Below are 115,000 nucleotides of genomic sequence, written 5' to 3'. Positions count from 1 at the left end.
CAAAATGAGCAATGTCAGAGTCCGGAATATAAATATATGTATTTATGTACAAAACATTATGACCAAACAAATACATGCACACATTTACAAAAACATACAGGTGTTTTTTAAACAGAGACGCACAGACACACACAACCTTATAACACTGTAAGTCCAGTTTGTGGAGTCATACAGATGTAGGATCTTCATTTGATCACCCTGTTGCAGGATAATGCAGTGCAGGAAATGTAAAACTTGTAGTGTATTTGAGGTTTAAAAAGGCTTCTGAAGTCTGTAATTTCCACTTTGAAATGTCCAACTTGATTTGCCTATCTCTCTCTCTTTACAGTGTGTATGTGATGTGAGGGTCTATCTCTCTCTCTTTACAGTGTGTCTGTGATGTGAGGGTCTATCTCTCTCTCTTTACAGTGTGTATGTGATGTGAGGGTCTATCTCTCTCTCTTTACAGTGTGTCTGTGATGTGAGGGTCTATCTCTCTCTCTTTACAGTGTGTATGTGATGTGAGGGTCTATCTCTCTCTTTACAGTGTGTATGTGATGTGAGGGCCTATCTCTCTCTCTTTACAGTGTGTATGTGATGTGAGGGTATCTCTCTCTCTCTCTTTACAGTGTGTATGTGATGTGAGGGTCTATCTATCTCTCTCTTTACAGTGTGTATGTGATGTGAGGGTCTATCTCTCTCTCTTTACAGTGTGTATGATGTGAGGGTCTATCTCTCTCTCTTTACAGTGTGTATGTGATGTGAGGGTCTATCTCTCTCTCTTTACAGTGTGTATGATGTGAGGGTCTATCTCTCTCTCTTTACAGTGTGTATGATGTGAGGGTCTATCTCTCTCTCTTTACAGTGTGTCTGTGATGTGAGGGTCTATCTCTCTCTCTTTACAGTGTGTCTGTGATGTGAGGGTCTATCTCTCTCTTTACAGTGTGTATGTGATGTGAGAACCTATCTCTCTCTCTTTACAGTGTGTATGTGATGTGAAGACCTATCTCTCTCTCTTTACAGTGTGTATGTGATGTGAGGGTCTATCTCTCTCTCTCTTTACAGTGTGTATGTGATGTGAGGACCTCTCTCTCTCTCTTTACAGTGTGTATGTGATCTGAGGACCTCTCTCTCTTTACAGTGTGTTTGTGATGTGAGGACCTATCTCTCTCTTTACAGTGTGTATGTGATGTGAGGACCTCTCTCTCTCTTTACAGTGTGTATGATGTGAGGGTCTATCTCTCTCTCTTTACAGTGTGTTTGTGATGTGCGGGTCTATCTCTCTCGACCTACTTTCATCATACACTACATGACCAAAAGTATGTGGACACCTGCTCCTCAAACATCTCATTCCAAAATCATGGCCATTAATTTGGAGTTGGTCCCCCTTTGCTGCTATATCAGCCTCCACTCTTCTGGAAAGGCTTTCCACTAGATGTTGGAACATTGCTTTGGGGACTTGCTTCCATTCAGCCACAAGAGCTTTAGTGAGGTTGAGCACTGATGTTGGGCGATTAGGCCTGGCTCGCAGTCGGTGTTCCAATTCATCCCAAAGGTGTTCAATGGGGTTGAGGTCAGGGCTCTGTGCAGGCCAGTCAAGTTCCTCCACACCGATCTGGACAAAAAAACATTTCTGTATGGACCTCGCTTTGTGCATGGGGGCATTGTCATGCTGAACAGGAAAGGGCCTTCCCCAAACCGTTGCCAAAAAGTTGGGAGCACAGAATCGTCTAGAATGTCATTCCCTTCACTGGAACTAAGGGGCCTGTAGCCCGAACCATGAAAAACAGCCCCAGACCATTATTCCTCACCCACCAAACTTTTACACTGCTCCAGAGTTCAATGGACCAAGCTTTACACCACTGCAGCCAACGCTTGGCATTGCACATGGTGATCTTAGGCTTGTGTGCTGCTGCCGGGCCATGGAAACCCATTTCAGGAAGCTCCCGACGAAGGGTTCTTGTGTTGACGTTGCTTCCAGAGGCAGTTTGGAACTCGGTAGTGAGTGTTACAACTGAGGACAGACGATTTTTGGGGTTGGTGTGGGTGTTTTACGTTGAGCATAGCCTGTGAAACTAGTGAGTTTTTTTGGCATAGCAATCAAAAGGAAGGGTTAGGGCTTATTATTGATTCACAAAAATATGTATGATTTACCCTCCCCCGAACTCTTTTAAGAGGGACACGGGGCAGTTTACCTTTTCTGACCTTGTTGCAGTGTGTGTGTCCAATCGCATGTGTGTGTGTGTGTGTGTGTGTGTGTGTGTGTGTGTGTGTGTGTGTGTGTGTGTGTGTGTGTGTGTGTGTGTGTGTGTGTGTGTGTGTGTGTGTGTGTGTGTGTAGACATGCCTCCTGTGTGGGGTTATTATCTGGCTGAGTAAACACACAGGGCCCCTCCTCCTCCTCCTCCTCCTCCTCCTCCTCCTCCTCCTCCTCCTCCTCAGCTCTATCCCCCTCTAACTCTCGTTTTCTTTTCCCCCATGTACCTCCTTTTACGGCCCCAACAAGGCCCGTATTCAAACACCGACCTCTCTCTTCAAACTTCTTTTCTTCCCTCTCTTTTCTCCTCCCTCCTTTGAGGAGGAAGAGAGGGAGGGAGGGAGGGAGGGAGGGAGGGAGGGAGGGAGGGAGGCAGGAGTGTTTTTGTTTGTCTTTGAATTCGGCGATAGCCACGAAACTGGGTACAATCCCTTGATGTTGGTTGGGGTTAAAGGGGGAGAGAACAACATGCTCTCTGGTGGCAGACACACAGGCAGACACACACACACACACACACACACACACACACACACACACACACACACACACACACACACACACACACACACACACACACACACTGTCTCTCTCTCTCTTTCTTACCCAGACACACACACATACACACTCTCTCTCTCTTTCTTACACAGACACACACACACACACACTCTCTCTCTCTCTCTCTCTTACTCAGACACACACCCAATGACCAGTGTTCCCCCAGTGAAGGGGGTTAGTTAAGTGGGGTGAAGGCTCTGCAGAGTGTGAAATGTTGATACTGTGAGGAGACTGACAGAGACTGAGGTTCACATTACCACTGTGTTAGCTGTTAGTTACTTCAACATCTTCTAGAGGATCTATATCTATATCATCACTATGGCCTGGTGATACAACAGTCTAGAGCAGGGCTGTCTAACTCATTCCATGGAGAGCCTACTGTCTGCCGGTTTTAGTTTATTTCTTTCAATTAAGACCTAGACAACCAGGTGAGGGGAGTTCTTTAGTAATTAGTGAGCTTAACTCAACAATCAAGTACAAGGGAGGAGCGAAAACCTGCAGACTCTCGGTCCTCTGTGGAATGAGTTTGACATGTGGTCTAGAGAGAGAGAGACACATCTAGACAGCGTTGCTCTAGAGCACACCAAAAATGATACATACCTCTGCCTAAACATCAGCACCACATGTAACTTCCACAAAGCTGTGAACTATCTGAGAGACAAGGCAAGAAGGGCCTTCTATGCCATCAAAAGGAACATAAAATTTGACATACCAATTCGGGTCTGGCTAATAATACTTGAATCAGTTATAGAACCCATTGCCCTTCATGGTTGTGAGGTCTGGAGGTCTGATCACCAACCAAGAATTCACAAAATGGGACAAACACCAAATATCTTCCATGTACAACTTAAAACACCAAATAATGCATACAGAGCAGAATTAGACCAATACCCACTAATTATCAAAATCCAGAAAAGAGCGGTTAAATTCTACAACCACCTAAATGGAAGCGATTTCCAAACAAAGCCATCACCTAGAGAGAGATGAACCTGGAGAAGAGTCCCCTATGCAAGCTGGTTCTGGGGCTCTGTTCACAAACACAAACAGACCCCACAGAGCCTCAAGACAGCAACACAATTAGACCCAACCAAATCATGAGAAAACAAAAAGACTTGACACATTGGAAAGAATTAACAGAAAAACAGAGCAAACTAAAATGCTATTTGGCCCTAAACAGAGAGTACACAGTGGCAGAATACCTGACCACTGTGACTGACACAAACTTAAGGAAAGCTTTGACTATGTACAGACTCAGTGAGCATAGCCTTGCTATTGAGAAGGGCCTCAACCTGGCTCTCAAGAGAAACAGGCTATGTGCACACTGCCCACAAAATGAGGTGGAAACTGAGCTGCACAGATCCACAAGAATAGGTCAACAAGTGAAGAACAAACACTATTGTAAATACAACCCATATTTATGTTTATTTATTTTCCATTTTGTACTTTCACTATTTGCACATCGTTACAACACTGTATGTATATATACATAATATGACATTTGAAATGTCTTTATTCTTTTGGAACTTTTGTGAGTGTAATGTTTACTGTTCATTTTTATTATTTATTTCACTTCTGTTTATTATCTACTTCACTTGCTTTGGCAATGTTAACATGTGTTTGCCATGCCAATAACGCACACACACAACAAGCTCTCACAGGCCCACTGCAGCAGAATCAGACGCTTGTCTGTAACCGGCAAATTTCAAAGGTTAAGTTTTGGCATTCATTCGGAACGGTTAAGTTGAGGGTTAAGTTTTGGGATAGGGATGGAGCCGCAGCTCACCCACTCAACTCACATAACCCTTAACTTGAAACCTATGAATTGGATAATAATATTGGTGTTGGAGTTAAATGTAGTAAATGTGGTTGTCATTGATGGTTCACTATACTATATATGGCTGAATGTTGCGGTAATGTATTCAGCGCATTTCCAAGTATAAGACCTTTTTATAGCCAAGACCTGAAAATACCCTCACCTTCTAGAAATATCCACTCTGTTGAATCACTCCTTCAGAGCCCTGTGTAGCCTACTACTGAAATGCTACTGTACTGCTACACAGTATACAGACCCTGATGTGGTCATACAGTATGAATGGTAGCTGTTAGTCCTGTCTCTTTACTTGGAAAATGGGGGAGAGGAGGGAGGATGAGGGAGGGGGGAGAGGAGATGGAGAGGAGGGAGATGGGAGAGGGGGGAGAGGAGGAGGAACGGGAGGGAGAGGAGGAGGAAGAGGGGTGGGGGAGAGGAGGAGGAGATGGGAGGGAGGTAATGTCTCTTGCTGAGTGAGTGGATTAGTGTGAGGTAGGAAGGAGGGGAGCTGCCCCAATTACATATGAGTGTTTAAACAGGAGCCATTATCTACTGTGGCCAGTGCAGCGGGGGACGCTCACACACACACACACACACACACACACACACACACACACACACACACACACACACACACACACACACACACACACACACACTTATTCCCCAACACTGCTGCATAGGGACCAGTAGAAATCAGCACTGCCAGTGCCTTCCTATTTCCCCTCTGTCAATAAGCCAATTGGATATTTCCTATACTGAAGTGTAGTCACCTACATTCGAACACTCAGCACCAATCATACTGGACACACAGTCTCCTCCCACAAAGTGTATTAAAGAGGTCATCTAATAGTCAGATCTTTGTGTGATGAAACCTCAACCCATTGACTGACTACAGTACACACTAACTCAATTATACATTGAGGGCCTGTCTCTCAACATAGGAATGTGTGTGTGTGTGTGTGTGTGTGTGTGTGTGTGTGTGTGTGTGTGTGTGTGTGTGTGTGTGTGTGTGTGTGTGTGTGTCTGTGTGTCTGTGTGTCTGTGTGTGTGCGTGCGTGCGTGCGTGCGTGCGTGCGTGCGTGCGTGCGTGCGCGCGTGTATATGTTCGTATGGCCCAATATTAGTGTTTGTCTCTGTTGTTGACCCTCTTGTCCCCCTGCAGAGTCTCTGGACAAGTGGGAGCGTCTGACTGTAGCTGATTCTCTGGAGCCGGTCCAGTTTGAGGACGGGGAGAAGATCGTGGTACAGGGAGACCCTGGAGATGACTTCTTCATCATCACAGAGGTACAGGAGTGTGTGTGTTTGTGTGTACGCATGTCTTTTTCCGGTCGTCACTAGCTTCCACAGCCACAAAGTCATCAATATGGCTAAACCTCACCTATTTCTACAATGTATCTTCTTAAAATTAGATTTGAACCCTAACCTTAACCACACTGCTAACCTTATGCCTAACCTTCACATTAAAATAAAAATAAAAAGCAAATTTCTGTAGCCAATTTTGACTTTGTGGCTGTAGAATCTGACTTTGTGGCTGTAGAATCTGACTTTGTGGCTGTAGAATCTGACTTTGTGGCTGTAGAATCTGACTTTGTGGCTGTAGAATCTGACTTTGTGGCCGTAGAATCTGACTTTGTGGCTGTAGAATCTGACTTTGTGGCCGTAGAATCTGACTTTGTGGCTGTAGAATCTGACTTTGTGGCTGTAGAATCTGACTTTGTGGCTGTAGAATCTGACTTTGTGGCCGTAGAATCTGACTTTGTGGCTGTGGAATCTGACTTTGTGGCTGTGGAATCTGACTTTGTGGCTGTAGAATCTGACTTTGTGGCTGTGGAATCTGACTTTGTGGCTGTTGGATCTGACTTTGTGGCTGTGGAATCTGACTTTGTGGCTGTGTAATCTGACTTTGTGGCTGTAGAATCTGACTTTGTGGCTGTGGAATCTGACTTTGTGTCTGTAGAATCTGACTTTGTGGCTGTAGAATCTGACTTTGTGGCTGTAGAATCTGACTTTGTGGCTGTGGAATCTGACTTTGTGGCTGTGGAATCTGACTTTGTGTCTGTAGAATCTGATTTTGTGGCTGTAGAATCTGACTTTGTGGCTGTGGAATCTGACTTTGTGGCTGTGTCAGTGTTTATGATGTGTCAGCATGTGTGTGTGATGTGTCACTGTGTCAGTGTGTGTGATGTGTCACTGTGTCAGTGTGTGTGATGTGTCAGTGTGTGATATGTCACTGTGTCAGTGTGTGATGTGTCAGTGTGTGATGTGTCGGTGTGTGTGATGTGTCAGTGTGTGTGATGTGTCAGTGTGTGTGATGTGTCACTGTGTCAGTGTGTGTGATGTGTCACTGTGTCAGTGTGTCAGTGTGATGTGCTCTTTGTATATCTGTGGTTACGTGTGTATCAACGTCTATGATAGAAGTCCAGTGTCTTGTTGCTGTATATCAATACTTCCTCTTGCCTGAGGTCGATGACAACTGTGGGCCCAGGTCAAATACGTGTCATCACCTGGCAGGGCAATGTATGTGTCATTATCCCGAGACATAGACGGCGCTTAGTTTGAGATCAGAACTGATTACATCCTTATTGGCTCCAGGAGACAGACGACGTGGCGTTGTGAGGTGTGTGTGTTTGTGTGCGTGGTGCATGCGTGTGTTCTGAGGGAGAGTGAATGAGTGGGGGGTTTGGGAGAAGGGGGCTGGTCACACTGCTAGCTTTGTGGTTGTGTGGAGCAGGGCCCCTTAGAGCAGGCCCCCCCACCTGACAGCCAGTCAGTCAGCCTAACACACTTTTGATTAACTCCATTGTTTACAAGGGGTTCTACCAGGGTCAAGCCAAGAGGGCCAGTGTGTGTGAGGGGGGTCGTCTGTCGTTTTTTTGGTCTGTTGTTTTCACCTCCTGTTTCTCATCCTTTCACAACCCTCAGCTCCTGTTTAAACTTGGCTTGCTCTCATTCCTTTCCTCTCTCCCTCTCTCCTTCTCATCTCTCTTTCCCCCTCTCTCTCTCCCTCTCCTTCTCTCTCTACCTGTTAGTCTCTCTCTCTCTACCTCTCTCTTCCTTACGCTCTTTCTCTCTACCCCTCCAAACCTCTCTCGCCATCTCTACCCTTCTCACTCTACCTCCTCTCTCTCTCTTTTACCCCCTATTCCCCCTTCCCCTCTCTCTTTCTCTCTCAGTCCTAACAATAGCCCCAGTGATTGGTAGCTAGCTAGCATGGAGCTCTGTGAGCCAAGCCCCAGTAAGGCGCAGCTGAGACTGGAGGACTGGAGGGGTATTATCAGGCTGCTGAGTGAAGTATCCCTCCTTTTGGCTCTCTCTCCATCTCCACCTGCCCCAATGAGCCTGCAGCACTGGAGCCACAGCCCTCCCTCTCTACCTCCTTCCTTCCCTCACTTTCTACATTCCTCTCCCATCCTCTCTAGTCTGGAAAGCAACTGCATTGACTGTTCTGTCCTCTCCCTGTTTCTAGATCGACTGTGCTGTCCTCTCCTCGTTTCTAGATCAACTGTGCTGTCCTATCCTCGTTTCTAGATCGACTGTTCTGTCCTCTCCCTGTTTCTAGATCGACTGTGCTGTCCTCTCCTCGTTTCTAGATCAACTGTGCTGTCCTATCCTCGTTTCTAGATCGACTGTTCTGTCCTCTCCCTGTTTCTAGATCGACTGTGCTGTCCTCTCCTCGTTTCTAGATCAACTGTGCTGTCCTCTCCTCGTTTCTAGATCGACTGTTCTGTCCTCTCCTCGTTTCTAGATCAACTGTGCTGTCCTCTCCTCGTTTCTAGATTGACTGTTCTGTCCTCTCCCTGTTTCTAGATCAACTGTGCTGTCCTATCCTCGTTTCTAGATCGACTGTGCTGTCCTATCCTCGTTTCTAGATCGACTGTGCTGTCCTCTCCTCGTTTCTAGATCAACTGTGCTGTCCTATCCTCGTTTCTAGATCGACTGTGCTGTCCTATCCTCGTTTCTAGATCGACTGTGCTGTCCTCTCCTCGTTTCTAGATCAACTGTGCTGTCCTATCCTCGTTTCTAGATCAACTGTGCTGTCCTATCCTCGTTTCTAGATCGACTGTTCTGTCCTCTCCTCGTTTCTAGATCAACTGTGCTGACCTCTCCTCGTTTCTAGATTGACTGTTCTGTCCTCTCCCTGTTTCTAGATTGCCTGTTCCATCCCCCTCATAGTTTCTAGATTCCATTACAGGTCAGGTGATGTGAGAGAGAGAAGAGAGACAGGTCACATACTACAGAGTCCAGACTTCCAGTTGTAGGCCCTGACCATAGGCATAGTAGAGACAGGCTGGAGAGGAGATACATACATACAGAGCAGAAAGCACAGAGAGAGATGAACCAAAAAGGAAAGAGACTGTTTTTGCAGAGAGAGAGAGAGAGAGAGAGAGAGAGAGAGAGAGAGAGCGAGCTTGTCTGACTCTGGACTTCCCCTCCAGCGGGCCCTCAGCCCAGTCAGTCCATTCCTCTGTCCCCCTGGGTATTCTCTGGTCCCTGTGTGTCTCTGACAGATCAGGACCCCACTGAGAACATGGCCCTTTTTAAACGGGAACAGGCATCTGGTGTCATTTCTAAAGCCCCAGGAAAAGAATAGAGGAAATTTCCCATTGAAAGCCGAAAACCCCTGTATTTCTCACTGGTTTAATTTCAGAGGGACATCCAGGCCTCCTGTCTTTTATATCATCTGTCTGAGTCACTCTTTCATTCCTTTCTCATGGGTGACAGCATGGGTATCCCATGTCAGGGTGTCCGCGGGTCCTTAAAGAGTCTTAAAAAGTATTCAATTCATTTATCTGATTTAAAGGCCTTAATAAGTCTTAAAATGTCTTAAATTAAGTTTGAAAAGGTTTCAGTTAGATTATAAAAAAATTATGAATATTTCAATATTCAATATTTATTTATTTACTTTAAATGCGTTATGCACTATGTGGGTTGTAATGCTGTAACAACACAGAATAAAACAATGAATAGAAGTCCAATGAAGGTACTGACTGCCCATTACTGCTTATCACTTATTAACCACCATTTATTCACATTACTTTAAAATATTGCAGTTGTGTATATTACATTTGTTTATTTGATGACTTTATTATTTCAACTGTGACCTGGCCAAGATAAAGCATAGCAATTCGACACATACAACAACACAGAGTTACACATGGAATAAACAAACATACAGTCAATAATACAGTAGAAAAATCTATATACAGCATGTACAAATGAGGTAGGATAAGAGAGGTAAGGCAATAAATAGGCCATGGTGGCAAAGTAATTACAATATAGCAATTAAACACTGGTATGGTAGGATGTGCAGAAGATGAATCTGCAAGTCGAGATACTCGGGTGCAAAGGAGCAAGATAACTAAATAAATACAGTATGGGGATGAGGTAGATTGGAAGGGCTATTTACAGATGAGCAGGTGCAGTTCATATGGGAATCCCATGCTTCAGCCATCAATAGCCTAGCCACTATGCTACTACAACGGTAAGGCTATAGGATTATACTTATTGATAAAATAGCACACCTGCCTAATATGAGCTAGGCTATAGCCTTTGGTGAAAGAGCCAACCCTAAAAATACTACTTTTTACCAACATGGGCTCATTTCTGGAGAAGAATATTGGCAGGTGTGTGGTGCTCGCAGACCTCAAAATTGGTATTAAATTGAATTCCAATTGGCATTAAAAAGTCTTAAATACCTGATACCTGCATGTTTTACAATCAATATCTTTCTGTATTACAGTACTGTTCTGTATATTTATCCCGACCTCCTTTTTTGATCTCTCTCTCTCTCTCTCTCTCTCTCTCTCTGGAGTCGTCAGTATCTCTATATATTTTATATTTATCCATCAATATCTTCTTCTTCTCTCTCTCTCTCTCTCTCTCTCTCTCTCTCTCTCTCTCTCCCTCTCCCTCTCTTGCTCCCTCCCTGGAGGCTGGCTCTCCTGACCCTGTGTGAAACTCAGCAGAGCCACATTCCACCAGACAACCGCCCTGCTCTGGGAAAGTCAGACCCAGCCACAGAGAGAGAGAGAGAGAGAGAGAGAGAGGGGGAGAGAGGGAGAGGAAAGGAAAGGAGGGATGAGCTAAGGAGCAAGAGGGAGAGATGGAAGGCAGAGGAGAGGCTGAGGGGTTGGGGGGTATACCACATCATATCTTGACATTGTTGTTGCAACCTATCATGTGTCATACTTTCATCTCATCCCTTAGTTTTTTCTCACCGATGCTTAGGTAAGCCCTGACAACTATCCCTTCTTCATTTGAAAAAGTCCTCTCATCCTTCTCTCTCTCTCTGTAACGATCGTCGTCATATTCCTCCTCCTCGGATGAGGAGGAGCATGGATCAGACCAACACGCAGCGAGGTATGTGGACATAATGATTTATTAGACAAACGACGAAACACGAAATAACACTTTAGAAAACAAAATAACAAAACGAACTAAACAGACCTAAACTTACGAACTTACATGAAACGAAGAACACACGAACAGGAACAGACAAACCGAAACAGTCCCGTGTGGTAACATGTACTGACACGGAAGACAACCACCCACAACAAACAATGTGAAACAACCTACCTTAATATGACTCTCAATCAGAGGAAACGCCAAACACCTGCCTCTAATTGAGAGCCATACCAGGCAACCCATTAACCCAACATAGAAAACACATAACATAGACTACCCACCCAAACTCACGCCCTGACCAATTAAACACATACCAAACAGAAAACAGGTCAGGAACGTGACAGAACCCCCCCCTCAAGGTGCGAACTCCGGGCGCACCCCTACAACTCAAGGGGAGGGTCTGGGTGGGCATCTGTCCGCGGTGGCGGCTCCGGCGGTGGACGAGGACACCACTCCACCACTGTCTTTGTCCCTCTCCTTCGCGTCCTTTGAGTGGCGACCCTCGCCCCCGACCATGGTCCAGGAACCTTCACTAAGGCCCCTCCTACATAGAGGAGACAGCTCAGGACAGAGAGGTAGCTCAGGACAGAGAGGTAGCTCAGGACAGAGAGGTAGCTCAGGACAGAGAGGTAGCTCAGGACAGAGAGGTAGCTCCGGACAGAGAGGTAGCTCCGGACAGAGAGGTAGCTTAGGACAGAGGGACAACTCTGTACTAATGGCAGCTCCGGACTGAGTGGCAGCTCCGGACTGAGTGGCAGCTCCGGACTGAGTGGCAGCTCCGGACTGGGTGGCAGCTCCGGACTGGGTGGCAGCTCCGGACTGGGTGGCAGCTCCGGACTGGGTGGCAGCTCCGGACTGGGTGGCAGCTCATGACTGGAGGGCAGCTCATGACTGGAGGGCAGCTCATGACTGGAGGGCAGCTCATGACTGGAGGGCAGCTCATGACTGGAGGGCAGCTCATGACTGGAGGACAGCTCATGACTGTAGGGCAGCTCATGACTGTAGGGCAGCTCATGACTGTCTGGCGGTTCTGGCAGCTCCTGACTGGCTGGCGGCTCTGGCAGCTCCTGACTGGCTGGCGGCTCTGGCAGCTCCTGACTGGCTGGCGGCTCTGGCAGCTCCTGACTGGCTGGCGGCTCTGGCAGCTCCTGACTGACGGACGGCTCTAGCGGCTCCTGACTGACGGACGGCTCTAATGGCTCGGGACAGACGGGCGGCTCTAATGGCTCGTGGCAGACGGATGGCTCAGAAGGCGCTGGGCAGACGGATGGCTCAGACGGCGTTGGGCAGACGGATGGCTCAGACGGCGTTGGGCAGACGGATGGCTCAGACGGCGCTGGGCAGACGGATGGCTCAGACGGCGCTGGACAGACGGATGGCTCAGACGGCGCTGGGCAGACAGATGGCTCAGACGGTGCTGGGCAGACAGATGGCTCAGACGGTGCTGGGCAGACAGATGGCTCAGACGGTGCTGGGCAGACGAGCAGTGCAGGCGGCGTTGGGCAGACAGCCGACTCTGACCTGCTGAGGCGCACAGTAGGCCTGGTGCGTGGTGCCGGAACTGGTGGTACCGGACTGGAGACACGCACCTCAAGGCTAGTGCGGGGAGCAGGAACAGGGCACACTGGACTCTCGATGCGCACTATAGGCCTGGTGCGTGGTACCGGAACTGGAGGTACCGGGCTGACGGCACGCACCTCAGGGCGAGTGCGGGGAGAAGGAACAGTGCGTACAGGGCTCTGGAGACGCACAGGAGGCTTGATGCGTGGTGCCGAAACTGGAGGCACTGAGCTTGAGACACGCACCACAGGGAGAGTGCGTGGAGGAGGAACAGGGCTCTGGAGACGCACTGGAAGCCTGGTACGTGGTGTAGGCACTGGTGGTACTGAGCTGGGGCGGGAAGGTGGCGCCGGATATACCGGACCGTGCAGGCGTACTGGCTCCTTTGAGCACTGAGCCTGCCCAACCTTACCTGGTTGCATGCTCCCCGTAGCCCGTCCAGTGCGGGGAGGTGGAATAACCCGCACTGGGCTGTGTTGGCGAACCGGGGACACCATGCGTAAGGCTGGTGCCATGTACACCGGCCCGAGGAGACGTACTGGAGGCCAGATATGTTGAGCCGGCTTCATGGCACTTGGCTCAATGCTCACTCTAGCCCGGCTAGTGCGGGGAGGTGGAATAACCCGCACCGGGCTATGAACACGTACAGGAGACACCATGCGCTCTACTGCGTAACACGGTGTCTGCCCGTACTCTCGCTCTCCACGGTAAGCCCGGGAAGTTGGCGCAGGTCTCCTACCTGACTTCGCCACACTACCCTTTAGCCCCCCCCCCCCCCCCAAGAAATTTTTGGGTTGTACTTGCGGGCTTCCAGCCTTGCTTCCGTGCTGCCTCCTCATATCGTCGCCTCTCCGCTTTAGATGCCTATTAGACAAACGACGAAACACGAAATAACACTTTAGAAAACAAAATAACAAAACGAACTAAACAGACCTAAACTTACGAACTTACATGAAACGAAGAACACACGAACAGGAACAGACAAACCGAAACAGTCCCGTGTGGTAACATGTACTGACACGGAAGACAACCACCCACAACAAACAATGTGAAACAACCTACCTTAATATGACTCTCAATCAGAGGAAACGCCAAACACCTGCCTCTAATTGAGAGCCATACCAGGCAACCCATTAACCCAACATAGAAAACACATAACATAGACTACCCACCCAAACTCACGCCCTGACCAATTAAACACATACCAAACAACAGAAAACAGGTCAGGAACGTGACACTCTCCCCCTCTTTCTCTACCTCCTTTCCTCTCTTTCTCTCTCTCTCTCTCGCTCTTCCTCCCTTTCCCTTCTTCTCTTTCTCTCTCTTTCTGTGGTCTCTCTCTCTGCCAAAAGACAAACCCATAATCACTAATTATATGGTGCGTATGAGGGATTAAAAAAACATGTGGAATAAAGACATCACTTTCTTTTCCCGTACCCCAGATGAGAGGAGAGAGGGAATAGGGCGTTAATGAAAAGTGGCGTGTTTACATTTCTTCTCACACTGTAAATACACAGACTGTCAGGCGGTTGCCGTGAAGAAGACTACGCCTCACAAAAGGATAGGAGGGGTGTAGACGCCTCTCACTGTTCAGGGGTGTATCCTCATATCCTATTAGCTATAAAATTAGCCGCTACACATTAACAAAAAATATATAATTTAATACGGGATCTGTCAGCAGAATTAATTTTTTATTAAATGGATACTTCAGGATTTTGGCTATGAAACCCTTTATCTACTTCTCCAGAGTCAGATGAACTTATATAATGTTTATGTTTCCGCGTGCAGTATGAAGGAAGTTGCTAACTAGCGTAAGCGCAATGATTGGAAGTCTATGGTAACTGCTAGCATGCTAGTAGATACCATAGACTTCCAGTCATTGCACTAATGCTTGTTAGCATAGTGTACCACAGTATGAGTCATAATACCCATAAAACCTAGCGGTCAAACAGGGAAATGGTTCCAATCGTTTTTTCCACCATTCCCATAGGGGTTTTTAGAGACACTTAAAATAAGGTCTGTTTCATGTAGGCTTACCCTGGCGTGACATTTTGATTACCTTGTAAATCTTTCCCAGACAAGGTGACTTATCAATATATTCGCCTTTATAAACTCCTAATAAATGAAATGCTAATTAGCTGCTAATGTGGCTATCATAAAGAACTACAAATGCCATGATGATCTGGACGAGACTGCCAAATCGAGGCAAAGGTAAAAATCTCTTGATTAACTATCTAATGTTAGCTAATAATAGTAATAAATAAGCCTACACGAAACACAGCCCTTATTTTAAGTGTTTCTAAAATCCCCTATGAATAGAAAAATGATTGGAACCATTTCCCTGTTTGACCGCTAGGTTTTATGGGTATTATGACACCTCCACTGTGGGCTGGCAAACTACCTCTAACTTCCTTCATACTGGATTCAGAGGCGTAAACTGGTATCCATGAGTTCATCTGACTCTGGGGAAGTAGATAAAGCACCTCATTGCCAAAATCACGAAGTAACCCTTTAACAAAAATTAAACAAATAAGTTTGCTTTACAGAACCTTTTTTTGTTGCAGTTTTACAGCAAATTTCCTGCAATTTGACACAGTTTGCCATTATGTCATGTTAATATGATATCTGAATGAGTGACTAACAAAATCAATGTTGCCCCCCTGGAGGTCAGTACCCCTGGGCACGTGCCCGGTCGGTAATTCGGCCATGATTACTACAAGTTTAGATAGCTGACTAGACTAACTAGACTCATTTACCAATCTAATAAAGGTAGACTCAGAGAAATGACATTGCCACGAGCAGCACTGCAGATATTGAGATGAGCGAGATGCAAGACACACACAGTATCTTCACATTTGCACTGATTCGCTTCACACTGTTCACAGTCTTCCTTTGTCTTCCTTCCTCATAGCAGCAGCAGCAGCTACCATCATATCATATGGTTATTTGTCTTCCTTCCTCATAGCAGCAGCAGCAGCTACCATCATGTCATATGGTTATTTGTCTTCCTTCCTCATAGCAGCAGCAGCAGCTACCATCATGTCATATGGTTATTTGTCTTCCTTCCTCATAGCAGCAGCAGCAGCTACCATCATATCATATGGTTATTTGTCTTCCTTCCTCATAGCAGCAGCAGCAGCTACCATCATATCATATGGTTATTTGTCTTCCTTCCTCATAGCAGCAGCAGCAGCTACCATCATATCATATGGTTATTTGTCTTCCTTCCTCATAGCAGCAGCAGCAGCAGCTACCATCATATCATATGGTTATTTGTCTTCCTTCCTCATAGCAGCAGCAGCAGCTACCATCATATCATATGGTTATTTGTCTTCCTTCCTCATAGCAGCAGCAGCAGCTACCATCATGTCATATGGTTATTTGTCTTCCTTCCTCATAGCAGCAGCTACCATCATATCATATGGTTATTTGTCTTCCTTCCTCATAGCAGCAGCAGCAGCTACCATCATGTCATATGGTTATTTGTCTTCCTTCCTCATAGCAGCAGCAGCAGCTACCATCATGTCATATGGTTATTTGTCTTCCTTCCTCATAGCAGCAGCAGCAGCTACCATCATATCATATGGTTATTTGTCTTCCTTCCTCATAGCAGCAGCAGCAGCAGCTACCATCATATCATATGGTTATTTGTCTTCCTTCCTCATAGCAGCAGCTACCATCATATCATATGGTTATTTGTCTTCCTTCCTCATAGCAGCAGCAGCAGCTACCATCATATCATATGGTTATTTGTCTTCCTTCCTCATAGCAGCAGCAGCAGCTACCATCATGTCATATGGTTATTTGTCTTCCTTCCTCATAGCAGCAGCAGCAGCTACCATCATATCATATGGTTATTTGTCTTCCTTCCTCATAGCAGCAGCATCAGCTACCATCATGTCATATGGTTATTTGTCTTCCTTCCTCATAGCAGCAGCAGCAGCAGCTACCATCATATCATATGGTTATTTGTCTTCCTTCCTCATAGCAGCAGCAGCAGCAGCTACCATCATATCATATGGTTATTTGTCTTCCTTCCTCATAGCAGCAGCAGCAGCTACCATCATATCATATGGTTATTTGTCTTCCTTCCTCATAGCAGCAGCAGCAGCTACCATCATATCATATGGTTATTTGTCTTCCTTCCTCATAGCAGCAGCAGCAGCAGCTACCATCATATCATATGGTTATTTGTCTTCCTTCCTCATAGCAGCAGCAGCAGCAGCTACCATCATATCATATGGTTATTTGTCTTCCTTCCTCATAGCAGCAGCAGCAGCTACCATCATATCATATGGTTATTTGTCTTCCTTCCTCATAGCAGCAGCAGCAGCAGCTACCATCATGTCATATGGTTATTTGTCTTCCTTCCTCATAGCAGCAGCAGCTACCATCATATCATATGGTTATTTGTCTTCCTTCCTCATAGCAGCAGCAGCAGCAGCTACCATCATATCATATGGTTATTTGTCTTCCTTCCTCATAGCAGCAGCAGCAGCTACCATCATATCATATGGTTATTTGTTTTCCTTCCTCATAGCAGCAGCAGCAGCTACCATCATATCATATGGTTATTTGTCTTCCTTCCTCATAGCAGCAGCAGCAGCTACCATCATGTCATATGGTTATTTGTCTTCCTTCCTCATAGCAGCAGCAGCAGCAGCTACCATCATGTCATATGGTTATTTGTCTTCCTTCCTCATAGCAGCAGCAGCAGCTACCATCATGTCATATGGTTATTTGTCTTCCTTCCTCATAGCAGCAGCAGCAGCTACCATCATATCATATGGTTATTTGTCTTCCTTCCTCATAGCAGCAGCAGCAGCTACCATCATGTCATATGGTTATTTGTCTTCCTTCCTCATAGCAGCAGCAGCAGCAGCTACCATCATATCATATGGTTATTTGTCTTCCTTCCTCATAGCAGCAGCAGCTACCATCATATCATATGGTTATTTGTCTTCCTTCCTCATAGCAGCAGCAGCAGCTACCATCATGTCATATGGTTATTTGTCTTCCTTCCTCATAGCAGCAGCAGCAGCAGCTACCATCATGTCATATGGTTATTTGTCTTCCTTCCTCATAGCAGCAGCAGCAGCAGCTACCATCATATCATATGGTTATTTGTCTTCCTTCCTCATAGCAGCAGCAGCTACCATCATGTCATATGGTTATTTGTCTTCCTTCCTCATAGCAGCAGCAGCAGCAGCTACCATCATATCATATGGTTATTTGTCTTCCTTCCTCATAGCAGCAGCAGCAGCTACCATCGTGTGTGTGTGTGTGTGTGTGTGTGTGTGTGTGTGTGTGTGTGTGTGTGTGTGTGTGTGTGTGTGTGTGTGTGTGTGTGTGTGTGTGTGTGGGTACAGGCTAAAAAGGTGAGACAGTGCAGACATTGAGTGCGGGGTGGCCTCGTGTGAACAAGCTACTCAAAGTATCTCCTTTCTCTCCTCCTCTCCTTCCTCCATCCCTCTCTCTCTGTCTCTTTCTTTGTCTATCCCCTGTGTTTGTTCAGCAGTCATTACTTCCTGCTTCTGAGCCACTAAATTTTGACATGACAAAATGACCCCTTGCATTCTGCAATACTGTGTGTGTGCTTGTGTGTGTGTGCACGTTGCGTGTGTTTGCATGCATACATGAGTGTGTGTGTGCTTGTTTGTGTGCGCTTTGCATGTGTGTGTGTGTGTGTGTGTGTGTGTGTGTGTGTGTGTGTGTGTGTGTGTGTGTGTGTGTGTGTGTGTGTGTGTGTGTGTGTGTGTGTGTGTGTGTGTGTGTGTGAGAGATTTTCTGTGTGGGGTTTGTTTCTTTGGTCACAGACTGACAAGTGATCTCTCCTGGAGGTTTAGTATTTAGCAGAGTGATGGATGTTGTCTGCCTGTCATTAGGTGGGCCTGCTCTATCTCTCTCTCTCTCTCTGTCTCTGTCTCTGTCTCTCTCTCTCTCTCTCTCTCTCTCTCTCTCTCTCTCTCTCTCTCTCTCTCTTTTTGTCTCTCGCTCTCTCTCCTCTCTCTCCCCTCTGTCTCTCTCTCTCCCTCTATTGCTACCCTCCCCTTCCCTCCCAACTCTCCCTCCCCTCCCTCCCTCTACTCATCCTCTCCTCTTCCTGTTGGCCAGGGGTACAGTAAATGAGGACATCCCCGTGTTTATTGAAGACATACTTCAAAGGGTACGGTATCTAGAGAGCTCAGCTCATGGTTAATACTGTACTGTATCTAGGGAACTCAGCTCATGGTTATTACTGTACTGTATCTAGGGAGCTCAGCTCATGGTTAATACTGTACTGTATCTAGGGAACTCAGCTCATGGTTAATACTGTACTGTATCTAGGGAACTCAGCTCATGGTTAATACTGTACTGTATCTAGGGAACTCAGCTCATGGTTAATACTGTACTGTATCTAGGGACCTCAGCTCATGGTTAATACTGTACTGTATCTAGGGAGCTCAGCTCATGGTTAATACTATACTGTATCTAGAGAGCTCAGCTCATGGTTAATACTGTACTGTATCTAGAGAGCTCAGCTCATGGTTAATACTGTACTGTATCTAGAGAGCTCAGCTCATGGTTAATACTGTACTGTATCTAGAGAGCTCAGCTCATGGTTAATACTGTACTGTATCTAGGGAACTCAGCTCATGGTTAATACTGTACTGTATCTAGAGAGCTCAGCTCATGGTTAATACTGTACTGTATCTAGGATGCTCAGCTCATGGTTAATACTGTACTGTATCTAGGATGCTCAGCTCATGGTTAATACTGTACTGTATCTAGGGAGCTCAGCTCATGGTTAATACTGTACTGTATCTAGGGAGCTCAGCTCATGGTTAATACTATACTGTATCTAGGATGCTCAGCTCATGGTTAATACTGTACTGTATCTAGAGAGCTCAGCTCATGGTTAATACTGTACTGTATCTAGGGAACTCAGCTCATGGTTAATACTGTACTGTATCTAGAGAGCCCAGCTCATGGTTAATACTGTACTGTATCTAGGATGCTCAGCTCATGGTTAATACTGTACTGTATCTAGAGGGCTCAGCTCATGGTTAATACTGTACTGTATCTAGAGAGCTCAGCTCATGGTTAATACTGTACTGTATCTAGGGAGCTCAGCTCATGGTTAATACTGTACTGTATCTAGGGAACTCAGCTCATGGTTATTACTGTACTGTATCTAGGGAGCTCAGCTCATGGTTAATACTGTACTGTATCTAGGGAACTCAGCTCATGGTTAATACTGTACTGTATCTAGGGAACTCAGCTCATGGTTAATACTGTACTGTATCTAGGGACCTCAGCTCATGGTTAATACTGTACTGTATCTAGAGAGCTCAGCTCATGGTTAATACTGTACTGTATCTAGGGAGCTCAGTTCATGGTTAATACTGTACTGTATCTAGGGAACTCAGCTCATGGTTAATACTGTACTGTATCTAGGGACCTCAGCTCATGGTTAATACTGTACTGTATCTAGAGAGCTCAGCTCATGGTTAATACTGTACTGTATCTAGAGAGCTCAGCTCATGGTTAATACTGTACTGTATCTACTGTACTGTATCTAGGAGCTCAGCCATGGTTAATACTGTACTGTATCTAGGATGCTCAGCTCATGGTTAATACTGTACTGTATCTAGGATGCTCAGCTCATGGTTAATACTGTACAGTATCTAGGATGCTCAGCTCATGGTTAATACTATACTGTATCTAGGGAGCTCAGCTCATGGTTAATACTGTACTGTATCTAGGGAACTCAGCTCATGGTTAATACTGTACTGTATCTAGAGAGCTCAGCTCATGGTTAATACTGTACTGTATCTAGGATGCTCAGCTCATGGTTAATACTGTACTGTATCTAGGATGCTCAGCTCATGGTTAATACTGTACTGTATCTAGGATGCTCAGCTCATGGTTAATACTGTACTGTATCTAGGGAGCTCAGCTCATGGTTAATACTATACTGTATCTAGGATGCTCAGCTCATGGTTAATACTGTACTGTATCTAGAGAGCTCAGCTCATGGTTAATACTGTACTGTATCTAGGGAACTCAGCTCATGGTTAATACTGTACTGTATCTAGGATGCTCAGCTCATGGTTAATACTGTACTGTATCTAGAGAGCTCAGCTCATGGTTAATACTGTACTGTATCTAGAGAGCTCAGCTCATGGTTAATACAATACTGTATCTAGGGAGCTCAGCTCATGGTTAATACTGTACTGTATCTAGGGAACTCAGCTCATGGTTATTACTGTACTGTATCTAGGGAGCTCAGCTCATGGTTAATACTGTACTGTATCTAGGGAACTCAGCTCATGGTTAATACTGTACTGTATCTAGGGAACTCAGCTCATGGTTAATACTGTACTGTATCTAGGGACCTCAGCTCATGGTTAATACTGTACTGTATCTAGAGAGCTCAGCTCATGGTTAATACTGTACTGTATCTAGGGAGCTCAGTTCATGGTTAATACTGTACTGTATCTAGGGAACTCAGCTCATGGTTAATACTGTACTGTATCTAGGATGCTCAGCTCATGGTTAATACTGTACGGTATCTAGGGAGCTCAGCTCATGGTTAATACTGTACGGTATCTAGGGAGCTCAGCTCATGGTTAATACTGTACTGTATCTAGAGAGCTCAGCTCATGGTTAATACTGTACTGTATCTAGGGAGCTCAGCTCATGGTTAATACTGTACTGTATCTAGGGAGCTCAGCTCATGGTTAATACTGTACTGTATCTAGGGAGCTCAGCTCATGGTTAATACTGTACTGTATCTAGGGAGCTCAGCTCATGGTTAATACTGTACTGTATCTAGGGAGCTCAGCTCATGGTTAATACTGTACTGTATCTAGAGAGCTCAGCTCATGGTTAATACTGTACAGTATCTAGAGAGCTCAGCTCATGGTTAATACTGTACAGTATCTAGAGAGCTCAGCTCATGGTTAATACTGTACAATATCTAGAGAGCTCAGTTCATGGTTAATACTGTACAGTATCTAGAGAGCTCAGCTCATGGTTAATACTGTACTGTATCTAGAGAGCTCAACTCATGGTTAATACTGTACTGTATCTAGAGAGCTCAGCTCATGGTTAATACTGTACTGTATCTAGAGAACTCAGCTCATGGTTAATACTGTACAGTATCTAGAGAGCTCAGCTCATGGTTAATACTGTACTGTATCTAGAGAGCTCAACTCATGGTTAATACTGTACTGTATCTAGAGAGCTCAGCTCATGGTTAATACTGTACTGTATCTAGAGAGCTCAGCTCATGGTTAATACTGTACAGTATCTAGAGAGCTCAGCTCATGGTTAATACTGTACTGTATCTAGAGAGCTCAGCTCATGGTTAATACTGTACTGTATCTAGGGAGCTCAGCTCATGGTTAATACTGTACTGTATCTAGGGAGCTCAGCTCATGGTCAATACTGTACGGTATCTAGAGAGCTCAGCTCATGGTTAATACAGTACTGTATCTAGGATGCTCAGCTCATGGTTAATACTGTACTGTATCTAGGGAACTCAGCTCATGGTTAATACTGTACTGTATCTAGGGAGCTCAGCTCATGGTTAATAATGTACTGTATCAAGGGAGCTCAGCCCATGGTTAATACTGTACTGTATCTAGGATGCTCAGCTCATGGTTAATACTGTACTGTATCTAGGGAGCTCAGTTCATGGTTAATACTGTACTGTATCTAGGGAGCTCAGCTCATGGTTAATACTGTACTGTATCTAGAGAGCTCAGCTCATGGTTAATACTGTACTGTATCTAGGATGCTCAGCTCATGGTTAATACTGTACTGTATCTAGGGAACTCAGCTCATGGTTAATACTGTACTGTATCTAGGGAGCTCAGCTCATGGTTAATACTGTACTGTATCTAGGGAGCTCAGCTCATGGTTAATACTGTACTGTATCTAGGGAGCTCAGCTCATGGTTAATACTGTACTGTATCTAGGATGCTCAGCTCATGGTTAATACTGTACTGTATCTAGGATGTTCAGCTCATGGTTAATACTGTACTGTTTCTAGGATGTTCAGCTCATGGTTAATACTGTACTGTATCTAGGGAACTCAGCTCATGGTTAATACTGTACTGTATCTAGGGAGCTCAGCTCATGGTTAATACTGTACTGTATCAAGGGAGCTCAGCTCATGGTTAATACTGTACTGTATCTAGGATGCTCAGCTCATGGTTAATACTGTACTGTATCTAGGGAGCTCAGCTCATGGTTAATACTGTACTGTATCTAGGGAGCTCAGCTCATGGTTAATACTGTACTGTATCTAGAGAGCTCAGCTCATGGTTAATACTGTACTGTATCTAGGATGCTCAGCTCATGGTTAATACTGTACTGTATCTAGGGAGCTCAGCTCATGGTTAATACTGTACTGTATCTAGGGAGCTCAGCTCATGGTTAATACTGTACTGTATCTAGGGAGCTCAGCTCATGGTTAATACTGTACTGTATCTAGGGAGCTCAGCTCATGGTTAATACTGTACTGTATCTAGGGAGCTCAGCTCATGGTTAATACTGTACTGTATCTAGGATGCTCAGCTCATGGTTAATACTGTACTGTATCTAGGATGTTCAGCTCATGGTTAATACTGTACTGTTTCTAGGATGTTCAGCTCATGGTTAATACTGTACTGTATCTAGGGAACTCAGCTCATGGTTAATACTGTACTGTATCTAGGGAGCTCAGCTCATGGTTAATACTGTACTGTATCTAGGGAGCTCAGCTCATGGTTAATACTGTACGGTATCTAGGATGCTCAGCTCATGGTTAATACTGTACTCTATCTAGGGAACTCAGCTCATGGTTAATACTGTACTGTATCTAGGGAGCTCAGCTCATGGTTAATACTGTACTGTATCTAGGGAGCTCAGCTCATGGTTAATACTGTACTGTATCTAGAGAGCTCAGCTCATGGTTAATACTGTACTGTATCTAGGGAGCTCAGCTCATGGTTAATACTGTACTGTATCTATGGAGCTCAGCTCATGGTTAATACTGTACTGTATCTAGAGAGCTCAGCTCATGGTTAATACTGTACTGTATCTAGGGAGCTCAGCTCATGGTTAATACTGTACTGTATCTAGGATGCTCAGCTCATGGTTAATACTGTACTGTATCTAGGGAGCTCAGCTCATGGTTAATACTGTACTGTTTCTAGAGAGCTCATCTCATGGTTAATACTGTACTGTATCTAGAGAGCTCAGCTCATGGTTAATACTGTACTGTATCTAGGGAGCTCAGCTCATGGTTAATACTGTACTGTATCTAGGGAGCTCAGCTCATGGTTAATACTGTACTGTATCTAGGGAGCTCAGCTCATGGGGTGCTATATATGAGATAGTGATCTCTGGGACACCCTGGATGGGCCTGTTCAGCAGTGTGTAAAAACTTTCCTTGTTCTTTTCAGTTTGTCTCTGTGTACAGACTCTCTCTCATAGAACCCTCTTACAGTTTGTCTCTGTGTACAGACTCTCTCTCATAGAACTCTCTTACAGTTTGTCTCTGTGTACAGACTCTCTCTCACTCTCTCTAACTCTCTTACAGTTTGTCTCTGTGTACAGACTCTCTCTCACTCTCTCTCACTCTCTTACAGTTTGTCTCTGTGTACAGACTCTCTCTCACTCTCTCTCACTCTCTTACAGTTTGATCTCCTTTAGCATTTGGGATCTTAATCCTCTACTGCCCCCCTCTCTTCTCTTCCTCCTCTCTCTTCTTCTCATCCTTATCCTCTCAACTTATCCTCCTCTTCCACTCCTCTCCTCCTCTTGGCTCCGTCAGGCTGGCACCCCATGTGTCTGAGACGGCAGGAGGGAAGAGGAGGGGGAAGAGGAGGGGAAAGAAGGGTGGGAATAGAGGGGTCCTTCTGGCCTTGGGCCCATCGCTGTTGGCATCCACTTAATTTGGATAGTAAAACAAGGAAAATTCTGCCAAGTTTGGACATTTTGCCGGTCCCCACAAGGAAAAATGCTATTTTAGGGTTAGGGTTAGAATTAAATCAAATCAAATGTATTTATATAGTCCTTCTTACATCAGCTGATATCTCAAAGTGCTTTACAGAAACCCAGCCTAAAACCCCAAACAGCAAGCAATGCAGGTGTAGAAGCACGGTGGCAAGGAAAAACTCCCTAGAAAGGCCAAAACCTAGAGAGGAACCAGGCTATGAGGGGTGGCCAGTCCTCTTCTGGCTGTGCCGGGTGGAGATTATAACAGAACATGGCCAAGATGTTCAAATGTTCATAAATGACCAGCATGGTCAAATAATAATAATCACAGTAGTTGTCGAGGGTGCAACAAGTCAGACCCTCCAACTAACCTCCAATTAAGGATAGGGTTAGGGGTTATATTTAGGTTAAGGGTTAAGTTTAGGGTTAGGGTTAGATTTAAGGATAGGGTTAGGGGTTATGGTTTAGGTTAAGGGTTAAGTTTAGGGTTAGGGTTAGATTTAAGGATAGGGTTAGGGGTTATGGTTAGTTTAAGTTTAGGGTTAGGGAAAATAGGATTTGGGATGGGAATCAATGACTAGGTCCCTACGAGGATAGGAGAACATAACATGTGTTGGTGAATGAGAGTCAGTGTGTGAATGCGTGTGTTGGTGTCCGCCACTACTCTCCTATGCTCTTAGGCTCAGGCCGCTGCCTTTTCCACAAAACATGTAGGTCTGTCTGTCTGTCTGTCTGTCTGTCTGTCTGTCTGTCTGTCTGTCTGTCTGTCTGTCTGTCTGTCTGTCTGTCTGTCTGTCTGTCTGTCTGTCTGTCTGTCTGTCTGTCTCTCTCTCTCTCTCTCTCTCTCTCTCTCTCTCTGTCTCTGTCTCTCTGTCTCTCTCTCTGTCTCTCTCTCTGTCTCTCTCTCTGTCTCTCACACTATCAGGCTACCACACTATCAGGCTACCAGACTGCCACTCTACCACTCTACCGCGCTACCACGCTACCACGCTACCAGACTACCAGGCTGCCGCGCTGCCACACTACCGCGCTACCACGCTACCAGACTACCAGGCTGCCACACTACCGCGCTGCCACGCTACCACGCTACCAGATTACCAGGCTGCCACACTACCGCGCTGCCACGCTACCACGCTACCACGCTACCACGCTGCCACGCTACCACGCTGCCACGCTACCACACTACCAGGCTGCCGCGCTGCCACACTACCGAGCTGCCGCGCTACCGCGCTGCCACGCTACCACGCTGCCACGCTGCCACGCTGCCACGCTACCACGCTGCCACGCTGCCACGCTACCACACTACCACACTACCAGGCTACCACGCTACCAGACTACCAGGCTGCCACGCTACCACACTACCAGACTACCACGCTACCAGACTACCAGACTACCAGGCTGCCATGCTACCACGCTACCACACTACCACTCTACCACACTGCCACACTGCCACACTACCACACTGCCACACTGCCACACTACCAGACTACCACGCTACCACGCTGCCACGCTACCAGACTACCACGCTACCACGCTACCACGCTACCAGACTACCACACTACCACACTACCACACTACCAGACTACCAGACTACCAGACTACCAGACTACCACCAACAACATGGTACGTGTGTTTTTGTTGGTTCAGTTGTGATCCCAGTGTAGGTCGACCACAGCTCAGAAGTCCATTGGACTCTATACACATTTTTCTTTGTTAATCACACACACAGACACAAACATTCAGGCAAGCAGGCACACGTGCATACACACACCCTCATATACACACACACACACACACACACACACACACACACACACACACACAATACACACATGCATACACACACACACTCATACACACACACACATGCATACACACACACTCATATACCATATTCTCCATATTCTCACAAGCACACCTTTGTATTAGTGCTAAATGGTTTGGTCTGATGGGATCTCTCATTGAGACTCATTATATTCCTATGGGGTATTATTAGTTCTTATTAGAAGTGTGAGCCAAGGAAAAGTTGAGCAGAGCAGAGAGCTAAGGATTAGACTTAGAGAGAGGTTCTGGCACTATCAGGTCCGTTTAATCTTAAACATGGCTGAAGACATGGGCTGTGTCCCAAAGTGCACCCCATTCTCTTCATACAGCACCACTTTTCAACTCATGGGCCCTGATCAAAAGGAGTGCACTATAAAGGGAACTGGGTGCCATTTGGGATGAAGCCATGCAGTGCCTACAGTCACTTACTGCTAGCTGGTAAATCCCTTCAGGGTGCACGGACTACCCAGAACTACCCTGGAAATCATTCAACAACAAACATGAAACGGAGTGTGATGCAGTCTGACTAACTCAGGCTAATTCAGCCCTAGCCTGGTTCCCAGATATGTGTGTGCTTTTAGTCAACGACTAAATCAACTATCGTTGCTATTCCATACATGTATTTACTGTTGCTCAGTTTATTTTCTTCCCTTATGGAAATGTGTCTGGCATCAAACAAGCATTACATGCCTCTCCAGTGGCAGTGAACCCATTGAAATTAGGCGATCTCGGTGGAGAAATATTGTCAAGAAAAAGAAAAAAAAAGGAAGAAGGAACGTAACACGGTGTGTACATTATTACAAATGAGTGCAGTGAATGAAGTAATTGCAGAAACTTCTGAAGTGAAGAATTAGATGAAAATTAAGAAATACAAGGAATAAGGAAACTGGAATAAGTGTGGCTCAGTTGGTAGAGCATGGCGCTTGCAATGCCAGGGTTGTGGGTTCATTCCCCACGGGGGGACCAGGATGAATATGTATGAACTTTCCAATTTGTAAGTCGCTCTGGATAAGAGCGTCTGCTAAATGACTTAAATGTAAATGTAATGTAAATGAATAAGGAAAATGGCAACCATTGGTCGAGTACCAGAGTTTGAGGCTACAAAAGAGGATTTTGATTCCTATTTGGAGCGTTTTGAGCGTTGCCTGGCTGCAAATGAAATCAAAGATGAAAAGAAAGCAGACGTATTTCTCAGTGTTTTGGGTCCAACTGAGTATGGATTGCTGAAAGGTCTCATTGAACCAATAAAAGCAGTGGAGTTGAACTATGCAGAACTGACTGAAACTCTTTCAAGGCATTTCAAGCCTAAGCCAATTCTCATTGCAGAACGTTTCAGATTTTACCAACGTCACCAGAGTCAAGGGGAAACCGTGGCTGACTACATCCTTGCTTTGAAAAGGCTGGCAAGTACATGTGAGTTTGCACAATTTCTTGATGATGCTCTTCGAGACAAGTTTGTATGTGGTCTCACAGGTGAAGCATATCACAGAAGGCTTCTGTCAGAGAAGGACCTGACCTTTCGGAAAGCCTGTGATATCACACTTGGACTCGAGCTTGCCCACAGGGATACTATTGAGCTATCGGGATATGCAGAACGTCAGAAAGGTGTTCACAAGGTCAGTGATGCACGTGGTGAAAAAGGCTCACAAAAGTCACACTTTTCTCAGTCCCGTCCTCAAGGTTACACAAGAACAAAGCAGCCCACATCTCAAAGGTCTAAGCCAAGTTGCTACAGATGTGGGGGAGTTAATCATCAGCACAGTGAATGTCGATTCCAAAATGTAAAGTGCCACAATTGTGGAAAGGTTGGACATTTACAGAAGGTGTGTAAAGCCTCAAAACGCACAGCAAGAGCGCACAAAGTGTCAGACGCAGCACAAGAAGAGGAAGGTACAACTGAAACAGTATTGGAACTGTTCACAGTGTACACAGCTCAACAACAAAAAGATGGAATCTATCTCAACATGGAGTTAGCGGGAAAACCAGTAAAAATGCAGCTGGATACCGGAGCGTCTGTATCTCTGGTTCCAGAGAGACTCTACAAAGAAAAACTGAAAGAGTGCCCTCTTCAGCCAGCGTCCATCCGCCTTTCTTCATACACTGGTGACACTATTCCTGTGTTAGGGCAGATCCAGGTACCAGTCCGGTATGAGGGGAAGGAGTGGACGCTACCGCTTGTCATTGTTAAAGGAGAAAAATCAGCCTTGCTAGGCAGAAATTGGCTACAAAAGATCAAGTTGAACTGGGGAGAAATCTTCAGTCTGAGAAATGACAAACCAGTGAGTCAGGCTACACTCACTAACATGCTGGAGAAGCACAAAGAACTTTTCAAAGATGGCTACGGCGAAATACAAGACTTCACAGCAAAAGTCAGAGTGCAAGAAGGAACCAAGCCTATCTTTCACAAACCACGTCCAGTTCCCTATGCTCTTAAGGAAGCAGTAGAGAAGGAACTGGACCGCCTACAGAAGAATAACATAATCACGAAAGTAGCGAGGAACGACTGGGCCGCTCCGATTGTTGTAGTCCCAAAGAAAGACAAGACCGTCAGAATGTGCGGTGACTACAAGGTCACAGTAAATCGCTGCATACTACCAGAGGAATATCCACTACCAAACGCTGAAGATCTGTTTGCCACTCTAGCTGGTGGGAAGGTTTTCAGTAAGCTGGACCTGGCATTCACTTATCAGCAACTGAAGCTGGATCCGGAGTCAGAACAGTATCTGACCATCAATACACACAAGGGGCTATTCAGATTCAATCGCTTGGCCTATGGAATCTCGACAGCTCCAGCGATATTCCAACACACAATGGATCAGATCTTGGACGGTATAGACAACGTTGTGTGCTTCATGGACGACATCCTCGTGTCAGCACCAACCATTGGAGAGCACCTTGCTCCTGAACTATTACGGAAAGTTTGTGGCAAACTTGTCCACATTGTTGCATCCGCTTCACCAACTGCTGCAGCCCGATACAAAGTGGAATTGGTCCCCACAATGCGAAGAAGCATTCAAGACTTGCAAACAGCGTCTGCTAAAGAGCCCACTACAACACAGAGATGAAGCTGAGACTCGCGTGTGATGCGTCTCCATACAGAGTAGGAGCCGTCATCTCACATGTTCTATCGTCAGGTGAAGAACACCCTATTGCATTTGCATCACGGACTCTGTCACCAAGTGAGAAAAATTATGCTCAAATTGAGAAGGAAGCCCTGAGCATAATATTCGGAGTGAAGAAGTTTCACAAATACCTGTACGGAAGGAAGTTCCAACTGCTGACAGATCACAAGCCTCTGTTGGCCATCCTTGGACAAAAATCAGCTATACCAACCCTTGCTGCACTTCGAATGCAACGTTGGGCTCTGATATTGTTAGCCTACGACTACGAGATTGAGTACAGACGATCCAGTGATCACGCAAATGCAGATGCACTTTCAAGACTACCATGCAATAGTGACTCCGACAGTGAAGATGATAGAGCAGTCTTCCAGATCTCTCTCATTGACGAACTGCCCATATCTGCTTCAGACATAGCAGAGGAAACAAGGAAAGATCCAGTGCTTTCCAAAGTCTTGGACTTAACATTAGGAGGTTGGCCAACCTTCGTTGGCCAAACTACATCACCTCACACTACAGCCCACAAAGATGCCGCTGAAAACATACACCGGTGAGTTTGTTCCAGTGAGAGGAAGTGTGATTGTTACGGTGGAGCTCAACAAACAGAAGGTAAAGCTACCACTCTACATTGTGAAAGGTAACCATCCAGCATTGCTAGGACGCACATGGCTGGAAAATATCAAACTAAACTGGCAGGAAATTCACATGGTTGCAAAAGAGGACACAAACCTACAAGGGATATTGAGGAAACACGCGGATGTGTTCAAAGGAGAACTTGGCAGTATGAAGGACATTAAACTGTTAAACTGACCGTGAAACCAGACAGCAAGCCAAAATACTTCAAAGCTAGACCTGTCCCATACGCCATAAAACCAAAAGTTGGAATTGAGCTAAACAGACTAGTCGAGAGTGGAGTATTGGATCCAGTGAATGTTAGTGAATGGGCTACACCCATTGTTCCAGTCATAAAAAAAGATGGATCACTCAGACTCTGTGGTGATTTCAAAGTCACCATTAACCCAGTCTTGACTGCTGAAAAATATCCACTACCCCTCATTGACGACCTCTTTTCTGGTTTAGCTGGAGGACAAAAATTCAGTAAGATAGACTTATGTCAGGCCTATCTGCATGTGGACCAAGAGTCACAAGAACTGTTGACCATAGTGACTCACAAAGGACTGTACAGGTACCGGAGGCTTCCTTTTGGAATCACCTCAGTTCCGGCCTTGTTTCAGAGAGCTATGGACCAGATACTGAGCGGGCTCACTGGGGTCCAATGTTACCTCGATGATCTACTCATCACCGGCAAAGACGAGCAGGAGCACCTGAGAAACCTGAACGCTACACTACACAGTTCACACACCGGAAAACATAATCTGGAGGAGACACGTGGATCAACTGTTGCCAGGAACCAACCTCAGAGATGACTCATGTCAAGTGGCAAACCAAGATCAGCTACTGGAGACCTACCATGACTACGAGCCATCACCTGAACATCCACTGCAGCAACCTACAAATGTGGAAAGTGCTCCAGACTCACCTGAACCAGCCAGAGTGCCTACGCAGGGTACTGTTGCACCCCAGTCTGGGCATACACCATCACCGCTCAGACTCAGAGATAATGTGACTAGACTCACCTGTACGTCATCATTACCCTGCAAGAGAAAGACGACCCCCTGACAGGTTGACTATTTAGTTCAGACTAACCTCTGACATTGGGGCAGAATACACCCCAGGGTTAAGTCTGGGAACTGAGGCAGTCTACCCTCTTTCCCTTATTTAAAAAAGGTTATTCTGAAAAGTTAATTTATTTACATTAAGATAACTTATGTTAAAAAGAAAACAGTGAATATTTACTTTTTCCTTATGAGTCATCAAAGGTAAAGGGGGAGGAATATGTTGTGTATTGATATTCTAGTTTTGTCCCTTTAGGGCACCTGTAACCCCCCCCCCCCCCCCCCCCCCTTGCTTACCTATATTGAAATGCTTGGAAAGTCTTCCTGTGAAACGCATTAAACAATGCCCACGTTAATTTCTACTCCCGTCTCATGTCCTGTCCTTATATTAGTTGTATAAGTAATACAGTGTGCTATATAACAAAAAAAGACTAGAGGTCTTCTCAGGTATTCAGGTTGGGGTGGACCAGTCAAGACCTCTACAGTGGACTAGAGGTCTTCTGAGGTCTCAGGTATTCAGGTTGGGGTGGACCAGTCAAGACCTCTACAGTGGACTAGAGGTCTGCTCGGGTCTCAGGTATTCAGGTTGGGGTGGACCAGTCAAGACCTCTACAGTGGACTAGAGGTCTTCTGAGGTCTCAGGTATTCAGGTTGGGGTGGACCAGTCAAGACCTCTACAGTGGACTAGAGGTCTGCTCGGGTCTCAGGTATTCAGGTTGGGGTGGACCAGTCAAGACCTCTACAATGGACTAGAGGTCTTCTCGGGTCTCAGGTATTCAGGTTGGGGTGGACCAGTCAAGACCTCTACAGTGGACTAGAGGTCTGCTCGGGTCTCAGGTATTCAGGTTGGGGTGGACCAGTCAAGACCTCTACAGTGGACTAGAGGTCTTCTCGGGTCTCAGGTATTCAGGTTGGGGTGGACCAGTCAAGACCTCTACAGTGGACTAGAGGTCTTCTCAGGTCTCAGGTATTCAGGTTGGGGTGGACCAGTCAAGACCTCTAAGGTGGACTAGAGGTCTTCTCAGGTCTCAGGTATTCAGGTTGGGGTGGACCAGTCAAGACCTCTACAGTAGACTAGAGGTCTGCTCGGGTCTCAGGTATTCAGGTTGGGGTGGACCAGTCAAGACCTCTACAGTGGACTAGAGGTCTTCTGAGGTCTCAGGTATTCAGGTTGGGGTGGACCAGTCAAGACCGCTAAGGTGGACTAGAGGTCTTCTGAGGTCTCAGGTATTCAGGTTGGGGTGGACCAGTCAAGACCTCTAAGGTGGACTAGAGGTCTTCTCAGGTCTCAGGTATTCAGGTTGGGGTGGACCAGTCAAGACCTCTACAGTGGACTAGAGGTCTTCTCGGGTCTCGGGTATTCAGGTTGGGGTGGACCAGTCAAGACCTCTACAGTGGACTAGAGGTCTGCTCGGGTCTCAGGTATTCAGGTTGGGGTGGACCAGTCAAGACCTCTACAGTGGACTAGAGGTCTTCTCGGGTCTCAAGTATTCAGGTTGGGGTGGACCAGTCAAGACCTCTACAGTGGACTAGAGGTCTTTTCGGGTCTCAGGTATTCAGGTTGGGGTGGACCCGTGAAGACCTCTACAGTGGACTATGACGATAGTATAAAAGGACTAAAGTATCGAGCTGCTATTCTCAGCTAGCTAGCAGTTAGGCCCCACAATGTAAATGTTAATTCAGGACATTAAACACACAGACACCTACTGTAATATTCATGCCCTTATAGGAACTTGAACTTGAGGAGGAAGTACAGACTAATGCCCTGTCACACACAGAATGCAGTTGTGAAGCCACACATACAGTACATTCCCTCTTATCAACATGTACAGTTGAAGTCGGAAGTTTACATACACTTAGGTTGGAGTCATTAAAACTTTGTGAATAGGGAATTTTTACAAGGATTAAATGTCAGGTGTATGTAAACTTCCGACTTCAACTGTATGTGCATGCTAATATAGCTATAGGTGAAGTCAGAAGTTTACATACACCTTAGCCAAATACATTTAAACTCACTTTTTCACAATTCCTGACATTTAATCCTAGTAAAAATTCCCTGTCTTAGGTCAATTAGGATTACCACTTTATTTTAAGAATGTGAAATGTCAGAATAATAGTACAGATAATGATTTATTTCAGCTTTTATTTATTTCATCACATTCCCAGTGGGTCAGAAGTTTACATACACTCAATTAGTATTTGGTAACATTGCCTTTAAATTGTTTAACTTGGGTCAAATGTTTCGGGTAGCATTCCACAAGCTTCCCACAATAAGTTGGGTGAATTTTGGCCCATTCCTCCTGACAGAGCTGGTGTAACTGAGTCAGGTTTGTAGGCCTCCTTGCTCGCACACACTTTTTCAGTTCTGGGCACACATTTTCTATAGGATTGAGGTCAGGGCTTTGTGATGGCCACTCCAACACCTTGACTTTGTTGTCCTTAAGCCATTTTGCCACAACTTTGGAAGTATGCTTGGGGTCATTGTCCATTTGGAAGACCCATTTGCGACCAAGCTTTAACTTCCTGACTGATGTCTTGAGATGTTGCTTCAATATATCCACATAATTTTCCTCCTTCATGATGCCATCTATTTTGTGAAGTGCACCAGTCACTCCTGCAGCAAAGCACCCCCACAACATGATGCTGCCACCCCTGTGCTTCACAGTCGGGATGGTGTTCTTCGGTTTGCAAGCCTCCCCCTTTTTCCTCCAAACATAACGATGGTCATTATGGGAAAACAGTTCTATTTTTGTTTCATCAGACCAGAGGACATTTCTCCAAAAAGTACGATCTTTGTCCCCATGTGCAGTTGCAAACCGTAGTCTGGCTTTTTTATGGCGGTTTTAGAGCAGTGGCTTCTTCCTTGCTAAGCAGCCTTTCAGGTTATGTCGATATAGGACTTGTTTTACTGTGGATATAGATACTTTTGTACCTGTTTCCTCCAGCATCTTCACAAGGTCCTTTGCTGTTGTTCTGGGATTGATTTGCACTTTTCGCACTGAAGTACATTCATCTCTAGGAGACAGAATGCGTCTCCTTCCTGAGCGGTATGACGGCTACGTGGTCCCATGGTGTTTATACTTGCGTACTATTGTTTGTACAGATGAAAGTGGTACCTTCAGGTGTTTGGAAATTGCTCCCAAGGATGAACCAGACTTGTGGATGTCTACAATTTGTTTTCTGAGGTCTTGGCTGATTTCTTTTGATTTTCCCATGATGTCAAGCAAAGAGGCACTGAGTCTGAAGGTAGGCCTTGAAATACATCCACAGGTACACCTCCAATTGACTCAAATGATGTCAATTAGCCTATCAGAAGCTTCTAAAGCCATGACATCATTTTCTGGAATTTTCCAAGCTGTTTAAAGGCACAGTCAATTTAGTGTATGTAAACTTCTGACCCACTGGAATTGTGATACACTGAATTATAAGTGAAATAATCTGTCTGTAAACAATTGTTGGAAAAATCACTTGTGTCATGCACAAAGTAGATGACCTAACCGACTTGCCAAAACTATAGTCTGTTAACAAGTCATTTGTGGAGTGGTTGAAAAACGAGTTTTAATGACTCCAACCTAAGTGTATGTAAACTTCCGACTTCAACTGTACATACACATGTACACACATGGCAATATGCATACTCAGTGTATATTCAGTAGGCCTCTTCTTATATATGACCTTAGCAAGCACGCACTCGCTCATACACAGTTGCACATACACACACACACACACACACACACACACACACACACACACACACACACACACACACACACACACACACACACACACACACACACACACACTCAAACCGTTTGTCAACAGCTGCGAGAGTTGACGTTAACCTTTCTTTGGGCTGCTGTACGGATTGCTTGATAAATCATTCAACTATTTTTTCTCTATTGTGCTATTTGGGAGTGACGCCCGACACACACACACACACACACACTTGCCTCTGGTCGGTCACAGAGTTCAGTCAGGCTGTCCAGCAGACATCAGCTGTTTGTGGAGGACTCCTCGCCTTGTTTTCCTGGGAATGTGTCTGTCTGTCTGTCTGTCTGTCTGTCTGTCTGTCTGTCTGTCTGTCTGTCTGTCTGTCTGTCTGTCTGTCTGTCTCTGTCTGTCTGTCTGTCTGTCTGTCTGTATCTGTGTTTACTGTGTGTGTGTGTATGTGTCTATGTGTCTATGTGTGTGTGTGTGTGTGTGTGTGTGTGTGTGTGTGTGTGTGTGTGTGTGTGTGTGTGTGTGTGTGTGTGTGTGTGTGTGTGTGTGTGTGTGTGTGTGTGTGTGTGTGATTGCGTGCGTGCGTGCGACCTGCGTCTTTGTGTGCATGTAATTGCTCTCTCTTGGGTTGTGTGCCAGCAGCTTGGGACTGCAGTGATGGAAAGCTCTTGGATAGTGTGTGTTTGCTTGCCTGTGTGTGTGTGCTTCGGTGCGTGCATTCAATTGTGTGGTGTTCACACGTTTCCATGCTCTCAGTAATGACTGTGAGAGTAAATGAATGGTGATGTAAAGGGGATTGTAGACTCAGACCAGTGGAATCAGCAACAACAGCACCACTGGTTTAGTTTAGGAACACTTCTCTCTCCAGGAGTCAGGGAAATGAACATCAACCAAGTCTCAGTATGTTTCTCTGTCTGACTTTGTGTGTGTCTGTCTGTCTGTACAATCTATCTTCTGTCTCTCTTTCTGTCTGTCTGTACAATCTATCTTCTGTCTCTCTTTCTGTCTGTCTGTACAATCTATCTTCTGTCTCTCTTTCTGTCTGTCTGTACAATCTATCTTCTGTCTCTCTTTCTGTCTGTCTGTACAATCTATCTTCTGTCTCTCTTTCTGTCTGTCTGTCTGTCTATCTTTATTTTTCTTTCTAATGCTTTGTTCAGTTGTCAGTTGGTCTGTCTCTCTGGCCAGTTGTCAGTTGGTCCGTCTCTCTGGTCAGTTGTCAGTTGGTCTGTCTCTCTGGCCAGTTGTCAGTTGGTCCGTCTCTCTGGTCAGTTGTCAGTTGGTCTGTCTCTCTGGCCAGTTGTCAGTTGGTCCGTCTCTCTGACCAGTTGTCAGTTGGTCTGTCTCTCTGGCCAGTTGTCAGTTGGTCTGTCTCTGGTCACTTGTCACTTGGTCTGTCACTCTGGTCAGTTGTCAGTTGGTCTTTCTCTCTGGTCAGTTGGTATGTCTCTCTGGTCAGTTGTCAGTTGGGGTGTCTCTGGCCAGTTGTCAGTTGGTCTGTCTCTCTGGCCAGTTGTCAGTTGGTCTGTCACTCTGGTCAATTGTCAGTTGGTATGTCTCTCTGGTCAGTTGTCAGTTGGTCTGTCTCTCTGGTCAGTTGGTATGTCTCTCTGGCCAGTTGTCAGTTGGTCTGTCTCTCTGGTCAGTTGGTCTGTCTCTCTGGTCAGTTGGCCTGTCTCTCTGGTCAGTTGTCAGTTGGTCTGTCTCTCTGGTCAGTTGTCAGTTGGTCTGTCTCTCTGGTCAGTTGTCAGTTGGTCCGTCACTCTGGTCAATTGTCAGTTGGTCTGTCTCTTTGGTCAGTTGTCAGTTGGTCTGTCTTTCTGGTCAGTTGGTCCGTCTCTCTGGTCAGTTGTCAGTTGGTATGTCTCTCTGGTCAGTTGGTCTGTCTCTCTGGTCAGTTGTCAGTTGGTCTGTCTCTCTGGTCAGTTGGTCTTTCTCTCTGGGCAGTTGTCAGTTGGTCTTTCTCTCTGGTCAGTTGTCAGTTGGTCTGTCTCTGGTCAGTTGTCACTTTGTCTTTCTCTCTGGTCAGTTGTCAGTTGGTCTGTCTCTCTGGTCAGTTGTCAGTTGGTCTGTCACTCTGGTCAGTTGTCAGATGGTCTGTCTCTCTGGTCAGTTGTCAGTTGGTCTGTCTCTGGTCAGTTGTCACTTTGTCTGTCTCTCTGGTCAGTTGTCACTTTGTCTTTCTCTCTGGTCAGTTGTCAGTTGGTCTGTCTCTCTGGTCAGTTGTCAGTTGGTCTGTCACTCTGGTCAATTGTCAGATGGTCTCTCTCTCTGGTCAGTTGTCAGTTGGTCTGTCTCTCTGGTCAGTTGGTCCGTCTCTCTGGTCAGTTGTCAGTTGGTATGTCTCTCTGGTCAGTTGGTCTGTCTCTCTGGTCAGTTGGTCGGTCTCTCTGGTCAGTTGTCAGTTGGTCTGTCTCTCTGGTCAGTTGGTCTTTCTCTCTGGGCAGTTGTCAGTTGGTCTTACTCTCTGGTCAGTTGTCAGTTGGTCTGTCTCTGGTCACTTGTCACTTGGTCTGTCACTCTGGTCAGTTGTCAGTTGGTCTGTCTCTGGTCACTTGTCAGTTGGTCTGTCTCTCTGGGCTGTTGTCAGTTGGTCTTTCTCTCTGGTCAGTTGTCAGTTGGTCTGTCACTCTGGTCAGTTGTCAGTTGGTCTGTCACGCTGGTCAGTTGTCATTTGGTCTTACTCACTGGTCAGTTGTCAGTTGGTCTGTCTCTGGTCACTTGTCACTTGGTCTGTCACTCTGGTCAGTTGTCAGTTGGTCTGTCTCTGGTCACTTGTCAGTTGGTCTGTCTCTCTGGGCTGTTGTCAGTTGGTCTTTCTCTCTGGTCAGTTGTCAGTTGGTCTGTCACTCTGGTCAGTTGTCAGTTGGTCTGTCACGCTGGTCAGTTGTCATTTGGTTTGTCTTTGGTCAGTTATCAGTTGGTCTGTCTCTGGTCAGTTATCAGTTGGTCTGTCTCTGGTCAGTTGGTATGTCTGTTGGTGTATCTGTGCCTGTGTGTCCATGTGTCTGTCTGTCTGTCAGCATTTGTCCCACATCAGAGTGGTCTAAATCCTGTACACCTGCAGGGTTGTAAAGGAAAGAATGTCTCTCTCTCTCAGGCTAATCCCACTGATGATTTTCAGCCAAACCGAAATAACGCCTCTTTTCTCTTTTCCTCATCCCTCCTCTCTCCCTTCCCCTTTGCATCCTTCTGCTGTCTGTTCCCCTTTTCATCCTTCTGCTGTCTGTTTCTCTCTTTATTCCCCTCTCTATGTTTCTTTCCCTCCCTCTTCTCTCTTTCATGAGGTCCGTACATGGGATCTGCAGAATGCTTTATGTGCATAAATTAGATTTTAAATGATCTCACTTTCTCTCTCTCTCTCTCTCTCTCTCTCTCTCTCTCTCTCTCTCTCTCTCTCTCTCTCTCTCTCTCTCTCTCTCTCTCTCTCTCTCTCTCTCTCTCTCTCTCTCTCTCTCTCTCTCTCTCTCTCTCTCTCTCTCTCTCTCTCTCTCTCTCTCTCTCTCTCTCTCTCTCTCTCTCTCTCTCTCTCTCTAGGGTACAGCCTCTGTTCTCCAGCGTAGGTCTGACAATGAGGAGTATGTCGAGGTTGGTCGTCTGGGGCCCTCAGACTACTTTGGTGAGTGGATAACGTTACACACACACACACACACACACACATTCTTAGGCTAATGCTACATTACGGACCCTTCTCTCTCTTTACGGACCTGTTCAACACACACCAGGAACTGTTAGGAACCTGTTCAACACACCAGGAACTGTTAGAAACCTGTTCAACACACACCAGGAACTGTTAGGAACCTGTTCAACACACACCAGGATCTGTTAGGAACCTGTTCAACACACCAGGAACTGTTAGAAACCTGTTCAACACACACCAGGAACTGTTAGGAACCTGTTCAACACACACCAGGAACTGTTAGGAACCTGTTCAACACACACCAGGATCTGAATAAAACACAAGGACCTGAAAGGACACAACCTTATAGGGACCCCAACATTATATGTCATCATCATCATAAGTAATGACCCTCATGAAAGTCAACAAAATGACCCCTGACCTCTGACCCCACCTTGTCCTCCAGGTGAGATCGCCCTGCTGCTGAACAGGCCGCGGGCGGCCACAGTGGTGGCCCGGGGACCCCTGAAGTGTGTGAAGCTGGACCGGCCCCGCTTCGAACGGGTCCTGGGGCCCTGCTCGGAGATCCTAAAGAGGAACATCCAGAGATACAACAGCTTCATCTCTCTCACCGTGTGAGGGGCCACCAGGGTCCTCATGGGGGCCAAATGGGGAGGGAAAGGTGCGGATGGGTGGGGCAGGGGGATTCCGATGACTGGACGCTTGCTTCGTCCTGCCTTTTTTTCATTTGGCTCTGTTCTTCTAATTCTGATCTTCTTCTTCTTGTTCACTTTGACTTGACCTGTACTGTCTCTGTAGCTTTATTTAAATGAACAATGAAACATGTGGGATGAATGGGGCGAGGACGACAGATAGTGTGGATGTACTTTAAATGGGTCATATGTTACAGGAGTCATTTATGTTTACTGAATATGATACATGCTTGGAGAATGCAATGATTGGAGGTAGATTGCACTTGTATGTATTTTATGAGGTAAACTATAACAGGGGAGGGGTGGGGTAATTCAGGAAGGGAAGTCATGAATTCAGGAAGTGAGGTCATGTTTACGTACAGCGAAGGAGGAAGTTGGGTGTCTGTGCGCTGGTTGTAGTTTTTTGCCTTTTCGCTTTAGGGTCCTGGTCGTTGGTCCGTGGTTGCCATTTCTACGTCAAATCAACCCACTACCCGATGACACAGGCCTTTGTTACCTAAAAACTAGAGGTAGACGTAAAACAACTTTTATTCTTGTCTGTTTCATTGATCTCAATGCTTTTTAACTGTGCTTGTGTTGCTGGTACGAATGACGATGGGGTGTTTGTTAGAAGTTACATTTTGAATAGGGGTTTTATTGATGGATGCTGCAGATGTGCCATGTGAAGGAGTGTGGCTTTTATTTTGAAATTGGGGCTTTTATTTTGTAAAGATACCTCCATTCTGATGTTTTATCTGAATCTGAATCTGTAAATTGTTCCAAAGGCGCAATAGTGTTTGTTAGATTAACACACACACACACACTCTCTCAAACACATAACACACACACACAGACACGGTCACACACTAACAGACACACACAAACACAAACACACACATTCTGACATACACTCATACAGGTGGATATACACACACACATACACACACACACGAACACACTCACACACACACACACACACACACACACACACACACACACACACACTCACACACACACATACACACACACACTCACACACACACACTCTCTCAGGACTATAAATTCATAATACAATGTCTTACACTGGATGTCTTACACTTACTTTTTCAGCTGATTTTGGTCTGTGTTAAATTGATTGGTGAGATAATTTTCCATCACTTTACAGTTCTTGGCTTTTGGTGAATACAGCAGTTTGTTTAAATTGTTTTGATGATGTTGATTTAAATGTTATTCTAAATGTTTTAACCAGAGAAATAGACACAGTTATGTTACTCTCTTTCTAAGTCATTGGAGATTGTGATCTCTATCTCGATTCAAAGTTGCACAATAATTGACCAATGGCAGATGATGTCCAATGGAGCTGACCTATAGAACAGCATCTTTCTGTATTCCACACTCTCATTGGTTCTCATCATATCATTCCATCCTTTTCAGCAAATAAATACAAGCTTCTGAACTCCACTGGTTTCTTTCTTTGTATTTGCCATATATTTTATCTGTGCTGTTTCACTAAAGTTCTGAACCTAGAAACATTTTACAGACTGTATATTTTACATGAGTTATCTTGTTGTTTTTACTCCCACTGTGTTTCACTGGTCTTGGTTTCACTGGTTCTTGGTTTCACTGGTTCTTGATTTCACTGGTTCTTGGTTTCACTGGTTCTTGGTTTCACCGGTTCTTGGTTTCACTGGAAATAGTTTTTCTGTCGCTCTTCCATTAATTTGTTTGTTCTCTACTGGTGTTTTAATGAAATATAGATCCCATTCGGTCTCACGTTCCTTCCCATCTCTCACCCTGTCGGCATGTCCTGCATCCTCTTATTTCTTGATTAGGTCTTGTTCTCTTTTGCTTTTTATAGCTCTCACTCCGCTCTCTCCATCCCTCTTTTTCTTTCTTTCTCCCTCCCTCACCCCCTCCCACTCCTCGACCTCTTTCCCTCATTCTCCTACCCGCCTACCCCTTCTCTCCCATCCGACCTCTTTCCACCCGCCTACCCTTCCTCTCTCTCCTCGACCTCTTTCCCTCATTCTCCTACCCGCCTACCCTTCCTCTCTCTCCTCGACCTCTTTCCCTCATTCTCCTACCCGCCTACCCTTCCTCTCTCTCCTCGACCTCTTTCCCTCATTCTCCTACCCGCCTACCCTTCCTCTCTCTCCTCGACCTCTTTCCCTCATTCTCCTACCCGCCTACCCTTCCTCTCTCTCCTCGACCTCTTTCCCTCATCCTCCTACCCGCCTACCCTTCCTCTCTCTCCTCGACCTCTTTCCCTCCTCTCTCTCCTCGACCTCTTTCCCTCATTCTCCTACCCGCCTACCCTTCCTCTCTCTCCTCGACCTCTTTCCCTCATTCTCCTACCCGCCTACCCTTCCTCTCTCTCCTCGACCTCTTTCCCTCATTCTCCTACCCGCCTACCCTTCCTCTCTCTCCTCGACCTCTTTCCCTCATTGTCCTACCCGCCTACCCTTCCTCTCTCTCCTCGACCTCTTTCCCTCATTCTCCTACCCGCCTACCCTTCCTCTCTCTCCTCGACCTCTTTCCCTCATTCTCCTACCCGCCTACCCTTCCTCTCTCTCCTCGACCTCTTTCCCTCATTCTCCTACCCGTCTACCCTTCCTCTCTCTCCTCGACCTCTTTCCCTCATTCTCCTACCCGCCTACCCTTCCTCTCTCTCCTCGACCTCTTTCCCTCATTTTCCTACCCGCCTACCCTTCCTCTCTCTCCTCGACCTCTTTCCCTCATTCTCCTACCCGCCTACCCTTCCTCTCTCTCCTCGACCTCTTTCCCTCATTCTCCTACCCGTCTACCCTTCCTCTCTCTCCTCGACCTCTTTCCCTCATTCTCCTACCCGTCTACCCTTCCTCTCTCTCCTCGACCTCTTTCCCTCATCCTCCTACCCGCCTACCCTTCCTCTCTCTCCTCGACCTCTTTCCCTCATTCTCCTACCCGTCTACCCTTCCTCTCTCTCCTCGACCTCTTTCCCTCATTCTCCTACCCGCCTACCCTTCCTCTCTCTCCTCGACCTCTTTCCCTCATTCTCCTACCCGTCTACCCTTCCTCTCTCTCCTCGACCTCTTTCCCTCATTCTCCTACCCGCCTACCCTTCCTCTCTCTCCTCGACCTCTTTCCCTCATTCTCCTACCCGTCTACCCTTCCTCTCTCTCCTCGACCTCTTTCCCTCATTCTCCTACCCGCCTACCCTTCCTCTCTCTCCTCGACCTCTTTCCCTCATTCTCCTACCCGCCTACCCTTCCTCTCTCTCCTCGACCTCTTTCCCTCATTCTCCTACCCGCCTACCCTTCCTCTCTCTCCTCGACCTCTTTCCCTCATTCTCCTACCCGTCTACCCTTCCTCTCTCTCCTCGACCTCTTTCCCTCATTCTCCTACCCGTCTACCCTTCCTCTCTCTCCTCGACCTCTTTCCCTCATCCTCCTACCCGCCTACCCTTCCTCTCTCTCCTCGACCTCTTTCCCTCATTCTCCTACCCGTCTACCCTTCCTCTCTCTCCTCGACCTCTTTCCCTCATTCTCCTACCCGCCTACCCTTCCTCTCTCTCCTCGACCTCTTTCCCTCATTCTCCTACCCGTCTACCCTTCCTCTCTCTCCTCGACCTCTTTCCCTCATTCTCCTACCCGCCTACCCTTTCTCTCTCTCCTCGACCTCTTTCCCTCATTCTCCTACCCGCCTACCCTTCCTCTCTCTCCTCGACCTCTTTCCCTCATTCTCCTACCCGTCTACCCTTCCTCTCTCTCCTCGACCTCTTTCCCTCATCCTCCTACCCGCCTACCCTTCCTCTCTCTCCTCGACCTCTTTCCCTCATCCTCCTACCCGCCTACCCTTCCTCTCTCTCCTCGACCTCTTTCCCTCATCCTCCTACCCGCCTACCCTTCCTCTCTCTCCTCGACCTCTTTCCCTCATTCTCCTACCCGTCTACCCTTCCTCTCTCTCCTCGACCTCTTTCCCTCATTCTCCTACCCGCCTACCCTTCCTCTCCTCGACCTCTTTCCCTCATTCTCCTACCCGCCTACCCTTCCTCTCTCTCCTCGACCTCTTTCCCTCATTCTCCTACCCGCCTACCCTTCCTCTCTCTCCTCGACCTCTTTCCCTCATCCTCCTACCCGCCTACCCTTCCTCTCTCTCTTCAACCTCTTTCCCTCATTCTCCTACCCGCCTACCCTTCCTCTCTCTCCTCGACCTCTTTCCTTCATTCTCCTACCCGCCTACCCTTCCTCTCTCTCCTCGACCTCTTTCCCTCATTCTCCTACCCGCCTACCCTTCCTCTCTCTCCTCGACCTCTTTCCCTCATTCTCCTACCCGCCTACCCTTCCTCTCTCTCCTCGACCTCTTTCCCTCATTCTCCTACCCTTCCTCTCTCTCCTCCTCTCTCTAAGCTAGGTGTCGGTCATCCGTCAGTGTATAGCGGGACCTCAGAATTCCCCACAGCTAGTTTCCACTCTGCTGTGTGGAGTAAAGCTGAAGCCTTGACACATTCCTCCCCATCTTAAAGCTAAATCAACTGAGGAATGTGTCCTGAACCAACACCGCCCCCCTCGCACACAACCACCTGCATGTATGTGAGTGTGCACACAGACACGTTGATAGACACACACATTCATACACACAACCACCTGCATGTATGTGAGTGTGCACACAGACACGTTGATAGACACACACATTCATACACACGAACGCATGCTTGCAGACACACACATTCACACCATAAACACACCCACATTCATTTAAATACACACTCACTCATTCACTCACTCACTCACTCACTCACTCACTCACTCACTCACTCACTCACTCACTCACTCACTCACTCACTCACTCACACACACACACACACGCCCTGTCTTAGCTGCATACAAAGACACAGAAACACACACACACACTGTCCTGCATAAACACACACACAGCACAGCAATCCCAGTGATTATCTGAGGCTCCTGTCAGGACAGCTAGGTTGTGTTTATGTCCCAACATCACCACACTCTCCTCCAGGCCCCAGAGCAACACACAGTACATCTCTACAGTTCACCTTACTTACCCTCTCCTTTCTCCTCCTCCTCCCTTTCTGGGTCCAGTTTTCTGATTCACACTTTATTTCTAGTCGTCCGAGTAATTCTTTCTCCCTCGTTCCCTTGCCTCGTCACCTCTCACAGTAGCAGAGAAGAATGACTAGGTGAGTAGAGGGTCAGGTAATACTCTAGGGTTTTCCATTTTTTTTATAGAGACACAACTCACAAACACAAATCAAGCAAATAATAGTGTTTCAATGCATGTACTGTATGTATGGTGTTAAAGCACAGAATCATTCAGGCTCTGATGAATTCCTCATTATATACGTTCTTCCTTCTAACAGGTAGTCTAACGTTTCAACATCTCTTCAAACAGGTAGTCTAACGTTTCAACGTCACCTTCGACATCTCTTCAAACAGGTAGTCTAACGTTTCAACATCTCTTCAAACAGGTAGTCTAACGTTTCAACATCTCTTCAAACAGGTAGTCTAACGTTTCAACGTCACCTTCAACATCTCTTCAAACAGGTAGTCTAACGTTTCAACGTCACCTTCGACATCTCTTCAAACAGGTAGTCTAACGTTTCAACATCTCTTCAAACAGGTAGTCTAACGTTTCAACGTCTCTTCAAACAGGTTGTCTAACGTTTCAACATCTCTTCAAACAGGTTGTCTAACGTTTCAACGTCACCTTCGACATCTCTTCTAACAGGTAGTCTAACGTTTCAACATCTCTTCAAACAGGTAGTCTAACGTTTCAACATCTCTTCAAACAGGTAGTCTAACGTTTCAACATCTCTTCAAACAGGTAGTCTAACGTTTCAACGTCACCTTCGACATCTCTTCAAACAGGTAGTCTAACGTTTCAACATCTCTTCAAACAGGTAGTCTAACGTTTCAACATCTCTTCAAACAGGTAGTCTAACGTTTCAACGTCACCTTCAACATCTCTTCAAACAGGTAGTCTAACGTTTCAACATCTCTTCAAACAGGTAGTCTAACGTTTCAACATCTCTTCAAACAGGTAGTCTAACGTTTCAACGTCACCTTCAACATCTCTTCAAACAGGTAGTCTAACGTTTCAACGTCACCTTCGACATCTCTTCAAACAGGTAGTCTAACGTTTCAACATCTCTTCAAACAGGTAGTCTAACGTTTCAACGTCTCTTCAAACAGGTAGTCTAACGTTTCAACGTCACCTTCAACATCTCTTCAAACAGGTAGTCTAACGTTTCAACGTCACCTTCGACATCTCTTCTAACAGGTAGTCTAACGTTTCAACATCTCTTCAAACAGGTAGTCTAACGTTTCAACATCTCTTCAAACAGGTAGTCTAACGTTTCAACATCTCTTCAAACAGGTAGTCTAACGTTTCAACATCTCTTCAAACAGGTTGTCTAACGTTTCAACGTCACCTTCAACATCTCTTCAAACAGGTAGTCTAACGTTTCAACATCTCTTCAAACAGGTAGTCTAACGTTTCAACATCTCTTCAAACAGGTAGTCTAACGTTTCAACGTCACCTTCAACATCTCTTCAAACAGGTAGTCTAACGTTTCAACGTCACCTTCAACATCTCTTCAAACAGGTAGTCTAACGTTTCAACATCTCTTCAAACAGGAAGTCTAACGTTTCAACGTCACCTTCAACATCTCTTCAAACAGGTAGTCTTACGTTTCAACGTCACCTTCGACATCTCTTCAAACAGGTAGTCTAACGTTTCAACATCTCTTCAAACAGGAAGTCTAACGTTTCAACGTCACCTTCAACATCTCTTCAAACAGGAAGTCTAACGTTTCAACGTCACCTTCAACATCTCTTCAAACAGGTAGTCTAACGTTTCAACATCTCTTCAAACAGGTAGTCTAACGTTTCAACGTCACCTTCAACATCTCTTCAAACAGGTAGTCTAACGTTTCAACATCTCTTCAAACAGGTAGTCTAACGTTTCAACATCTCTTCAAACAGGTAGTCTAACGTTTCAACGTCACCTTCAAACAGGTAGTCTAACGTTTCAACATCTCTTCAAACAGGTAGTCTAACGTTTCAACGTCACCTTCAACATCTCTTCAAACAGGTAGTCTAACGTTTCAACATCTCTTCAAACAGGTAGTCTAACGTTTCAACATCTCTTCAAACAGGTTGTCTAACGTTTCAACATCTCTTCAAACAGGTAGTCTAACGTTTCAACGTCACCTTCAACATCTCTTCAAACAGGTAGTCTAACGTTTCAACATCACCTTCAACATCTCTTCAAACAGGTAGTCTAACGTTTCAACGTCACCTTCGACATCTCTTCAAACAGGTAGTCTAACGTTTCAACATCTCTTCAAACAGGTATTCTAACGTTTCAACGTCACCTTCAACATCTCTTCAAACAGGTAGTCTAACGTTTCAACGTCACCTTCGACATCTCTTCAAACAGGTAGTCTAACGTTTCAACATCTCTTCAAACAGGTAGTCTAACGTTTCAACATCTCTTCAAACAGGTAGTCTAACGTTTCAACATCTCTTCAAACAGGTAGTCTAACGTTTCAACATCACCTTCAACATCTCTTCAAACAGGTAGTCTAACGTTTCAACGTCACCTTCGACATCTCTTCTAACAGGTAGTCTAACGTTTCAACATCTCTTCAAACAGGTAGTCTAACGTTTCAACATCTCTTCAAACAGGTAGTCTAACGTTTCAACATCTCTTCAAACAGGTAGTCTAACGTTTCAACGTCACCTTCAACATCTCTTCAAACAGGTAGTCTTACATTTCAACATCACCTTCAACATCTTCCACAGACCGGTGGACACAGCTCAACACTCCAACCCAGAGTGGTTATCTAACCAGAGGTGATGAGCTGTGTCTGACCTGTGTCTTGGTCTATGTAGAGTCCACAGCACCTGATCTGGCTTCCACCCTGGAACTCTGTGAGTGGGCCTGACCTTCATAAAGGCTGAAGTTGGCACTGCTATCAGGGTGCTATGACGAAGCATAACCTGCTTGGACCCCTCTGGCTGTGGGCCAGGGTGTAATCAGAACTCTATTCATAAAGCGTCTCAAGGGTAGGAGTGCTGATCTGGTATCAGGTCCCCCCTGCCCATATAATCGTATCATTATATTATCTAAACTGTAAAACTAAATCTAATCCTAGATCATATTCTGAGACTTGTGTGAATACGGACCCAGGACACATGCATGCACACACACACACGAACACACACACCCTATACATACTCACACACTCTCTCTCTCTCTCTTTCTCTCTCTCTCTCTCTCTCTCTCTCTCTCACTCTCACTCTCACTCTCACTCCCACTCTCTCTCAGTATCACACACACCACCTGGATATACTGTACAGGGTGACCAAGTTCATTGCCTGAGACATATAGTGCATTCCTCCATATAGCAGTCATCCATCTACACATACCCAGGCCAGGACAGCAGCTGTTCATGCCCAGCCAAAGCTCCCCATCCCTGGGATGATGAGAACCACAGCCCCCTACAACACATCCATCCAGGACAATTGTCTCATTGAATGAATGGTAAGTGCATTGTGTACAGGAAATGGATTATGGCTTTGATTATATAGACATACATATAGCTTTAACACAGGTATCATTAGACAGTTCTGGGAACGTTACATTTGACATGGAAGAATGAGTGAAAGACATTAACCAGTTTCCCCTGATTCTTGTGGGAATGAGAGCGTTGTATGGAGAACCCAGGCCCTCTTGTGAAAGTGTGTGTTTTGTTTTCCATGTTGTTTTACAGCCAAGGCAAGTGTGTGCTATGTTGTACATGTAGGGAACACGGCCGGAGCCCGTTGAGGGGGGCTGTGCTGACTTTGAGCTGTCCCTGCTCCTCCCCTCCTCAATCGCTCCCATTTAGCATGAGAAAGAACTCTCCCGGGACGAGGGAAGGGAGAAATGGGGATTTGAATCATTAAACATTCCTGCCAGATTGCCACCCCCAACCGATGGCCACCCTCCCTCTCTGGCAGAACAACTCTCTCTGTCTCTGTCTCTCTCACCCACTTTCACTCGATCTCTCTCTCACTTTTCTCTGTCCCTACTACCCTGTTCTTCCCTCCTCATCTCTCTCCCTTTTCCCCTCCCAATCTCTTCTCTATCACCCCCCTTTCTCGCTCTCTCTCTCCCCCCTCTCCCTCTCCCCCCTCTCTTTCTCTCCCCCCCCCCCACCCTCTTTCTCTTCCTCCTCCTTCCTTCCTTCCATCTCTCTCCCTGTTCCCCTCCCATGGACCACTATGGACCCAGAGCTCATTGTGGCATTCCCACACTGGGGCATCTTTGTGCCTGTGTATGTGGAGGGACACGACTCCAATGGCACTTGTCGGTCACATAAACAAGTGGGCTGAAGGAGGAGAGAGTATAAGGAGAGGAGGACAATATGAATGGAAATATCAAACTATTGTTCTTGGCCCGTATTCATAGAGCACCTCAGAGTAGGAGAGCTGATCTAGGACCAGGTCCTCCCTGTCCATGTACTCTTATTCATGATGATTTAAATACATCTCAGAGTAGGAGTGCTGATCTAGGACCAGGTCCTCCCTGTCCATGTACTCTTATTCATGATGATTTAAATACATCTAAGAGTAGGAGTGCTGATCTAGGACCAGGTCCTCCCTGTCCATGTACTCTTATTCATGATGATTTAAATACATCTCAGAGTAGGAGTGCTGATCTAGGACAAGGTCCTCCCTGTCCATGTACTCTTATTCATGAGGATCTAAATACATCTCAGAGTAGGAGAGCTGATCTAGGACCAGGTCCTCCCTGTCCATGTACCCTTATTCATGAGGATCTAAATGGTGAAACTGTTCCTACAGTACAGTATATCAGTACATAGGGTCAAGACTTTGTGTCAGGTTCTGTCTGAGCATTTTCTCTGGGAGAACCTCCAACAGCTCCAACGTTATGTAAGGCTGGTATTGGTGCAGCATTACTTGGTTCTGAAGAGGGTGAGACTAAAGCAGCGCCTCGATCAGATCTGACACGATTACAGTTGTTTGCGATTGCTTACACACTTGTTGCAGAATTTGTCTCAGTGTCATAACTCTACACACCAGCCAAATAACACAACACTTAGAGATAAACATGTCACTTCTATGTCAGAATGAAACTCTGAATCAAAACCTAACAATCCTTTTACAAAATGGCATTTTTGCAACAAAAATGATACACACATGCACCATTTGAATTACTCGTTCAAAGCAGCAACACACTGATGTACTTTATACAAAACACTGCTGTCTGTCGTACTTTGTAAACCTTTTTAATTTTCTCATACAGGCTTCTGTGAAAGATTGTTCCAGTACAGTACATCTACTCACATTTCAATGAACACAAGAATAGAAAGGCTTCAGAATAAAATATATACAGCTTATTTTTTTGCCATTGCAGGTTTTTACAACAACAAAACACAAAGAAAAGTAGAATTACAGTACAGTAATCAATACAAAATGTTACTGTAAACTCACAGAAACAAAAATTATTACAGTAAAATTACAGTGTAATGGTAAACGAAAAATTGTATTGTAAGGGATGGGGTGGATGGTTTATGGATCCTGCCTTCTGTTAGGGTCTGGCCACATCACCTCATCCACATCACAAGCAATGTCATCCCTGGCTAGGCAACAGGGAAAATATCGCCTTGTGTGCCGTATCCAACCCTGGACTGACCCCACCTCAGTGTCTCTGCATGCCTCTCCCATTGCTTGTGAAAGAGGCAGGCGGGCATGTGGTTGGCCAAGCCGAAAATAATTCCTCAATCGGTTTGAGAATTGGGAGGTAAGGGGGCAAGTATAAAACTGTGAAGTTGTGGTTGGTGAACCAGTCCCTGACCAGAGCAGCCCGGTGGAAACTAACATTATCCCAGATGACAACAAACCTGGGCTGCTCTGGTCCGTCCTGTACAACTGTATTATGTAGTGCATGCAGAAATATGATTATGTGTTGCAGTATTGTAGGGACCCAGGGTGGCGTGGTGATGCAGAACTCCTTGCAGACTAATGGCGGCACACAAGGGGATATTTCCCCCGCGCTGCCCAGGGACATTCACAACGGCTCTTTAACATTTCGGCCCTGACGCCTAGTTTTAACTAGATTGAATCCAGCTTCATCAATGAAAATGAACTCATGAGGCTGTGCAGCTGCATCAAAGTCCAGGACTCTCTCTGTAACAGAACATGCAAACTCAAAACACAGGACAACAATGTCTACATTTTCACACAAGGATGGGGGTGGGGGTTTGGGGTGGGTTGGGTCAGACACATTCAGTCAAAACTACAAGCTACAGGCAAGGGGCACAGACAACCCCCCCACCCCACCCCACCCCCAGAATGGTGGCACCTGCCTAGGTCACATGCTGCTTGTCTGAATGTATCTATGCAGTGCCAATAGGACACAATCTACTGCCATTACTGTATTACAGTATCGTACAGTAACACTTATTAACACATAGTCACAGCGAAGGTCTTTGACTAACGCTGTTCCTCTCAAATGGAGCCCTGGACAGCTGCTCCATCGTGAGTTGGTGTTGATGCAAGATGTGGCAGAGTGTCGACGTACTGACACGGTTGATATTATGGAATGTTGTGTGATCTGCGAGGATTTGCTCTCGTAGTTGATTTAGGCGGATGGTGTTGTTTGCCAACACTAGATTGACAATGGCTAGTTCCTGTTCATGGTGAACAGACGTTGCCTTCCACACTCAGGAGGTCGTCTGGCAGCTCTGTAGAAAATGCAAGAATATGATGTCATTGGTTAGGTTCTTCTTTACATCCTGTACTGTCATAATGTACACAGTAACATCAACTGTATTACATGTACTTCACAGCACTCTACCTGTTTGTTTTCTTCACTGAGGAGCGTAGACCTAATATTGTAGGACTACATTGTATTGTACTGAGATGCAGAATGATGTGCAACAGTTACATAGGTACAGTCTAGTGTATAAGTTGAAGACATACCTGTTCTCCAGTTTAAATGTCTGTATTATGGATGCTACCGTGTAGCGAGTCAGGTTGGACTGGACTCAGGTTGGGCTGGACTCAGGTTGGGCTGGACTCAGGTTGGGCTGGACTCTCTGCACAGCCTCCTTCATCGTCAGCCCATGATTTATGACATGGTCCACCAAAGTGGCCCTAATGTCGTTGGAAATATGTCTCTGTCTATTGCCTGGTCCCCTTCTTTGTCCTCGTCCTCCTCCACCGCTCTCACTCTCACTCACTCACACTCCTACTCTCACTCACTCCCACTTCCACTCTCACTCACTCTCACTCCTACTCTCACTCCCTCTCTCAAACCCACTCACTCTCACTCTCTCACTCTCTCACACACTCTCACTCACTCCCACTCTCTCTCACTCTCACTCTCTCTCACTCTCTCACTCTCACTCTTACTCTCTCTCTCACACACTCTCACTCTCACTCCCACACTCTCACTCACTCACACTCTCTCTCACTCACACACCCTCACTTGCCATCACTCACACTCACTCTCACTCACTCACTCACACTCACACGCTCACTCTTACTCTCTCTCACACACCCTCACTTGCCCTCACTCACACTCACTCTCACTCACTCACTCACACTCACACGCTCACTCTTATTCTCTCTCACACACTCCCACTCTCACTCCCACACTCTCTCTCTCTCTCTCTCACTCACTCACTCACTCACTCACTCACTCACTCACTCACTCACTCACTCACTCACTCACTCACTCACACTCTCTCTCACTCACACACTCTCACACACTCACACTCACTCACACTCTCACTCTCTCTCACTCTCACTCATCCACTCACACGCTCACTCTTACTCTCACTCTTACTCTTACTCTCACTCTTACTCTCACTGCCTCCATATTTGCAGAGTTCTCACAAAAGAGGTGATCTTACCTGAGGTCTGTATGTAGTGCTGAGGCTCAGATTAATTGGTGTTATATGACTGTAGAACTGTTTTCATGTGTATGTGGGTGTTGCCAATTTCAGGTATGTTTTGCATTTTGAATAGAAGTGTTTTCCCAATGATTGCAAGAGATTTCATTCTTGAACAAAGTGTCTAATGTAAGAAACAGTGTAGTGTTTTGTAAGTGTGTTGCAGAATTGCAAACAAAGTGCAAAGCAGAAAATGTGTTAGTACTTTTGGTGCCTTTGTTTAACTTCTTCTGGCTGCAGGGGGAGTATTGAGTAGCCAGATAAAAGGTGCCCATTTCAAACGGCCTCGTACTCAATTCTTGCTCGTACAATATGCATATTATTATTACTATTGGATTGAAAACACTCTCTAGTTTCTAAAACCGTTTGAATTATATCTGTGAGTCAAACAGAACTCATTTGGCACAAACTTCCTGACCAGGAAGTGGAAAGTCTGAAATCGAGGCTCTGTTCTTCTTCCTGCCTATAAATGGGCATGATACGTAAGAGTATACGTGCACTTCATAGACCTTCCCCTGGATGTCAAGAGGCTGTGAGAGAAGAAATTTAGTGTTTATCTTGGTCTGAAGTGGAATACAAGCTCTTTGTATGACGTGTCCCTCATTTCCGGTACTCTGGGGAGCGCGAGGTGGACAGTGGGATTGCCTTCTGTTTAGCTGCCGTTATAGGCGACTACTATCTCCGGCTTTGATTTTATTTGATACATGTGACCATATCATCGTAAAGTATGTTTTTTCAATATAGTTTAATCAGATTATTGAAATTTTTTCGGGAGTTTTGCCGTGTTCCGTTCTCTGACTTTGTTGACGATGGAGAGATCCGTGCCACTTGGCTAGTGCGCATGCTAAATCAAGAGGGAAAGTTGCCGTTCTAAATCCAAACAACGATTGTTCTGGACAAAGGACACCTTGTCCAACATTCTGATGGAAGATCAGCAAAAGTAAGAAACATTTTATGATGCTATTTCATATATCTGTCGTAGATGTGAACTAGTCGTCGGCGCCCAAGTGTTTCTGGCTATTGTGGTAAGCTAATATAACGCTATATTCTGTTTTCGCTGTAAAACACTTAATAAATCGGAAATATTGGCTGGAATCACAAGATGCCTGTCTTTCATTTGCTGTACACTATGTATTTTTCAGAAATGTTTTATGATGAGTAATTAGGTATTTGACGTTGGTGTCTGTAATTATTATGGCTGCTTTCGGTGCAATTTCTGATTGTAGCTGCAATGTAAACTATGATTTATACCTGAAATATGCACATTTTTCGAACAAAACATAGATTTATTGAATAACATGTTATAAGACTGTCATCTGATGAAGTTGTTTGTTGGTTAGTTTGGTTGGTTCTTGGTTAGTTAGGTTGGCTTTGTGCATGCCTACCTGTGCTGTGAAAAATGTCTGTCCTTTTTTGTATTTGGTGGTGAGCTAACATAAATATACGTGCTGTTTTCGCTGTAAAACATTTTAAAAATCGGACATGTTGGCTGGATTCACAAGATGTGTACCTTTCATATGCTGTATTGGACTTGTTAATGTGTGAAAGTTAAATATTTTAAAAATATATATTTTGAATTTCGCGCCCTGCACTTGAGCTGGCTGTTGTCATAAATGTACCGACGTCGGGCTTGCAGCCAGAAGAAGTTTTAAGGCATGGTTACAAAAGTGAAGGCTTTGATGCTTTTGTCTGAGCATTCACTTTCAGTGTGGAAGCAATCTGCAAAAACTGTAATGGTTTGACTGTAGGGTGGAAATCAAATCAAATCAAGCTTTATTTATACTGCACATTTCAGACAACGCAATGTCCTTCACAGGAAAAAACGAATAAAAAACAATTAAAGCTGAAATATTTACTACACTACAAACATACGATAAAAAACAAGAAAAATTACTTTATATAACCAAGAAACGAGACTGGATGTGTGTGTGTGTGTGTGTGTGTGTGTGTGTGTGTGTGTGTGTGTGTGTGTGTGTGTGTGTGTGTGTGTGTGTGTGTGTGTGTGTGTTTGTGCGCGCTCGCGCGTATGTGTGTGTGTGTGTGTGCAGATGTCTAGATGTTGCATCTCTTAAACCAGACACAGCATCCTCGGTCTCGTGAGAAGATGTTTTATTTGGTTGCTCAGTTTTAGCTCTGGCACAGACTAGTGAACACAGCCCCCGGGCCTGCGATCCAAGCCCCCTCTCTCTTTCTCTCTCACTATCTTTTGTTTCTAGCCCTCCTCTCCTGTACTTTTTTCCCATAGCAGTCATCCTCTGCTCCCCTCTGCCCCTTGTCTGGAAGACCCAGGCTAATTAAAATGCCTGCCAGCAGATTCACCGCCACGACCCAGAGAAGGGAGGGGGGCCTGGGGCTATAGACCACAGAGGAGGAAGTGGGACATGGGGCTAAAGAGACCAGAAAAGGGAGGGGAACCAGGGGCTAGAGAGACCCAAAACCCCCTGTAAGAAATGAACCCCCAACCGTCTCTGCTAATGACCAGTCCTTTGATACGGTCATCCAGCTGGTCTGGCTCTAAAGGATGAGGTAGGTTACCATGTTAGTGACCCGCCAGGCCAATCCCACACTCAGGCCAGATGAGCTTAGCCTGGCTGGACCTCGGACGTCTCCGCCTGGTTCCCATACTCCTATTCATTTAAAAAATCCTGACCTGACGGGGTCAGAGTTCAACACCCAAGCAGGGGTCACAGGTGATTGAGCATTGGATTGGCTGATGGTATTGGGAGGAGTTTAGGGATGGGGGGGTCTAGATGGGGCGGTCTGTGGGGATGGAAAACCAAAGACCAGACCAGGTCAGGAGACCAGGTCAGGAGATCAACCACAAGTTTCAGTTCAGCGGTCCACCCACAGCTCAGCGGTTGGTTTGAGATGACAGTCGGTCCCAGAGTGAATGTGGGATTGAGTTGGTAGTTCTAATGCATGTTTAAAAGAGTGATGGATGACACTATGATGCAAATGGACTCATGACCCGGTCTGAGATCAGACTGTAGTATCTGTAGAGATGGACTTTGTACAGCTGAGGACTTCATGACCTGGTCTGAGATCAGACTATAGTGTCTGTAGAGATGGACTCTGTACAGCTGAGGACTTCATGACCTGGTCTGAGATCAGACTGTAGTGTCTGTAGAGATGGACTCTGTACAGCTGAGGACTTCATGACCTGGTCTGAGATCAGACTATAGTGTCTGTAGAGATGGACTCTGTACAGCTGAGGACTTCATGACCTGGTCTGAGATCAGACTGTAGTGTCTGTAGAGATGGACTCTGTACAGCTGAGGACTTCATGACCCGGTCTGAGATCAGATTGTAGTGTCTGTAGAGATGGACTCTGTACAGCTGAGGACTTCATGACCTGGTCTGAGATCAGACTGTAGTGTCTGTAGAGATGGACTCTGTACAGCTGAGGACTTCATGACCTGGTCTGAGATCAGACTGTAGTGTCTGTAGAGATGAGAGACAGTAGAGAGGCTATCATGTTGAACGTTTTTTGAACATGGTCCTGGAAACTTCACTTGAAGACTTGAGTCCCCTGACGATGACTAACGTCTGAAACATGGGAATGAGTGAGATGAAAAAGAAGAGGAAGAAAGGAGGAAGATAGCATCTGTTTGTTTTTCTCTCTTTCTTTCCCAAGCTTGTTATCGTTCCTCATTTCCTGCTGGACGACAAGTAAATAATTCACATGTTCTGCATGTTCAACACTGGGATGTGTGTGTTAGTGTGTGTGTCTGTGTGTGTGTGGGTGCGTCTGTGTGTGTCTGTGTGTGTGTGTGTGTGTGTGTGGGTGCACGCAGAACCAAATTGAACCCAAACCACCCTCCTCTGTGTGTGTGTGGGTGCGTGCGTGCGCGGGTGCAAGTTTTGTGCATGCATGCAGAACCAAATTGAACCCAACCACCCCCCTCTGTGCCTTGGTTGACTTCTGTCAGAGAAATGTCTTCATAAACTGTCCCACAAGTCATCTAGAAACCATGGAGGGAGAGAGAGTGAGAGAGAGGGGGAGAGACAAGGCCTCTTCTTTGAGGCAGGAAAATGAGGTCATCATTCTGAATTGTGAGATGTTCCCAATGCACCATGCTGGATTCACATGACTCTGCACATTCCTGCCCACATACAGTGCAATGTGCATGTACGCAGGGACACACACATACACCCCAACATCCAGTCTGCCTCCAGTCCCCGGGGGAGACAGCCAAGGGATTGTCTCAGTCAGTCTTTCATTGTGACCCTGGAGCTCCTACTCTCTCAGGGACAGAGAGGAGGATTAACAGTTTAACCATAGATCATAACAGTGACCGTGGTCAAAAATCACCTCTTTAGGAGATGGCAGAGAAATCAAGCAGACCTGGGTTCAAATACTATTTGAAGTCATTTAAAATACTATATATGTGCTTGATAGCCTGTGACAACAAAGCCAATAGAAAAGTCCTGAAAGTGTAAACCCCCCCACCTGACATTCCAGGCAGGCTAAAGCAAACGCTCAAAGTTTTTCAAAGGTCTGAGATGGAGGGACTGTGAGTCCCTGTTGGACTGTAGTTGTCACGTCTACTCCTGCTCCTCCCCTCCGGCGTGCGACGTCGCTGGAATACCAACCACCAGTTCTGGCACTCATCATTACTCACACCTGGACCTCATTACCTCTCCTTTATAGTGTCCATTCCCTTTGTTTATTCCTCAGTTGGTATTGATCCTGTGTTCATGCTATCATGCTTCTGTTATGCTGACTTGGTTTATGTTTGTTGTTTCATTAAATGTTTCACCTGCATCTCGACTCACAGCGTCATCGTTACAGAATACCAACTCCAACAATGGAAGCAGCAGGAAAATCAGATATCTCTCAGATGGTCGACGAACAGGGTTACCTTCTGCGTCAGCACCATGACCAGCTGGCACAACTGGGGACGACCATGGAAGAGGTTCTTTGCCGTTTGCAGCATCTCAAACATCCCCGGGAGGCGCTGCATCCTACTAGCGGAGGATACTCTAGAACCAGCCTTCCCAGTGAGCCAGCCCAACAGACCATTCAGCAACCCGCTCAGGTCAGCGATGCCCGGTTATCCCTCCCAGAGAAATATGACGGTACCCCATCCAAATGCCGTGGCTTCCTTCTTCGGTGCTCCCTTTATTTTACACACCAGATGGGAGCCCCCACCACCGAGAGGTCTAAGGTTGCCACGGTTTTTTCTCTGCTGACAGGGCGGGCATTGGAATGGGCTACGGCCGTCTGGGAGAGAGGAGAGGAGGAGCTAAATTCCTATGAGGGGTTCATGACTCTGTTTAAATGTATTTTCGATCAGTCCAATCATCAGGAGAATATCCCCTTCATCAACAGTGCACCAGTTCACAAGAACATCCTCGGCCTCCCTTGGCTTCAACGCCATAAACCCACCATTTATTTCATGGTCGAGGATGAGAATCACAGACTGGTCACCTTAATTCCGGAGGACCTGCTTCCATGTTCCATGTCGGTTGAGAGTCCTTTGTTTGCCCTTCAGCCCAACATCCCGTAGGTATAACAGGATCTGAGGGAGGTATTCTCCAAGACCCAGCCACCTGTCTCCCTCCTCATCACCCCTGGGACTGTGGCATCGACCTGCTTGCTGATGCAACACCTCCACGCAGATGCATCTACCCTCTGTCTGTGGCTGCTGGTTTCATCGCTGGTTTCATCGCTCAAAGAACACAAAGGCCGATGCCTTGTCCCGCAGCTACGATTCGGGAGAGGGCCCTGTCAAGAGGGAGCCTATAATCTCATCCTCCCGAGTCGTAGCTCCTGTGGTCTGGGACGGAGATGTGGAGATCCGCCAGGCTCTGGAGAGGGAGCCTGCACCCCTGAACTGTCCTCCCGTGCGCATCTCCGTTCCCACAGGGATAAGGGATCGGCTGCTGACCTGGGCACACACAGCTGTCTCGGTACATCCAGGTATTTCTCACTCCATCGCTGAGAAGTACTGGTGGCCCACCTTGGCGCAGGATGTCAGTCGATATGTCAACTCCTGTTCCGTATGTGCCTAAACAAAGTCTCCCCGGAATGCTCCAGCAGGGAAGCTCCTACCATTTCCCATGCCTCAGCGACCCTGGTCTCATCTATCCATTGACTTTGTAACCGATCTCCCCTCCTTTGACGGGTTTCACCACCATTCTGGTGGTTTATTCTGAGTCATGTCATTTAGTTCCTCTTCCTGGTCTCCCCACTGCTCTCCAGGTCACTGAGGCACTCGTCCAGCATTATGGCCTTCCGGAGGACATCGTCTCCGACCGTGGCCACCAATTCAAATCAGTTTGAGGGCCTTCATGGAGAAGCTCGGGGTCACGGTCAGCCTCCCTTCTGGGTACCGGCTTCAGTCCAATGGGCAGGTGGAGAGGATGAACCAGGAGGTTCCTGAGGAGTCACTGTCTGGACCGGCAGGGTGAGTGGGCACGATTCCTTCCATGGGCAGAGTACGCCTAGAATTCTCTGCATCACTCCACTTGGTTGACTCCCAGTGTGTTCTGTGTTTTCAGATGGCCCTGGCTCTGTGGACTCCGGGCCAGACCGAGGCTCCTGCGGTTGAGTGGTTCCGGCGCGCAGAACAAGTGTGGAGCAACGCTCACGTGAGACTCCATCGTCAAAAAGAACAGGCAGACCGCCATCGCAGTGAGACCCCTGTGTTCTACCCTGGGGATCGCGTCTGGCTCTCTACCAGGAACCTCCCACTCTGCCTGCCCTGCAAGAAACTGAGCCCCCGATTTGTGGGTCCGTTCAAGGTTCTCTGGAGGGTCAACGAGGTGATGTATAGGTTACAACTGCCCATACACTACCATATCTCACTCTCGTTTTCATGTCTCCCTTCTCAGGCCGGTGGTTCCTGGTCCCCTAGCTGATGCTGTCCTCCACGACCCCCCACCAACCCCCCTGGACATCAAGGGCGGTCCGGCGTATGCTGTCAGATCTCTGCTGGACACCCGGCCTCGTGGGGGGTCGGCTCCAGTATCTGGTGGACTGGAAGGGGTATGGCCCTGAGGAGCGGTGTTGGGACATTCTGGATCCCAACATCATCCGTGATTTCCCAGGTTCCGCGCGTCAGAGGGGGGGTTACTGTCACATCTGCTCCTCCCCTTTGGCGTGCGACGTTGCCGGAATACTAACCACTGGTCCTGGGACTCATCATTATGCACACCTGGCACTCATCATTATGATTCACACCTGGACCTCATTACTTCCCCTTATAGGTCCCTTCCTTTTGTTCATTCCTCAGTTGGTATTGATCCTGTGTTCATGCGATCTCGCTTCTGTTACACTGTCTTGTTTCATGTTTTTAATTTCATTAAACGTTTCACCTGCACTTCCTTCTCGACTCACAGCGTCATTGTTACAGTAGTGGACACAAAGGTCTGAGATGGTGTGACTATAGTGGACAGTCTCTCGGGTGTAGTGAGCTACCGATCCATAGAGAGTATTTAGAGATGGCGTCAACAACATTCTTTCAGTGCAGCTCTCTAAATCGGCTTTCAAATTAGTTTTTTTTTAGAACTGACAGCCCTACTTATTCATGGATTTATTTTCAGATATCCGGGTCATGATCCAAACCAGTCTGTCTAGCCATGTTTAAGCAGTCCTGAAAAGCCATCTGGTCAGGAACACTTTAGTGGATATAGTCCCTAGATGTTCTACTAGCTCTAGGCTATACTATACCAACTAGGCTATACGTATCTCAGTTGGTTGGGCATGGAGCTTACAGCGGCAGGATAGTGGGTTCGATTCCCAGAACCACCCGTACGCAAAAATGTATGCACGCATAAGTCGCTTTGGTTAAAAGTGTTGGCTAAATGGCACATACTATATCTACATGGTCACTCATAGGGTCTAGAAATCCCTTGCCTATTGAACTGACAGCCATGAACTCTCTATGGGATAGTCCTAGCTAAGTGCAGGTGTCCTACGTCACATGACAGTGGACTGTCAGTTGGTTATCTGATTGTCAGCCCACCCCAGACATCCCCCTACCCCCTTCTTTCCCCCCTGGGAGCCCCAGGATCCCACCTGATATCCTGATCAATGCCCCTTCGGCAGCTAGTCCCGGCTCCCCCCTTTAAACCCTGGTGGAATGTGTGGATTTGAGTGAGAGCTGTAACCAGAGCAGCATTCTTCTTTCTAAGCCCATAATGGAGCAACTCTCTTCACTTCCTGTTGTTAATCAGTTTGTTTTGATTTCTTGAGGTTTTGACACTTTGAGATCTGTGGGAGAGAGGAAGAGAGAGGAAGAACGAGGGAGAGGAGAGAAGGCGAGATGAGAGGAGGGGAGATTTGGGAGAAGGGAAGGAGAGAGGAGAAGAGATAAGAACCAGGACATTATTCCTACTGGTGTGTTTGTGTGTGGGGGATAGGTGGTGTTTACCATATAACATAGCACACACACACACACACACACACACACACACACACACACTGGGGGAAGAGTCCACTCTTCCCCCAGTCCCCCTACCTCATCATTACCTATATGGGACTCCCACCTCCTGCCAGCACCATTTGCACTAAATTCCAGATGAGAAGCTTGCCAGTGGAGGGGCACATAAAAAGGTAGAGGGGGTCTACCTCACCTCTCTCAGGCACGCATACCCCCATCCCAACTAACTTCCCCGTTCCCCACCACTTTACGGCTCCAATAATAAACAACAATAAAAGAATCCAAAGCTAGTCTAATTATTTTTTTAAAGGCAGCCGTAGCCTTACAGCTTCCAGAGCAGCGAAGGCTAATGGCCGCAGGGGGGAATCACATTAAACACAGTTAATCGCTACCACAATGTGTGCGAAAACACACCGTCACGTTATGGCCCGTAAACTGTGTAGGGTGGTTCTCACTCGGGGGTAAAGTGCTTCCATGGTTTCGTCAGGTGTGGTATAGCCAGGGTTGGGGAGTAACTGATTACATACAGTTTTATAACCCATCCTCTCTTCCTCTTCTCCTCCTCTACACCTCCTGCACCATTCTCTCCTCCTCTTCTCCTCCCCTCCTCCTCCTCACCATCCTCTCCTCCCCTCCTCCTCCTCACATCCTCTCCTCCTCTACACCTCCTCCTCCTCACCATCCTCTCCTCCTCCTCTACTCCTCCTAATCTCCTATGCTCCTCCTCCTCACCATCCTCTCCTCCTCCTCTACTCCTCCTACTCTCCTCCGCTCCACCTCCTCACCATCATCTCCTCCTCCTCCTCACCATCCTCTCCTCCTCCTCCTCACCATCCTCTCCTCCTCATCCTCACCATCCTCTCCTCCTCCCCTCCTCCTCCTCACCATCCTCTCCTTCTCCCCTCCTCATCCTCCTCCTCCTCCTTTCCTCTCCTCCAGCAGCACAATATGTATAGTAGAGAAAGAATCTCTTCTACTTCAGGAAACAATATGGCTATGTACCACTGTGGATCAACTAGTATAGGTCACCTTTAAATCCTATAAGGAATCAGTCCACTGAGCTCCCCCTCATCCACTCCTCCCCCTCCTCTCCTCCCCCCTCTTCGTCCTTTCCTCCCCCCTCCTCTCCTCTCTCCCCCCACCTCTCCTTCCCTTCTTTTCCTCTAATCCCCCTCTTCTCCTCTCCTCCCATCTCCTGTTCTCCACTCTCTGTGGTGCAGTCCTGTCAGTCCCTGCCTGCCTAGCAGATCTCCAGTGAGGCATGGGGAAATCCTGCCTTAATCCTCCCCAGCACACCAACACCATTAGGACTGTAGCCTGGAACTAGGGACCAGAAGGATTGGAAGGAGGAGAACAAGAAGAGAATGAAGTGAAAGCCCCACCTGGCATGCCAATTGGAGGAGTCATTATAGGCTTATAGGGACCTAATACATTTCTGAGGACAGCTGTGCCCCTCCTGTAGAGGTATCCAGGAATTATTAGCTGGGTCCCTCTCACCCTCAACCCCGAAATCTGCCACTGATTAACCCCAGTCCACAACATTGTTGCCTCCCACCCTCCTCCCTAACCACATACCTCCACATCTCATTCCAAACAGTTTGTTACAAATGGATCTTAAGTTGGGTTGGATCCTCTGGGACCAGCAACACAGAACGCTCAAGAATCATTGGGCTCCCGAGTAGAGCAGCGGTCTAAGGCACTGCACCTCAGTGCTTGAGGCGTCACTACAGACACCCTGGTTTGATTCCAGGCTGTATCACAACCGGCCGTGATTGGGAGTCCCATAGGGCGGTGCACAATTGGCCCAACGTTGTCCGGGTTTGGCCGGTGTAGGCCGTCATTGTAATTAAGATTTTGTTCATAACTGACTTGCCTAGTTAAATAAAGGTTCCATTTTTCAATAAAAAAATCCAGTCTCGTCCTGTTCATAAGGGCACAACGTTTTGCAACGGTCAATGAAAACTAAAGTTTCTCTCCAACCTGCTCCCTCCCTAATCCCTCCTTGCTGCGCATAACCAACAACCATAGTGTGATTCCAGTGGTGGCAGGTGGTACTTTAAATGGGGAGGACGGGTTCATAGTAATGGCTGGAACGTAATGAATGGAATGGTCTCAAACACATTAACATCTGGTTTCCATGTGTTTGATACCATTCCATTCACTCTGTTCCATTCATTATTATGAGCTCCCCTCACCAGCCTCCTATGTGTGATTTGTGGGTTTGCAGACATCTCCATGTTCCCCCAATCCCCACACCCCCGCCACTCAGCATGTGGACTCTCCCAGTGGGGGAGTTCCCATGGTTAGGGGGGTCAGACCACCACGGTGTAGAGGGGAGACCCGAGACCCCTGTCTTCCTCTGATCCGGTTCCCAGCAGTCTCTACACAGCCACACACATGTTGAAAAGGTCAGGGCTTGATAGACAACAGAGCACCAGCCATTACACTGCTATGTCTCAAGCCCCTCTGTTTCTCTCTTGCTTCTATGCTGGAAGTCCCCCTGTTTCGTGTGACTGTGTGTTTTTTTAGCCAGCCAGTGAATAAAGAGGTAGTGTTTTAGGGTGTGAGACCCACCAAGGGGGGAACGGGGGGAACTGGGCCTTCACTTAACTGCATGTTAAGGCTTGTCCTAGGCTGAATGGCTGCATGTCTGTCTGTGAGTGTGTGTGTGTGTGTGTGTGTGTGTGTGTGTGTGTGTGTGTGTGTGTGTGTGTGTGTGTGTGTGTGTGTGTGTGTGTGTGTGTGTGTGTGTGTGTGTGTGTGTGTGTGTCTGTGTCTCTGTGTCTGTGTCTGCGTGTTGGGTTGCGCATGCCTGCGGGTGCACATGTGTGTGTGTGTGTGTGTGTGTGTGTGTGTGTGTGTGTGTGTGTGTGTGTGTGTGTGTGTGTGTGTGTGTGTGTCTGTGTCTGTGTCTGTGTCTGCGTGTTGGGTTGCGCATGCCTGCGGGTGCACGTGTGTGTGTGTGTGTGAATCCCACTGCTCAGCTCTGGTCAGCTGAGGTTGGTGTCTGCTGCTTCCCAGTTCCCACCCAGTGTTGTGGTCAGCCACTGTGGTCAGCACTCGCTCCTCTGCTCCAGCAGCAGGGGTCAACCAAGAGCACTGGAACACATGACTGAAACCCACACTGGAACTGGACACACCGGACTGAGGCCAAGCGCGCACACACACACACACACACACACACACACACACACACACACACACACACACACACACACACACACACACACACACTGGAACCGGACACAAAGGACAAAGGCCAAGCATACACACATTCCTTCCACATTTCTCTCCATTCTTTCACTGTTATTTCATTTTGTACACACAGACGTCCTTATTTCTAGCCCTTGCCGATCTCTTGCATCAGAGGGCAGTCTGTGGAAAAGTTGTGGGAGATGTATGACAAGAGATGACAGGCTGACAGGGCTGGAGCTTTACACATCCAAGACACCATCATCACTTAGCTGGACTTAATAATGAAAGTACATGTGAAATATTTAGCAGCTGTAGAAAGGCAGCAGTGTGGCATATCGGTGAACCTGTACCTTGACCACAAACCACCAACCTCACCCTCACCCTGGCAAGGGGACTGGGGGTTCTGCTCAACAAAATAACAGGTGTTTGTGGGGAGAGGATGTGTTCTGGTGTTGTGTGTGTGTGTGTGTGTGTGTGTGTGTGTGTGTGTGTGTGTGTGTGTGTGTGTGTGTGTGTGTGTGTGTGTGTGTGTGTGTGTGTGTGTGTGTGTGTGTGTGTGTGTGTGTGTGTGTGTGTGTGTGTGTGTGTGTGTGTGTGTTGGGCTAAGTGGTCTGGGCATCCCAGAGGTGTAACTCAGGGCACCTTGCCTGTAACATACCCCCTCACCTGGTGTCCCTGGGGGGCTATATGGGAACAGAGGAGCCCGTAAGAGCACCCCACTCAGATTATTATAAAACTAGGAGAGAATGGGAGACCAGTTACCCATAAATATCCTACTAAATGGCCAGCTGCATGTGTGCGGCTTTGTGTGTGTGGGTGTGTGTGTGTGTGTGTGTGTGTGTGTGTGTGTGTGTGTGTGTGTGTGTGTGTGTGTGTGTGTGTGTGTGTGTGTGTGTGGCACAGTAAACCACTCCAACCTCCTGTCCCTCTCTAATGTTCCATCGCTCCTATTCAGTACAGACCAGACAGGTGAGTGAACTAATTAATGCAAGAAGAGTGATTGAGGGAGGGATGGAGGGACAAAGTGAGGAAGGGAGAGAGGGGGATGGTGTGTGTGTGTGTGCTGAGAGGTTAAGAAGTGCTAAGTGCATAATGATAATAAGCCAGGTACACATAGTTTCTAAGTCCATTCCTTATACAGTATAACACCTCTGTCTGGAATGTGCCTTTGCTCAGGGAAACTCTGCTGAATCATCTCCTTAGCAGTGAGTAATCCCAAAGGTGTGGTCCTATGGTGTCCAATAGGACTATAGCATTATACAGTAGTGTGTTTAACAGTAAATGATACACAAAGCCGTCTTCATATGTCAAAACAATAACCACTAACGGTATCTGCTTTATCATCATAGACACAGACTGATGTGGTGGTTGGAGCTTTGGTTCAGGGTGGTTTAGCCCAGAGAGATGGAAGGAGGAGATAGAGTACTGTATATCCCACCACTCTGATCCTCTGCTCATGACTAACACAGTGAGATAATGGTAGGCAGGGAGACACCAACATTTTACAATGGAAAACAAAACAAACATTTCTTATTGGGACAACTCGAGGTTGTCCCTATACCTGTTTCAGCACTTTTGTTCCGTTTGGTGCCTAATGAACATGCCCCAGCTCCGTATGATGCTACCTCTGGTAAGATGAGGGGTGGGGGTGTGTGTCTATTTGTCAATAACAGCTGGTGCGCAATGTCTAATATTAAAGAAGTCTCGAGGTATTGCTCGCCTGAGGTAGAGTACCTTATGATAAGCTGTAGACCACACTATCTACCAAGAGAGTTCTCATCTATATTATTCGTAGCCGTCTATTTACCACCACAGAGCGAAGCTGGCACTAAGACTGCTCTCAACCAACTCTAAGGCCATAAGCAAAGAAGAAAATACTCTCCCAGAAGCGGCACTCCTAGTGGCCAGGGACTTTAATGCAGGCAAACTTAAATCAGTTTTACCAAATTTTTACCAGCATGTCACATGTGCAACCAGAGAAAAAAATATCCCAGACCACCTTTACTCCACACACAGAGATGCATACAAAGCTCTCCCCCGCCCTCCATTTGGCAAATCTGACCATAATCCTACACCATCATTAAGTTTGCTGATGACACAACAATGGTAGGCCTGACCACTGACAACGATGAGACAACCTATAGGGAGGAGGTCAGAGAACTGGCAGTGTGGTGCCAGGACAACAACCTCTCCCTCAATGTGAGCAAGACAAAGGAGCTGATCGTGGACTACAGGAAAAGGTGGGCCGAACAGGCCCCCATTAACATCGATGGGGCTGTAGTGGAGCGGGTCCAGAGTTTCAAATTCAATTGTAGTCCACATCACCAACAAACTATCATGGTCCAAACATACCAAGACAGTCGTAAAGAGGGCACGAAAAAACCTTTTCCCCCTCAGGAGACTGAACAGATTTAGCATGGGTTCCCAGATCCTCAAAAGGTTCTACAGCTGCACCATTGAGAGCATCCTGACCGGTTGCGTCACCGCCTGGTATGGCAACAGCTCGGCATCTGACTGTAAGGCGCTACAGAGGGTAGTGCGAACGGCCCAGTACATCACTGGGGCTAAGCTTCCTGCCATCCAGGACCTATATAATAGGCGGTGTCAGAGGAAAGCCCATAAAATTGTCAGAGACTCCAGTCACCCAAGTTATAGACTGTTTTCTCTGCTACCGCACGGCAAGCGGTACCGGAGCGCCAAGTCTAGGAACAAATGGCTCCTCAACAGCTTCTACCCCAAAGCCATAAGACTGCTGAACAATTAATAAAATCACCACCGAACAATTTACATTGACCCCCCTCCCTTTTGTACACTTCTGCTACTCTCTGTTTATTATCTGTGCATAGTCACTTCACCCCCACCTACATGTACATATTACCTCAACTATCCTGTACCCTGCACACTGACTCGGGTACCGGTGCCCCCTGTATGTAGCCTCGTTATTGTTATTCTTATTGTGTTACTTTTTATTATTACTATTTATTTTAGTCTACTTGGTAAATGTTTTCTTAACTCTTCTTGAGCTCCACTGTTGGTTAAGGGCTTGTAAGTAAGAATTTCACGGTAAGGTCTACACCTGTTGTATTCGGCGCATGTGACAAATAAAGTTTGATTTGATATGGAATGTTTGCTCTTCTGCCTGCATTCTTCTTTGTTTAATCAGCACAATGTCTGTGTTGCTACACTGTAAAATGCCTGACATTTCTACAGAAAAGCACTGCGGATAACAGAGAATGATCTACTACATAGACCTGGATGGTTGAACTTAGTGGTATTTATACAACTGGTGTGTGGTGATGACTGTGGGGATTACGCTGGGTGTGTACATATATACATTCCTGTCCTCTACCGGTTGTGTCTTCTCTGACACGTCTATAGTGTGAGGATCTTGGGTTCACTTCCAGGTGGTTGAGAGTATTAGATGAACTGAGCTGAGAGGAAGATAGTCTTCTGGTCAAGATAGTGTGTTTGTTACAACGCCTACTGTTAAATAGACCACGGCCAAGAGGTCCATCCATCACTGACTCAGCAACACTGACTTGTCATTCTATTTGTCTGCTCTCCTCCACAGCCACAGGTCGGACGGACAGAACGGACATTCCCATTCAAGTCAAGTGGTGGATGTTGTATAGTATTTATAATGCTCTTCTCCACACTCCCAGGTCAGACTCTTATCCACCACATCCACTACTTTCCGGAGCAGGAGTTCTTTCCTCCTCCCTCCTACCAGGTGGGAGCTGTGCTATGTGTGGCCCGGGGAGAAACAGGAGTCATCTCCTTACTCAGAGAACATGTCTTCTCCTCCGCCACGTCTTTATGGCCACAGCTTTACTGTGCAGCCAGCTTCCATAAAACTATTTATTGGGGTTGATGTTGTTAGGTACACAGACCTCAGTTGCCAGTAAACATGTTGTTTAATAGCCTGTGGAGGGGGAGACTGAAGGAGAGAGAGAGAGAGAGAGAGAGAGAGAGAGAGAGAGAGAGAGAGAGAGAGAGAGAGAGAGAGAGGGGGCTAGATGGAGAGAACTGCCAGCTGCCCCCCCCCCCCGACTTCTTTCTACTCCCCTCGTCTCCTTTCCGTTCCTATCCTCATCTCACCATTCCACCTTATTATTGTTCTACTCCCCTCGTCTCCTTTCCGTTCCTATCCTCATCTCACCATTCCACCTTATTATTGTTCTACTCCCCTCGTCTCCTTTCCGTTCCTATCCTCATCTCACCATTCCACCTTATTATTGTTCTACTCCCCTCGTCTCCTTTCCGTTCCTATCCTCATCTCACCATTCCACCTTATTATTGTTCTACTCCCCTCGTCTCCTTTCCGTTCCTATCCTCATCTCACCATTCCACCTTATTATTGTTCTACTCCCCTCGTCTCCTTTCCGTTCCTATCCTCATCTCACCATTCCACCTTATTATTGTTCTACTCCCCTCGTCTCCTTTCCGTTCCTATCCTCATCTCACCATTCCACCTTATTATTGTTCTACTCCCCTCGTCTCCTTTCCGTTCCTATCCTCATCTCACCATTCCACCTTATTATTGTTCTACTCCCCTCGTCTCCTTTCCGTTCCTATCCTCATCTCACCATTCCACCTTATTATTGTTCTACTCCCCTCGTCTCCTTTCCGTTCCTATCCTCATCTCACCATTCCACCTTATTATTGTTCTACTCCCCTCGTCTCCTTTCCGTTCCTATCCTCATCTCACCATTCCACCTTATTATTGTTCTACTCCCCTAATCTGTTCTGTGATGATCCCCCTCTCCTCCTCCTCTATCTGCTCTTATAACCTCTCAGTTTCCCTCCAATCTCCACCTCCACTCCCCACCTCTACTCCCCACCTCTGACCTGTGATGTAATAGAGATGACCGTGTATGACGTTGGCGACCACATGGGGGCTATATAAGGAACCTGCTCATCAGTCATTAGTCATATACCAGGACCCATCATCTCTCATCTCTCTGGGCCTGACTTATGCAATAGAAAGCTATGGGGGCATGAGCAACCACTGCCATGACAAATATTATGGGGGAAAGTGCTGCACACGGCAGAGAAATAACTATGTTACTGTAGTAACCTAGAGTTTAATGACTACAGGTCAAATAGTATGTATGCAGGAAGGTTGTACTCTGGAATCCAAACTGAATATTGCCCCTTTTTCTCAATTTCAATTTTTTTTCCTCTGTTTAACTTTTTCTCCATATCTCTCTGTTTTCCCTTCACTTATTCAGGTGAAATATTAGGTTGAAATATTAGGTTTATATTCCAGGCTCGGAAAGTTGCTCTGATATCAAAAGCCTTTTGCTGCGATGCAATCTATAGTGAAATTGGGGGCCACTATTTCACTTGAGTCAGTGATGTGAAACAAGAGAGATATTTAGTTTGGATTTCAGGCTGGGAAGAAGTTGTGATTGTAAGGGCCACCCTGTTTATTTAACTTGTGAAGTGAAACCATAGGGAAACTGAGTGATATTCACGTTGTATTTCAGGCTATAGGGAAGTTGTTCTCTGAAATAAGCATTGAGGCCGAGGCCACACCTGTGGCCAGTGGTGGTGTGTCCAGTCCTGTACGTCCTGGACTTTAACCTGCCCCCAAGGGCTTTTCCAACCAGGACCTCCCAAATAAACCCCTCTACTCTAGAGTTGAATGGTGACTTCCTCTGAGCACGTTTAGACCAGTCAGTCTCTTGTTAACCTGACAGTGGGTTGTGGGTTCCTCATCTTGTTTAAAAGTCCAATGCAGCCATTGTGATCCAATGCAGCCATTTTAATGAAGTACCTTATTGTGATTGTTTTCAATTAAAATGCACCCCCCCCCCCCCAAAAAAAAAATCACTTCTTAGCAAAGAACATTTTCTCAAGCAAGAATTTAGCTAGGACTGTCTGGGAGTGGTCTGAGTGGGGAGGGGAAAACTGAAAATGACCTGTTATTGGCAAAAAGGTTTGGAACTCTCTTATTGGTCTAATAACTCATTTATCACCTGGTGATGTCACAAGGCAGGCCAAAACTCCATCCCACCAATACGGTGAAATTTCATATAGCTCTTACACTAAAAGTGCATTATCATCATTTTCACAAATTCACAGTATTATTCCAACCTCATAGTGTGGAAATATATATAAAATACAGGAAATTATGTTTGTGACTGCACTGGGCCTTTACACTGATGGTCTTACTCTCAATAATGGACATTATTATTTTAATTTTATATTTCACCTTTATTTAACCAGGTAGGCTAGTTGAGAACAAGTTCTCATTTACAACTGCGACCTGGCCAAGATAAAGCAAAGCAGTGCGACACAAACAACAACACAGAGTTACACATCGAATAAACAAACACACAGTCAATAACACAATAGAAAAGTCTATATACAGTGTGTGCAAATGAGGTACGATAAGGGAGGTAAGGCAATAAATAGGCCATAGTGGCAAAATAATTACAATTTAACAATTACACACTGGAGTGATAGATGTGCAGAAGATGAATGTGCAAGTAGAGATACTGGGGTGCAAAGGAGCCCAAAAAAATAACAGGATGGGGATGAGGTAGTTGGATGGGCTATTTACAGATGCACTATGTACAGGTGCAATGATCTGTGAGCTGCTCTGACAGCTGGTGCTTAAAGTTAGAGAGGGAGATATGAGTCTCCAGCTTCAGTGATTTTTGCAGTTCTTATTAAGCCCACACCTGTTGTTTACTAAGCATGCGAAATAACATTTGATTTGATGATTTGAGTGACACAGGCTGGATAAAAGTTAAATGGATCACTCATGCATGATACTGTTAAGAGGTGTTGTAACAGTTGGTTACTCTCTGTGTATCATAAGGAAGATTAGTGATGGTCAAAGGCATGGGCTTTATCATCTTCATCATCATTAAATATATATCTTGTTATTATGTTCAATTCTTTATTTCAGATGTAGTTTCTTAATATGTAGCTAAATCAATAGCCTATGCGTGTGTTTTTTTGTAGGTGACGTCATGGATGGGGGTTGGAGGTAGAGGAGGATATATTCTTAAATCATCCGCCAACCAACCAGCTCCCTGGCCTGGTGAATTGATGGGAGAGCACCACCGGAGCGCGAGGGGTGGCGCATCGGGCACTCGGCTCACCCAACTCCCACAGCTCGAGCTCACTATATTCAGCGGCTCCGGTGCGCTCGAGACTTTATTCACTCCAGAGTCCAACACAGAGACGGACCTGTCGAGCTCTCTATTCCCCACTGCAAGCTAAGCACTTACTGGATAGAACACACGGACAACTTTTTACACAGCTATTTCCGCCTCTCTATTTTTGGTTTTCATTACAGGACTTAAACCTGGGATTGTACCATTTAAAAAAGACGCAATTTTTGTTGTTGAAATATTTAAATGTCATGGTTTTTCATGTTCATCGTATAAATAATAATTTCTGGGTATAGAAATATTTGAGAACAAGGGAAACTGTTACACGTGTTTTCCAACCTCCGACGAAGACTGAACAAGTTATTCGTTCTTGGGGGGTCGATAACAAGTGCAATGATTGTCAAGGTCTTCTGTTGGGATTGCCTTACTGCTCAACTGGTCTAAGGAGCCAGCCATGTCCTTTTGTCTGCTCTACTTCTGTCACGGAGAGAGGGCTCGGAGTGGCGGACGCGCACGAATGTGAATTACATTGCAGTCAACTACTCTACTTCAAAGCACTTCAGATATCCGCAGAGTTTCCCAAACAAGTGTTTAGGAGTTGTACCGCGGGCGACTGAACGGGACTACTCACATGTTCCTCTCCCCAAGGGATGGTTCTTGATCATCTGCGGGCAGGAGCAACTTTGCGGCTCCTACAGCAGGAGACGTTTTCTTGTTTTGGGGGAAATCGGAATTAAAGGGAGATGAGACCCGTACTTTGCTACTTCCTGCTCTGTACATCGTACCTGCTGAATGCTGTTGCTGAGGTATGATAGACATAAGGGCTTTTCGCAACCACTTTCTACGGCTTTGAATAAGACTAGCCATGGTGGCAGGCTACAGTCAGGCACAGTGCATGCCTCTCTCTCTCGCTGTCACACTCTTGCTGGCGCCGGGGGTCGTTTTTCGGGGTTGAGGGGGTTGAGTGTGGGGGCGAATGGGTAGAGGGTAGTCTAGGGACTTCGGGGTCCCGGTGCTGTCCTTAGCGCGCATTTGTTCTGGAGAAGGGGCTTTGCTTGCCAGCAGTCGACATTGTTGCATGTTGTTTTACAAGTTGTGGGACACAACTATTTATAGATTTAACAATTGAGTAATAAGGTACTTGTTACAAAGTGCATAGGCCTAGGCTATTTTGGATACACGTTATTTTGATTTTTGCAAACATATTAGGTCTACTTTTATTTATATTTAAAATGTTGTTTCTCAATCATTTTGTGCTGACTTTGTGCATATTAAGTCATAAAAGCCTATTGGATTTGTTTGTTGTTGCTATTTAATCTGCTAAAAAACGAACAAACAAGAAGCAAACTTGTAGCCCTAAGGCGACACAAATGTTTTGCAATATCAGCACCACCCCACTTGCCATATGAATGCATTGCGTAGAACGCGTTTAGAAACAAGCATTGTAACTGCAGCAAGAAACATAGTTGACTTCTTTTTGCCGGTCGTTCCAAATCTGTTTATGCGTGAGCCAACTGTGACAACGTTATGGTTGAGCCAGCCAAACGCTTTCATGGGAACCGCACTTGGGATATATAAATAGCCTAGGCTCTGTCGCTGTGAGGCCGAACACTCCTTCCAGCTTGAGAGAGAAACCTAGTATCCGCAACAAGTCACAAGTGCAAGTGTAGCGGACGGCCTGTGAACAAGACTCTAGAGAGCCGAACATGCATGCTGTAATGGGCACACCGTTGCGTCATTTTTCCTCTCCATTAACCTGAATTAACAAGACAATAATAGATAATGACGCAATGTATGCGTTCTTTTACAGTCCATGTGTGTCTTTAATCTTCATTGTAATCGTTTCGTCTTGATTTTGTGTGTGTGTAGGAAGTCCCGCAGGAGTTGATAGAGAGACTGTCCCACAGCGAAATCCACAGCATCAGCGACCTCCAGCGGCTATTGGACTCCGAGATAGACGCCCCCGTAGGTAAATTCTGTCTCTTGATACTTTCACGCACACGAACTGTGATTCCATTCCACTGAACTTTGCTCGAACCCCAATCTGTCGCACTGGGCGATACCAGAAAGGTGTTTACTTGTATTTATAAGTCACTTAGAACGGTGTCATAAAATTGACTAGGGGAAAGAACGATGATACCGAATCTATGAAGGTCGCACAAACGCAGCAGACATTATTTGGGCATACCCGATTGGATAGTGTTACTGATTCAGCACCAGCAAATGCATGTTTGAGTTATTCTCTTGTTTCACTGAGTGGGAGTTGCTGTAGCCTGTGGTGTTCTCCGTATCAATCTTACCTTGGGATCTCAGCAGCCAGTCAGCATGCTTCTCCAACAACTGTTGCTATGAAATGAATGGACTGGTCAAGCTGCTCTCGGCGCCGAGCGCGTAAAAGGCTATGTATGTGCCCCGCTGCCCGGCCCGGAGACATTTGGCGGGGATTATATGTAGTAATTTGGGTCTTTTTAATTAGCTAATTGAAAACAGACAAACAAACAAACAAACAACAACGACACGGGAGCGTGTTTAGGCAGGGTCTCGTGGACGAAATGTTCCTGGATTTGTAGTCGAGGCCAGGGAGAAGGGAGGGAAGGCCAGGTTTTCTGGAACAGAAAGTGGTGCATCCTACTTGGGAACTGATAACGAAAACACCAGCGCGTTTTCGAGAGATAAGACACGTCCGACTCTGTAGTGTACACATGTGACATAGAAGGTGGACTTTCACCGCGGTATTTATTTTCCCGGATTCTATTTAGCAGTTGTCACCCGCAATATGCTGGCTTTATACAGCTGTGGCTGTAAACGGATGGGGACATGCGGCGCGTTGGACGGTGGCTGTAAACGGATAGGCGCATGCGGCGCACAGGGTGCAGTGAGCACAGCTTTTCTGCCGCAGTCATGTTCCTTGGAGGTGGTTGTCTCTTGTCGAGAGCAATCTAGCTGTCTGTCTCTGGCTCTTTTTGAAGGGAAGATTCGGTTACAAGGGTGCGCTGGCACAAGCTGTTTGGGTTCACATGAGCCTCTATTTACACAGGCCACCCGCCATATATCAAATCTGGGCTTTCCCCAAGTCTGTCTTGTGGATGGAAATGGATAATTATATAATTGGCTTTAAACACCTGTGTTGGTAATGGAAGGTCTACCTCAAATGCCAACTATGATTACTATTAGCCATATGATTTATGTTGGTGATTACTATTAGCCATATGATTCATGTTGGTGATTACTATTAGCCATATGATTCATGTTGGTGATTACTATTAGCCATATGATTCATGTTGGTGATTACTATTAGCCATATGATTCATGTTGGTGATTACTATTAGCCATATGATTCATGTTGGTGATTACTATTAGCCATATGATTCATGTTGGTGATTACTATTAGCCATATGATTCATGTTGGTGATTACTATTAGCCATATGATTCATGTTGGTGATTACTATTAGCCATATGATTCATGTTGGTGATTACTATTAGCCATATGATTCATGTTGGTGATTACTATTAGCCATATGATTCATGTTGGTGATTACTATTAGCCATATGATTCATGTTGGTGCTATTGCTCCAAGAAACAGTTGCTCATATTCACTAATTAAATAGCCAATGGGCTTTTCTTTGGTTTGACTTATATACAGGGTTCATTACATCTCTCACACCTATGTTGGGGTACAGATATAGGCCTATGTCATTGGTCATTTTATCATTAGACATAGTTGCATGTATGTTATTACTGATGTTGTCTGTTTGTTTTATCCACATTTCCAATTGGCAAATTTAGTTAACTTTATTGAATCACCAATGGTTAAACATGTCTTGTGTCTCCTATCAGATCAACATAGCAATAACATTTCATTAGATTATCACACCACACAAACACAGCACATGTGGAATATAGCAGGCATACATTATGAAAGGACTTTTCCTCCACAATTCAGCTCGTCATCATATCGGTTGGACTGAGTGGAGTCTGAAATAGGTCTCAGGAGGGCTGGTTCTAGCAGCTAGCCTTAGCATGAGAAAATGTGTTTATAATTGAATTGAAATGCCTCCCTTCAAACAGTGGAATGTGTTCTGTTACCTGCCTGATTATTATTACCAGTACATACATCTACCTGGAGGCCAACAGACTGCCTGATTATTATTACCAGTACATACATCTGCCTGGAGGCCAACAGACTGCCTGATTATTACTACCAGTACATACATCTGCCTGGAGGCCAACAGACTGCCTGATTATTATTACCAGTACATACATCTGCCTGGAGGCCAACAGACTGCCTGATTATTACTACCAGTACATACATCTGCCTGGAGGACAACAGACTGCCTGATTATTACTACCAGTACATACATCTGCCTGAAGACCAACAGACTGCCTGATTATTATTACCAGTACATACATCTGCCTGGAGGACAACAGACTGCCTGATTATTATTACCAGTACATACATCTGCCTGGAGGACAACAGACTGCCTGATTATTACTACCAGTACATACATCTGCCTGGAGGCCAACAGACTGCCTGATTATTATTACCAGTACATACATCTGCCTGGAGGCCAACAGACTGCCTGATTATTACTACCAGTACATACATCTGCCTGGAGGCCAACAGACTGCCTGATTATTATTACCAGTACATACATCTGCCTGGAGGCCAACAGACTGCCTGATTATTATTACCAGTACATACATCTGCCTGGAGGCCAACAGACTGCCTGATTATTACTACCAGTACATACATCTGCCTGGAGGACAACAGACTGCCTGATTATTACTACCAGTACATACATCTGCCTGAAGACCAACAGACTGCCTGATTATTATTACCAGTACATACATCTGCCTGGAGGACAACAGACTGCCTGATTATTATTACCAGTACATACATCTGCCTGGAGGACAACAGACTGCCTGATTATTACTACCAGTACATACATCTGCCTGGAGGCCAACAGACTGCGTGATTATTATTACCAGTACATACATCTGCCTGGAGGCCAACAGACTGCCTGATTATTACTACCAGTACATACATCTGCCTGGAGGCCAACAGACTGCCTGATTATTATTACCAGTACATACATCTGCCTGGAGGCCAACAGACTGCCTGATTATTACTACCAGTACATACATCTGCCTGGAGGCCAACAGACTGCCTGATTATTACTACCAGTACATACATCTGCCTGGAGGCCAACTGACTGCCTGAGTATTACTACCAGTACATACATCTGCCTGGAGGCCAACAGACTGCCTGATTATTACTACCAGTACATACATCTGCCTGGAGGCCAACAGACTGCCTGATTATTATTACCAGTACATACATCTGCCTGGAGGCCAACAGACTGCCTGATTATTACTACCAGTACATACATCTGCCTGGAGGCCAACAGACTGCCTGATGGGCCAACAGGCTGCCAGGCAGGCCATTGAAAGACCTTAGACGCCAGCCAGCGGTGTATTTTCAGAGCTTTTGTTGTGAACGGCAGGACAGTAAAGCTAGTTACAGGGGAGAGGGACTGTACAAGGGACTGGGTCCTGCCTGTCAGAAAGTAGAGGGGGGGTGAGAGAGAGATGGAGAGAGATGGTGAGAGAGAGAGAGAGAGAGCGAGAGCTAGAGGGAGAGGGAGAGGGAGAGGGAGAGGGAGAACTGTCAGTTATCTGTGTCTGTTTGTCCCATGGCATATTTTGGCAGATGTTAAGGGTTTAGGGATCCTAAACCCTTAACCCCTAGCCACTTGTTCAACTCTTATACCTTGTAGACAGATAGGAGTTGTCACCCTCTTCAGCTGTGTTGAGCCCTGGGAAGAAGGCAGGGATGTGTCAGTGTCATTTAGAAGGAGACCTTCAGGGCTTATCTGGTCTTGGCGTGTGTTTTATATGGGTCTGTGCAGTGATGAGAGTCTGCAGTGATGAGAGTCTGCAGTGATGAGAGACTGCAGTGATGAGAGTCTGCAGTGTTGAGAGTCTGCAGTGATTAGAGTCTACAGTGTTGAGAGTCTGCAGTGTTGAAAGTCTGCAGTGTCGAAAGTCTGCAGTGATTAGAGTCTACAGTGTCGAGAGTCTGCAGTGTCGAGAGTTTGCAGTGTTGAGAGTCTGCAGTGTCGAAAGTCTGCAGTGATTAGAGTCTACAGTGTCGAGAGTCTGCAGTGTTGAGAGTCTGCAGTGTCGAAAGTCTGCAGTGATTAGAGTCTACAGTGTCGAGAGACTGCAGTGTTGAGAGTCTGCAGTGTCGAAAGTCTGCAGTGATTAGAGTCTACAGTGTCGAGAGTCTGCAGTGTCGAGAGTTTGCAGTGTCGAAAGTCTGCAGTGTCGAGAGTCTGCAGTGTTGAGAGCAGCCTCAGGGGCATGTAGGAGGTCCATGGTGGATGGGAGGGTGATTGTGTGTGTGAACATGCACGTGTATGTGTTTTGGCGTGTATGTGCTTGTGTGTGTATGTCAGGGAGTCAGTGAAGAGCAGTCAGCAAGGCGATGGTCTCTTCAGACAGGGTGACAGCTTAGATGACCTGTCCCCCCTGGAGCCAGTCTCCTCTCCCCCTCCCCTCTCATCTTCCCCAGCCTCTTGGTCTGTTCTTATCTGTCTATACTGAAGGAGTGACAGGAAGGGGAACCTGACTCTTGACATGAGGCCTGAGGTGGAGAGGTGGAGCCTGTATTCCTGGCTGCACTTCACTCTACAGGGAAAGGCTGTGCAGCAACAACCTGACCCTACAGCTCTGCTCTGCCTGTTCACCTACAGTTGGCAACAGTTCAGGGCCTGTATTCTCTAAGCTTCTCAGAGTTCTGATCTAGGATCAGTCTTTGCCTTTTAATAAGATTATATGGACATGGGGGACCTGATTCTAGATCAGCATTCCTACTCTGATGCCCCAGATTCACCCACAGCCACATGCCCGTTGAGACAAAATACTCCCACTGGGGGAAACTGATTGAATCAACATTGTTTCCACTTCATTTCAAACAAAAAATGTAATGATGTTGAATCAACATGGAAATCTGGTTGGATTTCAAAAAAGACAACTCAACCCAATGTAAATTAAAACTAGACATTGAACTGACGTCTGTGCTCAGTGGGCTGATACACTCTCTCACAGGAAGAACCATTTCCATTTCTCCATGACCAGGGCCTGTATTCATAAGATGTCTCAGAGTAGGAAAGGCAACACTGATCCTAGATCAGCACTCCTGAGATACTTTATGAAAACGGGTCCAGAAGTGTTGTGTCAGCAGGTAGCATGCTGACAGTGAACGGGGGAGTCAAACATAGAATGAGGGAAGGAAGGAGAGGGAGAGAGAGAGAGAGAGAGAGAGAGAGAGAGAGAGAGAGAGAGAGAGAGAGAGAGAGAGAGAGAGTCTCCTAGCTAATAGAGGGAGTAATTTAGGAGTCATCAGAGGCAGTGTGATTCATGGCTGGAGACTGAGGAGGCTGCTGCAGGCAGCAGGCGTGTCATTACCTACAAGCCTTTACCTCTACCTTACCTGGAGTAGACAGGGGAGAGGAGGAGGGGGGCTACCTACAGAGGTAGCATTATATCTTTCTCTGTCTTCTTTACTGTCTTTCTCTTCCTCTCACTCTCCTTTCTTTTTTCTTTCTCTCTCTTGCTCATTCAGTCTGCTTCTGTGTCTTCATGCTTGTCTCTCTCTCTGTCTATCCATATCTCTTTCTCTCTTCTCCCCGTCTCTGTCTCCATATCTCTTTCTCTCTTCTCCCCCGTCTCTGTCTCCATATCTCTTTCTCTCTTCTCCCCCGTCTCTGTCTCCATATCTCTTTCTCTCTTCTCCTCCTCTCTGTCTCCATATCTCTTTCTCTCTTCTCCCCGTCTCTGTCTATCCATATCTCTTTCTCTCTTCTCCCCGTCTCTGTCTCCATATCTCTTTCTCTCTTCTCCCCGTCTGTCTATCCATATCTCTTTCTCTCTTCTCCCTGTCTGTCTCCATATCTCTTTCTCTCTTCTCCCCCATCTCTGTCTCCATATCTCTTTCTCTCTTCTCCCCATCTCTGTCTCCATATCTCTTTCTCTCTTCTCCTCCTCTCTGTCTCCATATCTCTTTCTCTCTTCTCCCCCGTCTCTGTCTATCCTTCTCTCTCGCTCTAATCACTATGTCTATCCATCTCCCTCCCTTCCCCCTCCCTCTCTCTTTCTCTCCCAGCCTGCTTTCTTCATGTAGAAAGGAAAACAACAGAAAGGTCTTTTGTGATGCTGAAAAAGCAGTAGTCAGTCCATAAAGGACTCCTTTATATGGCGTCTCCTTTTCTCTCTCCAGCCGCTCTGACATGGCCTGTCTCCTCCCGGTGTCCATTGCCGTGACGCCCTCCCTCCCTCCCTCCCTCCCTCCCTCCCTCCCTCCCTCCCTCCCTCCCTCCCTCCCTCCCTCCCTCCCTCCCTCCCTCCCTCCCTCCCTCCCTTCCTCCCTCCCTCCCTCCCTCCCTCCCTCCCTCCCTCCCTCCCTCCCTTCCTGCCTGCCTGCCTCCCCCTCTCCTTCCCTCCTTCCTTTCCTCCCTCCCAACCTGCCTGCCTCCCCCTCTCCTTCACTCCCTACCTCCCTGCCTGCCTCCCCCTCTCCTTCACTCCCTTCCCACCTAGAGAGAGAAAGGGGAAGAATAGATAGAGAGAAATTAAGGGGGGGTTGAGAGGTAGATAGGTAGGGGGTAGAGAGATAAAAAGGAAGAGAGAGAGGGATTGAGAGAGACGGGGAAAGGTAGAGAGCGATAAAGAGAGGGAGAGCAAGAGAAAGAGGGATGGAGGAAGAGAGAAGGGTAAACGGAGAAAGGTTAAGGGGCGAGTGAGAGAGAGACAGAAAGAGAGACAGGCTGGGAGTTCTGTCAGTGACCCAAAGCATTAAAAGGTTGTTAGGTGGAGACATCAGGCAGCTGTCACAACCTGTTTCACTGACAGGAGGGCAGACAGGACAGAGTGTGTGTGTGTTAGTGTGCATGTCTGAATGCGTGCTTGCACGTCCTGCGTGTCCATGCGTGCATGTTTGTGTGTCTGACTGAGTGCATATGTGTGTGTGTGTGCATGTGTGCGTGCATGTGTGTGTGTGCGTGCATGTGTGTTTTAGCGTGCATGTTTGTGTGTCTGACTGAGTGCATATGTGTGTGTGTGTGTGTGTGCGTGCATGTGTGTTTTAGCGTGTGTGTTTGAGTGCCTTAGTGTACATGAGCCTACTTGACACAGTGATACCTATAGGTTTTGTGTTGGGCTAAACGGCAGGGAGACAGGGCTCCCAAGCAGAGCAGGTAAACACTAATCACTTCCTCTAGGGAGGGAAATCTTTTCTGGGTCCTAGCTGTCTGACTGGGACGGTAGGTACCTAGCTGTTATAAGCAAAATATAGCTGGTTCAAATCCCAGAGCCGACTAGGTGAAACAAATCTGTCGATGTCCTCTTGAGCAAGACATTTAACCCTAATTGCTCCTGTGGTTGCTCTGGATAAGAGTGTCTGCTAAATGACTGACTAGCTGACAGGGAGACGCTATGGCCTCCTCTCTCTTCCCACTGCCTGGGCAATGTTTAGGCTCGACAAGGCCTCTCTCTCTCTTCCCACTGCCTGGGCAATGTTTAGGCTCGACAAGGCCTTGAAATGCAGCATACAGAGGTAAATAAATACGCAAACAGAGGTTTATATAGACCTTGTAGAGGAGAAGAAAAGCCTTTCAGATGTCTCGTCTACAGCACAAAGGAGCTGGATAAGTGAAGTCCTTGTGTTTACCTGAAGGCTTTGTCTAATGGTTGACTCTGGGCTTTACGTTGTTATGAGCATAGTGAGTTGAGTTCTGATGTGTGTGTTTAGGTTTCCGTTGTGTGTGTGTGTTTGGGTGTGTGATGTGTGTGTGTGTTCAGTATATGTGAACAGGTATGGGGTTGTGTCCCTTGAACAGGTGGGCTACCAAAGAGAGGACCCACCTGATCTGTAAACAGTGTCTCAGAAAGTTTCTGTACAGTCCAGCCTCTGTTCCCTGGGAAAAGGCTGCATCCCTTTATCGTTTTACTGCTGTGTGTGTGTGTGTGTGTGTGTGTGTGTGTGTGTGTGTGTGTGTGTGTGTGTGTGTGTGTGTGTGTGTGTGTGTGTGTGTGTGTGTGTGTGTGCGTGCACGCCAACCATGAGTGTGTGTGTGTTTGCGTTCTGTACCATGAGTGTATGTTACTTTGGCACCAGATCCTGTAATAAAGTGCATACTCTGGGTGGGGACCAAAACAAGCTGGGATTATCAGATGACCATGACTGTAATAAGGTGAGCTAGCTACAGTAAACTGTTAGCATTCAGTTAGCTAACAGCCCTGCACTGTACTGTGGCACCATGACTGTAATAAGGTGAGCTAGCTACAGTAAACTGTTAGCATTCAGTTAGCTAACAGCCCTGCACTGTACTGTGGCACCATGACTGTAATAAGGTGAGCTAGCCACAGTAAACTGTTAGCATTCAGTTAGCTAACAGCGCTGCACTGTACTGTGGCACCATGACTAAACATAATTGCACTCAACGTAATTGTACACTTTCTGCCAAAAGTCAACATTTAAGCAAACATTTCCTATAAATAGTGATGTAAAACCACTAATTAGACTACTAGACTACTTGGCTGATGGGGGTTGATGACCACCTGTGAAACGACCACCTTGGTTTACATTACAAGATGGCCACCTGTGTGACTCAACTGTAGCCGCTGCATTCCTTCTGTGAAAGTCTCCCCCTCCTCCCACTGTGTTTAGTAATGGGTGAATAAGACTGAGCATGTAATTACACACTAAGAAAAGAGGGTTCCTCAAGGGTTCTTTGGGAAGGGTGATGGTTCTATGTGGAACCATAAGGACTCAATGAACCCATTGAGCCCTTCGATGGTTCTTTGCATTTCAGAAAAGGGTTTCTCTGTTAGTGATAATTAAAATGTAGGGGTGGTGGCTTATTAGAATATTTCGGGGCATGGTTTGTTAACAGCTCATTTTGTACAACCGTGAGTCAGAGTGTCATTCCAGTTGATGTAATCTGTGGTGTTATGACATTGCATTGTAAATATGACTATGGCCAGTGATGGTGCCTTGTGAAAGACTCACATATGGCCTTATGTCAATTGAGAACTGTTGTCTACCTCAGTTCTCAATTTTCCCCTCAGCGAGTCCCAGCAGTTCCAGAGCTAGCACACCTGATTCAACTACCACAATAATAACACCTATGGAATTCAAACAATATAATATGGCTAACCAAAATAACAACATTTAAGGTTCTTCAAACGGTACTACATAGAACATTTAAGATTGATGAAGGTTCTTTATAGAACCATTCTCCATAAAGGTTCTATAAAGAACCTTAAAAAGTGCTCTGTATAGCTCCAAAAAGGGTTGTAACCATAGCGGAACCCTTTTTTGGTGTTATATAGAACCTTTTATTAATGGTTCTGTATAGAACCTTAGGAAAGGGTTCTATATAGCACCAACAAGGGTAGCACCAACAAGGGATCCGCTATGGTTCTATAAAGAACCTGCATCAATCTTAAATGTTCTGTGTAGTACCGTTTGAAGAACCATTCAGGTTTTTAAGCCAAAGAACAAGCCAAAGAACCCTATTTGGCACTATTTAGAGGCATTTAGTTTTAGTCTGTACATTCAGGTCTATGGCATGGTTTAAAACATACTATCTAGATCCTGTTTGCTCCTACCTAGATCCTACTGGAGGAGGCTTGTGGTCGGCTGTTTTGCAGCCGAACAATGATGATGATGGTGATTACTGTCGAGGTATGACATCATCAACCGTCTGCCAAGCCAATAAAGGCGGTTCATTTAAGTCATTAAGCCGGTGACTAGGAATGTTTGTTGTGGAGAAGCAGGCTCCATTAAACATCAATGGAGGAAATGACGCAGTCTTTAGCTGAGGACCACACTAGCCACTTGTACCACAATGTAATTCACCTCCAATTAAGTGGGCTTGTAAAGTGTCATTAATGTAGGCTTGAGTGGTGAAACTGGGGTGAACTTGCTTGGTTGAGTAAGCTTCCTTTCTCTGTGTGTATGTGTGTGTGGGTGTGTGTGTGCGTGTGTGTATGAGTGAGTCTCTGCGACTGTGTCTGTGTGTTTGTGTGTGTGGGCGTGAGTGTCTGCGACTGTGTGTGTGTGTGTGTGTGTGTGTGTGTGTGTGTGTGTGTGTGTGTGTGTGTGTGTGTGTGTGTGTGTGTGTGTGTGTGTGTGTGTGTGTGTGTGTGTGTGTGTGTGTGTGTGTCGAGACATTGCATTAACACGGCTGCCTTCTGTTTTGACGAGGTGCGGAAAATGAGGTCATGGAGGAGACCAAGCCGATGCAGAAGCATCATAAGAACTACTCCCAACAACACGGCTACTCAGACCTGAAGAGCTCACAGATACACAGCCGACGCAAGAGGAGCGTTGGTGGGTCTGCAACGCCACACATCACATCACAACACAGGATTCACACATACAGGCTACTGTTGAACCAAGGCATGACAATGAATGGACATGATGTTAGGTTGTGTTTACTGAGGGACTTATAATGAAGACAAGACGTCTATCTACCAAACATTTAGCCTAGGATTCATGGGAGATTATCGCTGGTGAGGGAAGGGAGGGGTTACCGGTCTAGGGGAGCCTATGATTGACTGTGGCGTGTAGATCTAAGACACACATGTCGGGAGGAGGAAAAAGTATCCTTAAAGCCAGGAAATTCCAGGCATTCAGTGTTCATGTCTCAACTCGCCGGGCCTTGACTTATATTACCTGGGAGAGTGCCACGCGGGTAAAGGTATCCTCTCACAGAGGCCGAGAGAGGAGCCTAGTGTGTAGCTTGTAGGGATGTGTGACGGACGGGGTTCGAACCCGGGTCTTTCATACGACTGCATTAGCCCACTAAGCCAAACTCTTCAGGTACTCATCACACAAGAGGTCTCCAGGCCTTAGTTACAGCCTATAACTATGGGTTCTTCCTGGTTAGATCATGTACCATACCAAGAGGATGAGTAGTACTGCAGATGTTGTTGGCATCCAAACAAGCACTGTACTGTGTGCACGCGCACCAGCCGCGTTGTATAATGGTGGCATATTGTACTCAGTACTCTATTCTTTCTGGAGCATACCACAGGCTTCTCAGGGCATCACGTCTCAAATGAAGGGCTGGTCATGCCTTGCCTGCTGTTTGAATATATACGTGCCAGTCACAGGAGGTTGGTGGCACCTTACTTGGGGAGGACGGGCTCTTGGTAATGGCTGGAGTGGACTAAGTGGAATGTTATCAAACACATGGTTTCCATGGTGCCATTCCATCTGCTCCGTTCCAGCCATTATTATGAGCCGTCCTCCCCTCAACAGCCTCCACTGGTGCCAGCACCCTTAGAAACAGACACACGTATTATTCATGTCCTTTATCATAAGCCCTACATGCAGACATAAGGCTGTTTGGCCTAATCTAGCTGCATTAGAGCAGAACAAACAGTCTTTCTCTAGAGTCTCCACTCACTCAGTTACTACCCAAACTCCTCAGGTCATAAAACGTCTCTTTATTTGTCATCTTTTCCTTTGTGAATCGTCCTGGATCAGCCTTTAGTGCTGGTTAGGGTTTGAGTTTGAGTTTGAGTTTATTTTATTTTTACAGGGACAGTGCACATTAATCAACGTTTCAGTAAAAGTGCCGGTTTTAGCCAGCCGGCTAATTTTCAACCGTAGTCCCTGGGCAGGTTATTAAAAACAATTACAATATAGACAATAGCAACATAGAACAAGACATAGCATACAGACATAGCAACATAGGACAAGCAAGACGTAGCATACAGGCAGAGCAACATAGAACAAAAAGCAGCAAGACAAAATTCATAAAAGCAACAAAGTGTTTCCACACCTCACAAGTTACAGACAACAGACATGGAAAGCGGCAACACACAGCTAGGGACCATGTTCACAAATCTGATTTTCCTTTAGCCATGTCTTCAAGCATTTTGTGAAAGTGTGTCGTTTGACTGTGATTAGGAGCTGATCCTGAATCAGTGATCAGTGATGTAGATGACAGAGATCTCGGTGGGTAAAAGGGTAAGAATAGCATACGTTCTGAGAGTAGTGTATCGTCCAATGGTCAGAAAACCAATGTAGTGCTTCTAGCCAGTTGAATGATACAGCATCTAACAACCATTATAAACTGGGTAGAACGAGCGCTGAATGCTGATTGTCCGAAAGCCGTGGTATATTTGGTATTTTTGGTATTTTATTAGGATCCCCATTAGCTGCTACAAAAGCAGCAGCTACTCTTCCTGGGGTCCACACAAAACATGAGACTGTATACCACGGGTATGACAAAACATTTATTTTACTGTTCTAAATATGTTTGTAACCAGTTTATAATAGCAATAAGGCACCTCGGGGGTTTGTGGTATATTGCCAATATATAAGCTAAGGGCTGTATCCAAAGAACAGTCCTTAGCCGTGGTATATTGGCCATATACCGCATCCCCTCGTGCCTTATTGCTTAACTGTACTACATAGTTTCATTAAAATGCATCTGAGTGTATATCTAAGTATCTCCATCTCCCCCCCTTTCTTTCTCTCTCTCTCTCTCTCTCTCTCTCTCTCTCTCTCTCTCTCTCTCTCTCTCTCTCTCTCTCTCTCTCTCTCTCTCTCTCTCTCTCTCTCGCTCTCTCTTTCTCTTTCTCTCCCCCCTCTCGTTCTCACTCTCTCTCTCTCTCTCTCTCTCTCTCCCCCCTCTCGTTCTCTCTCTCTCTCTTTCTCCCTCTCTCTCTCCCTCTCTCCCCCCTCTCGTTCTCTCTCTCCCCCCCATCTCGTTCTCTCTCTCCCTCTCTCTCTCTCTCTCTCTCTCTCTCTCTCTCTCTCTCTCTCTCCCTCTCTCTCTTTCTCTTTCTTTCTCTCGTTCTCTCTCTCGTTCTCTCTCTCTCTCTCTCTCTCTCTCTCTCTCTCTCTCTCTCTCTCTCTCTCTCTCTCTCTCTCTCTCTCTCTCTCTCTCTCTCTCCAGAGGAGGCGGTGCCTGCGGTGTGTAAGACGCGGACGGTGATCTATGAGATCCCGCGCAGCCAGGTGGACCCCACGGCTGCCAACTTTCTGATATGGCCGCCGTGCGTGGAGGTCAAGAGGTGCACGGGATGCTGCAACACCAGCAACATGCGCTGCCACCCCTCACGCAGACACCACCGTACCGTTAAGGTGAGAGAGGAAGTTTTCACACACGCACACACACAATCACCCCAAGCACGCACGCACGCACACACGCACACGCACGCACACACGCACACACGCACACACGCACACACACACACACACACACACACACACACACACACACACACACACACACACACACACACACACACACACACACACACACACACACACACACACACACACTTTCATCCCATTCACTTGGGTAAGTGTACATTAAATCATGCAGGTTGATTAAGTACAAAAGAAGGGCTTAGGACATGTTGTCTCCCTCCCTCCCTCTGTCTATGTCTCCATCCCCCTTCCCCAGGCATTTGGCCTTCTCCCAAAATGTATTGTATACACTCCCTTTTAGCCCCCTCGATGCCATCTCTCCCTCCCTCGATCCCTCCATCTCTTGGTTGGTGAGGGTCCAGGGTGTCTGTGCCAGGCAGGGAGAGACGGGACTTGGGTGGGTGGGAGGGAGTAAGGGTAGAGGGATACAGCTAGGGCAGCAGCTGGAGGGTAGATCAAGGAGCACCAGCAGAGAGAGAGAGAGGGAGGGAGAGAGAACGAGTGTTGGGTGGGGGGAGTGTTCTAGCAGTATTTTACGGTAACTAACACCTCTTGTCATGTTAGTCTGAAAACCCCCTGCCTCTGTTTCTCCTCAGAGGAGACACCGCTGACTTCAGTTGGGATGTGTTCCTGGTCTATTTACACTTCAGCTTGTTACTGCTTCTGGTCCCTGTGTGTTTATCTTTCATGGAAGCAAGCAAAGTACTGTGCGGTGTAGGATGGCTGGGAACGAATAGGGGGAGCATAGGAGCACATTCTGTTCTTAAATATCTCTTGAATGTGTGTGTTTGCTGATCTTGTGTGTGTGTCATGTCAGTATGTGTGTGTGTGTCATGTCAGTATGTGTGTGTGTGTGTCATGTCAGTATGTGTGTGTGTGTGTGTGTGTGTGAGACAGTATGTGTGTGTGTGTGTCATGTCAGTATGTGTGTGTGTATGTGTGTGTGTGTGAGACACTCTATCCATCGTGCTGATCTTGCCTGGTCACAGGCCGGTGAGACATGGTTATCAGCTGTCATGCAAACCTCCACTGCTGCACCATGCCAGGGCTTCAGCTTTGGAGATAGCGCCGCGATATCCGCTAGCCAGAGTAATAACAAAAACACCATCACCAGTTTCCTGGCACAGCAGCACTGGCCAGTCAGCTTTCAAAGGGATAGGCAGCCATTTTGTGTCAGGACATTGGCTATCTGGGGTGCAGTTGCAGAAGTGGTCTAGCGTTCTCCATAGAGGACTGAGTGACTGGGAGGAACAAGTGGTCCACTGTGGCTCTCAGTGGGTATGGCAGTGCTTAGTCATGATGTCTGAGTGGCCTCCACTGTAGTCTCGCCCTCACCTGGCCTGTCTGCTTGCTTGTCTGTCTGTCTCCTTGACAGCCCACTGTCCTTCTGTCTGTCCACTCCTTAAAAGAAGCCCAGCGGAAAAACACTACAATGTTAAGCTATGCTTTCAGTGAGAGTGGTAATGAGGACGGGTGTGGAGAAAGAGCGGAAGATTGACAGAGGGTTGGGTCTGGGACAGTTTCTCAGAATGCCCTCTCTTGTGGTCGCCCTCCGGTTCCCCTCCTGACACCCTCCAAAACCCCCTTGGATAAACAAGCTTTCTTCACACAACACAGGGACAGGGAGCGAGGGGGGAACCCTGGAGCCAGCCGTGGGCGGTGGTTTTGTGGGGAAGTTTTTCCGTGTTGGACCAGGGAGGGAGCTGAGAGAGAGAGGCTCTATCCCGGTAAAGGTCAACCGACGGGGGTGACTCCAGTCAGCAGACATTCAGGATATTTGGTGTGAAGAACATTGTCTCCTCCTGCCAAGTTTTTTCTTTCCCGTCTTTAGGAATAGAGCTGAATGGGATCCTCTCTCTTTAACTCTGGGTCTCGCCAGCCCAAGATGTTTTCCTTGTGCTAGACGTGAGGGATGGAGGGATGGGGGATGGAGGGATGGAGGGATGGGAATAGAACGCATTGTGTGTTTCTTTCCACCTTGTGCCGTGGTGTATTTCAGTATTGGAGCTAAATGCACTTTATTTATTTTTCCCTTTTTTCTTTTTCTTTCTCCTTCCGTTGCTCTCAGTAAAGAGCGCGTCTGTGTCGGCCCCTGCTGCTCTACAAGCCTGCTTTATTCACTGGCCAAGTCATCAAAAAGTCTAACTTTAAATAAGCTTGGCCTGAGGGGATCGTGGCAGATCTAGAGTCTCTCTCTCTCTCTCTTTCTTTCCAGTGCTTTGGTCCATTACTGATAAGCCAGGCAGTGTGTGTGTGTGACAATGAGAGGGGGAGTAGGCCTAATAGCCCTCCATGGTACTGTGTGCTATATTAGGATCTGGCTCTGGCAGTGATTGTAGAACTGCTGTAGATGCAATTCAATGGTCAGACATGTCAACAAAGGATTAAAGGAATTAGAGAGAGAGAGACAGAGGGTGAGTGGGGAATGAGAGAAGAAGAGAAACAGCGAGGGGATAATGAATGAGAAAGAGAGAGAGAGAAGAGGTGATGAGGAATAATAGAGAAAGATAGAATGAGATAAATAAAAAGACAGAGACTGTTTAAGTAGTCAGCTCCATCATCGTAGCATTACCATAACTCTCCCCTTATTTATCCTTCTCCCTCACTCCCCTCTCTGTCCCCCTCTTTCTCCCTCTCTCTCCCTCCCTCCCCTCTCCCTCCCTCTCTATCTCTCTCCCTCACTCCCCTCTCTGTCCCTCCCTCTCTCTCTCTCCCTCCCTCTCTCTCTCTCTCTCCCTCGCTCCCTCCCTCCCCTCTCCATCCCTCCCTCTCCCTCTCCCTCCCTCTCTCCCTCCCTCCCCCTCTCCATCCCTCCCTCTCTCTCTCCCTCTCTCTCCCTCCCTCCCCTCTCCCTCCATTTCTCTCTCTCTCCCTCACTCCCCTCTCTGTCCCTCCCTCTCTCTCTCTCTCTCTCTCTCTATCTCTCTCTCTCCCTCCCTCCCCTCTCCGTCCCTCCCCCTCCTCCCTACCTCCCTCCCCTCTCCGTCCCTCCCCCTCTCTCTCTCTGTCTCTCTCTCTCCGTCCCTCTCTCTCTCCGTCCCTCTCTCTCTCCCTACCCCTCTCCATCCCTCCCTCTCTCTCTCCCTCTCCGTCCCTCCCTCTCTCTCTCCCTACCCCTCTCCGTCCCTCCCTCCCTCTCTCTCCCTCCCCCTCTCCCCCCTTCTCTCCCTCCCCCACTCCCTCTCTCCCTCCCCCTCTCCCTCTCTCCCTCCCCCCTCCTTTCCCCCGCTCCCTCTCTTCCTCCCCCTCTCTCCCTCACCCTCTTCTTCCCTCCCTCTCTCTCTCCCCCTCTCTCGCTCTCTCTCTATCCCCCTCTCTCTCTACCCTCTCTCTGTCTCGCTCACTCTCTCTCTCTCTTTATATCCATATCTCTCTATATCCCCTTTTCTCTCTTTCTCTAGTCTATATCACTTTCTCTCTATCTTTTTATTCCCCACCTCAGCCCCTCTCCTTTCTCTGCTCCATCTTTCCCATCTTTTTCCATCTCCTCCTGAGTGAGTGTTGTGGTGCGCTGCATTGCATTACAGGGATCTGATAGGTTTGTCAGTGCTGCTGGCCCGGGCCTGCTGGTTAGATACAGTCATCTGTAAAGCAACAGGGGGTTCTGGGAAGCAGGCCCTGCTCTGAGGACAAGAGGGTCTAGTGAGGACTGTGTGCGTGTGTGTGTTTGTGTGTTTGTGTGTTTGTGTGTTTGTGTGTTCTCCCACAGGCTAAAGCAAACAGTCAGTCAGACTGACAGAGAATAGAGCTGTCACTTCCCTCTTTTAGTTGTAGTTTGACCACTAACTAGTCTTGGATATCCCAGACATTGGAGCAACGTCAGCTAGGCAACGACACTAGGACTGGGGAGGATGTCGGCTTCTCTCTGACAGTTCAAAAGGGTGGGGGGGGATTGTTCTGGGGAGGGTCCTCTTCAGACAGATAACCCTTCCAACAAAAGAGACCACAGAGAACACTAGTGTGTGTGTGTGTGCGCATGCATTTGTGCACATGCTTGCGCCTGTGTGTCTGTGTGTGTGTGTTGCTCCTCTGTGCCGTGTGTTCTCCCCTAACGCGCTGCCTGGGACAAGACCATTAGTGTTGAGGCAGCAGCAGTAGAGAGATGAGAGTGCTACTGAGGGGAAGAGAGGCCACAGAGTAATGAAGTGTTGATGCCTGTTGGATCAAAGCTGGAGGCCACAGAGGGTCAGGAGGATATAGCTGCAGGAACCACACATCTCTACTGACCCTGACTTTAAGGAGCCTCCTCTGACCTTTTGACCTCCACACACACACACACACACACACACACACACACACAACACACACACACACACACACACACACACACACACACACACACACACACACACACACACACACACACACACTTCCTTTCCCCCAGTCAGTCAGGACGGAGGCAGTAGCTACTAGCCGGGGCCTGTCCTCGTGTGAGACCTAGTTACGGGGTGTTTCATAAATAAAGGGACGAGTTGACGGCCATACAGTCAGTGTGATTAATGTGTGTGTGAGGCGTCCCGTGGATTACGTGAGAGAGGGATGAGGGGGATGGAGGGGGGAGAGGGGAAGTGAAGGGGGTCCCTGTTTGAAGTTGGTGCAGCTGTGAAGTATTTTCACTTTGATTTGGTCCCAGATTTTCTGCTAAATGGTGAGGGTTGGAGTGTGTGTGTGTGTGTGTGTGTGTGTGTGTGTGTGTGTGTGTGTGTGTGTGTGTGTGTGTGTGTGTGTGTGTGTGTGTGTGTGTGTGTGTGTGTGTGTGTGTGTGTGTGTATCTGGGGTCACCCACTGTGTGCCAGAGACCATGAAGCTGGACAGATTCTAGAACTTGGGCCAGAACTGGACCGTCTGGAATGCATCTGCTGAAATAAGAAATGTAATTCAACATTTTTTTTACATTTCTTTTTATTCTTTCTTCATTTCCATCCCTCCCTTTTACGTCCACTCCTCGTCTCCTGTCCTCCCTTTTGAACTTCTGCTTTGACTTCATCCTCTCTCTCAGCGTTTAAAGCTGTTTCTCTCTATCAAACCTGAGTTCAAATATTATACATTTGAAATCTTTCAAATACATTGAGTGTTTGCTTTAGCCTGCCTTGAGTGCCAGGTTTGCACGTTTGGGACATTTCTATTGGTTCCATTACAAGTTCAATAAAGTACAGCTAAAGTATATAAAATGATTTCCAATAGTATTTGAACCCAGTTCTGGTCTGTTTGATGTTAGTTACCTACATGTTGCATGTGTTCTGTGACTCTTCCTGCTTTAAAGGGTGTCAAGGCCCATTCTGTTTGCTGTGCTTATCAGTGTCCCAGAGCCCAGCCCTGCTGGGGAACACTACACTACACCACTACACTCCTCGCCACTACATGTTGGATCTTCATTTGATCACCCTGTTGTTGCAGGATTTATCCTGCACTACAGGAAATGCAAACTTATAGTGTATTAGAGGTTTAAAAAGACTTCTAAAGTTTATAATTTCTACTTTAAAATTCTCAGACTTGATTTGCCTTAACTGAAAATCTATCAGCCTCTACAAAAATGTCAATTTATTATAATCCACACAATAATTCACATTTCCTGTTGCTGCAGGATAATTTTCCTGCTTTGAGAAACTGGTCAAATTAAGATCCAACATCTGTACCTACTCTCTCTATTGGAGAGACTAAACTAAAATCTGTAGCATTTTTATTCCAGTTTGCTTAAAAACCCCATCAACATTTCAGTCCACGGGACATTCATCAGAATGGTAGAAAACATGAAAAGATAAAGACAAGGTAATATGGGGTGTTTTCTCTGTCATCCCATACTTGTGCCCACAGGACCTCTACAGAGTAGTGATTACCTGTCAGACCACTGTCAGGCCCAACACTTCATATAAACACCACTCTTACCAAGCTCTAATTACCATTGATGACAAAGGAGAACATTCTCTCTTCACCTCCATCTCGTTACCTCTCTCTATTTTGTTCTTTCTCTGTCTGTCTCCATCTCCTTCCCTCCCTTCCTCTCTTTCTGTCTGCCTTTCTGTGTCTTTCTCTCTCGCTCTCTTTCTCTCGCTCTCGCTCTCGTTCTCTCTGTCGCTCTCTCTGTCGTTCTCTCTGTCGCTCTCTCTGTCGCTCTCTCTGTCGCTCTCTCTGTCGCTCTCTCTGTCGCTCTCAATTCAAAGGGCTTTATTGGCATGGGAAACATATGTTTACATTGCCAAAGCAAGTGAAATAGACAAGAAACAAAAGTGAAATAAACAATCTCTCTCTCTACCTCTATATCCTTCCCTCTACCCCTCCCCCCTCTCCCTCTACCCCTCCCCCCCTCTCCCTCTACCATCTTGTTTACATTTTCTAGTCTATCATTTTTTATAATTTTCACTTCCCTTTCTGGGAGAGAGTTTTACTCTTCATTTCTGGTTTCTGGCAATGAGTGGTTTCCTATTTCCACTACTATCAGAATGAGGACTCTTAGTTTAGATTGAGTCACAGCAAAAGTAATGAAAAGCATCTTGTGCGAGGTGGTACGGTGTGTGTGTTCTGGTGTGAGGACATGGGAAGGAGCAGGAAAGGAATGAAGGAGAAATGACATCTCTTATTGGACGCTTTGATGTTGGATATTTGATGATGAGGAGGATATTTGATGATGAGAGGCAGACAGTCTGCGGTCGAGACGATCCCCACATACACATTTGGTGACACACTGGGAGCTGTGAGAGTTAGAGAGAGAGAGAGAGAGTGAGAGAGAGAGATGGAGAGAGAGAGAGAGAGTGAGAGAGAGAGAGAGAGAGAGAGAGAGAGAGAGAGAGAGAGAGAGAGAGAGAGATGGAGAGAGAGAGAGAGAGAGAGAGAGAGAGAGAGATTGGTATGAAGAAATAAAGTGCTTTTTCTCAGCCCTCCCATTGGTTTCCATTGGCATTCCTGCCTGCGTGCCTATGATAAATGCTCTTCTTGTTTCCTTTCTTCACCCCACACCCCGAATCCCCCCTCAGCACCCCTTATAACTCCCCATCCGCCCCTAATCCCCCCTCAGCACCCCTTATAACCCCCCATCCACCCATCAATCCCCCCTCAGCACCCCTTATAACCCCCCATCTACCCATCAATCCCCCTCTTCTCAGAGTTGAAAGCGTTGGGGGATTTGCTGTCTGTCTGTCTGTCCATCATTTTCAAAGCCCTGGTCATTGAGTTCCTTATGAGCTTCACCCTTTACGGAGGAGGAGGGAATCTATTCCTTTTTCCATTAAAACCAGACTGTCAGACAGATAGATAGAGAGACAGCCCCCTCAATCTCCCTCCTGCCTTCTCTGTCCCTTTACCCGCCTTGTAGCTCACAATGAGCAGGGTTAGAAGGGGTTGCAGGTTTTCCTCTGTATGTCTGGTGTCTGTGTGTCTGGTGTCTGGTGTTGGGACTCGGCCACTTAATTTATCCTGTGACAGATGAATTGCGTATCCCCCACTCTCCCCTCCTCCTTCACCCCTCCCTTCTTACTCTCCCCCCTCCTCCCCAATCTTATTTATTTTCCTTTATTGCGATGTTGTTCCCATTCCTAACTACCCGTGGTGCACATCCACATCCAAGCCTTGTTTTCCTTGGACCGCCGAGCCCAAACTTTCCTTTCCACGCTCCGGCACTCCCATCGGGGGAAATCCCAATTAACCCAGCCAGGACAATCGGCTTCAGAGCTGGGAGAGGCTGGGATAGAGACTGGAGAGAGAGACTGGAGAGAGAGACTGGGATAGAGGTTGAGACTGGAGAGATAGACTGGAGAGAGAGACTGGGATAGAGACTGGAGAGATAGACTGGAGAGAGAGACTGGGGATATAGACTGGGATAGAGACTGGAGAGAGACTGGGAGAGAGACTGGAGAGAGAGACTGGAGAGAGAGACTGGAGAGAGAGACTGGGATAGAGACTGGAGAGATAGACTGGAGAGAGAGACTGGGGATATAGACTGGGATAGAGACTGGAGAGAGACTGGGAGAGAGACTGGAATAGAGACTGGAGAGAGACTGGGATAGAGACTGGAATAGATACCTGAGAGAGACTGGGAGAGAGACTGGGAGAGAGACTAGGAGAGAGACTGGGAGACAGGAAAGACTGGAAAAGGAGAGAGTTGAAGAAACCAGGAGAGACTGGGAGAGACTGGGAGAGAGACCAGGAAGAGACCTACCTTTTCTCTTCTATCCCAGAGCTCACTGCATAAACCCTTTAAACCCTCCGTTGCTCTGTCTCTCTGGCCGGATCGGATATCATTCCATAACCTGACCGGGATTCTTTCCCAGGCCCGGCTTTCTGACAGAGTTTAGAGGTTGATGATTTATATATAGAGTGTGTGGGGCCCCTACGGTGGCACCATGGGGTCTTCTATGGTGTGTCTAGCTGCTGCGATGGTGGGCTCTGAGACGGGACTTGAGTGGGTTCCATTTTTATTTGTATTTTTTTTACTATGAATGTCAATATTTCTGGGGAGTCAGAGAGTGTCATGACAGGACACAGACAGGCTGACATGGTGACAGGGGGACACAGACATGGTGACAGGGGGACACAAACAGACTGACATGGTGACAGGGGGACACAAACAGACTGACATGGTGACAGGGACACAGACAGGCTGACATGGTGACAGGGACACAGACAGGCTGACATGGTGACAGGGACACAGACATGCTCACATGGTGGCAGGGACACAGGCTGAAACACAGACTTGCTGACATGGTGACAGGGACACAGACATGCTCACATGGTGGCAGGGATACAGACAGGCTGACATGGTGACAGGGGGACACAGAGGGGGATGTGGAGGAGGGAGCAGGGCTGTTTGCGTGTTACCCAGTACTGAACTGAACACCCCTCCCCCCTCCTCTCCACCTCCTAATTCCAGTATCAGTCTATTGTCATACTCTGACTCTGGGAATGTGCCTTCGCTGTGTACAAGGAGACAAGGGAAGGGAGGGAGAGAATGACAAGGAGGAGATGAGAAGTGTAGAGGAAGACAGTGACTAAGCAAGAGAATGCTTGCTGTTGACAAAGTGGGAAGAGCAGAGGGAGAGTACGTAACTTCATTGGTGGAGACATGTTAAAAACCACCCACACACTCAGAGGAGGGAAGGGTTTAGGTGCTGTTCTGCTCTGTGTGTCCTTAACCCTGCTGTGTTGTGTAACAGGCCTACTGCTGACCTCTCTGTCACACATACACACCGCTTTATCCTCTTGTCGATGTGTGTTTGTTTGTGCAATTGTGTGTGTGTGTATCATTTGTCATTAGGCTCCGCCACAGTAGTAACTGTCAGGCACCGCTGACTCTCCTTGTTTCTGATTGGCCGACCCCTGACCCCCTAGACATTCTGGTAACCAACGGCAGCGGAGCCGGGCACACAGACAGCTGCAGCCCCTGTGAGCATAAAGCTCTGATTCCACTGTCACACACACTGGCTAGTGACAGGGAGTGGGTTTCCATTTGGCTTGTTTTGCTCAGGAAACACTATCGATTAATCAGGCCTATATTAGTCACTAGTGTCCTTGAGGATTAAACAGAACTAGACAGAGTTTAATAGGTTACGTATGAATGAGACTTAATGGTACCCATGATCACGTTCAGTGTGCTGTCCCCCTCCTTTAAAGACTCCCCCCTAAACACACACAACCCACCCCAAAATGACATGGTCCCCGGAATGTACACAAATCTAAAACCTCCCACCTCTGCAAACTTATGCGAAAGACACACAGGTTGAATGTATTCAGTTGTGTAACTCTCCCCCTCCACCCCCTCTTTCTCTCTTTTTCTCTCGCTCCCTCTTCTTTCTCTCACCCATTCCCTCCTCTCTTCCCACCGCTTCTCTCTTTTACCCATCTCCCCTCTCTCCCCCTCCCTCCCTCTCTCTCTCTCTCTCTCTCCACCCCTACTCAGTTTCTGCTCAGGCCCTTTCACCCTCTGCTTCAGACCGGAGATAAGAGCAAACACACACCGTAATGATCGCCGTCCAGACACCATTGTCCACTGTTTACCCACGGCATACCTCTGCTACTTAACCTCCTTTTCACTCCCTCTATCCCTGTTTTCTCTCTTTCTATCCCTCATCTTCCCCCTTTTCCTCCCTTTCTAAAGACACTGTTTCAAAGGAAGGATGGTGAATAGTGGATGCTGTGTACACCCTACCCTCTTTCTGGCCACTCTGTGTCCTGCTCAGCCTACGTCTCTGTCTCACCCTGGGCTTATGTTTCCGAGACGTTACGTCATTGCAGGGCCCAAACATTACAAGGTTATGTAGTATCAGAATGGAATGGTGTATTATTTGGGCTGTGTGACTAATTCACTGGGTAGAGCTTGACTTGGCTGGAGGCCAGAATGGGATTGAGAAAGAACTCTCCTTCTCTCCCATCTGTGTGTGTGTGTGTGTGTCTGTGTGTGTGTGTGTCTGTGTGTGTGTGTGTGTGTGTGTGTGTGTGTGTGTCTGTGTCTGTGTCTGTGTCTGTGTCTGTGTCTGTGTCTGTGTCTGTGTCTGTGTCTGTGTCTGTGTCTGTGTCTGTGTCTGTGTATGTGTCTGTGTATGTGTCTGTGTCTGTGTCTGTGTCTGTGTCTGTGTCTGTGTCTGTGAGCTGTCCTGACTGCATAACAGCATTGTTCATAACACCAGAAAGCGTGAGGAGATTGCCCGTCAATATCCTGTCCCGTGCCATGACCAGGAAGAGCACAGAAGCCTGAGATATTGTTACCATGTGGCCCAGGCCCAGGGTGTGTCTGTGTACCTGCCCTGGCCTTCAGATCAGAGATCAGAGAGAGGCATCACCTAACGCCGTTTACACATCCACCCAACAGCCCAACAACACCCACTTCACAGGCCCCTTGAAGTGGCTGGGTGGTGGGGAGTCAGTGTTGGGCTTGGTGGAGTTATTGAATGGAAGTTTAGGTGGAGGTCTGTGTAAGATCTGGCTGTGTGGGATAGTGTTGGGTTAAGTGCAAGGGTTAGGCTTGGCTACAGTAAATGAGTTGAGATGAGGTAGGGGAGCAGGTCAGACACAGAGGCAGGGGGACTTCTCAAACAACTCTCCCCAGGCCTCCCGAGTGGCGCAGTGGTCTAAGGCACTGCATCGCAGTGCTAGCTGTGCCACTAGAGATCCTGGTTAGAGTCCAGGCTCTGTCACAGCCGGCCGCGACCGGGAGACCCATGGGGCAGCGCACAATTGGCCCAGCGTCGTCCGGGTTAGGGGAGGGTTTGCGACTCCTGTGGCGGGCCGGGCACAGTGCACGCTGGCACGGTTGCCAGGTGTACGGTGTTTCCTCCGACACATTGGTGTGGCCTGCTTCCGGGTTAAGTAGGCATAGTGTCAAGAAGCAGTGCGGCTTGGTTGGGTTGTGTTTCGGAGGATGCACGGCTCTTGACCTTCGCCTCTCCCGAGTCCGTACGGGAGTTGCTGGGATTTTTTTATATTTTTTATATTAAATAATACTTTTTTCTAAATTAAAAATAACATCTCTCCCCAGCCAGGGTGAACCTACACTGGGCCTCATGGTGCATGTCACTCCCTCCTCCCTCCCTATCGTTTGAGCCTCTGCCCAATATTGACACACCTGATCACCAGGCCATAGAACGCTACAGCGGAACCCAATACATCAGCCCCAATGGAATGCTGCTGTCATACATCAAACAGAGAGGGAGATGATGGTGGCTGTGCCTCTTGGTGTTAGAGAAGGAGAAATGGAGGAGGGAGATGACGGTGGCTGTGTCTCTTGGCGTTAGAGAAGGAGAAATGGAGGAGGGAGATGACGGTGGCTGTGTCTCTTGGCGTTAGAGAAGGAGAAATGGAGGAGGGAGATGACGGTGGCTGTGTCTCTTGGCGTTAGAGAAGGAGAAATGGAGGAGGGAGATGACGGTGGCTGTGCCTCTTGGCGTTAGAGAAGGAGAAATGGAGGAGGGAGATGATGGTGGCTGTGTCTCTTGGCGTTAGAGAAGGAGAAATGGAGGAGGGAGATGATGGTGGCTGTGTCTCTTGGCGTTAGAGAAGGAGAAATGGAGGAGGGAGATGACGGTGGCTGTGTCTCTTGGTGTTAGAGAAGGAGAAATGGAGGAGGGAGATGACGGTGGCTGTGCCTCTTGGCGTTAGAGAAGGAGAAATGGAGGAGGGAGATGATGGTGGCTGTGTCTCTTGGCGTTAGAGAAGGAGAAATGGAGGAGGGAGATGACGGTGGCTGTGTCTCTTGGTGTTAGAGAAGGAGAAATGGAGGAGGGAGATGACGGTGGCTGTGTCTCTTGGCGTTAGAGAAGGAGAAATGGAGGAGGGAGATGACGGTGGCTGTGTCTCTTGGTGTTAGAGAAGGAGAAATGGAGGAGGGAGATGACGGTGGCTGTGCCTCTTGGTGTTAGAGAAGGAGAAATGGAGGAGGGAGATGACGGTGGCTGTGTCTCTTGGCGTTAGAGAAGGAGAAATGGAGGAGGGAGATGACGGTAGCTGTGTCTCTTGGCGTTAGAGAAGGAGAAATGGAGGAGGGAGATGACGGTAGCTGTGTCTCTTGGTGTTAGAGAAGGAGAAATGGAGGAGGGAGATGACGGTGGCTGTGTCTCTTGGTGTTAGAGAAGGAGAAATGGAGGAGGGAGATGACGGTGGCTGTGTCTCTTGGCGTTAGAGAAGGAGAAATGGAGGAGGGAGATGACGGTGGCTGTGTCTCTTGGCGTTAGAGAAGGAGAAATGGAGGAGGGAGATGACGGTGGCTGTGTCTCTTGGTGTTAGAGAAGGAGAAATGGAGGAGGGAGATGACGGTGGCTGTGTCTCTTGGTGTTAGAGAAGGAGAAATGGAGGAGGGAGATGACGGTGGCTGTGTCTCTTGGCGTTAGAGAAGGAGAAATGGAGGAGGGAGATGACGGTGGCTGTGTCTCTTGGTGTTAGAGAAGGAGAAATGGAGGAGGGAGATGACGGTGGCTGTGTCTCTTGGCGTTAGAGAAGGAGAAATGGAGGAGGGAGATGACGGTGGCTGTGTCTCTTGGTGTTAGAGAAGGAGAAATGGAGGAGGGAGATGACGGTGGCTGTGCCTCTTGGTGTTAGAGAAGGAGAAATGGAGGAGGGAGATGACGGTGGCTGTGTCTCTTGGCGTTAGAGAAGGAGAAATGGAGGAGGGAGATGACGGTGGCTGTGTCTCTTGGCGTTAGAGAAGGAGAAATGGAGGAGGGAGATGACGGTGGCTGTGTCTCTTGGCGTTAGAGAAGGAGAAATGGAGGAGGGAGATGACGGTGGCTGTGTCTCTTGGCGTTAGAGAAGGAGAAATGGAGGAGGGAGATGACGGTAGCTGTGTCTCTTGGTGTTAGAGAAGGAGAAATGGAGGAGGGAGATGACGGTAGCTGTGTCTCTTGGTGTTAGAGAAGGAGAAATGGAGGAGGGAGATGACGGTGGCTGTGTCTCTTGGTGTTAGAGAAGGAGAAATGGAGGAGGGAGATGACGGTGGCTGTGTCTCTTGGCGTTAGAGAAGGAGAAATGGAGGAGGGAGATGACGGTGGCTGTGTCTCTTGGCGTTAGAGAAGGAGAAATGGAGGAGGGAGATGACGGTAGCTGTGTCTCTTGGTGTTAGAGAAGGAGAAATGGAGGAGGGAGATGACGGTGGCTGTGTCTCTTGGTGTTAGAGAAGGAGAAATGGAGGAGGGAGATGACGGTGGCTGTGCCTCTTGGTGTTAGAGAAGGAGAAATGGAGGAGGGAGATGACGGTGGCTGTGTCTCTTGGCGTTAGAGAAGGAGAAATGGAGGAGGGAGATGACGGTGGCTGTGTCTCTTGGCGTTAGAGAAGGAGAAATGGAGGAGGGAGATGACGGTGGCTGTGTCTCTTGGCGTTAGAGAAGGAGAAATGGAGGAGGGAGATGACGGTGGCTGTGTCTCTTGGTGTTAGAGAAGGAGAAATGGAGGAGGGAGATGACGGTGGCTGTGTCTCTTGGCGTTAGAGAAGGAGAAATGGAGGAGGGAGATGACGGTGGCTGTGTCTCTTGGCGTTAGAGAAGGAGAAATGGAGGAGGGAGATGACGGTGGCTGTGTCTATTGGTGTTAGAGAAGGAGAAATGGAGGAGGGAGATGACGGTGGCTGTGTCTCTTGGCGTTAGAGAAGGAGAAATGGAGGAGGGAGATGACGGTGGCTGTGTCTCTTGGCGTTAGAGAAGGAGAAATGGAGGAGGGAGATGACGGTGGCTGTGTCTCTTGGCGTTAGAGAAGGAGAAATGGAGGAGGGAGATGACGGTGGCTGTGTCTCTTGGCGTTAGAGAAGGAGAAATGGAGGAGGGAGATGACGGTGGCTGTGTCTCTTGGTGTTAGAGAAGGAGAAATGGAGGAGGGAGATGACGGTGGCTGTGTCTCTTGGCGTTAGAGAAGGAGAAATGGAGGAGGGAGATGACGGTGGCTGTGTCTCTTGGTGTTAGAGAAGGAGAAATGGAGGAGGGAGCAGGGCTTTTTCTTTCTGTTCATTCATCCATCTCTCTTGATGTTAGCCAATGGAGAAAGAGTGAAAGGTGAATGAAGGGTACACAGGAAAAGCCTAAACGAGCCTAAATGGTGTTCTTGTGTTAGTGTTGTTAACCTCTCTCTCCCTCCCTTCTTTCAGGTGGCCAAGGTGGAGTATGTGCGCAGGAAACCCAAGCTGAAGGAGGTCTTGATCAGGTTAGAAGACCACCTGGAGTGTGTGTGCACGTCACAACATCACGTGACCGAGCACTCAGACGCAGACACAGGTAAATAATATTAAGGCCGACCGAATTTATCACAACTTTATTGGAGCGTAGATGACCTTCAGAGACTGTTTGGTTGGATGTCTGAGTATCTGAGTCCCGCCCCATTCAGTCATTCCTTCCTACGCCTGGTCTCTTTATACTGCTAGTCTGTCTGTCTGTCTGTCTGTCTGTCTGTCTGTCTGTCTGTCTGTCTGTCTGTCTGTCTGCCTGCCTGCCTGTCTGCCTGCCTGCTTGCTCTCTGGCTTGCACTGGATGACCTCTTGTATATGCCTGTTGGGAAAACAGACACTCCTGCAAGCTAGACTTCTATTGCCAAACCTGCAAGGCCCCTTGTGTGTGTCTGAGAGAAAGACAGTGTCAGTGTGTGTGAGGGTGTTTGACTGTGTGTGTGTGTGTGTGTGTGCATGCGTGTAAAGGGAGGGTGTCCAAAGGCTGCTTGGCTTGGCTTGGCCGGCAGGTAACAATCCTTTCCCCTTGATCCAAAGCCTCCGTTGGGAAGAGATAAGAGGAACGATGTGGACTGATAAGTCATCGCAACTATTTATAGTGTCATTTCAAATCCTCTTGAATTCTCTCTCTGTCATGGGGGCTTTTTATCTCCTCTGCTTTCTGCTCTTTGTGTTGTAAACCTTGCTGCTTCCCCCTCTTGCTAACCCCTGTCCTTGTCCTCCTATCCTCCCTCCCCAACTTGTGTTTTCAGGCCACCATACTAGGGCTAAAGGTAGAAAAAGGAAACCTAAAAAGCTAAAGCTCAACAAGGATTTATTGGCGACATAATAAACTTGAACACATTATTCCAAAGTCTGGCCGCCGGACCCCCCGGCTCCAACAGGTAGGAGGACTTTAGCACCAGCATGGCAATCCAACCAATTACCCACCTGCTGGTCACAAGCCCAATCAGGGCAGAGAAAGGGTTGCCAATCAGATCACAATCAACGCCACACCCAATCAGTGTGAGGAGAGGGAGGGCTGAAATGGGCCACGCTCTGTGAATGTCGCTGCATGATTTAGTGTGATTTTTATGCCTGCCTGCGCACTGCATATCCTCTTTGTGTTATGTTTTTATGCATGTATGAGTTTATGAATGAGTATTTCAACCTCACCTTGTTCACCGACCAGTGTTTGTCCTTCACTCCAGCTGTCTCTGTGTCTCTGTGTGTATCTGATTTCAAGTGGATAATGGATAATATAATACGTTTTGCTCTGAGACCAGGTTGTCCCTCTGCAGTATTCTGTGGGAAGGAGCTAGTATACACTTTTATTATTTCTAGAAAAGCTAGCTATATGAAGCAAATCTATTATTGTTATTATTAGTCATATGAATGTGTTTTGCTTTTTTTTTTCCTAAGCTGCTGAAATATATATAATTATAAAAATATATATTTTTCATATGTTTAAAAAATAAACTGTTTTAGTGTGGGTGAAAACAACCAGGTTGTATTTTGTATTGTCTCTACTTCCCATGCTCTCCTCTGTATTTGCTCTCCTATGTCCTTTATCTTTCTCTCTCATCCTCTCTGTCCATTTGTCTGTCTGTCTGTCTGTCTGTCCAATGTTCTGACTGTCTCTTCTCATCTCTGTCTGTCTGTCCAATGTTCTGACTGTCTCGTCTCATCTCTGTCTGTCTGTCCAATGTTCTGACTGTCTCGTCTCTGTCTGTCTGTCTGTCTGTCTGTCTGTCTGTCTGTCTGTCTGTCTGTCTGTCTGTCTGTCTGTGTCTGTCTGTCTGTCTGTCTGTCCAATGTTCTGACTGTCTCTTCTCATCTCTGTCTGTCTGTCCAATGTTCTGACTGTCTCGTCTCATCTCTGTCTGTCTGTCCAATGTTCTGACTGTCTCTTCTCATCTCTGTCTGTCTGTCCAATGTTCTGACTGTCTCTTCTCATCTCTGTCTGTCTGTCCAATGTTCTGACTGTCTCGTCTCATCTCTGTCTGTCTGTCCAATGTTCTGACTGTCTCGTCTCTGTCTGTCTGTCTGTCTGTCTGTGTCTGTCTGTCTGTCTGTCTGTCTGTCCAATGTTCTGACTGTCTCGTCTCGTCTCATCTCTGTCTGTCTGTCCAATGTTCTGACTGTCTCGTCTCTTGTCTGTCTGTCTGTCTGTCTGTCTGTCTGTCTGTCTGTCTGTCTGTCTGTCTGTCTGTCTGTCTGTCCAATGTTCTGACTGTCTCGTCTCATCTCTGTCTGTCTGTCCAATGTTCTGACTGTCTCGTCTCTGTCTGTCTGTCTGTCTGTCTGTCTGTCTGTCTGTCTGTCTGTCTGTCTGTCTGTCTGTCTGTCTGTCTGTCTGTCTGTCTGTCTGTCTGTGCAATGTTCTGACTGTCTCTTCTCATCTCTGTCTGTCTGTCCAATGTTCTGATTGTCTCGTCTCTGTCTGTCTGTCTGTCTGTCTGTCTGTCTGTGCAATGTTCTGACTGTCTCTTCTCATCTCTGTCTGTCTGTCCAATGTTCTGACTGTCTCGTCTCTGTCTGTCTGTCTGTCTGTCTGTCTGTCTGTCTGTCTGTCTGTCTGTCTGTCTGTCTGTCTGTCTGTCTGTCTGTCTGTGCAATGTTCTGACTGTCTCTTCTCATCTCTGTCTGTCTGTCCAATGTTCTGATTGTCTCGTCTCTGTCTGTCTGTCTGTCTGTCTGTCTGTCTGTCTGTCTGTCTGTCTGTCTGTCTGTCTGTCTGTCTGTCTGTCTGTCTGTCTGTCCAATGTTCTGACTCTCTCGTCTCTGCCTGTCTGTCTGTCTCCTGTCTGTCTGTCTGTCCAATGTTCTGTCTGTCTCGTCTTTGTCTGTCTGTCTGTCCACTGTTCTGTCTGTCTGTCTGTCTGTCTGTCTGTCTGTCTGTCTGTCTGTCTGTCTGTCTGTCTGTCTGTCTGTCTGTCTGTCCAATGTTCTGTCTGTCCGTCTGTCTGTCCAATGTTCTGTCTGTCTGTCCAATGTTCCGTCTGTCGTTCCATCCGTCGTTCCGTCCGTCGTTCCGTCCATCCGTCCCGTCCGTCTGTCCCTCTCTCTTTATGACACACGTTCAAATTGAACAAAATGGGGAACGAATATCACCTTTTACCTCTAACATGTTCAAATAATATGGGGATTAATGAAATGCTAATGCTAATGCTAAAGCTAATGGTAATAGTAATTATGAGGGTAATGGTAATGCTAAAGCTAATGGTAATAGAATCATCAGGCTAATGCTAATGAAATGCTAAATGTTAACATCAGCTCTCTCTCTTTTCTCCACAGTCGACATAAGGTGAGACCCCAGCAGCATTGGACTTCAGTGTGGAAGGGGCCAAAGAGAGGATGCTGCCATATTTGGACTGCTGACCTACCCCCTTCCCTGACCCCACCCCACACCACCTACCGCCTTTTAAAAACAAAGATTACTGTAAAGAGAAAAAAAGTTAATAAAATGCCAAAGGTGCTTTTTTCTATTACCGTAAAAAGTAATGCAGAAGGTCTCTGCCAAGCGCAGCAGAACCAACCAATCAAACAATGATGCGGATGAGGATGGTGAAGCCGATAAAGAGCTGGGCAGAAAAGAGAGGAGGAGGAGGACAAGATGGGTTGTCGTTTGTTGGGTAACAGGACAATTTGACGATCACAGAGAGAGATCCAGGATGGATCATTGGATTAAGCCTCGATGGGGGATCTGTTGACTGGATCCTAAAAGGACACAGAGAGGGACAATCAATGGACTCTTCGGGATGTGTGGAGGCTTGCATGTTCCTAGCCGTTGGCCTAAGTGACACTTGCCTGGACAGTCAATGACTGACAGAGAGAGAGGGAGAGAGGGAAAGAGATGTTGAGAGAAGTTGTAGAGAGGTGTAGAAGGTACTGGTCGTGTTGCTTGTTGTTCCGGAACTCTCTGTACACTGTAGTGGAACTTGTGAACATTCTGGAACTCATAAAATGGTTGCCCATTTTGTCTCTTTTGGATAGTGTTGGGAAAAGTGTTGGGAAAAGTGTTTGGAATCATCAGGACCTGTTGTTCCAAGATGGCTTCTCTGCTTCTCTCTCTTGGGTTTCCCTATCTGCTCCTATTGGGATTGTGCCAGTCGCCATATACACTACAGAACGATTCAGAAAGGAAGATTCATTCATTGCTACTAATAAACTATTTATACGTGTGAACGTTTTCATTTCTCTCTCTCTCCCTCCAAGACATTGTTATGTTTTCTGTGACATGTAAGAGTCATGTTCTGTCTGATCCTCTGGTAGTGAATCTTCATGTCCACATGTTGTTTGTAGTTGTTCATGTAGTTGTTACTCATGTTCAATGTTGCCTTATTATGTGCCAGTATATTATCTGAACAGTCTCAAGTCTAGTTGTATGGGCTGGAAATGTAAGGAAGCGTGGCGAGGAGGAGATGGGAGGACAGAGTCTGTACAAGTACAGGAAGATGCTTTATTTTTGTTAAAAAAATATATTATGCTTACTTATATTCAAGCAGGAAGTATGTTTGTTATTTCTTTGTTTGTTGTGGTTGAATGCTTTTATGTAATCCATGGAAACGATGCAGGAATGGGGGTGAGGACATGTATAAGGCCCCAGCAATGCACCCTGTTTGGTGCTGTAGGGTAGGCTTACATCAGCAGTGCTGTACTCTATTATCTAGAGAGCTGGATAGCGCTAACCTGGTCCCAGATCAGTTTGTGTTGTCCTGCAAACACATATAGTCATTGGCAAGACAGCACAAACCGATCTGAGATCAGTCTGGCTGAGGAAGACTCAATCTGGGACATCGTTGGACTGTGTCTCTTTAACTCTGTTATCTAGCCAAAAGTTACACCCAGTAACCAGAGCGTCATTATACACAACAGAACACACACGTTCAGCATGTGTGTGTGTGCACATAAATGTGTGTGTGAAACCACTTTTAACCCACATCACACTCCTTTGATAAGATGGTGCCCAGTCCGCCCTACCAGCACACAAGTTGTTCTTAACGAGTACAAAGTCCATCTTGAATGAGAGAGTTGGTGAACAAACCAACATGAATGGTTTCCTAGTTAATCAAGCAGCAGTCTTCCATTGACACGTTAACAACGGAGAAGACTGTTCCACTGTTGATGAGTGAAAGATAGAAAAAGAAGATACCACTGTTTATGGAGAGACTGACACCAAATCTCTAACAACACCCTATTTCCCGTAGAGTGCAGTGCACTACTTTAGACCAGAGCCACTGGCCAAAAGTAGTGCGCTACATAGGGAATAGGTTGTCGTTTGGCACACACTGAATCAATAGAAAGACCTGGGCACTTTCCCAAAATGTCTCAGAGTAGGAGTGCTGTTCATCTTATTCATTATGATCTAAACAGCTAAACTGATCCAAGATCAGCACTTGATGAAGTCCTGGGTGAGAGGCATGTTGAGAGAAAATAGATGACTGAAGAAGCAACAACAGTGTATCTGCAGCTGCTTGGTGTTGCGGTAAACAACATGTTCATCTGCACTATACAGACTTCCAAGGTGATTCCATTGGTGCTATATGTATAAAGGAAATCAGAAGAAGTTTCACCACCATTTTGCAGTGCATTTCTTCATTCATTGTCAATAGACCAGGGACCACTGCTTACAGTAACTAAAGGAACCACAACAACACAAGCTTTTACCATGTTTTATTTGGGCCTCTATTGGATAAAAACAGCAATGATTATAATTTATATATTTATGTTTTCAATAATAAATGCATTCTGCTTATCAAACTGTACACAGAATGTTGGGTCCTGTTTTTGGTCCTAGTTGGTACAGTGTGATTTGTGCCACGTCTCTGTCTCAGTTGCTCTATAAATCAGTCCTTCCCTTGCTGAAAGAACTGACCAGGTGAAAAAGCCTACTCACTGGGCACAGACTTCAATTTAACATCTATTCCACATTGGTTCAATGTAACTTGATTGAAATGACATGGAAACAACGTTGATTCAACCAGTGTGTGCCCAGTGGAAAATTATATATATATATATTATCATTTAACCTTTATTTAACTAGGCAACTCAGTTGAGAACAAATTCTTATTTACAATGACGGCCTACACCGGCCAAACCCGAACGACACTGGGGTAATTGTGCGCCGCCCTATGGGACTCCCAATCACGGCCGGTTGTGATACAGCCTGGACAAGCACTGAGATGCAGACCGGTGCGCCACTCGGGAGCCCCATGATGATGATGTGTTTCCACCATATTGTCTTCACCTTCCAAGTCAGTGCAGATGAAGAGGAGACGAGGACAGATCAGTGCAATGAAAGACAGGAAGAGAGGATGGAAGGTTAGACAACGGAGAAAGAGCTGTTGATGAGGCGAGCAGTACCCATCTGAATCCTCATGTCCTGTAGTCCATCTGCATCATGTCCTATAGTCCATTTGCATCCTCATGTCCTCTAGTCCATCTGCATCCTCATGTCCTCTAGTCCATCTGCATCCTCATGTCCTGTAGTCCATCTGCATCCTCATGTCCTCTAGTCCATCTGCATCCTCATGTCCTGTAGTCCATCTGCATCCTCATGTCCTGTAGTCCATCTGCATCCTCATGTCCTCTAGTCCATCTGCATCCTCATGTCCTGTAGTCCATCTGCATCCTCATGTCCTCTAGTCCATCTGCATCCTCATGTCCTGTAGTCCATCTGCATCCTCATGTCCTCTAGTCCATCTGCATCCTCATGTCCTCTAGTCCATCTGCATCCTCATGTCCTGTAGTCCATCTGCATCCTCATGTCCTGTAGTCCATCTGCATCCTCATGTCCTCTAGTCCATCTGCATCCTCATGTCCTGTAGTCCATCTGCATCCTCATGTCCTGTAGTCCATCTGCATCCTCATGTCCTGTAGTCCATCTGCATCCTCATGTCCTCTAGTCCATCTGCATCCTCATGTCCTGTAGTCCATCTGCATCCTCATGTCCTGTAGTCCATCTGCATCCTCCTGTCCTGTAGTCCATCTAGTAGCCGGAGGGTGTGGAGTTGACAGCCAGAAGGTGTGTGGAGTTGACAGCCAGAAGGCGTGTGGAGTTGACAGCCAGAAGGCGTGTGGAGTTGACAGCCAGAAGGCGTGTGGAGTGGACAGCCAGAAGGCGTGTGGAGTTGACAGGCAGAAGGCGTGTGGAGTGGACAGCCAGAAGGCGTGTGGAGTTGAAAGGCAGAAGGCGTGTGGAGTGGACAGGCAGAAGGCGTGTGGAGTTGACAGCCAGAAGGCGTGTGGAGTGGACAGGCAGAAGGCGTGTGGAGTGGACAGGCAGAAGGCGTGTGGAGTGGATAGGCAGAAGGCGTGTGGAGTGGACAGCCAGAAGGCGTGTGGAGTGGACAGCCAGAAGGCGTGTGGAGTTGACAGGCAGAAGGCGTGTGGAGTGGACAGCCAGAAGGCGTGTGGAGTGGACAGGCAGAAGGCGTGTGGAGTGGACAGGCAGAAGGCGTGTGGAGTGGACAGGCAGAAGGCGTGTGGAGTTGACAGGCAGAAGGCGTGTGGAGTGGACAGGCAGAAGGCGTGTGGAGTGGACAGCCAGAAGGCGTGTGGAGTTGACAGCCAGAAGGCGTGTGGAGTGGACAGCCAGAAGGCGTGTGGAGTTGACAGCCAGAAGGCGTGTGGAGTGGACAGCCAGAAGGCGTGTGGAGTTGACAGCCAGAAGGCGTGTGGAGTTGACAGCCAGAAGGCGTGTGGAGTTGACAGGCAGAAGGCGTGTGGAGTGGACAGGCAGAAGGCGTGTGGAGTTGACAGGCAGAAGGCGTGTGGAGTGGACAGGCAGAAGGCGTGTGGAGTGGACAGGCAGAAGGCGTGTGGAGTGGACAGGCAGAAGGTGTGTGGAGTGGACAGCCAGAATGCGTGTGGAGTTGACAGGCAGAAGGCGTGTGGAGTGGACAGGCAGAAGGCGTGTGGAGTTGACAGGCAGAAGGCGTGTGGAGTTGACAGCCAGAAGGCGTGTGGAGTTGACAGCCAGAAGGCGTGTGGAGTTGACAGGCAGAAGGCGTGTGGAGTGGACAGGCAGAAGGCGTGTGGAGTGGACAGGCAGAAGGCGTGTGGAGTGGACAGGCAGAAGGCGTGTGGAGTGGACAGGCAGAAGGCGTGTGGAGTTGACAGCCAGAAGGCGTGTGGAGTTGACAGCCAGAAGGCGTGTGGAGTTGACAGCCAGAAGGCGTGTGGAGTTGACAGCCAGAAGGCGTGTGGAGTTGACAGGCAGAAGGCGTGTGGAGTGGACAGCCAGAAGGCGTGTGGAGTGGACAGCCAGAAGGCGTGTGGAGTTGACAGCCAGAAGGCGTGTGGAGTTGACAGGCAGAAGGGCGTGTGGAGTGGACAGCCAGAAGGCGTGTGGAGTGGACAGCCAGAAGGCGTGTGGAGTTGACAGCCAGAAGGCGTGTGGAGTTGACAGGCAGAAGGCGTGTGGAGTGGACAGGCAGAAGGCGTGTGGAGTTGACAGGCAGAAGGCGTGTGGAGTGGACAGGCAGAAGGCGTGTGGAGTTGACAGGCAGAAGGCGTGTGGAGTGGACAGGCAGAAGGCGTGTGGAGTGGACAGGCAGAAGGCGTGTGGAGTTGACAGGCAGAAGGCGTGTGGAGTTGACAGCCAGAAGGCGTGTGGAGTTGACAGGCAGAAGGCGTGTGGAGTGGACAGGCAGAAGGTGTGTGGAGTGGACAGGCAGAAGGCGTGTGGAGTGGATAGGCAGAAGTCATGTGGAGGAAATGTGAGCTTTCCTGGAGCCTGTGGAGCGAGCTGTGACTGGCCTCGCTTCCAGGATCCTCCAGAGCCAAGGGGAGACTTTATTACTCTCTCCCTGAGATGCTCACCCTAATCCTGGGTTTAGAGGACATGAAAGTGCCGCCTACCCACCACTTCCCCCAGATACACACACCCCGTTTATTACCCCTGAGAGGAGAGAGAAAGAAGAGAACATGAAAGAGCAGATCAGAGGAGGGACACCAGCTTTGCTGCCAGCGGAACGGAGGGACATATCAAAGAAGAGAAGAACGTGAAGATGTTATGTTTGTATTGTTTTTTATCTGACATGCTCTGGGTGTAGAGGGGTTCATTCAACAAGGGAGTGAGTGATGGAGGGAGTGAGGGATGGAGGGAGTGAGGGAAAAGGGAGGAGGGGTACACTATATATACAAAAAGTATGTGGACACCCCTTCAAATGAGTGGATTTGGCTATTTCAGCCACACCCGTTGCTGACATGTGTATAAAATCGAGCACACAGCCATGCAATCTCCATAGACAAACATTGGCAGTAGAATGGCCTTAGCCGCGAAGTGGTAGAACACACAAGCCTCACAGAACGGGACCGCCGAGTGCTGAAGCACATAGCACATAAAAATCCTCTGTCCTCGGTTGCAACACTCACTACCGAGTTCCAAACTGCCTCTGGAAGCAATGTCAGCATAAGAACTGTTCGTCGGGAGCTTCATGAAATGGGTTTCCATGGCCCGAGCAGCTGCTCACAAGCCCAAGATCACCATGTGCAATGCCAAGCGTCGGCTGGAGTGGTTTAAAGCTCGCCGCCATTGGACTCTGGAGCAGTGGAAACGCGTTCACGCTTCACCATCTGCAGTCCAATGGACGAATCTGTGTTTGACAGATGCCAGGAGAACACTACCTGCCCTAATGCATAGTGCCAACTGTAAAGTTTGGTGGAGGAGGAATAATGGTCTGGGGCTGTTTTTCATGGTTCGGGCCCCTTAGTTCCAGTGAAGGGAAATCTTAATGCTACAGCATACAATGACATTCTAGACAATGCTGTGCCTCCAACTTTGTTGCAATAGTTTTGGAAGGCCCGTTCCTGTTTCAGCATGACAATGCCGCTGTGCACAAAGCGAGGTCCATACAGAAATGGTTTGTGGAGATCGGTGTTGAAGAACTTGACTGGCCTGCACAGAGCCCTGACCTCAACCCCAGTGAACACGTTTGGGATGAATTGGAACGCTGACTGCGAGCCAGACCTAATCGCCCAACATCAGAGCCCGACCTCACTAATTATCTTGTGGCTGAATGGAAGCAAGTCCCCGCAGCAATGTTCCAACATCTACAGACACACACATACACACGCACAAATACACACGCACAAATACACACACACACACACACACACACACACACACACACACACACACACACACACACACACACACACACACACACACACACACACACACACACACACACACACACACACACACAAATAGATACGGAGAAAGGAGAAAGGCCTAAAGTGGACTCAGGATGTTGGTGCATGGTGCAGTATTTGGAGGGATGGAACCAGACTGTAGAGGACCATTAAGTGGAGATGGTTTCATAAACAATGCCAGAATGGGGCTGGGAGCTGACAAGGTGTGAAGAGGGGTGATGATGGGTGTGTAGTGTATGTGTGCGCTTGTCACTGTGTGTGTCTGTGTGTCTGTGTGTGTGTGTGTGTGTATGGGTTTTTGTGGTGATCAACAATACCAAGGAGGTCTCCCTCCCAGTGTGAACACGGACCGTTGGAATGTCTGCCTCTTGTGGAACGCAAGCTGTCATCTGACTGGCCGACAATGGATGGGTCAGGGTTCATGGGTCAGAGGTCAGGGGATGGGGGGAGGGGTTGAGACAAAGTGGAAGTTGTTGAATGCATTGTAAATAATTTGTTATCCCTTCTCCCCCCCCCCCTCTCTCTCTCTCTCTCTCTCTCTCTCTCTCTCTCCCCCTCTATCTCCCCCTTCTCTCTTTCTCTCCCCCCTATCTCCCCCCTTCTCTCTCTCTCCCACTCTTTCCCTCTCTCTCTCTCCCCCCCGCGTCTATCCCCCCCCCTCTCTCTCTCTCTCTCTCTCCTCCCCCTTCTCTCTCTCTCTCTCTCCTCTTCTATCTCCCCCCCTCTCTCTCTATGTCCACCTTCTCTCTCTCACTCTCTATCTCCCACTTCTCTCTCTCTCTCTCCCCTATCTCCCCCTTCTCTCTCTCTCTCTCTCTATCTCTCTCTCAATTCAATTCAAGGAGCTTTATTGGCAGGGGAAACATGTGTTAACATTGCCAAAGCAAGTGAGGTAGATAATATACAAAAGTGAAATAAACAATAAAAAATTAACAGTAAACATTACACATACAGAAGTTTCAAAACAATAAAGACATTACAAATGTCATATTATATATATACAGTGTTGTAACAATGTACAAATGGTTAAAGTACACAAGGGAAAATAAATAAGCATAAATATGGGTTGTATTTACAATGGTGTTTGTTCTTCACTGGTTGCCCTTTTCTCGTGGCAACAGGTCACAAATCTTGCTGCTGTGATGAAAAAAAATAAATAATTGGATTTGTTTTCGAATTCTTTGTGGATCTGTGTGATCTGAGGGAAATATGTCTCTCTAATATGGTCATACATTGGGCAGGAGGTTAGGAAGTGCAGCTCAGTTTCCACCTCGTTTTGTGGGACAGTGAGCACACCTCTCCACCTTCTCTCTCTCTACTCTCTCTCTCTTCCTCTCTATCTCCCCCTTCTCCTCTCTCTCTCTCTCTCTCTCTCTCCTCGTCTCTCTCTCTCTCTCTCTATCTCCACCTTCTCTCTCTCTCTTCCTCTCTCTCTCTCTCTTCTCTCTCTCTCCTCTCTCTCTCTCTCCTCTCCTCTCTCCTCTCTCCTCTCTCTCTCTCTCTCTCTGAGTTCGGTAGAATGCAGCCTCTCTTTCCAAAGACCTACATTGATTGAAGCACTGGGCATTGTTGTAAGATGTCCCTCTTGCTCATGGCCTGTATTCAAAAAGTAACTGTATCTCAGAGTAGGAGTGCTGATCTAGGATCAGGTACCCTGCTGACCATATAATCTTATTCATTATGATCTTTAAGGCAAACCTCACCATTCCTACTTTGAGATTGTTGTGAATACAGACCCTTGTATTACAGTTGACCAGTGTGGTTCTTATATAGCGATATGATAATTGTTTGACTGATATCAAGGCCGTATTCATAAATTGTATCACAGTAGGAGTGCTGATCTAGGATCATATGGACATGGGGGACCTGGTTCTAGATCAGCCCTCCTACTCTGAGACACTTGATACAGAAGGTCCCTGATGGATGGAAATAAATGAGAGTCATGAGGTTTAGATGGCTCACTGGTGGGCAGCGGGGGGATTTGACTGAACAACCACAGTTAGCTCTCAGCCCGACCCCTCTAGTTGGCCTTGACAATTTCCTTCCCCAAATTACGGACCCTATAACTAACCTCCCTTTCCCTCCCTCCCTTCATCCATCCATCCCCTGCTCTCTCTTTCTTTTTTAAGTTGTTCAAACCTGCGGCCTCTGGTTTTGAGGAAACACAGGCAGAGGTTCCTCTGTGAAGATGGCGGTGGCCAGTTTGTCGGGGCCACGGACATGAATGTGCGTCTTTGTCCTCCCACCCCCCTACTGCTCTCCTGCCTCCCTCCCGGCCCCCTCATGCTGACATGCTCGGTCTCTTTCGGGGGGCCCACTGAAATGACCCTGCTAATTATGTATTTAAGGTATTTGGCTCCTGTGAAAACAGCTTTGGGTAGAGCAGTGTGTGTGTGGTGTGTGTGTGTGTGTGTGTGTGTGTGTGTGTGTGTGTGTGTGTGTGTGGTGTGTGTGTGTGTGTGTGTGTGTGTGTGTGTTGTCCCTGCCTCACAGCTATCATTACAGGACAACGTTTATGTATACAGTGGATTAGTGACCCTGCCTGATTGGGGACTGAGGGGTACAGGGGGGTAGAGGGGGGTCGAGGGAGGTGAGAGGGGGATAGAGGGAGTAGAGGGGGATAGAGGGAGTAGAGGGGTTAGAGGGGGATAGAGGGATAGAGGGAGTAGAGGGGGGTAGAGAGGGGTAGAGGGGGGTCGAGGGAGGTGAGAGGCGGATAGAGGGATATAGGGAGTATAGGGGGTAGAGGGGGGTAGAGGGAGGTTAGAGGGGGATAGAGGGAGTAGAGGGGGTAGAGGGAGGTTAGAGGGGGATAGAGCGAGTAGAGGGGGTAGAGGGAGGTTCAAGGGGGATAGAGTGAGTAGAGGGGTAGAGGGCGAGTAGATGGGGATAGAGGGATAGAGGGAGTAGAGGGGGTAGAGGGAGGTTAGAGGGGGATAGAGGGGGTAGAGAGGGGTAGAGGGAGGTAGAGAGGGGTAGAGGGAGGTTAGAGGGAGTAGAGGGAGGTTAGAGGCGGTAGAGCGGGACAGAGGGAGGTTAGAGAGAGATTGAAGGTGTAGAGGGAGATAGAGGGTGTAGAGGGGGGTAGAGGGAGGTTAGGGGGTAGAGGGGGGTAGAGAGGGGTAGAGGGCGGTAGAAAGGGGTAGAGGAGGATAGAGGGAGTAGAGGGGGTAGAGGGCGAGTAGATAGGGGTAGAGGGAGGTAGAGGGGGATAGAGGGATAGAGGGAGTAGAGGGATTAGAGGGGGGTAGTGGGAGGTTAGAGGGGGATAGAGGGAGTACAGGGGGCAGAGGGAGGTTAGAGGGGGATAGAGGGAGTAGAGGGGGTAGAGGGTGAGTAGATGGGGGTAGAGGGGGATAGAGGGATAGAGGGAGTAGAGGGCAAGTAAAGGGGGGGGAGAGGGAGGGTAGAGGAGAGTAGTGTTAGGGTAGAGATGTACCCATGTGTGTGAGGGAGGACATGGATTTGGTTGTCCCTCTGAAACCAAAACTCCAGAACATGGGGTTTTTCATATCCCATTTCACTGGTAACGGTTTATTAACAGCAGAGCGAGGTCATCCCCCCCAAACACACACGAACGCACACACACACATTTTTGTGGGAACCAAATAATTGATTCCAATCCAAAATCCAATTTTCCCTAACACCTAACCCTAAATCTAACCATAACCCTAATCTTAACTGTAAGCCTAACCTTAACTCCTAACCCTAACTCTAACTCCTAACTCTAACTCCTAACTCTAACCTAAACCTAACCATAACCCTAACCCTAAACTTAATTCTAACCCAAACCTGACCCCTAAACCTAAAATATAAAAGATTATCATGGGGACTGGCAATATTTTCCTTGTTTTACTATCAATGTGAGGACTTCTGGTACCCACAAAGATAGTTAAACAAGAACATACACACATACACATGAGCAGACTGGCAGGACACGCACACGCACACGCACACACACACACTCACACACACACACACACACACACACACACACACACACACACACACACACACACACACACACACACACACACACACATGTGCACACACACACACACACATGTGCACACACACACACACACAACACACACACACACACACAACACACACACACACACACACAC

At 47.1% G+C, this 115,000-nt stretch overlaps 2 protein-coding genes across 8 annotated transcripts in view; both read left to right on the top strand.

Annotated features, from left to right (window-relative positions):
- LOC120042521 (cAMP-dependent protein kinase type I-beta regulatory subunit-like) overlaps positions 1 to 39,142 on the top strand; it is a 48,422-nt gene extending 9,280 nt beyond the window's left edge. Inside the window, exons 4-6 of the mRNA XM_038987357.1 lie at positions 5,766 to 5,887; positions 38,415 to 38,496; positions 38,963 to 39,142. Coding sequence (XP_038843285.1) covers positions 5,766 to 5,887; positions 38,415 to 38,496; positions 38,963 to 39,135 — 377 coding nt within the window. The 3' untranslated portion in view covers positions 39,136 to 39,142. The remainder of the gene's footprint in view (positions 1 to 5,765; positions 5,888 to 38,414; positions 38,497 to 38,962) is intronic.
- A 31,653-nt stretch (positions 39,143 to 70,795) lies between these two features.
- Positions 70,796 to 106,198, top strand: LOC120042520 (platelet-derived growth factor subunit A-like). Of its 7 annotated transcripts, XR_005476118.1 has the most exons (7): positions 70,796 to 71,673; positions 72,737 to 72,836; positions 83,141 to 83,266; positions 85,848 to 86,035; positions 100,659 to 100,785; positions 101,486 to 101,617; positions 104,010 to 106,198. XR_005476118.1 is itself a non-coding variant. In XM_038987355.1 (6 exons), exons 1-6 carry the CDS (start codon positions 71,611 to 71,613, stop codon positions 104,021 to 104,023), a joined length of 618 nt encoding a protein of 205 aa, XP_038843283.1. In that variant the 5' UTR covers positions 70,796 to 71,610; the 3' UTR covers positions 104,024 to 106,198. The 7 variants fall into 7 exon arrangements, 6 of the variants coding, with proteins under 6 accessions (XP_038843283.1, XP_038843278.1, XP_038843284.1 ...); XM_038987355.1 differs by lacking the exon at positions 101,486 to 101,617; XM_038987350.1 differs by lacking the exon at positions 104,010 to 106,198 and having other exon boundaries at positions 101,486 to 102,318.
- Positions 106,199 to 115,000: the final 8,802 nt, after the last annotated feature.

This window comes from Salvelinus namaycush, unplaced genomic scaffold (genome assembly GCF_016432855.1).
Source record: "Salvelinus namaycush isolate Seneca unplaced genomic scaffold, SaNama_1.0 Scaffold702, whole genome shotgun sequence".
NCBI classification, from domain to species: domain Eukaryota; kingdom Metazoa; phylum Chordata; class Actinopteri; order Salmoniformes; family Salmonidae; genus Salvelinus; species Salvelinus namaycush.
The sequence above is the reverse complement of the archived record's forward strand: the minus strand, read 5'-3'. Positions and strand labels throughout refer to the sequence as shown.

Coding starts and splice junctions, on each gene's coding strand:
- LOC120042520 (XM_038987350.1), top strand. CDS start 71,611: ATGAGACCCGTACTTTGCTACTTCCTGCTCTGTACATCGTACCTGCTG. Junction 71,674..72,736: donor TGCTGAATGCTGTTGCTGAG/GTATGATAGACA, acceptor GTGTGTGTGTAG/GAAGTCCCGCAGGAGTTGAT. Junction 72,837..83,140: donor CGAGATAGACGCCCCCGTAG/GTAAATTCTGTC, acceptor TGTTTTGACGAG/GTGCGGAAAATGAGGTCATG.